This window comes from Vitis vinifera, chromosome 2 (assembly GCF_030704535.1).
Source record: "Vitis vinifera cultivar Pinot Noir 40024 chromosome 2, ASM3070453v1".
In the NCBI taxonomy this organism is placed as follows: domain Eukaryota; kingdom Viridiplantae; phylum Streptophyta; class Magnoliopsida; order Vitales; family Vitaceae; genus Vitis; species Vitis vinifera.
The window spans coordinates 12,010,110-12,154,288 of NC_081806.1; the positions used below are offsets into that span (position 1 = coordinate 12,010,110).

Consider the following 144,179-nt stretch of genomic DNA (forward strand, 5'->3'; position numbering starts at 1 on the left):
ATCTCTCTGAACTACATTTTGGATCTCTCTTACAATCAATGTAGAGTCCAATTGAGAGTGGTCTTGTGATAATTTAGGATAAACACAAGTATGAGGACCTGCGTACTTGGTTATCTCAAACATTCCATGGCTTTTACGATGACATGCACGAAGCCTCCAATTACATCCTTCCTGCCACTTCTTACATCTCACTGCCCACAATTGTGGTTCTGATTCACAAACCACCAAATGTTGATTACAGCACATTGCAAGTCTTCTTTACTCTCAAATCTCAATCCTTTAAACAACTCATTAGATTCATTCCACAATCCGGTACGTGATGTGAGAGGCTCAACAGTCATGCTATTTATTGCATCCCAATTCAATTGTTTGAACATTGGGGAAGGCATAATATGTTCACCATCATCTGAAGAAGCCTTATTTGTTGGAGGTTCATCATTATAATGCATCTCATTAATCTCGTCCTCATCATAAAATTCCACATCATCATTTTCATTTGTAAATGGGATGTCAACATAGTTTGTCGCTCCCATAACTGACTGAGTTACTACTGCCAAATTCCCTCCCATTTCGTCATTGTGTGCTAAATTCTCATCCATTTCATCAACTTGCACTGCCAAATTCCCCTTTGCTGGTATTTCCACATCATGACCCATAATTTCTTGATCAAATGATGGACTTAACTCAGATGAATGATCCCTTGGACGTGTCTGCAAATACATTTCAATAGTATTTGATGGTGGGATTTGTGCTACAACATGAAACATTAACCTTACATCATCATCATCTTTAATTGGTAATTGTATATAGTTAATGTTTCCATTTCCAATCGACATAAGAATTGGATACCGAAATATCATAAATAACATGGTACGAGCGCAATCGATCGACATAACATGACACAACTTATCCTCCAACTCATCATATTTGATCAAATTGTTCACTAAGACACCTTTTTTAGGAGGACAACTATAACACACCCCATTTGGCCCATCAATTATTTCACCATCCTTGTAACACACAATTGTAAGCAAACTATCCATTGATGTACCTAAAAAGAATCAAATAAAAGATATATAAGACTAAATCAAATTAAATTTATTTTAATTTATCATATTCAATTTAATGTATTTTATATAATTTAATAATCAATACACTTATCAAATTTATATTTTTTATTAACATGTATAATATTATATATATATATATATATATATATATATATATATATATATATATATATATATATATATATATATATATATATATATATACAAAATTGAGCTTTTTTTGCTATTGGGGCATTCAAACCCCCAACAAAAGGTTCAACATGCATCCCCAACTCCACTAGGGCAAACTTGCCCCATGATATATAATATGCACTAAAGAAATATATATCAAAAGTTATGATATAAATACAATATTAAAAAAACACTTTAAATAAAAAATTAATTATAACTATTTTATAATTGAATGAAAAATTTTCATTTAATTGATTAGTAAAAATATATCATAATTTTATTCATAGTGTTTTTAATATTATTAATATATTAAAAATTTATACATTTATCATCATTTATTTTATAATATATCATAATTTTTTAATATTAGATAGATTTTAAAATTAAACATGTTATAATCACATATCACAATATTATTGTCAAATAATATTTTATATAATTTAATAATCAATATACATAATATATCATAATTTTTTAATATTAAATAGATTTTAAAATTAAACATGTTATAATCACATTTCACAATATTATCATCAAATAATATTTTATATCATTTAATAATCAATGTATACTTATCAAATTTATAGTTTTTATTAACATGTACATACAAAATTGAGCTTTTTTTGCCACTGTTGGAGGGATCAAATCCCCCCAACAAAAGGTTCAACATGCATCCCCAGCTCCACTAGGGCAAACTTGCCTCATGATATATAATATGCACTAAAGAAATATATATCAAAAGTTAGAATATAAATACAATATTAAAAAAACACTTTAAATAAAAAATTAATTATAACTATTTTATAATTGAATGAAAATTTTTCATTCAATTGATTAGTAAAAATATATCATAATTTTATTCATAGTGTTTTTAATATTATTAATATATTAAAATTTATATATTTATCATCATTTATTTTATAATGTATCATAATTTTTTAATATTAAATAGATTTTAAAATTAAACATGTTATAATCACATTTCACAATATTATCATCAAATAATATTTTATATCATTTAATAATCAATGTACACTTATCAAATTTATAGTTTTTATGCATACAAAATTGAGCTTTTTTTTGCCACTGTTGAGGGGATTCGAACCCCCGACAAAAGGTTCAACATGCATCCCCAACTCCACTAGGACAAATTTGTCCCATGATATATGATATGCACTAAAAATATATATATATATATCAAACGTTAGGATATAAATACAATATTAAAAAAACACTTTAAATAACAAATTAATTATAACTATTTTATAATTGAATGAAAAATTTTCAATTAGTAAAAATATATCATAATTTTATTCATAGTGTTTTTAATATTATTAATATATTAAAAATTTATCCGAACATGTAACTGATTCCGTTTACCTTGGAGTTTAGTCTAATTTTCACTATATCCGTATGGATATCAATCTAATCGGATGAAAACAAATTCAATCTTATCCAAATCTAAACCGTATCATAGATACCCACACCACTTTATTCCTTCAACTGATGTATGTGGATTGCCTACTAAAAATCAAGAATGAATAAATTATTAAACAAGACAACCAAGGATTCGTATAGAAATAAAAATATTCCTTCAACTGATGTATGTGGATTGCCTACTAAAGATCAACATACCTTCTTGTAGCAACTGAGAGCAATGAAACAAATAAAAATATTTCTTATTTATTTTTAATTTTAACAAATAAAAAGTTAGTATATCCATTTTGCCCAATGAAGAATCTCCTTGGATTTGAATTTCAATTTAAATTTGAATTTCAATTCTTGCAGGTACTAATCTAATCAGGTTATTATTTTTTTTTTATTTTTTTGCAACCCCCGTTTGATTCCCAAGTTTTTGCAACCCCCGTTTGATTCCCAAGAAAATCCATCCCCCATTCGCTTTCTGGGAAAATTCATCCTCCTTTGATTTTTGAGAAAATCCATGCAAAACCCCCAAGGAAAACAAAAAAAAAATGCATTTTTTTTTTGCTCCATGCTTTCTAGATCTGTTCTAGGGGTCCTTTGCTTTTGTGCCATTGGATTTAAATTTCATGAACCCTAAATCCACGATTTTTGAGTTAGGCTGAAAAACACAACATTTCCCCTCAAATATTATCAGATTACCAAATAGCATCTTACGTTTTTTTATAAAAAAAAATTGGACAGATTTTGTATCTTATGCGCGGGCTGGACTGGTAGGAAATATTGGGAAATTTATTTTTTTTCAACTTTCCCACACTTTCTTGGCAACCAAACAGAATCACAACAAGCCGAACCACAAAAAAATTAAAAATTTCTCCATAATTTTTAGTCTACTCAGTTTCATTGTAAAAAAAAACTGAAAACTTTATTTTGTTTACAACTTTCCCACACTTTCTCGGTGACCAAACACAACCACACCACCAAATATAACCACAAAACTTATAGAAAACACCGGGGGCAATGGTCTCTCAGATCTGCACTTCACTTCCTTCCTATTGGTGTTGAGGTAAGGATCTCCACCCCATGATCAGAGTGCGGGATAATGGGTTTTCAGGCAGAGGAGTTTTGATGCAGAGAAGAAAAACGGAAAGGGAAATGGAAAGGGGGAATGGGTTTTCACTTCTCATCCTACGTGTTATCTTACGTGTTCAAAAGTGTCGTAGAATTGGAATTATTTTCCAATCTACGATATTTTAAATATTATTTTCCCTAATAGCAGTACATTTATCAAGAATCCCAACTTCTACTCAAATCAAGAGGATGATTTATTTACCTACCTAAATAGTAGCACTTATGATAAATAAATAAATAATATGATATGATATTGTTATAAAACGAGAATAAATGCAATGCAAATGAAAGTAAAGATAAATACATATTACTTTAATAATATATAATGAGGAGGAAGGAATCAAAGAAGAGAATTGAGAGAGTTGAGAGAATGAAAGGAAAAGAGAATAAGAGAAAAAAAGAATTTCTCCTTGCTCGAGATCATCCTTTTATAAGGGATGGGAAACCTTTATATAGACTTTCCAAATGATCTCTCATTACTCATCTTTAAGATGAGTAAATGAAGTTCATAAATGAACTTTAATGTTGAATTAAATATAACTTCATGTGGTCATTCACCACCAATTTACAATAGATATAATATAATTTGATAAAAGAAGAGAAAAATAAAGCCGAGTTTGAAAGTTTTCTTCTTTCATTTAACTATAGATCTATTTATATGATTTCAATCATAATAATTATAATAAATATCTTCATGATAGTGGTGAAGGTTTACATAGATATATATGAAATATTAAAATGGAAAATTGGTGACATTCATAAATTTTTGTACACACTTATAAAGACTCACCCCTTTTTGACAACAGTTTCTAATATATGTTTCAATAAACCTTAGTAGAAAATTTCAACAAAAGTGAAAACTCTCGACATTAAAGAAAATGACCAATCCTTTCATACCTAAAACAAAAATGGTCATGCAAATCAATATACCCTAAACTCAATTATACTTGAATCAATAAAAAAAATGTAAATTAATCTTGAAAAAACATATTTAAATCAAGTTGGAATAATAATAAAAAAACACTAAGTATCAAACAAGCACCATTTCATACATCCACAACCTATTCATGCATTCACCTCCATTCAAGCCTTGCCTTAATTTAATTACAACTCAAAAGCAATTCACTTTCTCAGGAAATTTGCGACATTAAAAAAAGTAAGAATCAAAGCTAAAAAAAACTTATTTATGATTGTCATCATAGTTATAGGGAAGCAAATAGAACAATAAACTGTTTAAGTTAAGAAATGTATTTGTAATATAAAGTCGATCATTTGAAAGTTAAATTTTTCTAAAGATATTATAACGTTTGGTTTTAAAGATTATTGTGGCTTATCTTTCAATTAAATTTGTAGATATTATGTTTTATAGTCTCCTTTCATTAAAAAAAGAACTTAAAATAGTGAAAACCACACTTTTTTATGTATTATTTTGGCACTTCCAAAACTCAATTATGTTTAGAACTTTTTAAGCTATAATTGACCAACAATGGTGAATTTTAAATTGACAAAAAAATTTCATAATTTGAAGAAAAAAAATGAAGAACAATCAAATCAATAAAAGCTCAAATCTACAAGTTTTTTCTTTACAAATATATTCCTATTTTTGTGCATCCTTTGCATTTAAATGAATCTTAAACTTAATCACCATTCAATTTTTAGATTTAAAACCATATCAACTAATGTCTCACACTCCATGATTCAAGCGTTTAAACTCAAGCCAAAATCACTTCAATAGTCAATATTGAAGAATTAAGTACATTGAATCTCATTCTCACATCTAAACATGCTAGATTACACGTTCTTCTCTACACCTCCCATCTATCATTGTAGATCATGAAATTTAGGTTAGATTAGATCCTTAAATTCATCCAAATTGCATCATATTAAAACTATTCAAAATCATATTACAAAGGTCTTCAATAGATCTACAAATTCAATATAATTTCTATATTAAACTTGAATATAGAGATCCATTTTGTTCAAACCTATTTTACCCTATTTTAACCTTCTTCTAGCTTAAAAAAAAAAAAAAAAAATTCTATAAACAAAGCATAATGAACCTCTTACATATTTCCAAGGATCTCAACCAAGGTTAGGTCAAATTTTCATGAATTTAGGATATTAATGACAATTCCATGTGTAAAACAACAATTACAAGAAAATTGGCATCCTAGTTGTACCAAATTTATTATCATTTCAAGGATTAATTCAAATCAAATATACTTTGATTTCAACCTAAAAACCAATGTTTTCAGAACTAGACTGGTCATTGAATCGGAAAAGTTACCAATTCACAGTTCATTGGTTGGACCGACAGTCAAATTGCAGTCAAACTGGTGATGTCATAAATATATATTTTATTATTTTATATATTATTAAAAATTAAAAAAATTATAAATTCTATCTAAATTTTGACAGCATCTACTTTGTTTGTTGAGTTTTTTCACAAATTTTTTTACCTGTAGAAGTCATCAATCATCATATATGATATCTATAACACAATATAAGATGTTATACATTCATAATGTTAATAAACCCAATATTTATCAAATAATCAAACCATTGCTATCCTATAATAACCGAATTATCAAAGAGTTGTTAACTTAACACATTGTCCATAATAGATAATACAAATGTTAACCACAACACTTAAATAGTTACTCAAAATATAACATGTCAATGTTTGAATATTCATGAAGATTTTTGCATACTAATAAATATAAAATTCATGTCTTCATTCATTTTGGAAATTGGAATATGGAAATTGAAAATGAGCATTTGGAAAACCAAAGTTCTCCACATCAAGCCCTTTTATAGCCACGCCACCACCAATCTCATCATCTACAAAAATATTGAATATATATCAACAAGAAATCATTTTTGAAGAAAAAAAATATAATTATTGAACTTTTATAAGTTTAAATATTCTACTAACCAATGTGAGAACTTGAACCTTCCACTTCATTTATTGGAATTAACCCTTCTTTATATAGAAGATTTTCTAATTCTTCAACACCTAACTCTGCTGGTCGATCCTCATCAACTATCCAAAAATCAATCTCGTCAATGCATGCATAGTCAATGGGATCATAGATTCTTTTCTTGTTATAGAATCTAAAAAATAAAAACATATAATTATTCATAATTGTGAATAAAAGAATTTAAATTCAAAACAACTAAGAAAACATTTATACCGATTTTTTAGCCGCAAATTGTAATGAACGTATACAAGATCATTAAGCCTTTGATGTTCCAATCTATTCCTTCTTTTGGTATGTATATGTTCAAAGACACTCCAATTCCTCTCACATCCAGAAGACGATGCAGTTTGGCTCATTATTTGAATGGCCAACTTTTGCAAATGTGGTGCATTGTATCCATGTAGCCTCCACCATTCATCTAGTTACCATGTTCACATTAAAAATAAGAAAAAAAAAAAGCATTAGCAAGTATAAAATATTAAATAGTAAGTAGGTAACTAATGAAAAAGAACAAACACACTAATAAATGGAAATTATCTTTTATCAGGTTGAAGTACTTCATGTGAAGAATAAACAAAGTCTCTTCCAAAACTTCCCAATCGATCATGAAACAACTTCATTTCATTCATTGTATCAAGCTTGCCTTTCAAAACTTTCTGATCAATAACATCCATGACACCTCCAATAACAGTTGGCTTATTACAAAAGTTTTCCTAATCATATTGGAAACATGGATTCAACTAATAAGCTGTTAAATGAATGATTTTCTTTAGTTGTTGATCCCAACGTTGCTTTATGATTTCTGTATAAGGCTTGTATAGTCTTTTGTTGTAGTTAAACAATTTCTTGATGCCCAAATGAACCCTATACATGCCTTCATACACATATCCCATCGAAGGCCTCTCATCACAATCAACAATACGCAATAAGCACATTAGTGGAGACATAAGATTCACAATAATCAAACAATCATTCCAAAATCTATTATCCAAGATGATAGAAATTGCAACTTTGCTTTTATTATCCCTTGAATATCTAGAGTCCACAAAGAACTTACTAGTCACCAAAGCTTGCAAGTTATGTTTATGATCATGAAAACTCTTGAGTGCAATGAATGTAGTAGCAAAGCGAGTTGCACCAGATTGGAGAATTTCTGTCCATCCGTTTCTTTTTCTCAACCAACTTAACAAAGCAACATGATTATACACAAAAAATTTCACCTTTGATGCATGTCTTACAAGTTCAACAACATGGTCCATCTTACCAATATCCTTAAATATCGAATTAAGACAATGAGTTGCACAAGGTGACCAATTGATGTGTTTATGCTTATGACAAATCAATCTCCCCGCAGCCACATAATTTGCTGCATTATCAGTCACTATATGAACTACATTGAGTGGACCCACCCATTCAATCACCTCATCAAATAACATAAACAAATTATTTGCATCATTGATAATGTCTGAAGTATCAACAGATTTCATAAACGATATTCCTTTAGGATAATACACAAAGAAGTTGATGAGTGTTCTCTGTCTATTATTTGTCCAACCATCATCCATTATTGTACACCCAACTTTTGCCTAAATTTCATGATAAGAGTCCACAAGTAACTGAACTTCATTCTTGGCATCCTTTAAAAGATTAACCTGCATCTGATGGTAATTTGGACCCTTATATCTAGGACCAATTGCAAATATAACATCCAACATTGACTTGAAGTAGAAGGAATTCACATCATTAGTAGGAATGCATGCATCATAAAAGAATCTCCCAACCGCTATATCTGCTCTCCAAATAGCTTCTTTCCTACCTAATACGCTCCTCATGGAAGGTTGAGCTCTTTGAGTATTTCTTGGTACAAAATACTTATCAACTGTTGATTTTTTTCTTTTTCCACTACTAGCTGCCATAGGACTTCGCATTTCTTGAACCTCTTCTTCACCTTCTACCATATCCTCATCAAATTGTGACACATTAAGACCATAAGGATTTCTATATTCATATGCTTCTTAGGTTGCTTTCTTGGAATTCACAAACTCTTGCAAAGAATTTTCCATTCGAAATCTAAAATTAGGAGGAATTGATTTACATGGACTAATATCTCATTTCACTCCAACAAGATGTTGTTTCATTCTATGAATACCCCCACCTTTTGCAATCATTTTACAATACAAACAAATAAGAGCTTTCCTTCCATTTGTATATCTTTCTTAAAAAACATGCTCCCATGTAAGGTCGGTCTTACTTCTAGTTGCTTGTGAATTGGTAGTTGAATCTTTACCAGAGGATGGGGTCAAGTTTGATTCCATTTTTTATTTCTCTATCAAATTAGAAACAAAAATCCCACATTAATCTAGAGAATCAAAGTCATCAACAATTTTTTTTTTTAAAAAAAATCAAGTCATTAACAATTTATAAAAATCCAACATTAATCTAAAGAATCAAGTTCATCAATAATTTAATGATTTATAATCAAGTTATCAACAATTTAATTTAAAAAAAAAAATCAAGTCATCAACAATTTATAAAAATCCTACATTAATCTAGAGAATCAAAGTCATCAATAATTTAATGATCTGTAATCAAGTCATCAACAATTTATAAAAATCCCCCATTAATCTAGAGAATGACAGTCATCAACAATTTAACGATTTATAATCAAGTCATCAATAATTTAAAAAATCAAAGAATTAAAAATTTTGAAATTTATTAAAGAAACTTTTTTTCAAAATGAGAAATTTACTTTCAAACCAAACATTTATCTAAAATTCATAAATTGTTGCCACCACAACCAGGGGAGGAGGGACTTTGTGAACATTTAAAAATTGAAAATTTAGATCTTGCCACCATAGCCCACATGCTCATTCAAATCTCATGTTCTCTTTACTTTATCTCAAAAGTAGTATTTGAAACAGGGGTTGCATACATCATGAGTTTAAAATTTCACTAGATATCACTCTTAATTTGAATCAAAATAACAGACCAATCCTAGACTTTCTTATGCTCATTCCACGTTACAATATTTAAAATTTTTATCCAACTCCTCAACAATGGATTGTAGACAACAAAAATTTTTAACGAAAATTTTCAAGTCTTGGTATCTTGGAAATTTTCAATTTATTTTCTTATTTTATTTTATGTGTGTGTGTGTGTGTGGAATTGAGTTGTATGTGTGTATGTGTTGGGATTGAGTCATGTGTGTGTGTGTACGTGTGTGTGTGTGTGTTAGGATTGAGCCTTGTGCGTGCATGTTGGGATTAAGCCCCTAAAACCAAGACAAGATGTAACAAAATTAAACTTGATTGTCCCATAACTATCCTTTTTATGTATTGACATTGATTTGAGTATTCAACCTATATCTCTTATATTGTACATGACTTGAATGCATTAAGCGTTGCACAAAGGATACAAGCCATGGGTTAGATTATACAAGGATTAGATTATCAATACATCACATTATAAAGGATATTCATTAAATCAAGCATCCTTAAACAATACAATTAAACACTTATGTCACATACAAACATTTTGAAAACAAACCTAATACCAACAACACTATAGAAATGGATTCTCAATGATCAGGAATTCAAACAAGCAACATGATCACAATTATTAGCTAGACATACTCACACCAATACAACCAAGAATCTCATCTACACAACAAAGACACAAACTTAACATTCATCATTTAACCTTTCACCTTTCACCTTAATATCAATATATCATGCATAGTAAAAGAGTGTGATAATAATAATGACTCCAGTGCACTTATTGGGTTCCCCACCTATGGTCCACAATAGGCATCTAATCCCTTATGCTTTGATACCAAGCTGTCACACTCCGATTTTTTATTTTTTTTTTAAATTGAACAATTGATACTCAAATACACAGTATAAGTGCTCTCAAAGATATGGGGATACAAAAGTTTAAATGTTGAGTTCCTGCTTGATTTTGCGCAACTGGAGAATATGCAAAACCTGTTATAAAGAGTACATCTTGTATTAAACCTTGTAACTATTAGTTAACAAAATATGTTTAGTTTCACAAAAGAAACTTGTACTACATTAATTTACATATACCAAAACCCCATGGTTCACTATGGGTAGCCTATACTACAAGTGTATCTAACAACTATATATATATATATATATATATATATATATATATATATATATTACATCATTTCTACAAAAAGATTCAGTATTTAATACAAAAGGCAAAGCCTCAAAACATTTTCAATGCGAGCAAACAACATCCAATCACAGTAAAACATTGCTCAAACATTATTTCCTACATAGGTCTTCTGACCTGCATCTAAAGGTGGAAAGGATAGGGTGAGTTCACAACTCAGTAGGAAAGTTTATAACCATCCTAAGCATACCCTTAAAAACCTTGAATTAAACATGTAATAGCATGCATGATAAACATTTTATAACCATTAACAAATATGCAATCATGTCAAACATGTATACATGTGTTTGCTGGTTTCATCTTTGTTTTTTTCTCGTCCATCCTTTCATAACTGATAAACTGCTAACCTCCACCAATCTTCACATCAAATATCAATGCTCCACAAGATATTCGATCAATATAATAATGACTATTCTGGGACATCACCCAAGGGCAAGTCATACCCTGTGTCTTTTGGGACTCATACCCAAGGGCAGGACCAACCCCGTGTCTTTAGGGACTAAAACCCAGGGGCAGGACTAACCCCATAACCCACATCGGAGTGTCTTCCTCGAGGGCTTTAGGGACTTTCACCTAAGAACCCTGATTCGCGTGAAACTCCAGTTGGGTCATTTAATCAAAAACATTTATAAAACCTATGACCTCATACTAGCGTAGCAAAGCTACTATAGTATAGTGGCTCTAGGGTCGAACTCTGGGATGGGTTTTCATTCTACCAGTGATATACTCAAGATTAGAAATTGAATTTAATGATTTCCTTTATCAAAAACTTAAAGTTAAAAAGAAAATAAAATTTGTTTTGAAAGTGTTTGAAACTAAACTAACATAAACTAAGTGAAAATGGAAGAAAGAAAGTCTCCCGGAGCTAGAGGTTGCTAGGTTCAAGTTCAGAATGCAAAGTGGAAAATTCCGGATTTTTCTCCTCGCATTGGGGATTTAACCTATAGTTATTTCCCGAACCGGTATAGGTTTGACAATGAAGATTTAATCCATAAAAGGTCAATAGAAATGGTAGTCAAGGTCCATTAATGGCTTAAGACACTATGGGTCTTCACCTTGAATCACTTTCCAATGGCTCGTACATGATAACGAATGGACTAATATGGATCTAGCAATAAGCATCCATAAAGACCTGAAGCTTACCATGTATTGGTCATTCAAAGTGATTCTAAGGGATTTAAAGCAAAACTTTGGATTTAGAAGCCATTTATGAACTCCAACTACCTGAATTTAATGCACGGAAGCTTTCCACCTTTTCATCTGGACTTTTCACCTAGCTTCCTTTACTCCAAGAAACCAAAAGTTTAGCCTCTCATCCTCCGGGAAAACATCCTCAGAGGTTGTTTGGCTTCCAAGAAAATAAAATAGTAAAGAGAAAAGAGAAACGAGAGAGCTCTCTGTATATTTTCAAAGTGTCAAACGTAATATCTATATTATATCTTCCAAGAGGTGATTTCCACCCCTTATATAGTCTTTACAAAAGCAAAAGCTTGTGATTGGTTAGTTACAAGGATAAGAAAGGAAATTACATCAAAAAATACATAAGAAAATATCTAAAGTGAAGTCGGCAAAAACAGAGCAAAATTCGCACCACGCATGGGCTGTGCGAATTTTGAAGGTGTTGTGCGAATTTCGCACAACACAAGGTGTCGTGCGAAAATTTCGCACAACCTGGAGCGGTTGTCTTCCGAAGGCCATATCTTCCTCATTTCAGCTCCAAATCATACACGGTTTGAAGCGTTGGATTCTTGACTTCCTGAGCTTTGAAATGGTATATAGCATGTAGAAAATGGACTTCGGGAAGTGCTCCAAAAGTGCGAAAGAAGACTGCACCTGCTGTCCTCTTTGCTTCTCTTCACTTTGCTTGCTTTTCCTCTTTGCTTCTCTTTGCTTCTCTCCTTTACTTGGCTTGTCTTAATGATCCAAAAGGCTGTCAAAACACTAAAACTAGCCACAAATATGATTAGAAGTCATTGCTAGGTCCTTAACATGCCAATTGGAATAAAGATGGAGAATTACTACACAAAAGTGCTTAAAAGATATTGAATTAAAGGTATAAAATAGCACTCTTTGGGTAGTAATCGCTCCCCCCAACTGACACATTGCTAGTCCCTGAGCAATGAAGGAGAGAAAAAGAAAGAAAGAAAAATAGATAATATAATAATTTACAAAATCATGCTGATCACTCCAAAAAATAATCAAGTGGCATGATTGGATCAAACTCTCTCATGGCAAGTCAAGGATATAAAACTCAATCATCAACAAGAGTCATCAAATAACTTACCTATCACAAAATGCAAAGAGCGGGCATTATGCAAATTTGAGTATCAAAATAATTTCCACTCCCAAAGGACCAACTCTTAATCTTCCACAAAAATCTAAGTGCTAAGATGCTTAGTTTCCAGTTATAGTATGTCAAACTATATTCTCCCCCCAACTAAGGTTTTTCTCTAACTTTAGCAACACTAACTCATATATAGAAGGCTAAGAACACACCTTTCTTTTTTTTTTTTTCTTTTTTTTTTCTTTTTTTTTAAGTGTCTATACTCCACCTATCCACCCATGTAACGAGCAGTGAGGTCGGTGACTCCCAACCAGTAAAGGCTTAGGGCACCATGTTTTAAAGATTTTCACCATATACCCCTCGGACCTTGCTCGGGTTTCAAAACAAGTGAAGCAAAATATATATATATTTTTTTTTTCATAAGACACATTGGCCTTTTATAAGGTGTCCCAACACTAATAGAATGAGGTCAATGGAACCAAGTCGAAAATTTCCTAAGTTTAGGGGGTGATAAAGTTTTCCATCTTATAACTGGAATCTAATGTGTTCAGTGTGTGAAAAGATTAGAGTGGAAGACTTAAGATTGAAATCAAAAGGAGCTTCAACAATTTATCAACTTTAATAAGCATAATACAAACTCTGAGACTATGGCTATAAGATAAGAATTTAATTTCTCCTATTTATTTTTGAGAATTTATCTTTAAGAAAACAAGGAGAGTTTGCAAAAAAATTGTTAGCAATATAACTTAACCAAAATTCAACAAATTACTTCCTCAACTCTCCCCCCAACTAGGATGAACATTGTCCCCAATGTTCCAAAAGCAAGTGATAAGAAAAAGGAGGAAGTGATACCTCCTGATAGTAAGGGACTCTGAATGAACAGGAGAAACCACATGTTGCATAAGAAAAGAAAAATCATAAGAGTGATGATTAGAGGAAATAAAAAGGAATAGCTAAAATACACAAAGGAAGATGTCTATATAAACTGAGAGAGTACAATATACAAGAGAAACATGGAATACATCCAATCCCAGTATAAAAGTGGTCCAAAATATATAAGACATCCAAAAACGTAGAATATAGATACAAAAAGGGAGAGGAGTGATCATATGATCAAGTAGTAGGCTCCTCTGCTGGATAGGAGGGGTCCTCTGCTGGAACTGAGGAAGGCATTTCTACAGGTGGAGCTGGTGGCACAAGACCGAGGTGCTGCTGAATCTCACGGAGAATGAGAGTCTGCTGGTCCTGCTGAAGCTGGAAGTGGTCCATGCGCTCCATAATGGCCGTCTGAGTAGTGGTCAGAGTCTGGAAAGAAGCGAGCAAGGCATGGTACTCTGCACCAAGGATAGTGATGGGCGGCTCTGAGGTATGAGGAACAGCGGGTGGGGCATCAGATGATGTTGCCTCTGGTACAGGCTCCGAAGGAGCTGAAGTATATGGAGTAGGAAGGACTTCCCTTGGCTCGGGAAGTTCTAGGAAATGCTGATGGAGCCATACCTGATTCCATTGTTCAAGAGAGAAGCTCTCTCGACAATGGCGGCGGGGCTCAAACAGAGGGTCTGCAGGAAAACCCATATGCGCCAAAACATGGCATAGCAGCCGAGGGAAAAGTAACTGAATGGAATCCGCCCTCGAAAGATGCCGCTTATGCACCTTCTCCTCAAAATGGAGGAGAGCGGCCATAATCAAATGATGAGGGCCAAAGTAATAGCCCTCAGAGATACGAAATAATGCCTCTAGAATGGCCCCTCGCCTCTGCACTCTATGATGAAGAGGAAAAAGGTTGGCGCGAAGCACCACATCAACTAGGAGCAACCCTGGGGGAAGCTCCCTCCTGAAAATGGTCCTCTGGGCAGATGTCCCTCGAGATAGGATACGAACCATGTCCCACTCAGAAAGTGGGGCCCAGCGTCTAAATGCAGTGGGATCAGCTGGTGCATAAGGGATATGGAAAGCCTCGGCAATCTGTCGAGCTCCCAAAATACCCTGGCGTCCATCAATGGTAAAAAGTATCGAGGCTGGTACCGGGAAGCCACGAGTAGTCATAGATTGGTAAAAGTCTAAAGCTACTCGGGGATAAAAGAACTGGGGCGGAGTCATAAAGGGCACAAGATGGTACCTCTTAAGTAGGCTGTATGAATCCCACAACTCAGTCTGCTGGCGCAAAATAGTGTGATCAAAATATGCCTCGACATGAAATGCTCTGGATCGGCAATCTGAGTTGCCCTCAATGGGCGAGTTGGGTCTAGGGCGCCTGATGGAAGGAAGTTGAGACTGTGAATCCCGAGGTGCTCTAGAGGACTCTTCTGGCTCTGAAGTCTTGGCTTTCTTTGTAGGAGGACCCCGAGGTGGAATCTGAGTAGGGGCCACAGGAGTGGCAGATGCTCTCCTCGTATGGTATCTGCTCTGAGGGGTAGAATCAGCTAAATGTGGAGGCGCATCTAGTGGGGCCCACACAGGGACGGCTCTCTAACTGCTCTGGGGAGCTGAGGTATGTCCTCCTCGGGTTTTAGGCATGATGAAGAAATGAAATGAGGCTCAGAGGCTTGGGATTGGGAAGGTAGAGATGGAAAAGCTGAAAAATTCGTACAAGGTAGGTGTTGTGCGAAAATTTCGCACAAAGGGGGGTGTTGTGCGAATTTTTCGCACAAGCACTATTCACCCGCCCTCTTAAAATTTTGAAGCTCGTTCAAATGGTGAAAATTTTGGCTTTTGAGGGTGGGAAATGCTGGTTAAGGTAGGAAAAGGATTTTTCATGGTGGATAGGCTTGGAAATTGGAGCTTTTTCACGAAGAAAATTTGAAATTTGGAGTTCCTCTACCCGGCGGCAATGGGTTTTCTTTGAAGAAAACGTGGCTTGAATCCTTAGCTTGAGGCTTTGGTTTGGTAAATGCAAGGCTAGGATTGGTTGAGGGATGGATTTAGAGTGTTGAGTGAAGAATTGGGAGGTTTTTGATGGTGGAAAGAGCTGAAAATTGAAGAAGTGGACGGTGATGAATAGTGAATGTCGCGGCTATGGAGTGGAGTTATGGAGATGGGCTGCCATGGTGGTGCTGAAAGTGGGGAATGATGAAGAAAAATGGCTCAAGGAAGGGATTGGGTGATCGGAAGAGAGGTGCTAAGAGAAATGAAGGAGAAATTGAGCATTTGAAGAGGAGAACACGGCCTTTAAAGAGGAAATGCAAATTTCGCACGACACCTTGTGTTGTGCGAAAATTTCGCATTCCTGTGGAGTACCAAGACAAAGAGCATGATTTTGAAATTTGTCCCAAAAACAAATTCGCACAAGGTTCGCATTCCTGTGAAATTCGCACAAGGGATTTTGGGAAGGGACCGAGAGCATGCATTTTTTAAAAATTGGCACAAAAGCATTTTCGCACAAGGGATGTGTCGTGCGAAAATTTCGCACAACAGGAAGTGTTGTGCGAAAATGGCTGAGTCTTGGTTTTTTCTCCCCTGTTTTCCCTTGTTTTCACCATAACTTCATTCTTTAAGCTTTCCTACCTGAATGTTAACACAAAAAAAACCAATTCAAAACACATTAGAACAACATTAAAGTCAAAAATAAAAATCAAAACATGGAAAAACACAAGAAAAACACTAGATTAAACTAAAATCAACTTAAAAGAAAACAAAAAGAGGATGAACTCTTTAGTCTTTGAAGAAACTAAGTTCAACCATGAACCAAGTGTTTTCATGTTGGAGGTGGATCAAGGAGGATGAATTCCTCCTTGTCTTCATTCTTCAAGCTTTCCCACGTAGCAGGCATGTATCTCCAGAAGTCCCTCGTGATAGAATGTGAACCATGTTCCTCTGAGATGTGGAGGTCTACTGCCTGAACTGCTCTGTATCCTCTGTTTTCGGCTTCCCCTGTGTTGATCATCAAAAAACCTAAGTTAAATCAAACCAAAATAAAATTAAAGCAAGAAATCAAAATTAAAACAAGTTTAAAAATAAAACAAAAAGATATGGACTAGCTAGTCTTTAGAAAAACTAAGTCCATCAAAAAATTGGATCCGGATTTAGCTTGCCCGGATCCCATATGAAGTTTGCATTTAAATCAATAGGAAGTGGCTTCAAAACTAGCTTTGGAGGGTCCTCCAAAGCTGCTCCTTGTGAGTCCTCCTTATTGAACAGTGGTAAGATCTTTTCCCGTCTCCTCCAAGGAGACATGATGGCTAGCACATCAGAGGGTTCAGGTAACCCTTCTTCAAACATTTCAAGGCTTTCATTCAAGCTCTCTTCTAAATTCTTGTCATAATGCTCTTCAACCAAGGTGTTGATCAAACACACCTCCTCTGATCCTTCCTCCTCTTCTGGGTGAAGATGCCTCTTGCATAGGTGGAATATATTTAATTCCAAGGTCATGTTTCCAAATGTGAGCTGCATCACCCCATTTCTAAAATTGATGATTGCATTGGAGGTAGCCAGGAAAGGTCTCCCAAGGATGATTGGCACGTAATTGGCTTCCTTAACAGTGGGATCAGTATCAAGCACCACAAAATCCACAGGATAGTAGAATTTGTCCACTTGAACTAGAACATCCTCTATCACCCCCCTTGGGATTTTGACTGACCTGTTAGCTAAGGAGAGAGTGATGGCTGTGGGCTTCAATCCTCCAAGTCCCAGTTGCTTGTACACAGAGTATGGGAGCAAATTCACACTTGCCCCCAAGTCTAGTAAAGCTTTCTCCACATGTGTCCCTCCAATGTTGACTGAAATGGTGGGGCATCCCGGATCTTTATACTTAATTGGAGACTTACTCTGAATGATAGCACTTACTTGCTCAGTGAGGAATGCATTCTTTGTCACATGTAACCCTCTCTTGACTGTGCACAAGTCCTTTAAAAACTTTGCATATGTGGGGACTTGCTTGATCATATCAAGTAAGGGTATATTCACCTTCACTTGTCTCAAGACTTCAAGAATTTCTGATGAATTCTTGATTTCCTTCTTTCCATGTAAAGCTTGAGGAAAAGGGGGAGGCATATGTTTCTTCATCATCTCCTCTTTAATCACTATCCTCGGTTCTTCTTCAATGCTTGATTTGGATGCACTTTTCTTCCCACTCTTCTCTTCTTGGTTATTGCTCTCTTTAACCAAGGTTCTCTTTGACATGAGTTTTTCATCTTGCCTCACCTTAGGCAAGGGTTGATCAACCTCTTTTCCACTTCTCAAAGTGATCACAGCTTTGACCTCCCTCAACTTTGAAGACTCCCCCTCTTGGGTTTCAACTTCATGAACACCCTTGGGATTTTGGCTTGGTTGAGAAGGAAACTTTCCCTTCTCATTCACTGTGTTGAGGTTGGTAAGCCTAGAGATGGAGTATTGAATATTATCTATCTTCTGAGATAGATCATTTTGCATCCCCTCCATTCTCTTAATTTGAGAACTCTCAACATTTTCAATCTTTTGATGCAATTGGGAGTTGATTGCCTTTTGTTCACCCACAAAGTCACCCATGACTTTACTTAGGTTCACAATGGCTTGCTCCACTGAAGAGGTTTGTTGAGGTGCTTGGGTTTGTACTTGTGGTTGGTATGGAGGTGGTCTTGGTTTCCAAGAAAAATTTGGATGGTTTCTCCAGCTTGAATTGTAGGTGTTTCCATAAGGTGCATTGTTGTTAGGCCTAAATTGCCCCACAACATTGGCTTGATCACCTAACATCTCCCTCACAGCTGGCATGGTTGGGCACTCATCTACCACATGATCACATGATTGGCAAATGGTGCATGGCATGACATGGGCTTGTGTCTCGGAAATGGCTTGGACTTCATGCATTTTTTTCAACTCAAGTTCTTCCAACCTCCTTGCTATTGTTGCCACTTTAGCTTTCATGTCCATGTCTTCACTTAACACGTACATTCCACCCTTTGGATTTTGGGTTGGTTGAGAGGGAAACTTTCCTTTCTCTCTTGAGTTGGGCTCATCCCATCCTCTTGACACCTCAGACACATAACTTAAAAAGTCCATGGCTTCTTTCGGATTCTTGCTCATAAAATCTCCCCCACACATGGTTTCAAGAATTTGCTTCATGGAGGAAGACATCCCATCATAAAAATAGCTCACCAAGAGCCATGTATCAAAGCCATGATGAGGACAAGCATTGATGGCCTCCATATACCTTTCCCAACATTCATGGAACTTCTCATTTTCTTTTGCAGAAAAGTTTGAGATTTGTCTCTTCAACCCATTGGTCCTATGGGTGGGGAAAAATTTCTTCAAAAATTCGTCTTGAAGATCTACCCAATTCCTTATGCTCCTTGGCCTTAAAGAATTAAGCCATATTTTTACCTTGTCCTTCAAAGTAAAAGGGAATAGCTTGAGTCTCATCAAGTCTATTGAAGCTCCTCCCTCTCTAAAGGTATTGCACACCTCCTCAAACTCCTTGATGTGGGCATATGGATTCTCACTCTCCATTCCATGGAAATTTGGTAGGAGGGGCACAATATGGGGCCTTATAACCAGCTGCTCAAGAGGAGGTACGATGCATGAGGGTGCACTCATCCTTGGTGGATGCATTCTATCCCTCATGGATAGATATGCATTTGGATTACCCCCTTGACTATGTTGAGAATTCTGATCTTCTTGTGGAGGGTCCATGATGTTAACACAGATATCCAACTCTGTGTCTTGGGGATTCTCAATCTTTACTAATCTTCCCTCTTGGTCCCGAATCCAATAGGGCATGCACAAGTTACTACTTACCTGAAATAGAACAAAAACAACCAAAACAAAAGAAAACTAGAAAAAAAGTTAAGGTTAGAAAGAAAACGAAAATAAAATTAACAAAAAGAAAATAAAAGGAAATGAAGTTAGTGAAAAAGGAATTCGCCAAACTTGTGATGAAAATCACAAGTAGCCTCTAAAAGGTTGTATCACTGTATTGTGGCACCATCCCCGGCAAATGCGCCATTTTGATTCGCGTGAAACTCCAGTTGGGTCATTTAATCAAAAACATTTATAAAACCTATGACCTCATACTAGCGTAGCAAAGCTACTATAGTATAGTGGCTCTAGGGTCGAACTCTGGGATGGGTTTTCATTCTACCAGTGATATACTCAAGATTAGAAATTGAATTTAATGATTTCCTTTATCAAAAACTTAAAGTTAAAAAGAAAATAAAATTTTTTTTGAAAGTGTTTGAAACTAAACTAACATACACTAAGTGAAAATGGAAGAAAGAAAGTCTCCCGGAGCTAGAGGTTGCTAGGTTCAAGTTCAGAATGCAAAGTGGAAAATTCCGGATTTTTCTCCTCGCATTGGGGATTTAACCTATAGTTATTTCCCGAACCGGTATAGGTTTGACAATGAAGATTTAATCCATAAAAGGTCAATAGAAATGGTAGTCAAGGTCCATTAATGGCTTAAGACACTATGGGGCTTCACCTTGAATCACTTTCCAATGGCTCGTACATGATAACTAATGGACTAATATGGATCTAGCAATAAGCATCCATAAAGACCTGAAGCTTACCATGTATTGGTCATTCAAAGTGATTCTAAGGGATTTAAAGCAAAACTTTGGATTTAGAAGCCATTTATGAACTCCAACTACCTGAATTTAATGCACGGAAGCTTTCCACCTTTTCATCTGGACTTTTCACCTAGCTTCCTTTACTCCAAGAAACCAAAAGTTTAGCCTCTCATCCTCCGGGAAAACATCCTCAGAGGTTGTTTGGCTTCCAAGAAAATAAAATAGTAAAGAGAAAAGAGAAACGAGAGAGCTCTCTGTATATTTTCAAAGTGTCAAACGTAATATCTATATTATATCTTCCAAGAGGTGATTTCCACCCCTTATATAGTCTTTACAAAAGCAAAAGCTTGTGATTGGTTAGTTACAAGGATAAGAAAGGAAATTACATCAAAAAATACATAAGAAAATATCTAAAGTGGAGTCGGCAAAAACAGAGCAAAATTCGCACCACGCATGGGCTGTGCGAATTTTGAAGGTGTTGTGCGAATTTCGCACAACACAAGGTGTCGTGCGAAAATTTCGTACAACCTGGAGCGGTTGTCTTCCAAAGGCCATATCTTTCTCATTTCAGCTCCAAATCGTACACGGTTTGAAGCGTTGGATTCTTGACTTCCTGAGCTTTGAAATGGTATATAGCATGTAGAAAATGGACTTCGGAAAGTGCTCCAAAAGTGCGAAAGAAGACTGCACCTGCTGTCCTCTTTGCTTCTCTTCACTTTGCTTGCTTTTCCTCTTTGCTTCTCTTTGCTTCTCTCCTTTACTTGGCTTGTCTTAATGATCCAAAAGGCTGTCAAAACACTAAAACTAGCCACAAATATGATTAGAAGTCATTGCTAGGTCCTTAACATGCCAATTGGAATAAAGATGGAGAATTACTACACAAAAGTGCTTAAAAGATATTGAATTAAAGGTATAAAATAGCACTCTTTGGGTAGTAAATCATGTCAAACATGTATACATGTGTTTGCTGGTTTCATCTTTGTTTTTTTCTCGTCCATCCTTTCATAACTGATAAACTGCTAACCCCCACCAATCTTCACATCAAATATCAATGCTCCACAAGATATTCGATCAATATAATAATGACTATTCTGGGACATCACCCAAGGGCAAGTCATACCCTGTGTCTTTTGGGACTCATACCCAAGGGCAGGACCAACCCCGTGTCTTTAGGGACTAAAACCCAGGGGCAGGACTAACCCCATAACCCACATCGGAGTGTCTTCCTCGAGGGCTTTAGGGACTTTCACCTAAGAACCCACAGTCCCACATAAACAATATATTGAAGGATAATGCCTGTAGTATCACATAAACACTTCCCATCAATCAATTCTCTGAATATCATCTGTGATTATTCCATATCCTTCTTTCCATGCAACCACGCTATGAACCATTTCCACAACACAGAACCATGAACCTTCATACCAATATGCGTTCCAATCTCAATGTAACATTTCAACACAATAAACCAAGATGCAATGACACATTAAAACATTTAATGAAATCATAGAAATGGCATGCAATTTCCAATAAATGTTTTAAGGAAAGAAATCAAATACACTATGGGATAGCATAAAATTCCCTACCTTACACGGACTTTCCCTCTGTGATTCTTCTATGTAGGCGATCATTACCTATTACCAAGAACTGAAATGAAACACATAATTTAGACTTCCTAACGATGAAAATTTATACAATTTACTGTTGCTAATTTTTTTTTAATTTTAATATTCTCTAATCTACATGCCTACAAGTTTTCAAATCAATTTTGAATTGAATTAAACAATATTTACAATGCATATTAATATTACCTAATTAATTACCAAACACTAATTGTTTTAATTTTCTTAAAGCCTAACCCATTAATAAATCCCAAGTGTCCAAATAACCTAATTAATCACATGTTTACTAATCTATTTTTCAATTAAACCAAATTAAACAAAGATTTATGCTGATCTTACCATTAATAAAATATTTAAGCTAAAATACTTTAATCCTTAATTAATTGTGATTTTTAACTAAAACATGTTTATAGCTAATTACACTCAACTTTTACACAAATTTTACCATTAATTTGTTTCAACATACCATTAGGAACCAAAATAAACTAAAATTACTAAATTAAACAACTTGCTTACCTCAAATCTACACTTTCTCTCACTAGATCCTCTCTCTAACCCAAGCTGCTACAAGTGAAATGGTCCAAAACAAGCTATAGGCCCTTATAAAGGGCTCTCCATGCAACCAAATAGGAGGTGGCAGGCCACATGGCTGCCACCAACCCCAACTTCCCAATTTTGCACTTTAGTCCTTCAAGTTATCAAAAATTAAACCTATAATTACCCATTAGTCCTTTAGGTTTTCATAACTATAATCAGCCCCTAAGAACCTAATAAGCATGGTTAAGTCATTAACTAATCTCACTTAACCTTAATCAAAGTTTAATTCATAATTAAACGTGATTAACACTAAACTAGTTTTAACATCTAATTAAGCATGTTTAAAGTTAAGTACTAAGATAATCATTATTGTCTATTTAATTCATTAGTGCTAGGTGTTACATATCCTTAAGGATTGGGTCATTGTTGATAGAGGCTAGTGGCAACAAGTAGTCTCAATAGATGCACCATGATATTTCATGGGATTGAGACAATGTGTCCTCTTGGATGATCCAAAGGACATGTGATTATGAAATTTGTGGTCGCAGTAATTCCTTTACTAGAATTTAAGATATGCTCATTTGGGTCAGAGTATGATAGTTGACTACATAATAAGTGGGATTTGTAACTGAAGGATTGGAGAAGTAATCTTGATAGGTAATAATACTACTTTGTTAAATTACGAACACCATTTCATGGGGAGTCTACATACAATAGATAGGTGGTCAAAGATTTGAGCTTCGTCTCATTGTTATTTATACATGATACTAGGGTGTAGTTGATTTTCTATAGTAGGATGTTGAACAACTTCAAAATTGGATTATGAGGGAACCAGTAATTTTATGGGTTCTAGTGGTCCTTTCTTTGAGCTCATATACCATAATAACACAATATATGAGGGTTGGATTAGCTCTAGGTTCACTTTTGTGCATAAGGGCATTTTGGTAATTACACAAGGTTGCATAGGGGATAGTGAACAAAGTCTCTAGATTAGGCTAATTGATTAATTAGATGGCCCTATGTGGTTAGTTAATCAATAAAGACCCATTTTAGGCTAGATTAAGTGACTCAAACATTGGCTTAAGCCCAATAAGAGAACCCTATAAAGAACCTTATAAATCCCCCTTAAGGATTAGGGTTGGGGTAAGGTTTCCATGGCTTTAGACTGTTATCTTCAACCGATAGAGAGAGAGAGAGGGTCATAGTTTCCTCCCTTCTAAAACCCACACTTTTGAGTGTCAAGATCATGGTTTGAGTCATTGGGCAAAAGATCTTGGGTGAACGAGACCTCCAGACTATTTAGATAGGTTCTTTATTGTGAGGAATTGATCTAGGAACATCCATATCATAGGTATGAGTACTATATCTCTAATTTTATAGTTAATAATGATTTTTATTACCATTTTAGTAATAAATTAGCAAAAAAGTCATAGATGTATGTATGCCATAAATTAGCAATCATATTCATAGAAAAATTCAAATCAAACCAAGCACCTTTACCTCCCAAATTAAATTAAAATTAGTGGGAATGACTTGTAATGATATTACTATTTGTGGATTTGCGTGTAGATGGATTGTTGCTAAAAATGAAGAATAAAACTAGGGTTTCATTTGGATTAGCTTCCTATTTTTGTCTTTAATTGAAAGTTGAAGTTAAAATCAAAGTTATTATTTTAAATAGTAATACTAGTATTATAAAATCATTGTTAAACATAAAAGAATTTTTTTACATAAGTTAAAACATAGTTTTTATAAGAAACAACATTTTATTAGATTATATATTAAACTCTTTTTAAATCTTAGGCTCTTTAAATAAAATTAGCCAAATAGGCACAAAATCTCTTATTGAATCTAAAAAAAAGTTTTTAAAAATTCAATTAATTATTTGTAAATTATAATAAACTTTTCCCATGTGAGTAATTAGGGATTGTCAATTCAAACAAAGATAGGCAATACAATCAAAATAATTAAAAGAAAAAAGGGCAACGAGGCATAAGGATTTTTACATGGAAAACCCCCATACTAACTATGGAGATAAAAACCACGAGGTCTAAGACCGCTAATCTAAATCCACTATATGAGATCAAATTACACAGATTTACCTGACTACTTTGCCCTAAAGATGTACTCTCCAATACCTACAACTTGATCTATGTCCATGATGCAACAACCTCTTATTGCTCTTAAATACACTTCAACCTTGCTAAGGAATGAAGGTCTTCAACCAAAGATTCAAAGCTTGAATCCTTTGAATGAGAGATCGAGAATGGTGTGACTTGTTAGACTTTCTCTCTAGGAGACTCTTTTGAAATCTCTCTAATCACTAACCTTATTTATAGGAAAATAACCCGAAAAAATTCAGTTTTAAAAGAATTCTAAATCAAATTTACGTGAAAAATATCAGCATAATCAACATGACGGCTCAAACTTACTAAACCACCGCTTGAGCACCTTGAGCACTTGAGCGGTCTTTAGCACTTGAGCGTTTTAGGCCTCTTGAGTGGTCCTACCATTTTTTCAAATCTTCAATTAAGAGTATTTTAAGTGAGACAATATCGATTCTCTCTATACCTCATAGGTGTCTAACTTGCCATAAGCCAAACCTTTTTAGACGTACTTGTAACTTCCTGCTTGGACAAACAACAACCCTTGATCTTCAATGGAGAGCAAGTCACTATCTAAAAGGACTTCTATGGCCAAATATTAAAATGAACAAAATTGTCAACATACAAACAAGACTCAATGTTCTAACAAAAGTCCAAGATAAAGAACATAACAATCTATTCTAGTAAGCATCATAAAAAGAAATAAGTATGACAAATGTCATTCCTTTTTGTCCTCCCATGGGTTGGTTTCAGCAAAGCTTCCTTCATGAGTTGCAATTGGTTCATGTAGTCCATTCACTAATTAATCATTTATGTGGTGGCACTTCATCATCACCATCCATTATCTCTCCTTTAGGGACTCTACTTCAAAGGATCTTTCTTTTGTTGGAACTTGTCCTTGAAGAAGGTTTGACTTCTGTTTTGGAGTTGCATTAATGGAGGATAATTCAATCATCACCTTATATTGGAATGGCATGAAAACACTTAGAAAACCACTCATTTGTGTGGCAAAGCTTGTAATTCCATATAATTATATAATGAGTTGTAAAAATTTTAAAGTGTCATATGGGTATTACTTAAATTGTTATGGATGAGGTGGAGCTTGTTCATAATAGGATTCATTATGGGTAGCAAGTCATCTTTAAACTTCTAGTTTTTCTCTAAAGTCAAACAATTGTAGTTTGATATCCACCTTTCATTCTGAAACACATTCTATGAAAATAACATTTTTCACTACTTATTCCTCTTAAATGAGTGCTTTTTGTAGCAAAGTAATATTATGATTTTTTTAGAAAAGGGGGACATCTAAGTCTTAGCTTTCTTGGAATTTGCTTCAGGGAAATTGTTGTAGAACTTTTTAAATGTTAAGGAAGTCGGTTTAAGGATGGAGAACCATTTTCTTATGTACATAACAATGAAGATACAAAAAATCTTCTCTTTTGTCTAAGGAGAAACACATTCTCTTTCAACACATGATTAACCAACCACATATCTATAGGTACCATGATGTCATAGCACAAGATGACTCCAATCCCACACTTCTTATCATTTATTACAACATGTGAACTTTATCATGTCATTATTGAGGTGCAAGAAGGTTGTTAATGGCCTCTCATAATGAAATTATAATTGATTCCCAAGTTCTTTTAAGAAATAGGAGATTCAGCCAATAGTGTAATGTGGTATAAACCTAGAGTTTGGTATCTTCATATACTAGTTGAGGTTGGATCTTTTGAGGCAAACTCATCATCAACTCAAGGTTATATAGGTTCAATATGTCTAATTCACTTACTATTTCTAGCGTTCTCCTTAAATCTTATATGTCATATGTCAATTTTAGCTTCAAGGGATGACTAAAAAGAAAAAAAATGTAGAGAGAGATCATATGGTTTAGGAGGTTGAGAAGCACTTGGTCCCTTCTTTCATTTCTTAATTTTTAGTTAGAGAAACTTATTTAGATGGGATTTTCATTGACCTCTTGTTCTTCACATACATAAAAATAATTTTCAATTAGTTTAGGGATTGGGTATTTAGAACAAGGTCATAATACAAAGATATTGGAATAAGTTGATGTCAATATTCTCTTGCATTAGCAATTCATAAAATTCAAAATTTTAAATCATGAGATGCCCAACATCAATATCAATATATTTATTGGAAAAAAAAATATGATTATAACCTTGTTGGAATATCATCTTATTCTAAGCATGGGAAGTTATTTCATATATTTTGATATTGAAAATCAAAAGTTTGAGATTGATAACAATTAGCCTTCTCTTAGTGAACTTATAATAATGATGTTGAGATTGTAACATGATGGGAACAAAAAAAATCAAAGTATAGCATAAGCCATCATGAAGTTCTTTGTATGATTTTGCAATAAGACTTTTTAAATTGAGTACTAGAATCCACAAGCCAGGAATTAATAAATATTCCATAAGCCAAGATGGTTAGAATCCACGTTTCTACTTGTCTTTATTGAAGACAAAATCAAGTAATAATGCATGGCTAGTCACACCATTCTCAAAACCAATAACAAGTTAGCTATATTTTTAATCACCAAATAAATAAAAAGATAGATTCTAGATGATAAAATAATATGAATTTTATTTTCAAAGATAGTAAGAATTACCAAAGATTCAATTTTTGCATGAAATCATATGGGAGACATGACATTTATATTGAAAAATTGAAGTAAGAGTCTTTCCTATGTTCAAACAACTTATTGGTGCTCTTTAAAATCCTTGAAATCTCCATTAAGATGTTATGGAGAAGATAAGGAAGAAGATGACTACAATCACAAATTGCTTATCCTAATCAATAATCTCAAGATTAAAGATTTCAAAGTAATGAAAATATATATATATATATATATATATATATATAAGTTGGAATGGTGTGATTGAATTGATTAGAATGTGGGGCAATTATAGATAGTGAGAGCATGTTTTGAATTTAGAAAGCTATAGGATCTCAATTATGATTAGTTAAGTCTTCAAAGAGTAAGGCTTAAATGGAAAGTGAAGTAAGATCGAGAGGAGAGGATTTTCAATTGAGAAGGAAACTTAGGTTCTCAAATGGACAATTTCTAACCTTAAGGGGGTTATTTCTTTTGTTTATATGGATATTTCTTAGAAAATGATGACATACCTACTAAGAAGATGCAAAGGAGGCTCAATCCAGCCATGAAAGAGGTGGTAAGGGATGAAGTAATCAAAATTATTGGATATAGGAATAATCTACACCATTTTAGATAGCAAGGTAGTGAGTATCACTCAAATAGTACCTAAGATATAAGTAAGTCTGACCTAAGTAGTTCTTGAGAAATTTGGAGTAATAGTTGTAAATAATACAAATGAATTGATCCTAATTAGAGTCATAACTAGGTCAAGAGTTTGCACTGATATGGGAAGTTGAATCAATCACAAGGAAGGATTATTTTCTCCTTCCATTTATCAATCAAGTCCTAGAAAGAGTAACTATTCATGACTACTACTATTTGTTAGATAGCTTTCAAGATATAACTAAATCAAATTTCTTAAGACGAAGAAAATACCATATTCATATTTCCATTTAACACATTCACTTTATTATAAACCATAAAGACCTTTAAAAAGGATATGTAATTCTAGTGTCCATCTTTGGAGATAAAAATGTAGGCAATTAAGTAGTATAGGAAATGGACTTTAAGAGTGAGTTATTTAGCACTATTGGAATTTCACGCATTCTTTTTAAAGCTTTAACAATGGAAAAACCTTTAACTATAAGCCACATTTCTAGTTAAAAAAGTCCAGTCCATGTACAAGATGTAAGGAATCTGGATCTCTCTGTTTCTCATGCTTAGATCAAGTTAGGAACATGCAAAAACTTTCTTAGGCTTATCTAAACCCTATGCACAATGGAAACATGCATATAAAAACAACAATGGGATTTAGATATTAAAGTTAATATGCTTACCTTGGATCTGGATGTTCCCAAATCAAATCCTCGTGGTGAAAATGAAGCTCATTATCACAAGAAGCCTCTTAAACTAACGATCTTTTGCCTAATGGCTCTCCCTTGATCTTAACACACTTCCAGTGGGAGAAAGAGGGAGAGGGAGAAGTGAAGTCGAGGCTATGACTCTCTTTCTCTTTGGAGGTGGAAGACAACTTTATGAAAACCCTAACCTCTAAGGGGATATTTATAAGGTTCCTCATTGGGCTTAAGTGACTTGACTCCACTAAAGGTTTGAGTCACTTAATTTAGCCTATAATGGGTCCTAATTGATTAATTAACCCATCAAGATCTACTAATTAATCAATTAACCTAATCCAAATACTTTGTTCACTTATCCCTATACAATCTTACATAATTACCAAAACACCCTTATGCACAGAAGTGAAGCTAAGGTCGATCCAACCCACATATATTGTGTCATCAAGGTATATGAGCTCGAGTAGGGATCATTGGGTCCTACAGGATAGTACTGGCTCTCTCAAAATCCAATTCTAAAGTTGATTCAACATCTCACTATAGAGAATTAATCGTACTCCAATACCCTATGTAAATAACAACAAGACATTAAGTGCTTAGGTCCATGACCTACTATCCATTGCATTCAGTCTCCCTATGAATTGGTGTTTTTAGTCTAAGAAGGTAATAACTATTAGTCTTGAAAGACTACATATACTATCATTGAGTTACAAATCCTCTTATTGTGTGTTTAAGTGACATGTCTTAGCTCTCCAAGAGCTCATGTCAAGTTCCACTCAAGGAACTACTATGACCATAGTTTACATGAACACACCTCCTTAGGACCACCAAATGAGACACTCTATCTCAATCTCATGAGATATCATTGTGCCTCTATTGAGAATACCTATTGCTACGAACTTTTATCAAATAGTGACTCAATCCATAAGGAATATATGATCAGCTTACTATCTACATTTCATCATACTCTGTAGCAAAACGGTGTGGCAAAGTGAATGAATAGGACTTTGATGGAGAAAGTATGTTGTATGCTCTCCAATATTGGTTTACCTAAGTCTTTTTGGGTTGAGGTTGCCTCTACAACTTGTTTTCTCATTAATCGCTCTCCCCTCAACTGCTATTGACAAAAGGACTCCACAAGAGGTATGACTTGGTACTCCTGCTAGTTACTCTGATTTGAAAATATTTGGATGTCCTACCTATGCTCATGTTGATAATGGAAAACTAGAGCCTAGATCTATAAAGTGTATCTTCCTTGGCTGTAAGTTTGGTGTTAAAAGATATAAGTTATGGTGCCCAGAAACCAAGAAAGTCATGGTCAGTAAAGATGTTATTTTTTATGAAACTGTTATGCTTCATGACTTATCTTCTAAAAATTATTGTGATAATGAGAAACAAAAATCAAGCACACAGGTGGAGTTTGAGATTGGGTTAGGATCCATACCAGAGTCTACATCTCATTCTAGTTCAAAGATGAAGAGTGGTGATGTTGCTCCCTCACGACCACAGTATTCTATTGTTAAAGAAAGGCCTAGAAGAGACATTAAACCTCCACAAAGGTATGTTGAGGCTAATTTAGTTGCTTATACCTTAAATGTGGCCGAAATATATTGATTCCAATGCAGAACTTTCTACCTACTAAAATGTAGTTAAATGTGATGATTCTAGTAGATGGATGATTGCCATGTAGGAGGAGATGGAGTCACTTCATAAGAATGGCACATGAGACTACCGAAAAGTAAAAAGGTTGTTTGTTGCAAATGGGTGTTCAAAAGGAAAGAAGGAATACCAGGAGTTGAAGAAGCCTGGTATAAGGCAAGATTAGTTGCAAAGGGCTACAGTCAGATTCCAGGTATAAACTTCACTAATGTGTTTTCTCAAGTTGTAAAGCATAATTGAAGTCGAGTTTTGCTTGGTATTGTGACCATGCATAATTTTGAGCTTGAGTGGTTGGATGTGAAGACATCATTCTTACATGGAGAACTTGATAAGGGCATCTACATGCAACAACTTGAGGGTTTTATAGTTTCAGAAAAGGATGGCTATGTGTTTTTGCTGAAAAAGTCTCTCTATAGCCTAAAACAATCACCTAAATAGTGGTATAAGAGGTTTGACTCATTTATGACCACTTATGATTTCAAAAGAAGCAGTTACGACAGTAGTATCTACTTTAAGAAGAGTGATGATGGGTCATTTGTATATCGACTCTTATATGTTGACAATATTTTAATAGCAACCAAGGATAATGAAGAGATAAGAAAGGTAAAAGTCTAGCTCAGTAAGGAGTTTGAGATGAAAGACTTTGGAGTGACAAAGAAGATACTTGGAATGGAGATTCTCAGATATGGAAAAGCAGGTAAATTATACCTAAGTCAAAAAGGGTACATTGAGAAAGTTTTTCATAGGTTCAATATGCAGAATGCTAAACCTATTAATACTCCATTAGCGGCTAATTCCAAACTTTCATCTGTTTTATCTCCATAATTAGATTATGGTGTTGATTATATGTCACGAGTTCCATATTCTAGTGCAATGGGGTCTCTCATGTATGCTATGGTTTGTTCACATCCAAATTTATCATATGTAGTCAATGCAATTAGTAGATACATGGCAAATCTTGGTAAGAACATTGAAAAGCAATTAAGTGGATTTTCAGATATTTGTATGGCTCTACTAATGTTTTTTTGCATTTTGGGAGAACTAGAGATGGAGTTGTTTGGTATGTTGATTCTGATTTTGTAGGTAACCTTGATAAAAGAAGATCTCTTACAAGGTATGTTTTTACTATTGGTGATTGTGATATCAATTGGAAAGCTACTTTGCAGACTATAGTTGCTTTGTCTACTATAGAGGTTGAGTACATGGCTATTACAAGGGCTTGTAAGGAAGTTATTTGATTAAAAGGATTATTTGATGAACTTAGTGACAACTTGCAAATTACCACAGTTTTTTGTGGTAGTCAAAATTTTATTTTTCTCACAAAAGATCATATGTTTCATGAGAGGACAAAGCACATTGATGTGCGGTATCATTTTGTGCGTGATATCATTGCTCGTGGTGATATTGTTGTGGGCAAAGTTAGTACCCATGGTAATCCTACTAATATGATGACCAAGACACTCCCTATAGCCAAGTTTGAGCATTACTTGAACTTGGTTAGTATTCGTTATTGAATTACCGTTTAGGATTTGTGGAAGAAGTGAAGAGTTTTTTGTTGAAGATTAGAGTTTGTTTTTTTTCATTCCATACATTAGAATTCGTGTCAAGGTAGAGATTGTTAGAGCTTGGTGACCGATTTCTTTTTTTGGTCCAACCTAAAAAGTTCACAATGCAATATATATGGTGAGGAAAAAATTATGGATTTTCCTGCTTTATTTATATATATATATATATATGGGATGGTGTATAGGTTTTCAGGGTTTTATATAATAGTCGTATGTGTTGAGTTGCATGTGTGTGTGTGTGTTGGATTGAGTCGCGCATGTGTGTGTATGTGTTAAAAGTACCACCATAGTGTGAAGGATATATCACTCTTCTTTGGTTTATGAGAAGATATGTTATGATAAGCTAAGAAGATCAACACGAGTGCCTATTAGAAATACAGGGTACGTGTAAGGAGGACAGACTGTGCATGGGAAGAGGGATGTGCTGTCAAAGATATGATGTCAAAGACTTAGTCCAAGTTGTTCTCAATGTTCACATATTTGCAAAGGAGTGGAAGGAGTGGGTCATGCAATTATAGCTACTTATTTGCAACATGTTGAGTAGTTGTTTCCTTATTTGTAGGAAGTGGTTGAACTTTATGTATTTAAATTCTATCAGATTCAATAAGAAGGCAGAAAAAGATTTGATCCAAAATCTGTGGTTTATTCTCACTCGAAGAGAATTATATTCTGGCTTTGACTGGGACCTATCATTGGTATTAAAGCCATACATCATGGCCACCAACAAAGAAAGAATCGAGAATTTAGAAGTGGGTCTTAGGGGGCTTCAAGCTAATTTGAGCAGAATGGAGCTGGGTGTTAATGACAAACTACATCAACTAGAGAATGCTATCAGTAAGATCTCTGAAGTTTTGAGTACAAGGCAAAACCCAACCTCTAGGAACGTCAATGAACGCAACGGACAGTCTTCTTATGGTCGTTCTCGTGAAAACACAAAAGGGGGACGACCAATGTTTTCCTCTAAGTTGGCCAAGCTTGAATTTCCCAAGTATTCTGGTGATGACCCAACAAAATGGTTTACGCATGTCGACCAATTCTTTGAATACCAGGGCACTTTGGAAACATAAAAGGTGTCTTTGGCTTCCTTTCATTTGGAAGGGGGGGCAAATCAATGGTGGTAGTGGTTGCGTAGGGCTTATCATGAGGAAAGGAAGGAGGTGACGTGGGACATTTTTGTAGAGGAATTGTGGCCTCGCTTTGGTCCAACAGATTGCAAAGACTTTGACGAGTCTTTATAAAAAATAGACAAACGGGATCCTTGTGTGAGTACCAAAGAGAATTTGAGAGATTGGGGAATAGAGTTCAGGGGTGGACTCAAGAAGATCAACACGTGTGCCTATTAGAAATCCAGGGTACGTCTAAGGAGGACAGACTGTGCATGGGAAGATGGATGTGCTGTCAAAGATGTGATGTCAAAGACTTAGTCCAAGTTGTTCTCAATGTTCACATATTTGCAAAGGAGTGGAAGAAGTGGGTCATGCAGTTATAGCTACTTATTTGCAACATGTTGAGTAGTTGTTTCCTTATTTGTAGGAAGTGGTTGAACTTTATGTATTTAAATTTTATCAGATTCAATAAGAAGGCGGAAAAAGATTTGATCCAAACTCTGTGGTTTATTCTCACCCGAAGAGAATTATATTCTAGCTTTGACTGGGACCTATCATGTTACCACTTGTTATGTATTTGACGTTTTATATAATGATGAAATAATGTAAATTGAGTGGATTTTATCATACAATAACATCAATTGATACAACCCTTAGGAAAAAGGATGCTACTATTTTATTTTTAAAAAATACCTGACATGTAACTATGATACTTTTTTAAAATGAATTAGTAGTATCCTCTTTCCCAAGGACTGTATCAATCAATGTTATTGTGGAATGATATCCACTCAATTTATATTATTTTATCATTACACAAGACGTCAAATAAGGGATGATAACATACCTACTATAAATAAAAAAAGAATGCTACATCATTCCTATCACAATGGTACTTCCAACAAACCTCAGTAACTCTTTTAATCATGATTAAATTTTTATTTTTTATAAATAAAAAATTAAACATTTTAACTAAGCAAAAAATTAAAACTAAAATCATAAGCAAAAAGTTAAAAATCATGATCAATTTTAATTTTCACATAAAAATTTAAATAGATAGATTAATTGGCTTGCTAAGAGGAGAAGTGTTGAAGGCAATTTTAGAATTTCAATCATGTTAGTATTTGAGTGCATATTTGTTTAATTATTTCGTATTTAAAAAATTTACATTTTTTGAATAATGCACCCATGTTGAAATTGCCCACTTCGGTAAATAAATGCTTTTGTCTAGGTTTATAAAATAATTCCTTTATCTAGCTCCCATGAAATTAGTCTTTCACTATCCATTAGGAATGTATTTAATTAGCTTCGCATGAAAAAAAATTCTCCCAATTTAACCACCTTTAGGTGGCCACTGTCAACAAAATAGAAATAATAGGTACATTCGACTGCTAACACGATAAAAATATATGCCTAAAAAAATAATGGTGTAGAAACTAAATCATTTTATTGTATGACCAATAGAAGACTTCTTTGAAGGTGTTTTGTACTATATCTTCCTCAAAAGCAATCATCCACAAATTGGCTGCTTAACCAGTTGGCAATCCAATGTAATAAATCAACACAATTTTTAGTTATACCACAACTCATATTGACAAGCCAAGATAAAATAGCCTTTCAAACCCAGCAATATATCATCATCTATCTATTAATTAGGCAAATCATTTTATTTTTTAATCCAGTAATCATCCTCAATGATGAATATGACGAACAAAATAAGAATACTACTAAGCCAGTTCAATATGTGGCCAACACTACAATTCTGAAATGCTATTCAAAACCAGAAGAAGCAATCGGATGTCTCACTTCCTCCCTCTGAAACGCAAATAAACTTTCTGCATGAGACAGAAAAAAAAAAGAAGAGAGAGACCACATTAGAGCAACATTGATGTAGAAATGGTGTGCAGTGATACAGAAGCAAATATATTGGTACTCTATTATGTAAGCTATTGCTCACTAAATTGCTTATTTGTAAATTATCTCTAAGTTCATGAACAGGAGATTGTTATAATGGGGCATATGTGAAGTAAGGGTACAAGCAAGGAAGAATCAAGTGTAGTCATCATTAATAAATTACATGCTAGCAGCCAATCATGGTCAAGAACATGACAGGAGGCTGACAAGGTTTTACCTACTTAAGCCAAACATTCCTTTTTGACGGGACATCAAGCTGTTCATTCTTTTGAATGCTCATATTGTACTTGAGGGAATAAAGAGATGATTCTTTCTATTATAGAATTTTGTTTTTTTTCAACAAAGGAATTGTGTACAAGTACTGTGTATGATAATGAGAATTTCCCACCCATAATATCGCAGCAGGGGTTCCAATATCAAATTTTACATTTTTAATCCATCTTCACACTAATGATTTAAGGACACAACTAGCAACAAGTATAGCACCCAAAATAAAACTAAATGGTACAAGAATATACTTCAGTTAAAGGTCAGTTTGTCACTTTCAGATACAAGCAGCAGGTTTTCAACTTGCTGTAGGCCAAAACTGTGTCTATCCGACCTAATCATAGAGGGAGATTCCACTGTTCTTCTCTTGGGTTCCTCATTCAGCTAATCAAACTGCAAATCAATTATACCAGAAAGGAGCCAAACACTTAGTCTCCTTTGTTGGAGACTTTCTTTTCCCTTCGAGTGTATAAAGCTTTTATAGTATGTATAAATTGCTTTTTGGCCAATTATCTTGCTGATAGTTTTAGTTTTTGTGGAGCAATATATGTGTTTACTTTCTGATCAGCAATGATACATCTTGGAAGGATTGCTCATCCTTCCTCTATCTTTGAATTTACCACTCAATGAATGAATATGTTTATTTCTGAACAAAAAAAGGTATTTAACTAGAAACAGCTTTTCCAATTATTATTACAGTTAATTGCTTGTCTTTCGTAGATATGGTTTATGTGGAGAGAAAGAAATGCTAGTAGTATTTTTCAGGACAAGGGAAAGACTTCAGAGACAACTTTAGCTCTAATTCATTTCTATTCATCTTTCTAGGCCTTCGGTACTGCGGCATTCAAGGGCGTCCCTCTCAATGTTGTTCAGCTCAATTGGTGTTTGGTGTGTAGGTCATAAGGGTTTTTATAATGAGAAGACGAGATCTGTTTTGATCTTATCCGATTGAGATGTTGTTATTCTACATAGATGTTACGATGTATAAAACCTCATTCAAGTGAGATTTTGTACTGATTTTCTCTTATGATTCTATATGTATAGGTCTTATTAGTATATTGGTGTAGGTCAATCTTTCTTTTTTTGTTCAGCTTTTGTAATCCGGGGAGGATTTCTCATCCTTCTCATTTATTCGCTTTATCCATTTCTAACTTTCTTGTTTCTGGTCAAATTATATTATTATTACAGTTAAGTTTTGCACTTCCTGTGAAAGTCCTCAACACGCAACAACTGTCTCAGTTTGCAACAAGAACTTTGGTAAGTTGAAAAGCAGGCTCTTGGAACCTTCTAGGAAAGGAATAATATATTCCTCAATCTTCTGGGGCTCTTTCTCCCTGAAAAGTAGCTTTGTCAATTAGTGCCTTGTCTTTCCACTCACCCATTTCAACTACTCGAAAGACATGTTTTCCTTGTCCCGTGGCTTGCACCATAATGCAGTCTAGACCTTTAAGCCATCTTATATTACTTCTCTTTGCAAGTTCCCCCATGACATAACACCCAAATGTACTTTTCATTTGTTGCTCCCCATTTATATAGCAACATGCTCTACCAGCCATATATAGAAACCACCACTGGGCACCCCCCATTATCACCTCACTCAAACTCATTTGTCATGCTAGCCCTAAGCCTTCTGAAAGCATCGGTGCAGTTCTCCACCTCCTTGTCACTTATCCATATTCTGGACTCAGATAAAACCATATCAAAGGCAAACACCACACAACATGGAGACCTTCCCTCAAAACATAGCCAGTTAGTTCATCCATAATCAAACTAAAATACCAAGGGCTATATATGGATCCTTGTGGTAAGCCTAATGCAAATGAAATGTAACTTTCTCCCAGCACACTCACTCTCTGTGGACTTACGATATGCTTTTCTTAAGCCAACCAACACCATGTAGAAATTTTCTATTTCAGATAATCGTTTCATCTTTTTTCTGCTTTTTGGGACCCAAATGAGACTCCCACATCCCCATTGCCCAAGCCTCAAAGGCTTCCCACCTTCATTCTCCACCATAAGAAGATAGATTCCACGGGGCTCTCCTACCTCACTTAAACCATTTCACTCAAGAGCCCCAAGTAAAACTTTTAATAGGTAAAATAAATATAACAAAGACAAAAAACAAGGTGCAACCCTAATAAATGAATATCATTCACAATACACCTAAAACAGCATACAAAAGCCCAAAAAAGCCCACATCCCACCCCCTGTGGAGCCAATACTATCAGACAACTTGTAAATTGTAATCACCCTCAAGAACTTCTTCTACACATTCAAACAGAGCTCCTAAAACATTTTCTTTAAGATAAAGTATATATGGGTCTGAAAGTCATGAGTGAGAGAGCGAGTGAGAGAACGAGGGCGGCCGAGAGCGAGGAAGCGAGTGAACCCGCCGGCGGCGAGAATGTTTCTCGCGCGGAGAATAGGAGGAAAAGGAAGACGAGGAGCTTTGGGGTGGAGTCCAAGTCCTTCGTGCTGGAAATGGAGGAGAGGAGAGGGAAAACCCTAATAACCATCACGGAAAGCAAGAAAGGGGTATCGTCTTGGGTGCGCATGGGGATGTTCAGCGTCGGACTGTTCATGGAAGGCCTTCATCAGTGCATTGAAGATGTGAATGAAGGCAGATGGGAAAAGGGTTGGAAGGAAAAGGGGAGGAACTTTTCTCTGATGCGCATTACGAACAGGGGGGGTTGTTTTTTGCGGTTGGGGGTTATTGATTTGGAGTTGAAAAGTTATAGTATCTGTATTCCGAAGGGCAAAGGAGGCAAGGGGGGATGGTCGGCGATGGTGGAGGCTCTCTATCAGTTGGATAACAGTATTATTAATAAGGAAAAACAAGAAGAAATGAGGGTAAGGGGAAGGCAGTGCACGGAGATGACGAAAGGGAGGTCGTTTGCAGATGCGGTGAAGGGTGGGTGGAACAAGGAGTCCAAGATCATACGAGTGGAGGTGGCTCGGGAGGAACTAAGTAGAAATCTCAGTAGACTAGAACATTGCTTGATCGGAAGCTGGAGCCCCAACATCACAACAGGGGTAACCTTGGAAACCTTGGGTGGGGATATGGCCAAAGCTTGGGGTTTGAAAGGCAAGATGGGGATGGCGAGTATGGGAAAAGGACGTGTGCTGCTGGAATTCGAATTTGTGGAAGAAGCGAGACGGGTTAATCTATCAGGCATCAGGGCTGTGAGAGGTGTTCAAATGGGCTTGGAGTGCTGGGACCCAAACTCAGGCTGTTTGGAGGAAGGGGAGACAAGAAAGGAAGTGTGGGTGAGAATATTAGGGTTACCAATGTCGTTATGGGTTCCGTCGGTGCTGAAAAGGGTGGGAGATGCGTGTGGAGGGTTCCTCGACGTCGATCCTCAGACGGAGAGCTTGGAGGAGTTGCAGTGGGCCAGGGTCTTGGTCAGATCGGACGGCGAGACTTTCCCTGACACTCTAGAGCTAGGGTTTGAAGAGACGACATACTCTGTAACCCTATGGTGGGAGAGGATGCCGTCGATAAGGACGGAAGAGGGGAGAAAGCAAAGCCGGTGGAATCCATCAACGAGGGAGATTGAAGGTGACGAAGCTTCACGCGCTGCTACGCGAGTGGAGCAGCTGGTGGGCGTGGAAACCGAGGCGCAGAGTCAGTCAGATGATGGGACTGACTGTCTGTCGCAGGACATGGGCCCCTCTGTAAAGAGAGCCCAGACGCGAGTGGGCTCGCCGCAGGGGCCTGGCTCCAAATCTGGGCCTACAGCTTCTGGGCTTCTTTGGGCCCTTGGGCCCAAGTCACCTCCAGCTTCTGATGCCCCAAAGGGGGATCAGTCTGGGCCGAGGCTTCCTAATAGGTTGGGGCGGGGTGCAGGCTTTGGTATGGGCCAGGCTCATAAGGGGAAATCCATTTTAGCCCAGACAGATAATGGGCCTCTTTTAATAACCCCTCCTTCTTGCTCCAACGGTCACTTTAAAGCTGATGACTTAGAGAAAGAGTTCACCAGATGCAGAGAGGAAGAAATGGGGAGAAGACAACAGCTGGACCCAATCAACCCAAGCGCTGAAAGAATGCTAGAAGAAGAAGCTGCGAGGTATGTCTCAGAGATAAATATGGGGGGTACCAGGGTTCAAGGGTCTTTCTCTTCTAATCTTCTTTGTTTCGGTCGGACTCCGGAGAGGGAGTATTACGACCATTCTGGGGGGAGAAGAGAAGGAATTCTGGTTGGAAGTGGGTCGCGAAGACCAAATACAGAAGATCATTCAGGAAGAAGGGAGGGTTGTTGGGACATGGTTGAAATCAGCAGCGATGACCCTACGGGTAGGAATTTGGGGTGGACTACAGACCAATGGGCTAGTCAAGAGGGCAGAAAGGAGGACCAGCTCAATTGGGAGGAAAGTAGCCTGATTAAGTTCAGCCACTTTTTGGGTTTCTCTACGGAAGGTCTAGAGAAGGAAATTTTGAACTTCTTAGGAAAAATCAGGAAAAGAAGGGAGAAAATAATAGACAAAGGACTACTGGAGACTACAAGATTTGAAAGGGAGCTTAAGAGATTGGAGTGCTCTGTTAATTATGAAGGGGACACTAGGAAGAAAGGCCCTCAACAGGGCAGAGGGATCCAAAGTTCAGTTGTCCAATGAATGTAAGACTTCTGAGTTGGAATGTGAGGGGCGTGAACGACAGGTCCAAGGGGAAAGTTATCAAGTCAGTTATCAGAAGCCATAAGGTGGACCTGTTCTGTATTCAAGAAACAAAGATGCAAGTTATGTCTGAAGAGGTGGTGAGGAGTCTAGGGCCGGGGAGATATCTTGATTGGAAGGCTTTAAATGCTATGGGGACAGCAGGGGGTGTCTTGATTTGCTGGGACAAAAGATCTCTGGAATTGCTGGGGGTGGAAGAGGGCCAATTCTCCATTTCCTGTAGATTCAGGAATGTGGGAGATGGAGTTATCTGGGTGTTCACAGGGGTTTATGGTCCTTGTTCCAGAAAGGATAGGGAGTGTTTATGGGAGGAGTTCGGGGCAATTAGAGGACTGTGGGAGGACCCATGGTGTCTAGGAGGTGACTTTAATTCAACTCTATACCAAGCTGAAAGGAGTAGAAATGGGAGGATCACTTCAGCTATGAGGAGGTTTGCCCAGGTCATAGATGAGTTAGGGCTTATTGATATTCCCTTGCAAGGGGGATCCTTCACTTGGAGTGGGGGGCTCAATAACCAATCGTGGGCCAGGTTGGATAGATTCCTGGTGTCCCCCAATTGGATAGATCAGTACAGTAGGGCTAATCAAAGAAGATTACCTCGCCCAATCTCGGATCATTTTCCGATTTTGCTTGAGGGAGGTGGTCTAAGGAGAGGTCCTTACCCTTTCAAATTTGAAAACATGTGGCTCAAAGCTGAGGGGTTCAAAGAGCTGATAGAGGGGTGGTGGCAAGGGATAGTGGTGAGAGGAAGGCCGAGCTACAGGTTAGCAGCTAAGATGAGGGGTCTGAAACACAATTTAAAGATCTGGAATAAGGAGGTCTTTGGAAGGTTAGAGAAAAACAAAGCTGAAGCCCTTCAGCAAGTGGAGCGATGGGACGTAGTGGAAGAAGAGAGGGCTCTATCAGAGGAAGAGTTAGGCCACAAAAAAACAGCTAAGGAGAATTATTCAAAATGGGTGTCGATGGAAGAAGTGCATTGGAGACAGCTATCAAGGGAAATATGGCTTAGGGAAGGGGATAGGAACACGGGATTCTTTCACCGTATGGCTAATGCCCACAGGAGAGTCAATAATCTGATCAAAATTAAGATTAATGGGGTGAGACTTACAGAAGATCAAGAGGTGAGGGATGGAATAGTAAATGCTTATCAGCATCTTCTTTCGGAAAACGCGGATTGGAAGGCGGATATAGGGGGTCTTGTGCTGAAGCAGATCAGCCTATCAGAAGCGGATGCTCTTGAGCTCCCTTTCACTGAAGCTGAGATCTATGCTGCATTAATGGGGATGAATGGGGACAAGGCCCCGGGTCCGGATGGTTTCACTGTAGCATTTTGGCAAAATTGTTGGGAGATTGTCAAGGAGGATGTCTTGGATATGTTCAAAGAATTCTATGATCAGAATTCTTTCATCAAGAGCCTAAATCATACATTTCTGGTCTTGATTCCGAAGAAAGGGGGGGCAGAGGACTTAGGGGACTACAGGCCAATCAGTTTGCTTGGGGGTCTTTATAAATTATTGGCTAAGGTGCTGGCCAATAGGCTCAAAAAAATCATAGATAAGGTGATTTCCCCTGACCAGAACGCCTTCATAAAAGGGAGACAGATTCTTGACGGCTCCCTAATAGCAAATGAGGTAATAGACTCTTGGCAAAAAAGGGGAGAGAAAGGCCTAATCTGTAAGTTGGACATTGAGAAGGCGTTTGATAATATCAATTGGCAGTTTCTATTAAAGGTTTTGCATAAGATGGGCTTCGGATCAAAATGGATAGGATGGATGTGGAGCTGTATTTCTACCATCAAATATTCAATGTTGGTGAATGGGGTTCCAGCTGGTTTCTTTTCAAGTTCTAAAGGTCTTAGGCAAGGGGATCCCCTTTCCCCCTACCTATTTATCATGGGAATGGAAGTCCTTAGTGCGTTAATATCGAGGGCCGTTGAAGGGGGGTTCATTTATGGCTGTAGGATATGGAAAGGAAGAGGGCAGCCCGTAAACATAACTCATCTCCTGTTTGCGGATGATACAATTGTCTTTTGTGAGGCAAAGAAAGAGTCCCTGTTGTACTTGAGCTGGATCCTATTATGGTTCGAGGCCGCCTCAGGTTTAAAAATTAACTTGGAGAAAAGCATGGTCATTCCGGTAGGGGAGGTGGAAGGGGCGCTTGATATGGCTGCGGAAATTGGGTGTAAGGTGGGACAGCTGCCCACTGTTTATTTGGGGCTGCCCCTTGGGGCGCCTAATAGGGCCTCCTTCGTTTGGGATGGGGTGGAGGAAAAAATGAGGAGGAAGCTTGCTCTTTGGAAGCGTCATTTTCTGTCCAAAGGAGGGAGAATTACTCTCATTAAGAGCACGCTGGCCAGCATTCCTTTGTATCAAATGTCACTTTTCCGCATGCCTAAATCAGTGGCAAGAAGACTAGAAAAGCTTCAAAGGAATTTTTTGTGGGGAGGAGCCAATGGAGGGAATAAGGCTCATCTAATCAAGTGGGAGGTTGTATGTACGGATAAAAAGAAGGGAGGGTTGGGGTTAAGAAAGTTAATTTGGTTAAACAAAGCTCTCCTTGGCAAATGGATTTGGAGGTTTGCGCGGGCTAAGGAGGAGCTGTGGAAAAAAGTGCTTGAGGCTAAGTATGGGAAAGAGGAATTTGGGTGGAGATCAAAGAAGGCAAATGGGGTGTTTGGGGTTGGTGTGTGGAAGGAAATTCTGAAGGAGTCCACTTGGTGTTGGGATAACATGGTATTCAAGGTGGGAAAAGGCAATAAAGTAAGATTTTGGATTGATCCTTGGTGTGGAAACAACGTGCTGTCCGAAGCTTTCCCGGACCTCTTCTCCATGGCTGTCCAAAGAAGCGCCACTGTGGAGGATTATTGGGATCAGAATCTGAGTCAAGGAGGGTGGAGCTTAAGACTATTGAGGGACTTCAACGATTGGGAATTGGGGTTGGTGGACAATATGTTAGTTGAGTTGAGGAACTATAGAGTATCTATGGAGGAAGATTCGGTTTTTTGGAGGGGAGGAGCGGACGGGCTGTTTAAAGTTAAGGAAGCTTATAGGGTGTTGGTTAATGCTGATGAAGCGGCCTTCCCCCATAGCAATGTTTGGGTGGCCAAAGTTCCAACAAAAATTACTTTCTTTGCTTGGGAAGCTACTTGGGGGAAGGTTCTTACATTGGATAGATTGCAGAGAAGAGGATGGCATCTTCCTAATCGGTGCTTCTTGTGTGGATGTGAAGAGGAAACTATCAATCATATTCTTATTCATTGTACGGTGGCAAAAGGTTTATGGGATATTATTCTTGCATTGTGTGGTGTACAGTGGGTCTTTCCTAATTCTGTAAAGGAGGTTCTTAGTAGTTGGAAAGGCTCTTTTGTGGGGAGAAAAAGAAAGAAAGTGTGGAAGTCCATCCCGCTTTTCATTTTTTGGACAATTTGGAAGGAGAGGAATAGGCTCGCCTTTAAAGGGGGTGTGTTAGCCTTTCAGAAATTAAAGACTTCGTTTGTGTATAATTTTTGGGGTTGGGCTAAAGTGTACATTGATATGGAGTCGAATTCCCTTATAGGTTTCTTGGAGTGGATAGCTTCCAAGTAGGGGTGGGGTTCTTTTGTTTTTTGGTTAAGGGTTTGTAGCCTTGTATACTCCCTGTATGCTCTTTGGCTTTTGCCTTCGTTAATATATTCGCTTACTTATCAAAAAAAAAAAAAAAACATTTTCTTTAAGATTTCTTTCACAGATTCAATCCCCAAAAATATTTTCCTGTCATGTGCTGGCCGAGTAATGCAGCGAATCCAAACAGATTCACTGGCTCATGTAACACATGTATTATAAACCTATTAACAACTTTCCAATAAAAAAATATGAGAAAATAGCGATTGGGAATCAATATAAGAGAGTAGGATTTGACCTAAGAGTAACTTCTGAACCTAAGTTTCTCACATACCCTGAAAACAACTGTTAATAATCATTTACAAAAGCGAAACAACAACCTAACAATCATAACTCTTGATAACTCCTGATGCCTTATAATCTTAACAACTTTACTTAAAATATCACAACAATCTCAAACTAAAATATGATCTGATGACTCATGAGATTTGCACAGGCAACATCAACTAACCAAGATACTTGCCCTCTCCACTGTTTAATTGCCAAGGTTTCCTCACATAATGCCAACTAGACAAAAAAGAAATAACTGCAACCCAGCCTCTAGATAGGACCTTTCAAAAAGGTGGCCATTACTAACCCTTGTTTCAAAAATCCATACTTGCCCACCAACCTCAACACATAGACTACGCTCCATAAAGGGATCAACCATCTCCAATCCCAGTCATGCAATTCTCTGCAAAACCTTGGAATCCATGGGCCCATGTTCTTGACTCTGACTAGCATCTGTAATTGGCTAGTGTAGCTTCTCTGTCAGCTGTGGTTTTGGAAGAATATTGAAATTTTAGTTTCAGCAGTCTATCACTGCCCACCCATCATGCAAAACCACATCCTCTCCCCAACCTATACCAAAAGGTGTTCTATAAATATTCTATTCAGTATAGTATGTCCACTCAGCTGTGCTTCTCAGTGTATACCATATATATATATATAGCAAGTGAAAGAGCACCTCTTAAAAAGAATGGATGCTTCTATTTAATGTATGAAGGATATAAGCTTACAATCCTAAATTTGAAATCCCTACAGAGGGAATTTCTTGATTAAAAAACAGTTTCAAACTTGAAATTGAATGTCCTCTCATTAACCAAATTGAAGTTGCCACTTGGGAGAACTTGATTTGTGAGAGGAATTTTTCCCTATGTCAATGAAGGTGGAGGTGATTGCTAGCCTTCTGGTCTTGTAATGTCATCACTGCAGAGCTTAACCTTATACAGTAGGATCTTCATTTTTTTTACACATAAAAGCATCAGCTTCAACTAGTTGAAGAGTCCAATATTCAAAATGAGGCCCTTATTGACCATTAAGGGTAACCTGTAAGACACCATTGTTGTTTCCTTTAGAATAGTTCCTCTGTTTGTGTGTGTGTGTGTGGGGGGGGGCGCGTTTAAGAGAGAGAGATACAGGATCTTAAAAATTCCAACATTGTAGGAGTTATTTCTTTTTTGTGTAATAATATGAGAGATCAAAGATAATAAACAAAAAGAAAATGCAAATCCTTGGCAATCACACCAAGGTTCCTAGACAATAACACCTAGGGTTTTCCTACGCAATCCCACTTAAAAAGAAGGAAAACACAGCTTCAAAGGAAACATAATAAATGCTGAAAACTTTTATTAGAGTTCTGATTCCCCACTTTGAAAGATTCTGTAGGTACACAGACTCTTATAACTCTCTCCCCTAATAGGACAACTTTTATAATTCTTTATATTTCATTGCAAGGATAGAAGATATAGGAAAAGAATATTATTTAGATAGTAGAAAATAGAAAGTTTCCTAATACAACAAGAAAGCTAAAAGAAATAGAAGCTTGATCATTATTAGTATCCCATTTTATGCATACTTTTGTTAATTGGGCTAGGGTGTTTATAGAGGACCACACAACGTCAATGATAGATATATTTTGTAGATTATGTGAGCTTAAAGTAAGGAGAGGGGTTTATTGTTATTGTGCTACGCCTCCTCTTAGGCATTTTTAATATATCTTCTCTTTTTCCTATCAAAAAAAAAGATTATTAGTATCCCAAATTAAGGTTTAGGCATTGGAACCAGTGTTTCCCCTTCTCTTGAAAATCTTCAAAAGATATTTTAAATGTTGTTCCCCATTAGTGAGTGTTGTGTGTTAAAGGAAAAGAGAAAAAGAAGCCAAACTTGGATCTGTAACGATATAGCCATAATTGCTAAATAAATAATCATTACAAATGAAATATCCAATCACAAACACAACACAGACAAACAGAAGTTGGTTTGGGGCCATCCAATAGCTATCTAGGGATTATGCATGAAAAAAGTACAATTGTTCCAATCTCTTACCTGAATCACCCATAAGCTTAGAAGCATCTCTAAGCAAAACAAGGCAAACCCAATTAAGTAGAAAATCTGCAGAAAAGCCAGACAATATTAGTTGTATCTAGATAATCAACTCAAAGAAAAGAACTCTTCTGGAGTTATAGGTTGTTCATTCTCCTGGAAACCCCAGATCGGCAAATCAAGAAGTTGATAGTTTGGCCAAGAGAGGGGTCACCTCTCTTGTTAACTATTGGAAAAGCAGCCAAGATATAGCCATATTTTTAGGGATATCATAGCTGATAATATGTAGAATTAGTCAATACCTACAGAATAATTAAGTTTAAATTTAAATTAGAATCAGTAGTCAATTAGTTCCTATTTTTATGTCTTATATCATCTATTTATATAAATGTTGTGTACACTATCAGAAATATAGAGAAAGAAATATTCCTCTCAATAATTTTCTTTGTATTTTATCGTATCAGAACAGGGACTTAATCTATGACTCTTCCCAAAACCCTAGAACCTGTTTAGTTGTCCTTCACCATGTCAGAAACTACATCCAAATCCACCCCCTCAAGAACAACCCATGCCCCTAACTCTGATTCTCACTCAATCCAAATTACCAACATTAAACTGAATGGTGATAACTTTCTGCATTGGTCTCAATCTGTCCAAGTGTACATTTGAGGATGAGGAAAATCTGGATACCTAACAGGAGATAAGAAGGCACCCTCAAAAGAGGACTCAGCATATGCTACCTGGAATACTGAAAATTCCATGGTCATGACATGGCTAGTAAATTCCATGGAGGAAGACATCAGTTCCAACTACATGTGTTATCCAACAGACAAAGAACTTTGGGAAAATGTAAACCAGAACTATTTGGATTTGGGAAATCAGTCCCAAATATAAGAATTGACTATAAAACTTGAAGAAATTCATCAAGGAGAGGACAGTGTCACCATGTATTTCAATTCTCGAAAGAGGTTGTGGCAAGATCTGGACCTATTCAATGACTATGAGTGGAAATCACCAAACGACTGCAATCACAATCAAAAGGTGGTGGAAGACCATCGAATCTACAAGTTTCTGGTCGGATTAAACATTGAATTTGATTAAGTCGGGGAGAATAATAGGTCGCCAACCTCTGCCTTCTATCAGTGAAGTCTTTGCCGAAGTTACAAGGAAAGAAAGTCACAGGAACGTTATGCTTGGGAAAAAGGGGGCTGCTGCATCTGTTGAAAACTCAGCCATGATTGTGCATCAGATGCAAATGCAGACAAGGTCTTTACCAGTAATCAGCAAAGGTAGAATGAAAAGCCTCAGGTGTGGAATGATTACTGCAATAAACCACACCATACCCAGGAAAACTGCTGGAAGATCCATGGGAAGCCTGCAAATTGAAGAGCAGCAAGCCAAGTGACAAACCAACTGATGCATTCTCCTATGCAAATGAAGCTGAGACAAGTCCGTTTAGTAAAAGAGCAGATGATCTTCTTAAACTGCTAAAGTCCAATTCTTAATCCGGTACTCCTAGCAGTTCTCTTGCACAGGCAGGTAACAATCCTAGTGCTCTATCCTGTAATCAAAATCCTGCTCCTTGGATAATTGATTCAGGGGCATCTGATCACAGGACCTCTTCCTCTTATTTATTCAATACTTATTTATCTTGTTCTAGAAGTAAAAGAGTTAGGATTGCTTATGGCAGTTTCTCACCTAATGCAGGAAAAATTCAAATAAAAATTTCAGAAAATATCACTCTTAAATATGTCCTTTATGTTCCTAAACTGACCTGCAATTTGTTATCTGTCAGTAAATTATCCAAAGACTCCAACTGTCGTGTTGTTTTCTTTGACTCTCATTGTGAATTTTAGGACCATAACTGAGGGAAGATGATTGGTAGTGCAAGAATGGTCAATGGTCTTTACTATTTTGATGATAATCTCTTTGAATAAAACAGCTCAAGGCTATAGTGGTAATATTAGTTCAATTTCCGCTCATGAACAAATAATGCTCAAAGAAACCTTTCTTGAATGCAGAATTAATTTAGATTTGCCATTAAAAAATTTTGGATGCACTGTTTTTGTTCACATACCTAGCAAATTTTAATCTAAAATTGAACCGAGAGCAGAAAAGTGTGTTTTCATAGGATATACCCCAAACAAAAGAGGATACAAGTGCTATAATCCTCAAACATAGAAAATTCTTGTGAGTATGGATGTCTCCTTTCTAGAAAATCAATCCTATTTTGCCAAAAATTGTCTTCAGGGGGAGAAAGAGAGAAAAGAAGAAAAATTTTGGGAGACGACTTCAGATCCCTTACCAAATCCTATTCTCTCATCTCCTTCCCTTGTCTTTGAAAAAAAAAAACACAGAAACAGGGTGCTCAAGACATGGAGAACGAAGGAAATCTTAGCTGAATCTCTCCAAACATAGATGGCTCGCAAGCAGGGGGAGAAATACTACAAAAGGAACAAATTATTACAGAACCTGAGTTTTTGGGTCATGCTTGGAAAAGGACTCAACAAAAGAGTAAAGACCTGCCAACCATTCTGCCACAAAACCAATCAGAATCTATGAAAAAAGGTCCCTCGAGTAGTTCAGGTAATACTGATCCTAATCTTGTTCCTTCTTCATCTGCCTCTACCTCCAAGTTTTGAGAAGAAGTTTGGTGAAGATAAAGTTAGCAAATTGAATAAGTCCCTATATGGCCTCAAACAATCCCCAAGGGCGTGGTTTGAACGCTTTGGGAAGGTTATAAAAAACCACAGTTACTGTCCAAGTCAAGCAGACCATACTATGTTTTATAAACATTCAAAAGAAGGAAAAATAGCTATCTTGATTGTTTATGTGGATGACATTCTCTTAACAGGTGATGATATTGCTGAATTGGAAAGATTGAAGAAGGGACTTGCTAAAAACTTCAAGATAGAAGACCTAGGAGCATTGAAATATTTTCTTGGAATGGAGTTTGATAGGTCCAAGGAGGGTATCTTTGTCACTCAACACAAATACACACTTGCTAGGTGAAACATGTTTGCTTGGATGTAAAGTGGTTGAAACACCAACTGAGCCCAACTTGAAGCTACAACATGCTAAAATAAAAGACGTGGTAAATAGAGAATAGTACTAAACGCTTGTTGGAAGACTAAGCTATTTATCTCATACACATCCTAATATAGCATTTGCAGTAAGTGAGCCAATTAATGCATTCACCAAGACAGGAACACTTTGAAGCAATGTATAGAATCCTAAGGTATCTAAAAGGAACTCCTAGTGAAGGTCTGTTATTTAAAAAACAAGGACATCTTTAGGTTGCAATCAAGATGCGGATTGGACTGGAAGCATTACTGATCGAAAATCTACCTCAAGCTACTGTACCTTCGTTGGAGGGAATTTGGTTACTTGGCGAAGCAAAAAACAGAATATAGTGGCTAAAATAGTGCTGAAGCTGAATTTAGATCAGTCACTCGTGGAATTTGTGAAGCTTTGTGGATCAGAAGGCTACTAGAAGACTTAAAAATTGCAACTACTTCACCAATTAAAGTGTACTGTGACAACAAGGCATCAATTGCAATTGCTCATAATCCTGTCCTTCACACATAACTAAACATTTGGAAGTTGACAAGCACTTTATCAAAGAGAAGCTTGAGAAGGGATTGATCTGCATGTCTTATATACCCACCGTAGAGCAAATTGCAGATGTTCTTTCAAAGGGACTACACAAAAGGCAGTTTGACTACTTAATTGACAAGCTAGCCATAGAAGACATATTCAAGCCAACTTGAGGGGGAGTGTTGGAAATGGAAATAATTCAGCCAAGATATAGACATATTTTTAGGGATATCATAGTTGTAAATACATAGAATTAGACAACACCTACAGGTTAGGAAATTTTAAATTTAAATTATAATCAATAGTTAATTAATTCCTATTTTTATGCCTTGTATCACCTATTTATATAGATGTCGTGTATACAATAAAAAATATAGAGAAAGAAATATTCCTCTCAATAATTTTCATTGTCTTTTATTAACTTTGTTGGCAATCACATACCCCCTTGAGATTTGTCAACCCTTTAGGTTGAGAAGCTAGATTGATTTTTTGTAAAGAGCTCTAGTTTTTTCATTTTTTTTATACTACTCTTGTCCATGTATATTGTCTTTTAAAAGACTTCTTTATGATCAAGATACAAATTAATAGGCTCCATAAAGCTTTAGAAAACCCTTAAATAATTTAAAAACCTATACCTAATGAATAAAATGACCTAGACTGAGTTTTAACTAGCAAAATCCTAAAAGTACCAAATAGGAAAGGAACTTTTGAAAAACATAAATTCCCAAAATAACGATAATAAAAATCAACTTCCTGTTATCTAGTAGATTATTTTCTTCTTAGAACCCCCACTTGAAAACTCACTAGTCAAATTTGACTATCAATTTTGAAGTCTTCCTTTCTGAGGTTTGAATGCTTGAATTTTCTTTCAATGACTATTCTCTTTGAATTGCATGGCTTGAAATTCTCTCTATAGTAACTAGTCAACTCATAGGTTCAACAAAGTAGTTATTTTATAACAAATTTGGGCTACTCACATACCTAAATTGTCATGGAGCAGGCAATTACATTTTGTGCTTATCTTGATCTATGGAGACAAAGTGATTCACTCTAGCATTCCCAAAGGTAAGGGGTTTCTAGAGGGTTGGCTAGTTTTTGCTAAAAGGTTATGAAGCCTTGGGGTGGTTCCTTTTCACCCAGGTTCTAATCTTTGCCCAAAGGGGACTCTTAAGGCAAGTAATGGGGTGAAGTTGATGAGGAACAGGCAAAAAAGGACCTTTTCTTAAATAAACGGATCTCAAAGGTTGTATGCTATAGAAAAGAAATTTGTATGAAAAAAGCTTAGGTTAAAGTAGTAGGGTTGCCAATGCTTTTTTGAGATAGGGAATTCATCAAAAGGTTGGGGGATTCTTACGGTGGCTTTGTTGCAGTAGATGAAGATATTGCAGAATGACATAATTTACAATGGGCAAGAGATCTTGTGAAAACTTATGGGAGGAAGGCATTAGGAATAGTACAAGTAGTTGTGGGTTGATGGAATTTTTCTATTCAATTATGGTGGGACCACGGATGTAGTAGGTGGTTCTAGGTGTGGTGAGCAAAAGGATGGAGGCAATGGAAGGTGTGATGAAGGATCAAAAGCCAATGAGAGAGGGAGGAACTTGGCTCCTCGTGCAAAGGAGACTAAAAGGCATGTGCTCTACAAAAGGGGGTGAGTTGGGAGTTCAAGGTGAGGTCCACAAAGAGGTGAAGTCAAATCGGGGTGGACCAAAATTTGTTGTGATGTTTGGCAATGAGGTGGAGGCCACTCACAAGGGAGATAGCGAGAGGTGGAGTGTATTGGGGATTGACATGATTAACAGCATGAGGTATCTTCCCACTTCATTTGGCAACATAGCCACCTTGAACATTCTATCATTGTCCTTCATTTCTTTCTACAATAGCCTAAACCCCCTCCACTTACAACACAAATCTATAATGTTTAAAAGCCATCCCAACACCTTCCTACTCTTCTTAATCCATCCCTCATAGCCTAAAACCCCTCTCCACAATCAGCAACTCTACATGCACCTTCACCCATCTGGATCCAAGTTCAAAGGACTTAGCATCAATGCACCTCTTGCAGAGGGTTTTGCCGAGGTTGGTTTTTTATCATTCACCCATTTCGTTAGATAAGGAAGGAATGAGGGGCAAAACCCCCCATTTAGATTCTAGAATACATGGCTTAGAGTGGAGGGTTTCAAAGGCATGGTTTAAATTTAGTGGTTGGCCTACAGGTTTAGGGGCTCCAGAATTTTTATTCTGACTGCCAAATTGAAAGCCTTTAAGATGGACTTAAAATCTTGGAATCAAGAGCTGTTTGGAAGTGTGCTAGTCAAGAAATTAGAAGCCTTCAATAAGATAGGTTTTTAGGATGCCAAGGAGAGGGAAGGTCCTCTGATTGAGGCTAAAAGAGTAACTATTGAAGAATATGACAAGTAGACAGTACTAAAGGAAACCTCATGGAGGCAGAAGTTGAGAGATGTTGATGAAGGAGGGAGACAAAGATACAAATTTGTTCCATAAGATAGAAAATGCACATAGAAAAAGGAATTTTATGGCTAGAATAAGAGTGAATGTAGTTTGGTTAACAAGTGAGGAGGAGATTAAGGAGAGTGTGGCTAACTCCTATGGAAGCCTTCTTGTTGAGTCCAAAGGATAGAGACCTTGCATCAACGGGATGTTCTTTGCTTCTTTAAGAAGGGAAGAAGGTTGGAGTTACCATTTTCAAAGAAGTTTTCTCTACCCTCTCAACCTTGAATAAGGATAAAGCTATAGGATTAGACAAATTTCCTATGGCTTTTTGGCAACTAAGTAAGGATTTTGTGATGAGTGAAGTAATGGATTGCTTTGAGGAATTAAGCAAGATCTCTTTGAGAGAAGTTTCAACACTACTTTCTTGGTCTTAATCCTGAAAAAAAAAAAAAAGTGTAGAAGATTTGAAACATTTTAGGGCAATTAGTTTGGCAAGGAGCCTATAAAAAGTGCTAGAAAAGGCATTGGTAAATTGGCTCAAGCAAGTGGTGGGCATAGCAGTCTCAAGCTCATAAAATGCCTTTGCAAACAGAAGGCAAATCTGGATGCAATTCTTATCGCAAATGAGCCATTGATGCAAGATTGAAGGGTTATTCTAATGGCATTTTATGCAAGCTCAACATTGAGAAGGCCTATGATCATGAAACTTGGGGTTTCCTTCTTGCAGTTTTAGAGAAAATGACTATTAGCTAAAAATTAATTAGATGGGCATAATGTTGTATCTCTACAACTAGGTACTCAATGCTTGTTAATGGTCTCCTATTCTCTTCTTTCAAACTTTTAGGGTGTTGAGGTAAGGGGGTCCCCTTTCTCCTTATTTATTCATTTCAAAGATGGAGTCACTTAATTGTCTTATAAAGAGAGTGAGGGAGGGGTTTTGAGTTTTAAGATGAGAGGTGGAAGTGGAAACGTCTCACCTTTTGTTTGCTAACACCACCTTGATTTTTTGTCAAGCATGTAAAGATCAGATGATGTATCTTAGTTGGACTTTAATGTGATATGAGGCAATATTTATGCTAAAGATCAATTTAGAAAAATAGTGAGTTGATTCCCATTAAGGTTGTTTCAATGTGGATGATTCGGTTGTTGTATTAGGCCACAAAGGCCTTGTTTGAATTAACTTCTAAGAAGCCAAGAGCATTTTTTAGAGCTCAATAAGAGCTTTTGTGCACTAGTTTTGTCCCAATAGCTTATTATGGCTTAAAAAGAGCTTAATATGAAAGCCAGAAAAATGTTGCTTCTTGTAGAAACTTTAGTTTAACTTATGTAAGTTGTTCTTTCATCTATAATAAAAAATTTATAATATCAATATTACCCTTCAAAAATTGTGACTTCAACTTCCAGCTAAAGCCAAAAACTAAAAACAGGGAGCTATCCCTAACAAGGCCAAAGTGGATATGCTCCCATCCACATATCTAAGTCTCTGCTTAGGCGCGTTCTACATAACGAACACGTTCCCAAATGTGTTAAAGAAGATTTGCAATGTAGAAGCGACAATATTTGACAAAAGGGGGATAATTGACTCTAATTAAAAATACCTTATCTAGTTTTCCCATTTATTTCATGTCCTTATGTCATTCCAAGAAGGGTGAGCACGATAGTAGAAAAGATTTAAAGGGAAATTTTGTGGGGAGGGTGAACTCTTGAAAAAAAAAAAAGTTGTATTATCCAGAAGTTTAGAGAAGAAGAGGATTGGTGTTCTATAGAGGTAAGAGAGGGGTATGGCGTAGGGTTATGGAAGTCAATAAGGAGAGGATGGGGATTTTTCAAAAGTAAAATTATTTTAGTGCGGTCAACAGAAGGAGGGTAAAATTTTGGGATGGCATATGGTGTGAGGATTCTTCTTTGAGGATTTCTTTCTTGTCGTTGTTGCTAGAGTTGCCTCAAAGGATGTTTTAGTAGTTGATGTATGGGAGCAAGCCCAACGATGGGCGGGCATTGGTCTCCATCTTTCTCAAGACAACTCCATAATTGGGAGTTGGCTGGGGTTGAAGCATTCCTTTTGCGACAGCAAAGAAATTCTATAAAAAGGGATGTTGAGGATAGGGCGGTGTTGATGGCTTAAAAAAGTAACAAGTTCTTAGTTAAATTCTATTAACCTTAGTTGGAACATGGGTGATTAAGGTTTTTCCAGTACATGTTGTTTAGAATATTTGGGTTCCAACAAAAGTGAGCTTTTTTGCTTGGGAAGCAATTTGAAAAGAAACCTTGACTATGGATAAATTACAGAGGAGAAGATAGACTTTTGTGAATAGATGTTTTATGTACAAAGGCAAGAAAGGATCTGTTGAGCACATGCTCCTTCATTCTTCCAAGGCAAGAATTGTATAGCAAGTAGCCTTTTCTTTCTTTACAAGAGTATGGGTGCTAACTCATAAGTTAAAAACAATTCTACTAAGTTAGTAGGGACCTTTCTTCAGGATAAAGCATCGAAAGTGCTACTCCTTCATGTTTATTTTGAACTATATGAAAAAAGAGAAATATGAGGGCTTTTGACAATATAGAGTTATCATATCAAGAGCTTAAATTCCTTTTGTTGATTGGTTAGGACGTAAGGGGAGGGGATTTTTTTGTTATCCCTCATCTTGTTTTCTGCCAAGTGGCACCATTGTATATGCCCACATACTTTGTGCACTTTTTTTTTGACAATTACTAATATATTTCTTTCTTTGTCTATCAAAAAAAAGAAGCATACCAACCATGTGTTGTCTTAAGTCTCAAATAAAGACTATGGGCCTATTTAGGAATTGTTTTTTAGAACAATTTTCTATTTTCTAGAACAAAAAACACATTTGATAATCAAAAATTGTTTTCAATTTTTTGTTCTTAAGAACAGAAAACAAGATGTTTTCAGATAACATCTTTTAGTCGTTTTATATTATTTTTACTTGTTTTCTAAGGGTTGTTTTAAGAAATAATTATACAAATATGTAAAATGATTAAAAATAAAACACTAGATATAAAAATTATTTTAAAAATATTAAAAATGGGTTAAAAACATTTTAGATTTTTAAATAGACTTTTGTTCTATAAAAATCAGAGAACAATTTTCAAAAACTATTCTCAAAAACTATTTTTTAGAATTGTTTTCGAAAATAGTTACCAAATATGCCCTATATTCTTCTTGTTGATGTGCCTAATCACAAGGTGATACATACATAAATTGTCAAGTTTTAATGACATGTGGCAATGACCATATGAGGCAATCATGTAAAAAGGTTTAATGCAAAAGACCAATTTAGCATAGAAAATATTATTTTAGCAGGCACTAAGTACTGGGCATGGAATGCAGTAGGGTTTATCATGCACTAAATATGGAATAAGTTAACTAACTCCTTATTGTTACACACCTAAACACTTGACAGCTTCTCAGATCCAGGTTCACTTCTATTATTTTAGCAGGCACCAAGTACAAGGCATAGAATGCAGTCGGGTGTATCATGCACTAAATATGGAATAAGGTAAACGATCTCCTTATTCTTATACACCTAAAAACTTGACAGCTCTTGAGCTCCAGGTTCACTTCAGAAGTCCTAAAATATCCCAATATTTAGTGTCAATTTTTTGGTTGTTACAAAGGTTCCACTTTTATGAAGATAGGAAGGCCTGAAGATCTTGGCTTGATGACTTGAGTGAGGGCCAACCAAACTAATGTCTTATCCTGTTCTGAAACCAGAGAGCAGGTTAATTCCTTGCCCCAACCTTCTGAGGGGAGCAAGTGTGGATCAGATTGTGCTATGTATGTATCTTACTCATAATCCATTCCTTAGACATGTTGGGTGCTTATTGACGATTAATTGTCATCCCAATACTAAGAGAACCTTCTGAAAAATATTTTTTATCAAGCTTCTTCATACATAAGCCTCCCCTAAAAGGGAAAAAACTTCTGGAAGAACTAAGAATATTTTTAAGAATGTTCAGAGAACTATATCAAAATCAATGGGAGAATTTAATAAGAATTCTCTAACAGAAATTTATAGAGAATAACTCAAAGATGATTTCAAGTCAGAGATCTTATCGATGGTTCAGCAATCCTAAATCAGAAATCTTGAAGACCATTCAGAAGAACCATTAGACCAAGGTAGCTAGAGACTTGAAAGGCAGTTTAAGCTTACTAATCCCCACCCATGATCCACACCCCTTAGTTGCCTTGCTCTCTCCTCAAGCCAAGTATCCTTATCCATCTTAATACCTCAGCGTTGAGGGATAACATCACTGCTGCAATGCTAGTAATCAACTTGACAATGCACATCAGCATTGACTGCTAGGTCAACTTCACTAACAAAGGATCCCATACAATTCTTAGCCACTTATTCAATTCTTCTGTGATTCTACTTACATTAGTCATAAAACTTCAGGGACTTTCATAAAATCAATATTTAATTTATTAAAACCCCCAACCTTCAGCTTATATTAGTCCTATAACTTCATGGACTTCTCCACGGTTGAAATTTGAACCTTAAACATATGGTCATCAGCATAGCCTGAATTCAGGACAGTTATAACCAATAAGAAACTTTACTTATTATGAAGATGTATTTAGACAATACCATCTGCCTCAAACACTTCGTTAATTACTAGTACTATCATATCAAAATAGCATACATCTTCATTTTCCATGATGCTGGAGTCTTGATAAATAACATAATTAGTCTATCTAATATAATTCTTTAAATCATTGCATAGTAAGCAGCGCAGAGAGAGAGAGAGAGAGAGAGAGAGAGAGAGAGAGTTGAATACAGCATGCATGCAATGATTTAAAACTCACCCCCACAAGCACATGGTCAGAGAACAAATCAATTGCTGAAAGGATGCCCCTGAGATTAAAAAAACAATAAAAAAGAAACCAGTAAAAAAAAAATTAGTCTCAACAAGAAAATGAGTGAAGGAAACAATGGACATTGATACTATAATGGCAATTTTAACACCAAAGTTACAGCAGACAAAAAAAATATAATAATAACATGATAGTTGTGGTTTGATCAAACTTGCCACTCCATCAGAGACAAATAACATGATATTCTTTTTCATAATTAAGTTCCAAAGAAATGCATATCTACTTTTCTTTTTAGTAGGAGAGAAAAAACAACCTCCAGGTTCGTTAAAGCCTAACGAATTGGATTTGAAGGGGAAAATAAATAAATAAAAGACCTCAGGAACCTTATGTCTATAGCCTATCACACAAACCAAAAGGCATTAAAGAAAGAAGAGTATAAGAGAACTTGAAGGATATCACAACCACCACATGCAAGGCCTTATTACAGTTCCTTAAGAAGTAAGCAGTGAAATGCAATCTTTCTACTCCACAGTGAGAAGACCAACCAAGCATAGCATGCTAGATTTATTTACTTTCTAACATGACATTATCCATTCCAAGGGTTGCTAATCAAAGTACATACAAATAATTCACACACTCAAAGCATAAAGTGCACCCAATGCAGACAAAAAGTATAGAACAAAATAGAGTGAGTACTACAATTTATTTATGACAATAACCCCTTTGATGAATCAGGAAAAATGAAAAAAAAAAAAACCTGAAATTGTAGAGTGGTACTGACACAAGCTTTAGTAATAGATAGGGTTGAGTCTTTTGAAAGCCATTCTAAAAAGGGAGGAGGCTTTTTATCCTTTGACCTGTGTTCTAAGTGATGGGTGTAACTTTTCGGTATGATAAATAATGCAAAATTTTCCATCTAAGGATCATTTTTTGGAATTTTTTTCATAGTTTTCAGCAAAAAAGTCATGGTCGCAGATAATTGGCCTATGGAAGCAAGGTAAGGGCAGTGGAACCTGTTTATGTCAAGTTCTTATCTATAGGACAGCAATCACATGAGATGGTGAGATGTCAAGACTTTGATTGAAGAGTGGAGGAAAGTGAGAGTTGAGAGAGGGTTAGAGAGAGTGGTCTTGGATATGTGAAGTCCCAAGACATGTGACACTCTATATTGGTCATGTCATGCAGGAGACAACATGTCATAAGTTAGACACATGGTATTTAATTGTTGGTCCACATAGATTTTGGAAAATAGAACATCAACATTTAGTGCCCTGCACTCCTTTGAAATCATGTTGCATTTTGGAACTCATCTCCAAATGAAGAATCATCATATGCACATGCAAACAACAATGTGTACTTTACCATATAATATTATTTTAAAAATAAATTCTTGATAAGGATTTAAAAGTACATGTAGAGGATGAGGACTCTATCACAAATATACAAACTCTAATCAAAAGAACAAATGAATAAAGCTTTCTCCAATATATAATCAATATATGCCTCAATATGGTACCACATGACCTTATACAAAGGAAAAACAACTTTACTCTCTATAGGGCATCAACACATCCACAAAGAGACTGAAGTTTTGCCTCACACTTTCCTATTTTAACACTTTTGATTTACAATCCAATTGAGTTAACTAACATTGAGAGGAATGCCCTTGAAAGTTGCAGCTGTTAAGACCTAAAAGGAGGAATAGAAATAAATTAAGTCACTTACCGACTATGTAGTTCTCCATTTGTCCTAAAGAATCCTTGCATTTCTTTCTCCAAAATAGAGTGAGGTAAAAAATTTGCCATAGAATTTTGCTTCTAATTGTACTCCCCAAAACTCTAAAGGAAATGATAATCATGTCACTTATGCTCCTAAGAGGAACCCAAACAAGCCTCACTAGTCTAAACAGCATATGCCACAGCCCCAAAGTCATCAGACGCTGTAAAAAAAGGATGAGCAATCGAGTCTATACTCACCATACATTGGGTTGCAATCAGGAGTTAGGGCTTTGTAACGTCTACTCATCTCTAGCAAATCATTGGTATTGAGCTTCTTGTTAGCCATTAACCATGCAAAGGCTTTAAACTTAAATGGGGATTTAGATTTTCATATGAATTTTTTTAATCCAAAGATTTCCATGTGAATTTTATTAGAGAGAAATGAAAACATGGTTAAAAGGAAAGATTTTATTGTAAATCAGCCTAAAGAAGATAATGACTAAACTTTTATGTTAAGGATAAACAATGATAAGTGCACGACAGAGAAAAGGACATGAGTCTTTCAAGATTCTCGATCTCCAAATCATCAAAGTTACAATGAAAGTTAAGGGTTCAAGAAAACAGAAAAAGAAAAGATACTACAGATAGATGAAATAAGAGTATTTCTAACCATCACAACTCTAAAAAGATTTGGAAACTAAGAGCATAGAGTTGATCTCCCACCATACGTCTTCCCAAAAAATAAATCTTTGCCCCATTACCACCGCAAAATGTGTATATTTGGAGAATTATGGAAAACTTGTACGATTGCCTCCCCAAGGCACTAACATGACAACCTAACTAGCATGTTAGCATCCCAATCATTAGTGTGTATCCCATGGATACTCAATATTACCTTATGCCGAACAGCAACACTTTCCCTAAGAAAAACCTCCAAATCCACTTCCCTAAGATGGATCTAATCCTCAATTCCCAAACCTTAAACCCTTTCCACCTTAGGCTTGCACTAGATTCCAACTAATAAGATGATCTCTCTTTGCCCCTCCAACCCCAAAGTAAAGAAAATCCTTTTGCATTTTCTCAATCGTTATCATCATTGTTGATGGAAACTCATACAAAGAGAAGTAACTAGGAATGTGAGGCAAGCAAGTCTATAATCGATTTATAAGTTTTAACTTGGTTTCAAAACTAGGGTCAAACCTTATACAAGGTAAGAACTTGGTGAAATACCAATTATTCCTTTAAATGAAGAGGGAAAAAAGAGATTGAAAAGAAGAAATAAAAGAGTTGTTGACCACTATAGTGACTTGACTCATATATTTAGTTTCATGTGGGCTTTGGCTGCACATTAGTTTTGCCCAAAATGGACCTTTCCAACATACCCAATGGCTTGTTTGTGTACCTGCTGCTTTGCAGTAAGCTTATGGTAGCACATATGTTATTTAAGGAAATCAAGGTTCATGTAAGTTGTTGATGTGGGATGGATGGGTGTAGAAAAGTGGCAGAAATCATTGTTGCAAAATCGGGAATCGAGCCCAGGTTGCAGCTGTGAACAAAAGGGACAGAGACCCCACTGGGCTATTTATAAACTTTGTAAAAGTTAATGTACATAAACATACAATATAAGTTTGTTTTTTTGTTTTTGTTTTTTTTTTTTTTTTTTTTGTGTGTTTCATTAATTTAAACTCTTAATTAAATATAAAGATTTAAGCGTACATTTATTTTTATAAGATATGTATGACAAGAATATAAAATAAATAATACAATAATTTTTTAAATTATAAAATAATAAGATATATAATTTTTCACATGTAAATAAAATAAAATATTATATTTTTCTTTTCATCTTAAATATATCTTCACATTTAAATATTATACATTTTTATAAAATAAAATTAAAAATATTAATACATTTATATTCATCCTTATAATCATTTAATTTGATAATATCAAATATAACAATGAATCGGTAACTTTTCCCATTCAATTACCGGTCAGATTCTTAAAACATTGGTTTTTATTAGTATTTTTCTTATGTTTTTTATATTTTTCCTTTCTTTTTTATTATTATTATTTATTTATTTTTAAGTTAAGGCATATGTCCTATTCCGCATCAAGGCTTATGTCTCGCTTCATTTAGACAAAATGCCTCAAAACCGCCTTCAACCTTTTAAAACATTGTTCGTAAGGTATAAAAGGTCAGCTTTTTTGTTTGAGCAACCCTTTTATACGTTGTGCATCATGTGTTGCCCCCTCTTTAGGGGCTCATTTTATAATGTGGTTATTTACTTATCAAAAAATAGCAGAGAATGTTTTATGGAGTTACGATGGTGGGATTGCTTTATAACTCAAATCCCAGATCAGCCACTGGCTGCAGTTTGCTCAGGTGTAGGACAAGATTCACAACCTTACCTTGAGGGTTAATGGACATATATGCAGAAATTCATATACAACAACCAAAAACCATAGCAATTTTCAGAATCAGTATTCCTTTCAGAGTTAAGTTCCTTCAATCAACTACACTTTTATAGTTAAGTTCCTTTAACCTGAGAAACTAAGAGATCTGAAAACTTACGTCAATGACTTCCCTTCAAAGACAATTGGAGGAGCAATAGCAGCAACTATACAAAAACAAATGTGTATCTGCATAATGCCAATACCATTAATCAAAATAAGTGAGCAAATGTAAGGAATTGCATTAGTGGTCATGGGTGGGAGATAAATAAGAACTTACAGCGTACACCAGGAAAAACCAACCAAAGTTCAGAGCACTATTCGTCCTGCAAATGGGAAACAAATAGCCATTTGTAACAACTAACACATCTAAGTTCTGCAGTTTTATGCTATAACCACAGGATTCTTAACTGAACCACCAATTGTACAACAGGGACATCAAATAGGGGCCATAGCCGACCAGATTAAGAAAATATGCTATCATTCATCATCCAGAGAGCAAAGTATCACAAAAAAATGCTTTTTTTTTTTTTTTTTTTTTGATAGACGAAGTCAAATTGAATTTATAGAACGCCAAAACAGGGGGCGCACCCTACATATTCAGGCAGTATACAAAGATTGTCAAAACAAGGCTGTAAAAAGACAGAAAAAACCTAGAGGGGTAAAAGCTAGCCATCATGCCAACCACCTAAAAAAATTCAGAAAAGAGTGAGAGTCTAAATCCAAAAACTGCTAAGACCACTCTAGAAGAGACCCAAAAAAAGGTTCCTCAAGCAGAGGTCTAACATCTCTTCCTCTTGGAACGTTATTTGGTTTCGCTCTCCCCAAATACACCAAAAAAGACAAATAGGCGCCCATCTCCAAACTACTCTCCTCTTCTTCCCAAGCCCCTTAACTTTCCATTCCAGAAACAAATTTCTCACTGAGGCCGGGAACACCCACACCAATCCAAAAGAAGATAGCAGCCAAGTCCATAGCTCCCTTGTCTTACAATAATGAATCAAAATGTGGTCCACGGATTCCTAATTGTCTTTACAAAGGCTGCACCTATCGACCATAGACCAATCCCTCTTCATTAACATGTCTACTATTAAAATTTTTCCTCAAACTTCTTCCCATGCAAAAAAAGGAGTTCTAAGAGGGGCATACGAACCTCAAATCTCTTTGGCTGGAAATAAAAGGCTATTTTTAGCCCTTAAAGACCTATAAAACGATTTGACATTAAACTTTCCCCTCCTCTCGATCTTCCAAACTAAGGAATCCTCCTCTTCTTGAATCTTTACTGCAAATATATGTTCCAAGAAACGAGTCACCTCCTCTAATTCCCAATCTTGAAAGGATCTTCTAAAGTGCACCTCCCAACACCCGTCTCCACCTCCTTGTCTCCCCCAAAGGTCAGCCACTGTAGCAGAATTATGGGTTGCAATTCTGAACAGCATAGGGAAAAGACCCTTCAGCTTAGAATCCCCAACCCAAATGTCCCACCAAAATCTCGTGAGTATACCATTTCCAATACGGATACTAGTTCTAAGAAGGAAATCCTCCCAACCCTTTCTAATGTCTTTCTAAAGGCCCATCCCATAAGAATCCCTCACCTCTCTAGTAGTCCAACCCCCTTCCTCCTCTCCAAAATTTCCAACAATGACTTTCCTCAAAAAACTCTCCCTTTCTAGAGAAAATCTCCAAAGCCATTTTCCTAGCAAAGCTTGATTGAAAACCTTCAAATGCCTTAACCCCAACCCTCCATGCTTCTTATCTTTACAAATAACTGACCAACTTACAAAGTGGATCTTCCTTATCTCCTCCAAATCTCCCCACAAAAACTTCCTTTGAATTCTCTCCAATCTAACACACTTTCTTTGGGATTACAAAAAGCGATATAAAATAGATGGGGAGGTTTGAGAGAGTACACTTAATAAGGGTAAGTCTTCCTCCCTTTGACAAGTATTGTTTTTTCCAAGTAGCCAATTTCCTCTTGAATCTTTCCTCTACAACATCCCAAACTCTACACGATTTATGAGGGGCTCCAAGGGGTAAACCTAGATAAGTGGTAGGGAACTTCCCTACTTTACACCCAAAAAATGCAGCTGCTCTGTCCACATCCTCCATGCCCCCTACTGGTATAATTTTACTTTTCTACAGGATTATTTTCAAGCCTGATACCACTTCAAAACACATAATAACCCACTTCCAACATTCCAATTGGTTCCCATTATCCTCGCAAAAAAGAAAGTGTCATCTATAAACAACAAATGAGAGACATAAACTCCTTTTCCACTTCTCCCCATTACCTTAAAACCCCTAATGAAACCTTTCTCCTCAGCTCTTGCAATTAAACCGCTGAAGGCTTCCATAATCAGCACAAACAAATGAGGTGAAAGTAAGTCCCCTTGCCTCAAGCCTCTAAACATTGAGAAGAACTCTGTAGGAGTGCCATTGACTAAAATTGTCATTCTCACAGTTGAAATGCAGAAAAAAAATCCATTTTCGCCACTTGGGACCAAATCCCATTTTCTCCAAAACTGAAAGAAGGAAACTCCAATTTACGTGATCGTAAGTCTTCTCTATGTCCAATTTGCACACTAAACCTGCACTGGAGCTTTGTTTCCTTGAGCGAATCGCCTCATTAGATACAAAAACTGCGTCCAAAATCTACCTACCCCCCACAAAAGCGTTATAGTTGTTTGAAACCACTTTTACCATCACCCTTTCCATCCTATTAGCTCGGACTTTTGCAATAATCTTATAAAGGCTCTCCACAAGTCTAATAAGCCTGAAATCCTACACGTCACTAGACCCAACTTTCTTCGGGATGAGAACTAAGAAGGTTGTATTAAGGCTTCGAAAAACAATGTTCTACGTATGGAGTTCCTTAAACACTTGCATCATTTCCCCCCTAACTATAGGCCAACAAAACTTCCAAAAAGTCAGCAAAAAACCATCCAACCCTGGCGCCTTATCACTCCCCAAATCTGAGAGAGCTTAAGAAACCTCCTCTAAAAATGGCCCCTCCAAAGTCTCATTATCCAAGGAGTCAAGAGTTCTAAAAAGCCCTAAATCCACAGCACGTCTTCTCACTAGAGTTTCTTCAAACAAGGATTTAAAATAGGACCCAATCCCCTCTTTAAGCTCCTCTACTTTATCCAGCCGAACACCCCCAATCATAAAGCTACTGATAAAATTTCCCCTACTCCTTGCATTAGCCATGCGATTAAAGAATTTGGTATTGTTGTCTCCCTCCTTCAGCCAAAGAGCCCTTGACTTTTGCCTCCAAGAAATTTCTTCAAGGATGGCACAATGACTAAACTCATCTTTGGTTGTTCGCTGACTTCTCCTATCTTCCTTAGATAGAGGTCTTAACCTTTCTAAACTGTCCCAATAGTTTAACTGCTCCAAGGAAGCATCCTTCCTAGCTGACACATTGCCAAGGGTCTCTTTGTTCCATTTCTTCAAGTTGTATTTCAAAGCCTGTAGCTTCTTAGCAAGCACAAAGCTTGGTTTTCCCCTAAAATTGTAAGGTTGCCACCATTCTTTAATCTTATCTGTAAAACCTTCCACCCTTAGCCAGATGTTTTCAAATCTAAACGAGCTTTTACCTCTTCTCACTCCACCACAATCTAACAAAATAGGGCAATGGTCAGAAACTGGTCTTGGTAGAAGAATTTGCATTGCCCCCAACACAAGGTCCTCCCAGACTCTTGAAAACAAAAGGCGGTCTAATTGAGCCTTTAGGGAACCTCCTTCCCCTCCACTCCAAGTGTATCCACCACCGCCCAGTGACAGGTCTACTAGCTCAAACTCATCAATAAAGCTGGAAACTCTCTCATCGTGGTTGACATCTGCCTACCATTGCTCGTTTCACCTGGAAACCGCACCACATTAAAGTCCCTTGCTATATACCAAGGTTCATTCCAAAGCCCCTTGACAGTGGCTAGCTCCTCCCACAACTCCCTCATCTCCCTTCCTTTAAGCGGGCCATATAACCCAGAGAACACCCAAACAAAACCTTCCTTGCAATTTCTAAAGCGACATGAAATAGAAAAAGAACCCACTTCAACCTCCAACCCTTCCAAAATTCTCTTATCCCGTAGTACTGTCACCCCACCCATCGTGCCCTTTACATCTAAAGACACCCAACCCAAGTTCCTACCAAACCCCAAGCTTCTAACAATCCTTTCAAACATCTCCTTCATTTTTGTCTCCTGAAAACAAACCAAATCTGGCTTATGTTTTCTCACCATTGACTTAATGACCATCCTTTTATCTGGGTCATGCAAGCCTCTAACATTCCAGGATAAAATCCTAAGCTTCATAAGGGACCACAACAACTTGCCTTCCCGACTCCTCCTCCTCTACTTCTCTTCCAACCAATCCATCATAATTAATAGTGCTGACGAGCTTCTTCAACTCTCTGTCCTTTCTTGAACCTGACATTGTTCCCCTTTCGCTCACTTTTGGCATACTGGCAGAGCACCTCCTATACTTAAGATGGCCCTATGCAAAAAAACATTACTATCTCTAGGAAACCTCCACAACCACTCACCTAACAAAAGAAAAAAGCATACTTCTATGGGTTGTGACCATACCATTTGCCAATTTCTCCAAATATGCACCTATTAAACCCATTTACTTGAAGGATAATTTTATAGATGTGGTTTAAGATGTTAAATTATCTCCCAATCCCTAATCATCCATCCCCTCATTGCTTAGAGAACTGGTAAATAAAAGTTATGCTCATGAAAAACACATGTGCATTCTCCTCTAGTTTAGAAGAAGAGAAAAATGTTACTTCTGCTTCTCTAAGATCAATGCAAAAAGATATCAATATTGACAATCACAGTGAAGTTCTAACAATCCCAAGATATGAGTTGAATATAGAGTGGAACTTGATATCAAAATATGGAAATTTTAAAAAAAACTTTAGAAAATTTAACCTTGCCTATCTAATCCACTCTCTAGTTTTATAATAGGGAATATACATATCTAGCATGAAACTAGTTTTGCACAAGGAATCATGAAACTAGCTTTGTACTAGGAAGTACTTATCAAGAAACTAGTTTTATATCAGGAAATATGTATCAAGAAAAAGCATTAGTTATGAGCTCCCCAAAGTGCTCTTTGAATCCATAATCAAGGCACATAAGCCAATACAAGTGCCATCAAATGTAGGAAGTCCACATGGATACTACAACTGAATTTAAGGCTCAAACTAATTATAGGTTGCACATAAATGCACAATTTAGTGATGAGTGACACCTTAAATTTTAACCTATATTCCATGAAATCTCATGCAAGTGTCAAGTGTCGGCAAGTATCTTAGTGTTAGATACATTTAGTTCCTAGATTATAGGATATGAGGACATGAGGATATAAATAATCTGATTTCCTATTTCTCCTTATCTATCCTTCCTTTGAGGCTATAGCCTCAACTTAGGGTAATCAAGTTTTAAGCCTCACCTTGTTAAGGCTTATAGCCCCAAGGCTATTGAGGGACAAGCCTCAAATATTCAACGGGTTTTAATGGCAATGGGCCATTTGTTGTCTTTTCGTAAATATTTTTAAGAGGTTTGAGTCTTAATATTCAATGGTTTTAATGGGTTTTGTGGGGGTGGTTTTGTATAGATTTTATAACTTTTATCTAGGGTCACTTTGAATTAACATTTAACCCTTCAAATGTAGGGCACAAGGGTGGGGGATTAGGGGAAGAGATTGAGAAGAAAAAAGAAAGGGTTTTTGGATGTTGCAGTGGTTAAGTTCATATATAATCATTATCTCATTAATATAAATAAAAGAGAGAAATCATTACAATTGAACAAAATTTCTTCCAACTCCACCTATTCCAAAAGCTGAGGGATTAATCCTTCAAAAGATACAACCTCGCCAAAGCATCCAACTTCCCATTATCCTTTAGTTCTAGTGTTTTCATCTCTCTAAGATTACAAAAGGTTTTTCTATTCCACCTTTCACAGTTTAGTCCTACATATCCAAGCTTTCACATAAATTTATAACCTTCCTATATAAAAAAAACAAGCCTCAATACAAAGTCCTAGAAAAAGATGGCAAAGCCACATATTCTCAAATCGGAACTCAACCATTATAGGGCTTTAACCAAATAGCAATCTAGACAAGACTTATTACACTATGTTAAGGAAAAAAACACTTTCCTTCATTGGAAAATAAGAATTTATAAGCATATTAGAAACAAGATTGCCCAATAAGAAGAAAATGCAAAAGACAAATTCCCAAGGATGAATCAATTAATTCACTCCTAAGATTTTTTTTTTTTTTTTTTTTTATTGGAAACGACACAAAGATTTATTGATAGAAAAAAAGTACAAAAGAAGGATGAGGAATCCTCCTGCCAAAGACAGCTAAACTATAGAAAAATACACTGAAAAACGAGCAAACGCTCTAAAAAGACCACTCCTTATGGAGTACATACAGCTATCCAATCAAGAAGTAACGCATTAAGGGGAGTCCCCTTAAAAACCTTGGAACAATAGGCCCAAAGAGAAGCAAGGAAAACAATAGAGTCCCATAGAGCCTCTGAATTCCTTGCTTTATCCTCAAAAATCCTCGCATTCCTTTCCCTCCACACAATCCGAATAAGAGCGATGTTTGCAGCTTGCCACAAGGCTATCCCCCTCTTAGACGAACCAAATCCATTGAATTTGGTGTACATCATGTCAAGGATGCTTCTCGGGGGAACCCAATCCATCTTAGCTAACTGAAATAACCTGTGCCATAACCCAATCGTCAAGGAGCAATGAAGAAAAATATGATCAGCTGATTCCCCATGCTTCATGCACAGAATACAAATATCCGGACTAAGGGCTTTGTAGGGTCTTCTCACTTGTAGCATGTCATTAGTATTCACCTTCTTGTGTGCCACTAACCAGATGAAGGACTGCACTTTGAAAGGAATTTGAGAATTCCAAACGAATTTAGAAGGAAAAACCTGAGGAGGACCAAAAAATTGGGATAAAGCTAGAAAGAAAGATTTAACTGAAAAAAGCCCTGAAGAAGACAAGGGCCACAATCTGGCATCTGGAACCGAAGGAGATAAATTCACTCCTAAGATTAATCTTGAAACCTCCAAGTTTTCCAAATGCCTACGAAATCCTAATGATAAGAGCCCTTAAATCCAAAGTCTCCCAATGTCCACTAGGAATCTAATAGAAATGAAAATTTTCCCTACCACTTTGGGTACCTTTAACAATTTTATCTCTTATCTCACAAGGATTCACCCCAAGGAAATGATTCTACTGTAAACATTTTCCATCATTGTTTCTTGAACATGAAAGTCTCAAAGGCTTCTTATGTGGAGGAAGACCTGCATAACTTTTCTCCTTTTTTTTTCTAGAGCCTAGCCATCTAAATGTACATTTAATGATTTTCATCTTTCTAGTGTTAACCTAAGAAAGGCGGCGCCAAGGACTTGAAAGATTTCAAGTCTATTAGTACAGCGAGCAAGTTGTACAAGTTATTAGTAAGGCTTTAGTCAATAGGCTGAAGAATGTGGTAAGAAGAGTAGTTTCCAAATTTCAAAATGCCTTCGTAGAGAAAAGACATATTCTTGGTGCAGTTCTTATTGCTAATGAGGCTATTGACCCTACAGAGGAGTAATTCTAGTGGTGGTGTCAGCAATTTAGACATTGAGAAGGCTTACAATCACATTAATTGGGGGTCCTTACTAGCTATTATAGATAAGATGGGAATTGGTCAAAAGTGGATTAGATGGATCAAATGTTGCATTTCTATATGAAGTTCCCTATCCTTGCAAATGCCCCTCTGATTTTTTTCCAAAGTTTCAAAGGATTAAGACAAGGAAACATTCAATCTCCCTATTTGTTTGTGATGGCAATGGAGGCCCTCAATTGCCTAACGGAGAGGGCATGAAAGGGGGTTTTTGTCGGTTTCAAGGTTAAGGGAATGAAGGGAGGGAGGGAGAGGGAGTGAAAGCTTCACATTTTCTATTTGTTGATGATACCCTTGTCTTTTGTGAGGCTTGTCACTCTTAGATGATCTATTTATCTTAGCTTCTTATGTGGTTCAAGCTATCTCAAGTTTGAAAATCAACCTTAAAAAAGGTGAATTAATTCTTATAGGCGAGGTTGCCAATGTTGAGGATTTGGCTATTGAGTTGGGTTGTCGAGTGGGTAACCTTTCATTTACAGACCTTGGTCTTCCTCTAGATGCTCCTTTCAAGGTGGATTTGGTGTGGGATTGAGAGGAGGAAAAGTTTAAACGTAAGCTCTCAATGTAGAAAAGGCACTATATTTCGAAAGGAGTGAGGCTTACTCTAATTCACAACACTTTATCCAATTTGCCTATCTAGCACATGTCTTTGTTCACAACCATAGTAAAATCAAATTGAGACTCAAAAAGATTCAAAGGGATTTCCTTTAGGGAGGAGGCACATGGGAGAAAAAACTTAGTGAATTAGTCTATCATATGTAGAGAAAAGAGGAAAGGGGGCTCGACATTGGAAGTCTTTCTTCTGTTAATAAAGCCTTGTTAGGTAAGTTGAGTTGGAGATTTGCCTCTAAAGGAGACATCTTTTGGAAGCGAGTTATTCAGGAAAAATATGGAGAGGACATAGGAGGTTGGAGTTCTTGTATTATGAAAGGCATATATATGGTCAAGCATTAGCAAGCTATTAAAAAAGGGTGGGATCTTATCAACTCTAATGTTTCTTTTGAGCTGTGAGATTCGAGGAAGGTGAAGTTTTGGGTAGATAGATGGTGCGAAGAGGAACCTTTACATGTGCCTTTCCTACCTTGAACACCTTGGAGTTAAATAAAGACGCTTAGGTAGCAAATGTTTAGGAGGAGCAAGGAGAGGGGGGGCATTAGAACCCTTGTTTTGCTAAACATTTGAACGACTAGGAGCTGGACATTACGAAGTCTCTTTTCGCAATATTGCATGGAAAGTTTGTGAAGAGGAGAGAGAAGGACAAGTTGGTGTGGGTGGGCACAAGGAATAGTGCCTTCTCAGTAAAATCTTTGTACTCTATGTTGGAGTTAGAGTGCTCAATTAGTTTCACCAAAGGCATTATTTAGAACTCACGGATCCCAACTAAAGTGATTTTTTTGCTTAGAAAGCTTGCTAGGGAAAGGTTATAATTCTAAAGCAACTTCAAAGGAGAGGTTAGTCCTTAGCAAATAGATGTTACCTTTGTAAAACTGAAGTAGAGTCTACTAATCATATCCTTCTTCACTGCCCTAAAGCTAGGGATCTATGGCACAAATTCCCTTTGCTTTATTTGGTGTTGTTTGGGTTCTTCCTTTGTTGGTCAAGGAGGCCTTGTAAGTTGGAATGGCTCCTTTGTGGGAAGAAAGTGAAAGAAGGTTTGGAGAGTTGTCCCATTGTGTATTTTCAGGACTATGAAAGGAGAGAAACCAAAGAGTGCTTGAAAATAAGGAACAATCAGTTCTTTCTTTGAAGAGTTCTTTTGTGATTAATCTATTGTCTTAGGTTAAGATGTACATTGCCAAAAACACTTTATCTATATTCGAGTTTATAGTTTTGTAGGGGTCCAATTGAGGGAGTAAGCAGTTTTTTGTATTTTCCCTCATTTTGGCTAGGCCTTTTGTTTTACCTTGTATACAACTAATGTACCTTGGTGAATAAGCCTTTTCATTAATATTTTTTCCTCTTGCTTACTTATCCAAAAAAAATAAAAATAAAATGTATGGAAACCTCCTATAATTTACATTCAACTTAAGCTTAGATCGACTAGGCCTTTGCAATGAGTGACCCCATCTTTAAACATTCTTAATCTAAGCCTCAAATGGGACAAAAATACCCACATCTCTCTAATCTCACCAAGGGAAAGACCATCTATTATTGTTCCCTCTTGAATGGAAAGGAAAGCATTATCAAAGAGATTCCTAGGCGGAAGAAAACTATTGGTAAATTTTATCTAATCCTTCAAACATATAAGATACTTTGAATAGTGTTATCAAACTCAAGGTGAGATGTCCTACCAATCCATTAATAGATATGCAGGTAGAATGGAGGTAAAGGATCCTTTCAGGCAAATAAGGGCAGTTGAGTGCAAAAGAAAAATTAGAATTTGATTTTATACAAACACCAGTAAAATCAAAATTTTTGCTTGGAACTCTTATAAAGAAAGGGAAAGAACATGCCTAGGCTTAGTGGGTGTTTGATAAACTAACTTAATAACTTAAAGTGACTTAATAATTTAATTGAAGTCATTAAGTCTTCAGGGCCCCGTGGGATTAGTCGAGGTGCGCGTAAGCTGGCCCGGACATCCACGGTTATAAAAAAAAAAAAAAAAAAGTTTCATTACTAAGAGCTAACCAAGCCAAAAATATCTTAAACCATATTTAAGTAGATTCATGGCTACGGTGACAAAGCTTATTTGTGACCAAAAAAAAATAATTGTCAATGCTAAATGGTATGCACTTTCCAAGAAAAACTTTAAGAGTTTTTAGTGGATCAAGGTATCGCTTTTTTTCTTTTTCTTTTTTTTTCTTGTTTTCTTTTTTTGGCAAGCCAATGAGAAAAATTTTAAAAGTGCCAATAAAGAGCAATGCACACATAATACATAGGAAATATACATCTATCTAAGAAGCAAAAGGAAACAACTAACAACCATAACCGTAATCTAATAATTAGAGCAAAAACACTCGATGAAAGTTATAGAGGATAAGAGACCGGCTTGAACAACATCTAAAAGAATCCAACGGGACTACATGTATAGATTAGAAATAAAGGAATCCTTAGGAGGTTGATTTGTGCATTACATCCTCTCAAAGGTTCTTTGATTACATTCCTTCCAAATTGTCCAAAATATGCAAAAAGGAGTTGTTCTCCAAGCCTTTCATCTCTTTTTGCCCATGAAACTCTCATTCCAACACATTAACAAGTCTTTCACCAAATACAGGAGAATCCATAAAATGCCTAGTAAAGAAAATAGAAAGTGTCACTACCCCCTAGCTTTCCCATAATGGATATGGAGATGTGGTCTACAAATTCTTCTATATTTACACATACAACAATAACTCACCAAAAACCAACATCATCTTTTAACTTGGTTCATGGTTAGAATCCTTCCCTAAGTCGCTTCCCACATGAAGAAACCCACTTTGGTAGGATCTTAAGAGCCTCACACTATCTTTCAGGGGAAAAACACTTCTCCCTCCAACTCCAAGGTAGATTAGAAAGACTTCGCTAAGAATTTCTCACTCTTACTAGCCTTCCACGCCATTTTGTATTCCTCTCCGCTACTCCTTCCTAACACATTAGCTTCACAAGCAATTCCTCAATAATATCCATCCCCCAAAATTGGAAATGTCTTAAGAAGCATGGAATCCACATGACTAACCCACCCTCTACCACACAAACCTCATCCACCCAAGCCTCCTTGAAAGTTGGAAAGAAGGATAGATTTTATTTTTTTTAATTAGAAGCAAAAGATGCATTAATTATTATAAAGAAATCATGAAAAAGATGAGAAATCATCCCCATAAAATACAAACTTGATCAAAAGACCCAAAAATAACCTCCACTTTACAAGGAGATTTGTACAAAAGGAACAAAAAAGACTATACAAGTATTACATCTCCAAAAGCTCATCTAGGCTCCTCATAATGTAGGCCTAACCCAAGGTGAACATACCAAAAAGGCAACTGAGTTGAATGACATTCAAGGGAATGGCTTTAAAAAGGTCAATACAAGAGGCCCAAAAAGAAGCAAAGAAATGAAGTCAGTCCCACATTATCTCAAGCGTCTTCCAAGTATCCTCAAAATCCTAGAATTCCTCTCTCTCCACACAACCTACATCAAAGCAAGACAAGCAATCTTTCAAAGGGTCTTGCCTCTAGTAGAATAGATATAGATAGAAAAGAGTTTTCAAAGGAACATCATAACTCCATACATCTTCCCAAAATTTAATTCTTCTCCCATTGCCCACCTCAAACCTCATTGTGGCCTTAAAAACTCCCCATCCTTTTCTTATCTTCTTCCATAAGCCAACACTATAACCTTCCCTCCCTACTCGAGAGCACTACCCACCTATTAACTTTCCCACTATGACCTTTCTCCAAAGCATAATCTCCTCCAAGGTGAATCTCCCACTCCATTTTCCTAATAAGGCTTTATTAAGAGTAGACAACTTCTTGATGCCTAGATCCCCCTTCTATTTATCTCTACAAATCAACAACCATTTTACAAGATAAGATTTCCTTTTAAGACCCCCTCCTCGCATATATAAAAGGCACAATACTCACCAAAGGAGCAAAAGTCTCCTACAGCTTCAACATAAGACGAAGAACAAGGCACGCACATGAGTAAAGTAAAACATGACCTAGAATAAATATCAATTTTATAAAATATGATCCAAAATCTAATTTAATCAATAAAAAATTTAAGGTTCCAAACATTTAAAAGAAATATTCAACAAAAGTAATAAAATTACATAAATTTCAAAATACAATTAGAAATTTCAATAATAAAAGTATTTAAAAAGTAAAAGTAAATTAGACAAGGTGCGTTTTTTCAACAAGGCGCATGTTTTAGCAAGCAAGGTGCAAAAGCACACCTTTTAAAACTGTGCCTCCTCCATACAAAAAAATTCCTTTGAATTTTCTCTAGTCTCAAAGCTACCGATTTAAGAATGATAAGAAGGGACATGAAGCAAATTAGTAGGCTACTTATAGTACTCTTTAACAAAATGAGTCTAGGTGGATCCAAGTATCTTTACATCATTTTTGTTATATCTTCACTAAAGCCTAGTACATCTCACCTGATACATATCAATTTCAAGCAAAGCTCCAAACCATTTTAGAATGCAATTCACTTTTGAATTTAGATACATTTCAGATTAAGACAACCTGAAAAAATTATAAAAATCATTAAGCCCAAGGATTAAAATATCGCGATATATCGTCGAAATATCGTGTTTCGGTGGACATCAACACGATATATAGGATGGATATATTGAGCTACTAATATTTCGGTAATTTATCAGGAATTTCGCTGATTTTTCGGAATTTATCAGCATTTTATCAATTTTCACCAATATTTGGGCAATTTTTTGGGCGATCGACACAATCAATGTGGGCTGTGGCGGTCAAAGTTAAAAACTATGCTGGTTTTTCTGCCACTAAGGGGACTTGAACCCCAGCCAAAAGATTCAACACACAGCTGAGCCAACCACTGGGCCAAGCTTGCCACTTGTAATATGTACCGCACGAAATATATATAAACTACAACTCATCATATAAACATAATATTAAAATAATATTTTAATGAACAAATTAATTATAATTATTTTATAATTAAATGAAAATTTTTCATTTAATTTAATTGATTACCAAAAATATAAAAATTATCATGATAATTTTCTTCATAGTGTTTTTAATATTATTAATATATTAATTAAATATTAAAAATTATATGTATATCACCATTTATTTTATATCATTTAATACAATTGAATTAAATGGATTGTAATTTTAATATTAAATATATTTTTATATTAGATATAATATAATCAAATATCACAATAATATTATCAAATAATATTTGATATAATTTAATAATAAATGTACACTTATGAAATTTATATTTTTTATCGACATATACAATATTATTATGAAATATGATAAATTATATTATACAAATATCAATTTCTTAAACAAAACAACTTCAAAATATCTATTATACTTCTAATTTTATTTTTAAGAGTTTTTTCTTATATTTTTATAAGTTTTGATCAAATTTAGGTCAATCGATATTTTGTGTCAAAATATCTGCCGATATATCTTCGATATATCCATAAAATTGAAGTACTGATATATCTGTAATTACCGATATTTTCACCATTGATTAAGCCTAAGTCTAAGCCTAAGTCATTTACAATCTAGATACAATTACCAAGCTTTCTTGTCCTTGAGGCCTAGCTCAAGTGGTAAGGGGTTGGGGAGGGTTTATGGAAGGTTCCAAGTTCAAGTCCCGGACAAAAAATTTACCTATCAAAAATAAAAATTACCAAGCTTCCAGTCCACATTGTGTTTTAGTTCTCTATCCCATAAAACTTAGGAAGTATTACACATATAGGTTGGCTTGAAGTGAAGTGAGCAAGACAAAGGAACAGGAAAATCAAAGAAAGAATAAGATGTGACCGAATACCTCATTGCACGATAGAGAGGCCTATACCACAGCACATATGAAAGGGGGCATCCAACCAAAGCATAGATGATTGCAAGCAAAAAGATTTTGGCACCTGCAAATTGCAAACTTTGTGAGATCCTTTAAATTTAATTAAAGCCTTAAGAGTTAATATAATCCTAAATGCACCAACTATCATCAAGAAAAATAAGGCTTACCCCCGCCTTTAATCCAACAAACAGTCACTGCGATAATATTGAATACAAGACAAAGAACTATTCCTGCATGGACAACAAGAATTATTAATTACATTACACATACACAACTGAAAAAAGTTACATTTAAGAAGAAACAAAATAACAACGCTCTACCTAAATTTTCTAAGAAATGAAACCTCCAAAAAGGCTCAGTTATCAAAATTTGAGAAAAATCATATTCATGCTAAAGAGGAAAAATATTAGTTCAAGCCACAAGTAAGAAGATTATCGTATGCAAAAAAAAAATAATTGGGCGTATAATTGGGAAATTTTTCAATTTACACCAGATTTAAAGCATTTTTACCATAATGGGAAGTGAAAGCAATGAATGGCATGGCATGGAAATGAAAGTGAGTACATGAAATAGGATACCATTGGAACTACATAGAAAATCTAGAGAAGTCTATTAGAAAAAACATAGAAAATCTAGAGAAAAACAATCTAGACAAATTCTTTGATAGGAAATTGACCTTTTTGTTTGCTATGAATCATGTAAAAGCCTTGAGTTTAGACGAAGCTTTGAATTTCCAAATGAATCCTTTGCTAAGAAGCATGTTTCTTTGTTAGGAATCAAACTAGGAACCTCTCACATCTCTACATCAAATGCTTGCCACTTAAGCAATGTTTTAAAAGGCTAAACCCGACCATAAGGCATTTTTCCCAAATGAGGCAAAGTGTAAGCCTCAAGGGCAAGTGAGGCACAAGATTAGAAATAATAAAACAAAAACAAAAAAAAAAACCAATAAAAATCATAAGCAAACTAATTTTTTTATAATATCCAATAATTTCTAATTTAATTCCTTTTTTTCTCTTCCAAAATCCAACTCTCTCACAACTCCATCAAATAGTATTATGCTTCATCATCACTATCACTAGTAGGATCCTCCAAGGAATCATCACCATATCTAATTGCTTTATCATCCTTCCCATCAATGTTGATGTGTCCACCCATTTTTCTTCTTCATCCTTCCTTTTCTTTTTTTTTCTTTTTTGATAACCGTGGATGTCCGGGCCAGCTTACGCGCACCTCGACTAATCCCACGGGGCCCTAAAGTTAACGACCGGGTAAACCTTCATTGGCCCTGAGGGGACTCGAACTGGTGACCATTGGGGAGCATCATCCTTCCTTTTCTTTTCCCTTTAAAAGGATTAATGGAAGTATGATACAAATTTATTTTGTAAAAGGTTCAACCCAAACCATAGACCCAAGACTTAAGACTTGTGACAGTATAAAACAAAAGCCCATAAAACCAAAAACGCATTAAAACTCATTGAATCTTAAAGCTTATGCATATTATAAAATATATGGAAAAAGCTCAAAAAGGTTCAAACTCATTAAACCTGTTGAATATAATGTATTTATAGTATATTATCTTTCCTTGTTAATATAGGTCACATGTATGGTAGTTAGGACTCCTAGCCTTGTATATATATATCTCTCAATTGTAAGTAGAATTTACATGAATGAGAATTAAGGTTTTTCTTCTCTCTCTCTCTCTCAACAAAACCCATTAAATATTTAAGGTGTAAGCCATAATAATCTCAACGCTATACCATCAAGACTGTATGCCTCAATAAGGTAACGCTTAAGCCTTAATTATCCCATATTGAGGCTAATTCATAGTGTCTTGCCTTAAGGCTTGCCACAAGGAATAAGTTTTTGTAGTCTTTTAAAACACTAAACTTAAGTTGAGCCTCTAGATATATAAATTTCCAACTAACAGAGAGGGATGGGTGGCGGATGCTTGGGAGCTAGAAGGAGAAGGGAGTGGTTGGAGCCCCCGCTGCTCAAGGCAGCTTAACGATTGTGAGCTGCCTGAAGTGGAGAGTTTCTTTCGGAAATTACATTCAATAATAATTAAAAAGGAAATGGAGGATAGTCTAAGGTGGAATGAATCCAAATGCGACAAGGTTTCAATTAGATCTCTCTATTATTCTCTTTCAAGGAGCCATATTTGCCCTTTCCAGCTAGCATTATATGGAGGTCTTGGGCACCTTTGAAGGTTAGCTTTTTTGCCTAGGAAGCGTCTTAGGGTAGAACCCTTACTATCGACCAACTGAAAAGGAGGGGATGGAGTTTTACCAAGTAGATGTTACTTGTGCAAAGATGCAGAGGAAATGATGGATCACTTGCTTCTTCATTGTTCCAAAGCAAGAATGGTGTGGCAACTAATTTTCTCACTTTTTAAAGTGGAGTAGGTTATGCATTCTTTAGTCAAAGGGCACTTGTTGGATTTGCATGGCTCATTTGTGGGGGGAAATGGAAAAAAGAATGGAAGGTCGCTCCCTTATGTTTGATGTGGATTCTTTGGAAGGAGAGAAACAGAAGGGCATTCAACAATGTTGAGCAATCTGACCCAGCAATCAAATATGTTTATTTTTTCTTTTTTTTCTTTTTTTGTGTACTTTTGAGACTTGGACTAAGGTGGATATAGAGGATCACACAATGTCTTTATTAGATTTCATAGATTGGTTGAGCTTAAAGTAAGGAAAGGTGTCTTTGTGGTCCTTTTCCCGAACTCTAATAGGTGTTTTTTGTATACTTTGTGTGTACTTTGCTATACCTCCTTTCATGTGCCTTTAATGCACATTTTTTCCTTTTCTCCTATCAAAAACAATTGTTTAGAATTTTTATGCTCTTCCTAAAATTACTCTTTCCATCTAGTCTATAGTAGGAAGAAGAGATGGCCTTTGGATCACCTTCTCTAAAACAACCAATTCAAGGAAGGATTCGACTACTAATTATCTCTTGATTTATTATCACATCGCTTGAAATCTTAGATCTTCGGTGTCCATCCTTTTTAGGGTGACATGTTTTGTATACCTTGGGTTGCTCTTTTGGCAACCCTTTTTAATATATTTATCTTTTAATCTATCAAAAAAAAAAAATCCTTTTTAGGGTGACATGGGTAATACCAAGCTCATTTATGAAGTCTTTAGGTGATCGAAGGTCATTAAAGAAAGTCTTGAATAACTAATATGGCAAGTTCATTAAGAAGCGAAAAGGAAAGATGCAAAAGAGAGTTTTCATACTTAGCTTGTCTCTTCAATTTTGGTGACATGAAAAACTAAGAGCAACACTTAGACAAAGAATTGTAGGTACATTATGTAGAACTTTCCTTCTTTTTTTTTGTGTGTGATAGAAAAATATAATATATAAATAAAAGTGGTAAATGTAGTACAGTAGAACACATTATGTAAAACATAAGGATAAAAGCACTTCTCTAACTTCATACTAAGAATCCTCCATCTTTTTATGGATGATTACGACTTCTCTTTACTCTTTGTAAAGGCGTTAGATCAACCAATCCCTAGTTTTATTTATTATCACCATCCATTAATCATTTTGCATCCAATTGGATTGACCTATTATTTGGAACTTGCAATATCCACTTAGACTATTTTTGGTTAACTAGATAGGATAGGATAGGATAAAATAAGTATATTCTTAGATATCATATCCCACTAAATAGGATATGTATATCCTATGATATCATTTCCTATGGAATATGATATCTTTAGATATCATTTCCTATGGAATATGATATCTTTAGATATTATTTCCGATGGAAAAGATATAATATGATATTATATCATGTTTATGTTGGATTCATAAAAATAATAAATAAATAAAAAGTAAAATGGAAAGCAAATTGCATTTCAAAGTTCGATATTTTTATAAAATAAAAATTATATTGCAACACAGTATTTATGCCTTTTTTGAACAATATGAAAAGAGAGAAATAGAAGATCTTTTGAGAACGTGGATCTCTCTGTTCAAAGGCTAAAATTCTTGTTTTTGTGCAACTTGTCATCTTGGACCAATTTGTTTATAGGCAAAACTTCAATATCCTCAGTTGATTTTATTGATTAAATGGGTTCGGTTTGAGAAAGAAAGTAGTTTTTGTTTTCTCTTTCCTTTTTTGGCTCTTATTGGTGACCATTGTGTATATCGTGTGTACTTTGGTGCACACCTTTTTGGCGCTTTCAATACTATTTTTATTTAGTTATCAATATATATATATATATTGCAACACAATATTTGTTATTAAAAAAATTGAAATTTCTCATGTTTAGCATTATTTAGAATTTGTTTTTAGTTTATATTTTAGTAAGTAATTTTTTATTTCTTTGTTAATAATATTCATGACTAAAATATCTAAAATTTATAAATAAAAAATATTACATCATGTTGTCAAACATACAAAAAAAAAATTATATATATTGGTTTTATGATATATTACAAATTTTTTAGTTCTTTTTTTCAAACCACAAATTTAATTTTTTTTATCCAAATTTTGGTTTGGCAAAATGACTAATATAAAAAATTAAAAATTAAAGAAAATGAATCAGAAAAATAAATTTATAATCCATGGGATATGTATCTCTCATATCTTAACTTAGGATTCACCACATACATGCAAAGTATACAAAGAGCGCCAAAGAGGTGAAAGGAAAATAAAAACAACAAACCACAGCCAGAACCAAACCAATGCCCTATGGATAATAGAAACAAAGGGCTCCCAAATGACTTAACCTTGTCCACATTCTGCTCTACAACCCTTTCTGGCTTTCAGTTTTCTCAATATGGACTCAACTTCCTGAACATGGGATAAGATAAATAATAGGATAACTTGTTATATCTCATCGCCAACCAAACAAGAGATAAGGCATGTTATCCCATCTCTCATCCTATCCAATACTATATCTAACCAACTAAGCATGACCTTAAAGATCTAAAGTGGAAAAAATCCATGTGAAAACTCTTCAGAAGAATAATAACTAAAAATTAGATGAGTTATCCAAAGGAAGAAGAATGTGGTTAGATGGAGATGGGTGTTCATAATGAAGTAGAAACCAGACAGTTATGAGGAAAGATACAAAGTTGGACTATTGGCTAGCGATTCTACACAAACTTAAGGAATTGATTTCCAAGAGATATTTGTTGTAGTAACAAAGATAAATTTGATCTATGCTTTTCTTTTTCTAGAGGTGAAATTGAATTGGCCTCTTCATCATTTTGAAGTCAAAGATACCTTTTGAAATGAAGAATTAAAAGGAGCAAATTAACATGGACATCCTCTCCAAATATCATGTGCAAGATGGAGGAGGCACTACATGGATTAAAGAAATTTCCTTTTTTAAAAGGCAAAGAAAGATATTGTCTATATAAATAGCAAAAAAATATTACACCAAAGTATATAGGACATCTACATTGAGCACCAAAAGGATAGGCCTCAAAATCGATGCCACAAAAAACCACCCTCTCTTTCAACAAGAACCCAACCAATCTACAAAATAAATCAAAGGTATCGAGTCTTCTCTTATATACATTACAAAGGATTGAATGTTTCAACTTTTGATCAGTTTGTTCCTTGTTTTCAAATGTTCTTCAACTTTGTTCCCTCCAAATTGTCCAAACAATACTAAGAGAAGCGACTCTCCACACCTTCTTCCTTTTCCTCCTACAACGGAGTCATGCCAACTTAACAGGGTTATGGGTTAAAGAAATCTCTGACAGTTTGGTTTGAGATCTTAAGTGAAGCTATGCAGAATTGGGGTTATAAACAGTCAACAATATCACAAACAGATTTTACCAACTCTAATTATATATGTGGATGAAATTGTGATGTCACAAAGGAAGATGCAGACCTCAAACTACATCTAGTCAAAAGTTGAAGCTAAAGGATTTGGGGATTCTAAAGTTCATTTTGGGCATTGAGATTGCGAGTTCCAAGTGAGCCATCTTGATTGCTTTAGGTATATTGCAACCTAGTTAAAGAGTCAAGGACCTATTGATACGACAATCAAGTAAAAACATAAGCATGATAGCCTAGTGAAGGTGCTTTGATTGGTGTAGATAGATTTAAAAAAAATAAAATATGATAAAAATTTAAAAAATAAAAAGCCTTAATAAATGTTGAGAGAGAGAGAAAGAAGAAAAACCTTAATTCTCATTCATATGTATCTACTTACAATTGAGAAATATATATGTACAAGGCTAGGAGTCCTAACTACCATACATGTGACCTATATTAACAAGGAAAGATTATATACTATAAATACATTATATTCAACACTCCCCCTCAAGCTAGAGCATATACATCATATGCACCAAGCTTGTTACAAATATATTTAATCCTAGGACCTCTGAGAGATTTAGTGAAGATGTCTGCTAGTTGATCATTTGAATTAACAAAACTTGTAGCAACACATCCTGATGTGATCTTCTCTCTAATGAAATGACAGTCAACTTCAATATGCTTGGTCCTTTCATGAAAGACTGGATTGGATGCAATATGTAATGCGGCTTGGTTATCACAGATGAGTTTCATCTGTTCATCCTTTCCAAATCTCAACTCTCGAAGAAGATGTCTCAACCATATGAGTTCACATGTTGCCAAAGCCATAGCTCGATACTCGGCTTCAGTGCTAGATCTGACCACTACATCTTGTTTCTTACTCTTCCAAGATATTAGATTACCTCTAATAAAAACATAGTATCCTGAAGTGGAACGTCTATCTATGGGTGAGCCAGCCCAATCTGCATCTGTGTAACCAACAACCTGAGTATGACCTCTGTTCTCGTACAACACACCTTGGCCTGGTGTACTTTTGATATATCGAAGAATGCGGATTATGGCATCCCAATGGCTATCACATGGTGACTGTAGGAATTGACTAACAACACTCACAGGAAAAGAAATGTCTAGACGAGTAATGGTGAGATAGTTCAATTTACCTATGAGTCGTCGATATCTCCCGGGGTCTCCTAAAGGCTCCCCCTATCCTGGTACAAGTTTGACATTCGGATCCATAGGTGTGTCTACCGGTTTACAGTCTAACATACCGGTTTCTTCCAGGATATCTAAAGCATACTTCCTTTGGGAAAGGACCACACCAGAACTGGATTGAGCTATCTCAATTCCCAAGAAATACTTGAGTTTCCCCAAGTCTTTGGTCTGAAAGTGGGTAAAAAGATGTTGTTTTAGTTTCTGAATACCATCCAGATCACTGCCTGTAATGACGATGTTGTCCACATAAACAACCAGATAAATACACTGCCCTAAGGAGTTATGATGATAGAAAACTGAATGGTCTGTTGTACTGCGAAGCATGCCAAACTCTTGAATAACAGAGCTAAAACGGTCAAACAATGCTCGAGGAGATTGTTTCAAGCCATATAGAGAACGGCGTAACTTGCACACTAAACCAGACTCCCCCTGAGCAACAAAACCAGGAGGTTGCTCCATATAAACTTCCTCGGCAAGATCACCATGAAGGAAGGCATTTTTAATATCCAACTGATAAAGAGGCCAAGAACACATAGCAGCCATGGAGAGAAGCAGACGGACAAAAGCAATCTTGGCAACAGGAGAGAATGTCTCACTATAATCAGAACCATAAACCTGAGTATAGCCTTTAACAACTAAGCGGGCCTTAAGGTGATCAACCTGACCATCAGGACCAACCTTAACTGCGTAGACCCAACAACAACCAACGGTAGATTTACCAGAGGGTAAAACAACAAGATCCCAAGTGCCATTAGAGTGCAGAGCAACCATTTCATCCACCATTGCCTGTCGTCAGCCTGGATGGGAAAGAGCTTCATGTGTGCTCTTTGGAAGAGAAACAAAGGATATAGCAGAAACAAAAGCAGAATAGGGTGAAGATAATCGATGATAACTCAAAAAATTATAAATAGGATGAGGATTACGAGTAGAGCAAGTACCTTTCCGAACAGCAATGGGTAAGTCATTAGGAGAAGGCAGAGCCGGGGCAAGTGAAGCCGAAGGGATAGGAAGTGAGTCAGCAGGTGCCTCAGCAAAAGGGAGAGGAGCAACGACACGAGGGCGACGATGATAAACTTGAAGTGGTCGAGGAGGCATAGCATCAAGTGGGGAGACAATGGGAATGGGCAAGACTTCAGAAACAGGAAGAGACTCAGAAGTGGTGGAAAAGAATGGTGAGTCCTCAAAGAAGGTAACATCAGCGGAGATAAAGTATCGATGAGTCTCAAGGGAATAACAACGATAACCTTTCTGAAGTCTGGAATATCCCAAGAAGAGGCACTTCATGGCTTTGGCGGAAAGCTTGTCCTGTCCAGGAGTGAGAATATGAACAAAGCAAGTACAACCAAAGACACGAGGAGGAAGGAAATAAAGTGGTTGGTCAGGAAAGAGAAGGGAGTGAGGAATCTGATCGTGTAAGACATAGAAGGGCATACGATTAATCAAATAACAAACGGTAAGAACAGTGTCCCCCTAAAAACGAAAAGGAACATTACTATGGAGGAGGATAGTACGAGCTGTCTCAACAAGATGTCGATTCTTGCGTTCAGCTACCTCATTTTGTTGAGGAGTATGAACACAAGAAGACTGATGAAGAATCCCATGATGAGACATAAATGAAGTAAATGGGACTGAAAAATATTCCCTGGCATTGTCACTGCGTAACACACGAATAGAAATATTGAACTGGGTTTGGATTTCAACATAAAATTTCTGGAAAATAGAGAATAACTCAGCTCGATTTTTCATTAAAAATAATCAAGTACATCGAGAATAGTCATCAATGAAAGTGACAAAATACTGAAATCCGAAAGTAGACGCAGTCCGACAAGGACCCCAAACATCAGTGTGGACAAGCTCAAAAGGAGACTTTGCCCGATTATTCAAATGCTTTTGGAACGAGACACGAGTATGTTTCCCAAGTTGACATGACTCACACGGAAGCGACGACAAAGTGGAAAAACGAGGGACCATCTTCTAGAACTTGGAGAGACTAGGGTGGCCCAAACGATTGTGAATAAGAGGAGCATTAGTGGAAATGCAAACTGCAGGAGATGAATCCGAGGTGAGGTGATAGAGGCCTTGAGACTCACGTCCTATGCCAATCGTCTTCCCCGTACTCCGATCCTGCAAGGTCACAAATTTATCGGAAAAGGTAATAGAGCAATTAAGAGTACGAGTGATTTTGCTGATGGAAATAAGATTAAAAGGACATTCAGGAGTATAAAGGACAAAAGTGAGAGGTAGAGAAAGCAGAGGAAGGGCCAAACCAATACCTTTAGCCACAGTTTGAGAACCATTAGCTAAGGTAACAGTAGGTAAAGCAGAGGTAGTAGTAACAGAGGAGAAAAGATCCTTATTACCAGATAGGTGATCAGAAGCTCCAGAATCTAGAATCCAGGGTCCAAGAGAAGATGTGTGGGTAAGGCAGGCAGAGGCATTACCAGGCTGGGCAACAGAGGCAATAGAAGCTTGAGATGTCTGAGATGCGGAAGAGCTCGGAGGCTGAGGCAGCGGAGAATCAGAGGACTGGGCCATATGGGCAGTGCGAGGAGGCCTTCCATGTAACTGATAGCAACGATCGCGAGTGTGGCCAAGTTTATTGCAATAGGTGCAATGAGGACGTTGGCCTCTACCTCGGGTACTACTGCGTCCTCCTCGAGAGGTAGTTTGAGAAACTAACACAGAAGAATCTGAAGTGCTATCAGATGGCAAAGTCTGAGTGGACGAGATACGGAGGAGGCGAGCAAACACATCATCCAAGGACGGAACTGATGAACTACCAAGAATCTAATCACGGATAGGCTCAAGATCTGGACAGAGGCCAATAAGAGTAAGGACCATGAAGAACTTGTCAAGCTCTGTTTGTTGAGCCCCAACATCAGGAGTAAGAGGCATCACAGTCAAGAACTCCTCCTTACGAGAGGCAATCTGACCAATATAAGTAGATAGATCCAAGTCTTGTTGGCTGATATGGACAATAGCAGAAGCCACCTTATAAAGACGCTGGATATCATTCGTGTATAATCCTTTGGCCTGAGTCCAAAATTTAAAACAAGTTTTGTAGGCCCGAAGATGAAGAAGAATCCTGGGATCAACCGATTGCCATAATACACTACATAATTGTGCATCTATCTTCCTCCACTGTACGCGGTCAACCTCAGGGATATCTGCCTCCTGGGTAACCAAGTGATCCTCATATCCTTGACCCATAAACCAAAGTTCAACAGAGGCAGACTAGGAAAGATAATTTTCACTGCCAACCAATTTCTCCGAAGTAATCATAGGAGATCCAGATATGATAGAGGAAAAAATGGAAGTTTTAGTAGCCATATCCACTTATCTTATGTTTGGATCGAAGAGAGCCCTAATACGGCTTAAAATTGCGGCGTGGCACCACCGAAAAAAAGGGAGACGGCCTCAGATCGCAGCGTGGTACCACCAGAAAGGTAGAAGAACACTTCCCAAGGCACGTGCAGGGATTGGGGAGGAGAAAAAGGAGCTGGAACTTCGCCGGAAAGATTGTTTGGAGGCTGACAGAGACAAAAATCCCCAAAAGAGGTACGTGCAGGACTCGGATGGGAGAACCAAGGAGGTAAGGATGCTGGTTGGCGTCAGGCGAGGCTAGAGGAGGAGGCGCGTCGCCGGAAAAGGCCTCATGCGCCGGCGCGTGAGATTCAGTCGCCAGCCGTAAAAGTGTGCATGGCCGGCGCGTGGACGGTTTTCTAGCTCCAATGCTTTGGGAAAAGTTGGAGATCTCCTCCAGGCGCTCCTCTTGGTGTGGTCGGTGTCGGAGAAAGACGTCGCCGGAAAAGTTCGCCGGCGGTGAGTGTTTTCTGATGACAATCCGACTGACCGAAAAGTATTGGGAGATGGGGAAGGTGACCGGAATGAAACACGGTCACCAGAAGGTTTCCCGGAGTTGATGACACAGGAAACAGGAAAGAATTAGGTTTTCTCCCTTGACTTTGATACCATGTTGAGAGAGAGAGAAAGAAGAAAAACCTTAATTCTCATTCATATGTATCTACTTACAATTGAGAAATATATATATACAAGGCTAGGAGTCCTAACGACCATACATGTGACCTATATTAACAAGGAAAGATTATATACTATAAATACATTATATTCAACAATAAACAAGCTAAGTTTCATGAATCAAACTAGCCTAGATGTAGCTCATGTTACTTGTTGTAAGCAAGTTCATACATGCACTTCAAGAGTCACATATGGAAGCAGTGTGCAAAAAAATATTGGGTATTTGAAGTCAACTCCTCATATAACTCATGGTCCTCATGGTCATTTACTAGTCAAGTCAAAGTACTATAGTGGAGATCAATAATAGATTGGGGACCTAGTTCACAACTGTATCTTGGTAGGAGGCAACATGGTCACAGGGCACAGTAAGAAGCATTCAATGGATGCAGGAGCAATGTTCAAGCTTGGTAGGATCTGCTAGTTACTCTAGTTGATGGCATTGTTGAAAGAACTCATGTTTGACTTCAGCAAGCCTACGAGATTCTATTGTCATAATTAGCCATTAATTAACACTATGCATAATCTTGTTGAACCTGAAGTTGATGAAACTTTAAAAGAAGGGAAGCAGAGCTCCTTATATTTTTAATCAAATTATCAGTCAACAGATAAACAAACATAAGGAGTGACAAGAACAATTTTTCACACAATTTTAAGGAATCTCTGCTCCAACTTGAAGAGGAATGTTGGACCATGTATATGATTTTTTCCATAAGCATTCTTAATCAAGTAAGGAAATTTCACACTTCTAATCAAACTAGCATATGTAATAAGTGAAAGAAAGAAGCTAACAGGTCTCTATTTTTCTGTTCTCCTTCATCTTTCTCTTTTTCTCTCTTTTATTCTTATACTTGGCTCCCACAAAGATTTCAATCTTTTAATACTTCTGTTCACATAAGGTCATCCCTTAAAATTTTCACCAATGGAGACCCACCTCTAACATGCTAAAGACTCTTTCAATCCCCTTAAAACTATTTCAGTATCCTTCCCAATTTTTTATTTATATTTTTCAGAGACTACTTTCTGCAATAAATTTGTCACACCTAATAGGTGGAAAAGAACTTGCTACTTGCTAACATTTGCTTAATTTAGGCAACACAAACTAATATGTCCAAATGGAGAAAAAAAAACAAATAAATTTGAAAATTGATAACCATTATAAATGAATTATACTGATCCCAAGAGGACAAATTCCTAGCTCCACCCCTATGGAAGTCGTAGTTGAGTAATTGATTAAAAAGAAAAGAATACTCTTTTTTTTTTTACTTCACTTCCTGCTGGCAACTGACGCAACAGGCAGGAAAAAAAAATGCCAAGAAGATTAAAAAAGGACTAAACAATGGTTGAAAAGGCTTTCAAATAGCCATATTATTCATCATGAAATATTAATAATTCCATCAATCATTACCAGCAGGAAATATTTCAAAACAAATACTAGACAAGAAGGACACTATCCAAAATTAGAAAGGACATATTAAGATTACATACCTAACCAACTTGCAAAAGCCAAATACTGCAACCTTTGAGCATCAACCGGTATTTCATTGGCTATATCATTATGGATAATAGGAAAGAACGAAGGCCAGTTTTTATCCTCAGTTGGGATCCCCTCTGGAATGCATATTCAAATCAAAAAAATTAACAGAACATTCAAACATGCAGACAGCAAAGAAAAATATATCCTCCACAATGAGCATTGTTGCTGTAACATCATAGCTTACTTTTTGACACAGCATCTTCCCTCCGTTTTATGTCCTGTGGTTGAAAAGTGAATTGAGCAACAATAATCAGTAAATTTGAAGATAAAGTAAATGATATATTAACTACTGAGCATAACCTGGAATCAGCAACAAGGCATGCAGACATTTTACCTATTCACTGTTTTAACAATAATTCAATCCTTCAAAAATAAAATAAGTGGCTTCTGATCAAGAAATGCAACATAAAACAGAGATGCATTTGAATTCAAAATGAAAAAGAAAAACAAAATTAACTTGTATAGGTAACCTTTTCTTTCCGTTTCAAATCAGCCTCCCAAGCTGCAAGTTCTTTCTCTTTTTTGTTAGAATCCTGTGTAAAAAGCATACAAAACAAATGACAAAACAATTCAACTCTCAGAAGAATACCTAAGAATCTAAAACACATAGGCAGATTTAATTTCATTACATTCAGTGTGTCCAATGGAATATCTACAGTAGCATCATATTTGTCATTAAATCCCAGGTTTGCAGACGCAGCTGGAGGAACGCGCGACCTTGATCCAGGAGCAGTAGCAACCTTCTGTAAAGGAAAACAATAAACAGCATGACGAAGCAGAATTAATAAATTGAATGACAAAAAATTCAGTGTCCAATATCACCAAGTTGGGAATTTCCTCAGAACCATGTCCCCACCAATGAATGTCAAACTGAATAAGGATCCAAAGGCATTATTTTTTGCATTACTCTATGCAATGGAGCTTTATATTGGCAATTACACTGGCGTTAAGTAGCCCATCTTTGTTTCATTAAATCCAGAATATGGTTCATATTCAGATATCGGATTCATGAGCTGTCTAAATTAGAGCTTTTAAACAAAAAAAAAAAAATGAAAAAACATTGCTAGCATTGCAATTGCAACCTCTAAATATTGGCAAGTTACCACACTCAACAAGGTTCAACATGTCAAATTAGTAATCAGTTCATCCGATATGTAGCTAGAGGATGAATGTTTACCACCTTTAGATTTTCTAATGAAAACATTCATCAACATGTTTGCAATTGGCATTTCAATTTTTTTATGACATACAGCATATTGCATATCACTTGAAAATTTAACCCTTTTTTTACATATAAAAATTCCCTCATATTAAGGAGAATGATAAAAATAAGAATAACTGTCATCCTTTTTTTTAACATCACACATCTCTAAGATCAGAATGACAAGTTATTGGATAATAATCAGTTATTTGAAAGCTACATGTGAAAAACCTGAGAGACCCCAAGCCAAAAGTTCCCTTTCTAAGACACATGCACAATACACATTGAGAAATAGTAAAGCCAAGACTACGAATTAGAAATAAGAAGCAGACTCTGGTCAAAGTTGAAATCACAGGAAGATTCTCAACAAAAGAAAACTGAGACACAATAAGAGAAACAGGAGTTTGAGGATATGGAGTGTTTCATGTATTAAGAGTATAAAAAATAGGTGATTACTGCTTAAGCACTAAATTGACACATTGCATTTTTTGTAGGCAGTGGTCACACCATGCAATCACTAACCAAATTAAGTCTAAATATCACAACCATTGAATGATTTAGGGCATGAACTTGACCTATTATTTCATCATCAAAAATTGAACTTCTCACATTCCATTCATCATTTTGTTAATGCAATTGGTATTACTGTCAGTTTCAAGGCCGTGTAACCTCATCTATGTCATATGCCTTTTTTGTCCTTGCATAGAAGTACACCAACATTTTTTAGCATTTCTTCAATTGAAGTTCATAGAATTTTTTACATTCTTCAATATATCCCCATAAATTTATCATCTCCTGATTGACATCAGCACCTTCGTATTTACATACAGACATTTCCACATTTTCAAGCTTTTTCCACAATTCCCTCAGTATCAATTCTTCAATAATTTGGAGTCTTCTCTATAATTGTGTCAATATGGAGATTTAGGACCTACAAGCAAAAGTGCTAGCACCTCATAATTTTCTTTGCATTTTTTTATAATCAATTATCAACATAACTCTGTTAAACACATAACCAATAGTGATCAATAATACTTTAATTTCTTCTTCTAAATCTCTTATTTTTGTTTGCATTTTAATTGGTAGCCAACTATGACCTTATTTTTTTAAAAGGCATATCCCTACTCTTAGATGTAAGACAAAACTTATAAATCTATATCAAAACCCTATAAAAAAACACAATTATTAAAACCAATGAATATTGAGGCTTAAAATTCTTATCAAATGTATACAAAAAAGCTCATAAAGGCCCTAAACCCATTAAAACCTTTTGAATATTTGAGGCTTAAGCCTCAATAGTCTTGACAAGGTGAGGCTTAAGCCTTAATTACCTTATACTGAGGCTATACCCACAAGGCTAATTTGCATAGCCTTCAATAGCCTTTTAAAACACCAATTATCAAGCAAGTATGCAATGTTTTATGCTGGATTATTATGTCATGATGTTCTAAATTAAATTATTGCACTTTTGGCACGAAAACAGATTTTTTGGCTGTCATTTTTCCCCAAAGAAAAAAAGTGTAGCCCAATTTTGTCCAAACTGAACCAATTTTAAGTCAGGTTAGGTTTGGTTTCTGATTTAATTAAAACTGACCAACTTCATTCAGTTCTCTGCTGGGTACAAGAAGGACCAAAACCAAGTCATGCCCACCCCTATAATTCTTCCAAGAGAAGTCAATTCTGAAAGACACTATGACTTGCCACCCAATGTTTCTAAAATTTGATTCTCAAAGGATTTGACGATATAGAGACCATAACCCTCATAAATGATTGCTCTTGGAATCTTCGTACATCTTAATAGAGAGGGACTTTTCTCACTAAGTTTTCACATTTTATCAAGTTTATCCTGAGACAATGATGAGGGGACCAATGACATTGCACCTCCCTTCTTCAGAATGTGTGTGTGTGTGTATTTGATAAGTTAGAAGTTTACCTATATGTACTTTACCGTTCCTTTCAGGAAAAGGATTTCATCCAACCACAATAATCTGGAAAATTCCAAGATCCTTGCTAAGGTTAAGGCTATAAGAGGATAAATGGCTCATAAGAAAGCAAATACAAACAAGAATCTTTAACCCATGAGGCCATAAAACACGTCAGTCTGGACATATATGTTTCATGATACAAATAGTATAAATATGAGGCTCCATTCAACCTTTGAAATAATTAGGACTAATAGAAAGAATTATAAGAAATATCTTCTTTCATTCCTTCTTTCAAACAACATTTGGTTTATGATGGAAATGGAGTGGAAAAGAAAATATGATGCAAATTATAAGAAAATTAATTTATTTTTTTTGATAGACAAAGAGAAAAAATTAAATTAAAACACGCCAAAACAGGGGGCGCTCCTTATGTACACAGGCAGTATACAAAGAAAGCCAAACCCAAGGCAACAAAGGAGGGAAAAAACCTAGAAAGGACAAAGTTAACCAACACTCCAATCACCCAACAAAATTCAAAAAAGAGAGATAGTCCAAGTCCATAATTTGTTGAGACCACTCAAGAGGAGACCGTAGAAAGAGGTTCCTCAAGCTCGTATTTGACATCTCTTCCTCTTGGAACATTCTTCGATTTCGCTCTCCCCAAATACACCAAAATAGACAAATAGGCGCCATTCTCCAAACTACACTCCTTTTCTTCCCTAGGCCCTTAATTTTCCATTCAAGAAGCAAATTTCTCACTAAGTCCGGGAACACCCACACCACCCCAAATGAAGAAAGCAACAAAGTCCAAAGCTCCCTTGTCTTACCACAATGAATTAGAATGTGGTCTGCCGATTTCTTATTCTCTTTACAAAGATTGCATCTATTAATCATAGACCAACCCCTCCTCATTAACATATCAACAGTAGAAATTTTACCCCAAACTGCTTCCCAAGCAAAAAAACGAGTTCTTAAAGGGGCATACGAACCCCAAACCTCCTTTGCTGGAAATAAGGAGTTGTTCTCCACTTTTAAAGACCTATATTAAGATTTAACACTAAACTTACCTTTCCTCTCAATCTTCCAAACTAAAGAATTCTCCCCTTCTTGAACCTTTACTGCAGAAATGTGATTCAGCAAACGATTCACCTCCTCCAATTCCCAATCTTGAAAGGATCTTCTAAAGTGCACCTCCCAACCCCCGCCACCATCTCCTTGTCTCCCCCAAAGATCAGCCACTACAACAGAATTATGGGTTGCAATTCTGAACAACAAAGGGAAGAGATCCTTCAACTTAGAATCTCCTACCCAAAAGTCCCACCAAAATCTAGTGCGTCTACCATTTCCAATACGAATACTAGTTCTAAGAAAGAACTTCTCCCATCCCTTTCTAATGTCTTTCCAAAGGCCCATCCCAAATTATAAGAAAATTAATACTCTTTAAAGCTCCCCATTCTCTATTTTAAAAGTGACCAAAGTTGAATTACGTGTAGGTTAAGAATTCATTAGGCTCAAGCTGCAAACCTCAGACTTTCAAATTTTTTTCTTCCATTTTTCTTGACTCTCCTTTTTCCTTCACAGTTTCAGAAAACTAAATAAACCCTAGAATCCAACCAAAACATAATATTTGATAGGGAATAATGGATTAACCATATGTACATAAATTTGTGGGTGAAATGTTGATTAGCCCATAAATATATATCCCATTCACAATTCAACAAATCCGTAATTTGACAAGGAGATTTCTTGTGTCAATTCCAACTTCATCACAATCATCAAATCTAAGTCCCAACTTGTAGATAGTCAAAATTTATAAACCTTTCAATTATTCCAATCTCATAAAAATTTACAAAATAATTCCGAAAGTTTGGACCAAATTACTAAGCAATTTTAACAGTTCAAAAGCCATCATTCACAAGTTTTAAATTTCATTGGAATCTCCCTAAAAGGATGTTGATAGGGCAAAATCCTACAACTCTTACCAAATTCTAAACAGATTACATCTACGGTTCAAAAGGCCAAATTCCGCAATTTTTTTGGAAATCCCATGGAAAGTTTGCACACTTTCTGCTCTAAAACTCAATATTAATCCATTTCAAAATTGGGGAACCGAGCCTCCAGGTCCCCATCATCTCATCTGAAACATCCGATCAAGCATGCACTCCAATTCATCGACAAATCCTAAAAACCACAACGCATATCACAGAAACCGGTACGCCAGTCACCAGATAGAATAGGGTTTCAGATCCAGATCCAACAATACTGTTTTCCAAATATTGCAAACTTAAAAAGCAAGAAAAGGGACAGATCCGAGAAAGAGGAATTTAAGCGGTTTCAGGGCAGTTACCGAGAATGGATTGACCTCTTCCTCATCGAACGGGTTCGGATCGTTTTGACGAATCATGTCTGTTTTTAGAGATGGAGAGAGAAAAAAAAGTAGATAGTGTGTTTGGTTGGAGAGAAAACACAGCACAACAAGCTCCTACACCTACACCACACCGACTGCCCCTTTTTATCTTCGGCTTCAGTACAACGCGGGATATGGATTGAAATGCAAAATCGGATTTTGGATTTACCCTTGTGTATTTAATAAATCACGATGGGTGCCATTTAGAATGGTTGAGTGTTGGAGCGCGCACGGGTTCCCATGGAGTTGACCAGTGAGCAATTGCCACCTCATCAAGGAATGAAGCGGTTCTACAGTAGCCTCCATGTCATTATTAATTACGCTTTATGTCATTGGGCAAAATACTGTTCAGTGCGGCACCAACCAGCGTTTCCCGCGAGGTTCAGGAGCGCGATGTAGACAGCTGGGCTTTGATGACAAGAATCATGCTATGAAATTACATTTATACCCTTAAACTGGTTTCGCGCGAAATTAGGGATCAAATTTTGGGGATGATTTTGGCCTCATCAGACAATTCTTATTCTCCTACAATTAATTGGTTGTTTATTTTTCACCTATCATTTTTACCCTAACTTTAATGATTCTATTAGAAGATAAGACGATGGTTAGACGTTAAAAACTTTTTTATAAGAATCATATTTTATAATCTTTCAAAAAACATGTCATTTTAACAAAAGTTTTTAAGTTTACGGTTTGACTAAAAATCCTATTGATCTTACGTCTTGAGTTTGGATTATTGGCAGATTTGCAATCTAAGCAATGATGATGTTACAATAAGAATAAATTGCACTAGGCATATGCTTAGAGTTAATAATTAAATCAATAAATAGTTAAACAAGAAAAGTTCTCGTGATTATTCTTTTATTATTATAAATATGATGAATTAATGACATTGCGTTTGGTTCACAACATAGAATATATATCTATATATCTTATTATATAATATTTTTGGATATTAAATATAATAGACATTATATCTTAAAGTAATATATTCAATGTTTATATTTACTTTATAAAATAAATATAAATAAAAATAAAATGGAATATATATATATAATGCTTAAAATAAAAAATATATTACATTCAAATATTTTCTATTTAAAACAAATATGAAATTTTTATTACCATTTAATAACATTCATTATTAAAAACAATATATATATATATATATATATATGGAAGCTTACATGGTGAGAGGTAGGGGAGAGAGAGAGAGAAATGAAAGATGAGAAGTGAAAAATTAGTGTGCTTACAATTGTTTGCTTTTGAAACTCGTGCATGAATAGTAATCTCGTGAGTGAATAGTGAATAGTGAATAGTAAAAAGTGAACAGTAAAAGTCACTTTCTACTGTAGCACTTTAAACTTTTTCATCGAGAATCTTACTTTTGGCTGAGTGATGATGGCTGACAGGTTGCCTTGGACTGTGGAGCACATGCTTGATGCTTTCGGTGTTGACACTGCTTAGCTGGATAATAATCATGTGGAAGAGCATCATGAGATGCTTGAATGGAGAGAGCTTAATAATGCCATAGGACTAAAAGCCCTAAAATGAGTTCGATTTTCAAAACCATGTCTAGGAAATCCACAAATTCTCAAGACGTTATAGTAAACAGTGAAGAGATCAATTATCCTAAGATCCAAAGTGATTTGAATGATTGGAAGTTACCTAATGTACCTAATCAAGAAATTTATAAGAAATGAACCCTTAAGTTCTTCACAGACTACACCATCAAGACCTCTGAAATGTCAGTAAGTTTAGAGCATGACGATCAAGTCATAAGACTTTTAGATAGTAAGTCCATTGAGAAGCATAAGAAAGACTACAACTTCATACACTTTGGTATGATTTGAGTTCCAGCTAAGCCTTTGACAAGACTAGGTCTAAACACCTCTATTGTCATGTGTTTAAAGGATAATAGACATCTTGATTATCGAGATTCTATTATTAGAGCAGTCCAAGCAGGATTCAATGATGGTCCTGTTTATTTCTAGTGTTTCCCTAACTTCACAATTAGATTAAGATATGTCGATATCTTAGATTTGGTTGTCCTTCATGTAAAGACCCATGGCTTTAAGTTTAAGCAAGGAAACAGTCCCGTTTCTGTCATCACCAGATTTGCCTATACGAGTATGACCACAAGCGTTGGATCTGGAGCATTGTGCACCAGTCCCAAGGGTGAGACCACTCTCTTCCACTCAGATATGATAAACAAGTCTAATTTCATAGTCCCCATGAAAATCAAGTGGAATGAGGTTGAGTTTCCAAAAAATTGGCATTTTGCTGATGCTGTCCTAGCCATAGAGAAAAGATCTGAAATGATTGAATAGGTTGTTCAATATCCTGATGGAGGAGGAGATCTGATTTTCTCCAACTCTTTCCATCATTCTAGTAGCCCTAGAATTTCATATTATGAGCCTATAGAGCTTCAAGTTCATCTATCCCAGTAAGAACCACTAGGATAGAGGAAGGATCCAGTTCAGCAAATCCTAAGAATATTAAGCTAATAGGTTTTAGAAGTCACACCAATTTGGCTAGACCATTTTACACGGAAGAAAATGAGTCTACATAGGGATCGCATCAGGAAGAATCTCCTTATATGTCTCCTACTTATTCCCAGATGATTAACACTGTAAGCTTAAGTGATGAGGACTTTGAGATCAACAAGGATCTCTTAAGAAAGGACTTCTATTCTGAAGTCAATAAGCAAAGGAGAGTTTGGTTCTTTAGCAAGGTCCCAAAGGACATTAGAACCCTCTACCAAGAAGAATTCTACACATACTTAAGACAAGAAAAGAAAAACATTAAGTATTGGATCTGGTTTGAACTCTTCAAACAAGAGCAATATCCAGATTATCCTTGTAAGCGTGTTAATTACACATCCACAAAAACTAAGATATGGAAAACTAATGACGATACTGTCATAGAATCCATCCATCCTCTAGAAGCTAAGATAGAAAAGAACATAAATGGCACCATAATCAAAGCTTCACTTTTTAAGACTAAGCCAAAGGATAAAGGAACTGCTAGTGTTGTAGATGTTAGAAGAATCATGGAACAGAACAACTACACTAACATGTTTCTTAAGACTATAGGCAATCAACTCAACAGGTTTGAGGAGATCATTGAAACACAAGACCACATTAAGACTACATTTGTTAAGAAAGATAATAAGCCTTTATTTAAGCCTTTTGAATTATCTAAGAAATTCCTAGAGAATCCCCATATTGATCAAGCCCTCATTGCTAGGATAAGCCAAAAGGTTAAGGATAACCTTGTTGTCCTTGAGACACCTCAACCTTCTCATAGGAGAATCAATATGGTTAAAGAAGAAATTAGTTCTGAAGTAGAGGCTGATGAACTAATTAAGATCTTTAAGGAACCTCCTAGCCAGACTATTATGAGAATTATCAACAACCAAGAACCACCAAGAACTAGGAATTACTACCCTAGACCAACCTTTCTAGACATGCAGATTGAGGAAAGAAACCAGTATACTCAAGCTTCATATACTAGTGACACTATCTATGAATGGAACATAGATGGTATGACTGAGTATAACATACTCACTAAGCTTCAAAAAATGACCATGGTTAGTACAACCTATAAGTTAAACAATAGATTATCAGACAATGCTGTAGCTCAGACAATTGCTGCTGGGTTTACAGGTCAGCTTAAGGGATGGTGGGATAACTATCTCACTTTTGAGGATAGAAATGGTATCCTAAAAGCCTATAGGATTAATGAGGAAAATGAAGTGGTTAAGGACGAAGATGGACAAGATATAGAGGATGTAGTGGCTACTCTAATCTAATCTATTCAATTTCAAAGCACTTCATTGGAGATCCTGCAAAGATTAAGGATAAGACTGCAGATCTCTTAACCAAACTTAAGTGTCCCAAGCTTCATGACTTTAGATGGTATAGAGAAGTTTTCTTAACCAAAGTCATGCTAAGATCAGACCGTAATCAGTTTTTTTGGAAAGAAAAGTTCATCTCAGGACTACCTAGACTTTTCTCTGAGAGAATTAGGATTAAGATAAGGGAACAGTTTAATGGACAAATCCCTTATGATAAGCTTACTTGTGGAGAAATTATAAGCATTGTCACATCTGAAGGAATTAAACTGTGCAATGACTTTAAGCTTAAGCAGCAGATGAAAAATGAGCAAAGGATCTACAAGAATGAGTTTGGTTCATTCTGTAGCCAGTTTAGATTCAACTAAAAAGAAACTAAAGCCCCTTCTAAGCAACGTAAGAAACAAGTAAGTAGAAAGCCTAGTAAGGAAAAGTTTTATCACAACAAGAGAGGTACTCATGGAAATTATAGGATGAATGAAACCAAAAGACAAAGGCAGATCCAGAGAAGGATGAACAAAGAAGCCTAGAAAAAGCTAGAAGCCCCTTCACAGTCTAAGCTAGTTTGTTTTAAGTGTGGTAATGTAGGCCACTATAAGAAAGATTGTAGGGTTAGCAAAAAATTAATAACTTAAATGTCACAGAAGACTTAAAAGATATGCTTTGTAAGGTAATGTTAAACTCCACAGAGTTTGAATCAAGGACTGATTCAAATAATGAAGATGATATTAACCAACTAGATAGTAGTGGTGAGGAAATCTCAAGCCAAACTTCTAGTGACCAAGAAGAATACATTAAGGATAATTGTGATTGCCAACCTAAGACTATAAATGTCATAAGCCAAGATCAAGAACTTGTCCTAGATGTTTTAAGGAAAGTTGAAGATGAAAAAACTAAGCAAGACCTTTATGATGTCTTTAAGAAATCTGTTAGTAAGCAAGAATTTAAGAAGACAGTAAATCTTTATAAGTTAAGTGAAATCTTAGGAAGATTTAACCAGCAGTATAATAAAGACGTAACCATTAAGGATCTTCAAGAAGAAGTAAGACAGTATAAGAAAGAAATTAAGGATTTAAGACAATTCACAAGCTTAGGTTTGACAGACCTCCAAGAACAAATCAATAGGATTATTGTTGGAAATCTTGTTGATAACTAGGAGAACCTTGAAGAGTTCCAGAATCTTCACATGCTAATGATGAAGAAGCAGATGCATACTTGAATACTGTTAGTAGGGTTATTTTCCAGAGGTGGAAAGTCTTCCTTACTATAGTAATTAAGAATAAATTTGTCATTGATATTGTTGCTTTGATTGATTCAGGTGCAACTTTGAATTGACTACAAGAAGGTCTAGTACCTATAAAGTTTGTAAGAAAACCAAAGAATCTCTCTTTGGTTTGCTTTTTCAAATAAGCAAATTGTAGTGGCTGCCAACCCCACACCTCTTTCAGCAAAATCAAGATATTGGCAAAAAAATTTAAATAAACCTTTTTTGGTTATTGAAAGAGAGTTTTTTTCTCTAAAAACCCCAGAGAGATTGTAGCAAAAGCTTTTCATGAAAATTTTCATTATCCCTCTAGTGATCTTTTAAAAACAAGAGAATTTTATGAAGTAATCCTTGTGGAAACTGGCTTTGTTAAAATCAAGCACAATGTTGATAAGTTCAGCAATTTGGATTTGACATTCTCTACTTGCCATATTTATAAAATCCTTATAGTTAAATAGTGGGGTGGAAATCCCAATTTTTCAAGAGAATTTTCTAAGCCTTCAAAACCCAAAATTTTCAATTATTGGGGTTATCAGAGAGCATGGTTCAATGCTTTCTTGATCCAGAACAAAGACTTCCACACTCATGGATGTTATATTTCCCATCTAAGCATTAGCTCCCTTCTTTTCCATTTTGGTTCCATAATTGGTGGACATATTTTGGTTCGACTACAAAGATTCTCTCAAAACCCATTTTGGATGGCTTTGAGCTATTCCAAAGTTCTTTTGTTATCCCTAGAGAACTTTAAGCTTTTCTCCCTTTATTATTCTTTTTCAGTGAATTTGGTCTTGCTTGGATAGTCCAGTTGGATTATATCATTATAGCAGATGAATCAACAGCCTTTCCAGCCCTTGGAAGGACTTTCAAGACTAAGTGGTGGGATGCTTTGAAAAATGATGCCTTATTGCAAGCAGTAAAGCAATATTTCCTTAAGCATCCTAAACAAGCTTCATCCTCTGATGATATGGCACAATTTCTTTTTAAGAAACAACAGCTCCAAGCCATGTTAGCAGTAGCAAAAACCCCTCAAGAATTTCAGAAAATCCTTGACAAAAGCAGTTCAAGCTTCTCCCAAGAGGACTCTTATGTTGAGTCAGACGACTTTACAACAAACTATCTTCAAGATAATGAAGATGATTATGAGGGTATTCTCCTTCCAATAAGGAAAGCAAAATAAGATTCCTTTCAGTCATATGGCATTATTAAGCTGTCTCCATTCAAGCATCTCATGATGCTCTTCCACATGATTATTCTCCAGCTAAGCAGTGTCAACATTGAAAGCATCAAGCATGTGACTCCACAGTCATGCATGTGACTCCACAATCCAAGGCAACCTGTCAACCATCATCACTCAGCCGAAAGTAAGATTTTTGGTGAAAAAGTCTAAAGTGCTACAATAGAAAGTGACTTTTACTGTTCAATTTTTACTATTCACTATTCACTCACGGGATCACTATTCATGCACGGGTTTCAAAAGCAAACAGTGTTTTGTCTCCTGATTGGTACTATTTAATATTCCCTTTTTATACATATTATTTTATATTTTATAAATATTTTTTAGCTTTTATTTTTAACCACAAATTTAATTTTATAATAAAAAATTTATTTTGTAAAATAAGTGATATAAAAAAAATTATAATAAATGAAATATGTATATTTTATCTCTTACTTGAATATAAGATATGATAAATGATAAAATAATTTTTCTTATCCTATTACAAATCAAATAGGATATAATATCCTATCTTGTGTTATTTTCAGACAATCAAATATGACCCTAATATTAATACTCAATGTTACATTTGGTTGGTAGAAAAAAATATGTATATCATTGGATAAAATAAGTTATATCAACCAAACATAGGATATAATATAATATTCTATCTATTATCCTATCTCATGTTATATCTAGTCGATGAAACATAGAGTGTATGTAAAATTAATTTATATTGATATCATTTTATCAAAATATTATGTTGTCATGATGTGCCTATTGTTGTAAAGTTTGTGTGGACGTTTGGGTTTCCAAATGACTTGGGTTAAAAACAGTTTGCTGCCATTGAAATTATGCCAAAATGTTGGATGCCATTAATGTTGTGCCACGGAGGTGGGCATCGTTAAGACTTAAAGGGCGTAAGGATCAAGCCATCCTAACGAGCTCATTACGCAGCCTTGTATTAGCGCCATGTGTCAAAGTGTAAAAGCTCGAGTTTTTTTTTTATGGTTATGTAAACATAAAAAATTTTAATAAATTAAATTACTATTAAATTAATCTTCAAAATTATGACTTTATAGTTGAATAAAATTTGGTTTTACAAATGATGAGTCCTCCACATCAAACCCATAACATGCAACTCAAAAAATAATACATGACAAAATTTGGAAGGTTATAAAATTAAGAGCTCATTTGGCATGTAATTAAAAAATAATTTTTTATTTTTTATTTTTTGTTTTAAAAGCAAAAAGCAAATTTTAAAAATTCATATTATAGTTTGGTTGTTATTCTTTATTTCTAGTTTTTAAAAACAAAGTAAAATAAAGAACAACTTTTACAAAATAGGTAGAAGTTATTTTTACTAGTTTTTAAAAACAAAAGAAATATATATATATATATATATATATAATTCTTAAAAGTAACTTAAAACTCAAATAATAGTCCAATTAATATCTGAAATTTATGGACAAAAATTAGTTTATAACAAATCTATTATTTCTCTTATACATAGAATCGTTATTTTTAATTTTTTTTTAAATTAAATTGAAATTAAACAAAACTTAATATGTTGAATTCATTAACAAGACTATTAATTTTTAAAAACAATTTAAAACTTAAATAATAAACTCATTAATACTAAAAATTTATGAATAAAAAATGGCCTAGAAGAACTTTATTGTTTATCTCTACTACATAAAATCATTATTTCCCGATTTTTTTCATTAGACAAATGAATTCTAAATTAAATAAGACTTAATGCATTAGATTCATAAACAAGTCTAATAATTTTTTAAAATAATTTAAAACTCAAATAATAAATTCATTATTACCATAAATTTATGGATTTAAATTTGATGGAAGAATTATGTTTTGGGGGTAGATGGACCCTCAAATTAACAAAATGTCTATATAACTCTTCAAATTGAGCCCAAGACCCAATGAAAGTATGGAAATTGAGTTGAAGGATATTATCCTTCAGCATTTTCAAAAATGCCCTTTGCTGATTTTGAGAGAAAAAAAATATTTTTGAAAAATACTTTTATTTAATTTAATATTTTTTATTTAATTTAATATTTTTAAAAAATACTTTTATGTAATTTAATATTTTTTAAAAATACTTTTATTTAATTTAATATTTTTAAAAAATACTTTTATTTAATTTATTATTTAAAAAAATATTTAATTTAATATTTTTTTAAATACTTTTATTTAATTTAATATTTTAAAAAAATACTTTTATGTAATTTAATATTTTTAAAAAATACTTTTATTTAATTTAATATTTTTTAAAAATAATTTTATTTAATTTAATATTTTTTAAAAATAATTTTATTTAATTTAATATTTTTTTAAAATATTAAATTTAATATTTTTTTTAAATACTTTTATTTAATTTTACATTTTTGAAAACTACTTTTATTTAATTTAGTATTTTTGAAAAAAAAAATTATTGAAAAAATTTTATTTAACTTAATTTTATAAAATATTTTATATGTGTTTTTGAAGGGTATATTTGTCCATTACTATTTCATATCCTTTAACTCAATTTGAAGAGTTATATGGACCTTTTGTTAATTTGGGCCCCCATCTACCCCCAAAACATAATTCTCCCAAATTTGATTTACAATAACTCTATTATTTCTTTTCTAGACATAATTATATTTTTACAATTTTTCCTACAAGTAAAATGAACTTTAAATCAAGTGACATTTTTCATTGAATTTATTAATAATGAGTTTAATAATTTCTAAAAATAATTTGAAACTAAAAAATAAATCTAATCACTAAAAAAAAAAAGAGTAAAACCAATAAATCATGGGTCATGGTTTACTCTTTCTCCTATACAAACAACTAATTTTTTTTTTAATTTTTTTTCACTAGGTAAATAAATTATAAATTAAGGCATAATTAACAATTTAAATTATTTAATTTTTTTTAATTTTTAAGAATAATTTGTCATAAAAAAACGATCCAATTAATTGTATATTAAATCAAAACATTTTAGAACATTATGTTTGAAATGGAGTATTAAATGTGTGCACATAATAAAAACTTGACCCATTTACATGTTAAAAAGGTTAAACTTTATTTATTATTCATTTTAAATAAAATATTATTAACAATTATTATTATTATTATTATGAATTTTTAGAAAAAAAAAATTGCCAATATATTATCCTTACCTATCTTACCTATAATAAAATAGTATTTTTTTTATTAAAAATATAATTTATAATTTTATTATAATATTACTATTCATGTGTAGACCCCGCATTTCGGCTCATGCGTTTCTTACTCGATGGCGAGCTCTATTTTTATTTTGAAAAAAAATGATCTTCATGGATTAAGAAAAAATGATTTGGAGTCACCACTTATTTTTGTTTTATTTTTAAAAGGGTAAACAAAATAAGAAAGAAAAACTTTAAGTGTGACTCCTTACTTTGGAAAAGGTGGTCTGTGAAAAACTGGATCGGGTTCGGGAGTCAGGTTACTTATCAGGAAGGTACGGTAGAGACCGTAGCACCCCTCTAAGTCCCTAAAAATGGGTCTCTACTAATAGAATGAAACTAACGTGGCAATCGAATAAGAAAGTCAATAGATACTCATATCAATCATGCATATATGAGAATCAGAATATGTATAGTGAATGATCAGAATGAGTGAATGCGTACCTAGGCAGCAAACAACAACGCGCTATCATGGAATGAGGCTAGTGAATAAACACAAAATGATTATATGTATATCAAGGAACAGAGTAAATCGATCACACATGGCAAATGAATCGATCAATCAGTCAATCAATCATGAAATCTCATATGTGGGGCCCCCACCAAAGCCCATTTTATTTTGCACGAATTAGCCTCACAAATTCCATTATTCTGGAATTATGAAAATAGCATTCATGCTTATATAAAATCAAGAGAAACCGAAGATTATTTGAAACTCGAAGAGAATTAAAACTGTTAGAGAGAAAAATTGGATTTTTGAAATTTATTTGAAAATTGGAGTATTGTGAATTAAATTTAAGAGTTGGAATTTTAGGATGTCAAACTTGAAAGAAATTAGAATTTTAGAAATCGGAAATTAAGTTCGAAAATTGGGATTCAAAAAAATGTTTAAAAATGGAATTTTGAAATAAATAAATGGAATAATAATAATAAGGACGAAAATAATGATTAAATAAATGAATGGGAATGCTGGAATTTTTGAAATTGGAAATTAGATTTAGAAGTCAGAAATTTTAAAGAATTGTTTAAAATAGAATTTTAAAATAAATAAACAAACTATTAGTGATTAAATTAATGTGAATATGAGAATTTTCAGGATTAGGAATTTAATTTGTAAATATGAAGTTTTAAAGAATTGATTTAAAATGGAGATAAAATACTAATGATTAAATAAATTAATGAGAATATGAGAATTTTCGGGATTAGGAATTTAATTCGGAAATCAAAAATTTTGAAGAATTTGATTTAAAATGGAGTTTTGAAATAAATAAATAAATAAACTACTAATGATTAAATAAATTAATGGGAATATGGGAATTTTTGGGATTAGGAATTTAATTCGAAAATTAGAGGTTTTAGAGAATTTGATTTAAAATGGAGTTTTGAAATAAATTAATAAAATACTAATGATTAAACAAATTAATGGGAATATGAGAATTTTCGGGTTTAGGAATTTAATTCGGAAATCAGCGGTTTTAAAGAATTTGATTTAAAACGGAGTTTTGAAATAAATAAATAAATAAAATACTAATGATCAAATAATTTAGTGGGAATATGAGAATTTTTGGGATTAGGAATTTAATTCGAAAATCAGCGGTTTTAAAGAATTTGGTTTAAAATGGAGTTTTGGAATAAATAAATAAATAAAATACTAATGATCAAATAATTTAATGGGAATATGAGAATTTTTGGGATTAGGAATTTAATTCGAAAATCAACGGGTTTAAAGAATTTGGTTTAAAATGGAGTTTTGAAATAAATAAATAAATAAAATACTAATGATCAAATAATTTAATGGGAATATGGGAATTTTTGGGATTGGGAATTTAATTCGGAAATTTTAAAGAATTTTGATTTAAAATGGATTTTTGAAATAAATAAATAAAATACTAATGATTAAATAAATTAATGGGAATATGAGAATTTTTGGGATTAGGAATTTAATTCGGAAATTAGAAATTTTAAAGAATTTTGATTTAAAATGGATTTTTGAAATAAATAAATAAAATACTAATGATTAAATAAATTAATGGGAATATGGGAATTTTTGGGATTAGGAATTTAATTCGGAAATCAGAAATTTTAATGAATTGTTTAAAATGGAATTTTAGAATAAATAATCAAAATAATAATAATTAAATAGATTAATGTGAATATTGGAATTTTGGAATTAGAAATTAAATTTGAAAGTCAGAAATTTTAAAGAATTGTTTAAAATGGAATTTTAGAATAAATACATAAAATAATAATAATTAAATAGATTAAAGTGAGTATGAGAATTTTCGGAAATTGGAATTGAATTTTAAAGATCGGAATTTTGAAGTATTATTTGAAGGTTGAATTTTTATAAATTGGGCTTGGAAATTGGAAGTTAGAAAGTTTATTAAGAAATTAGTGCTTTAAAGAAAGTGATTCGTATAAAGTGGAAGCAAGCCAATGGGCCAATAAATCAGTGAGGTCTTCTTTTCCTCATTTTTTTTTATCTCCCTGCTTGGGCTTGGGCTTCATCACAAGCCCAAAGCCACTAACAAGAACACCTAAGTCCTCAAGCCCACTAGCCATCATGGGCAGCACCAAGCCCGTCACCAACACAAGCTCCTTCATAGCCCAAGGCACCCCTCTCCATCTGGGCAACTCCTTCAGGTGAAGCTTCCACCGGCAACGACGTAGAGGAGAGGGGCAAGGGCGGCGGTGCCGAAACGGTGGAGTTGCATGGCTTTCGAAGCCACGGCACCAGCAGGTGGACGTCTCTGCCGATGGCGCCGTCGACCACGCCACGGGAGCAGTCGAAGAGGACGGCGAGCAGGCTGCCGTCGACAGCCTAGAGAGAAGTGCCCCGAACCGAAGCAGCAGCGCCAAACCCCAATGGCGACTCAGGCGAGGCCCGTGAGGAATGGAAGGCTGTTTGGCTGCTGCCCATTCTCTAGCCACTGAAGAAAGCTCACGTGCAGAGAAGTCTGAGTGATGGTGGGTACGAGAATATAGAGAGAGAAAGGTGGTGAGGGGTAGGTTTAGAAGAAATGGGTATGAGATGGGCTTTAGAGAAAGAGAGAGAAAGAGATGGGTTGGAATATGGGTGTTAGAAGGTGGACATGAAGGATGCTTTGTGGAATGGGTATTGGATGTTCAATAAGAAAATGAACCCGGCGGGTGTTGAGAGAGGAAGACTTAGGGAGAGACATGGGTTCAGTAGTGTGGTTAGGGAAGCGAGCTTGATGGTGGAAGGAAAAACTGAGATGAGGGTGTGGCAAATGAGGAATAAGCTATTATATATTTAATTGAACATCAAACTCAAAGAAAATAAACTATATCTCAGTCATTTGAGGGAAAACAGAGAGAACAGAGAAAGAAAATAATAGAATGAATATCATAACAAAAACCATCAAACCCTGCCTAAGATCAACGATGTGAAGAAAGGAAAACCAAATAATGTAAAGTAAGAACGCTCATCATCGTCATACCTGAGTCCTCAAGCAAGGGTAAAATGGCTTGCCTTCCGCTCAGATCCCCCTCCGTCCTCTTGACCCTTCCCCTGATCTTTCTCTGCTCCCCTCTCCTTACTGCCCATCCATCTCGCATTTTTCTTTTTCCTCCTTTCGTTTTCCCGCTCTTTCCTTGACAGCCACCACCTACTCTCTGTCTCGCGTCCCATCTCGCCGCCACCCCATACAACCCATCCTTGGGTTGACAAGAAGATGAATAAATAATAATAGAAACAAAAACCAAAATGCAAAAACTTGCCACTGAAGGGGGGTCTACATCATGTTTTACAAAAAAAAATATTTGTGATTACAAAATTATTTTCATTTCAATAACACTTCAATTAAATTTAATTAGTATTATATAAATTGAATTCACAATGTTTTTATAAAGTCAATATCCAAACAAGTTTTTTGTTTTAATATTTAAAACTTATTTTAAAAAAACAATTTGTCAAATACCCTTATTTTTATAAAACACTAAAAAACCCTTTTTTTGTTCTTTAACTTAAAAATAGTTTTAAAAAACAAGCATTAGAAATCATGGCTAAACGGGAAATAAAAAAATAAAAATAAAGTACTTATTTGACTTGTATTAAAAATGAATATTAAAATTATTTTTATCTTATAATAATTATTGTTCTACTAGAATAAAAAAATAGTTTTATAATTAAAAAAATGATTTATTTTAGCTCATACATAATCACAATTGTTTTAATAAGACTTAACTTGAATTTGATTTCATAGTATTTGTGGGCCCTGCATTTCGCTCGATGCGTTCCCACTCGATGATGCAACTCACTTTTTATTTATTTGATAAAAATATGATTTTTAGAAAAGACTTGGAGTCGTCACTTATTTTTGTTTTGTTTTTGAAGGGAAAAACAAAATAAGAAAGAAAAACCCTAAGTGTGATTCCCTTTTTGGAAAAGACGGTTTGTGAAAAACCAAACCTGGGTTCGGGAGTCAGGTTACTTATTGGAAAGGTACAATAAAGACCATAGCACCCCTCTAAGCCCCTAAAAATGAGTCTCTATTAAATAAGGTGAAGCAAACATGAAAATTAACTAGGAGATCAATGGATACCAAAGAGATCATAGATCAAAAGTAAGTCATGATAATGAATAAATGAACAAAGTAAGAGTAAGAGTGTACCTTGATAGCAGGTAATAAAGCGCTATCATGAAACAGAGTTAGTGCGCAATAACAAATACAAAATATATCACATACATATCAAAGTGCATGACAAAGATCAAACAATATCCATTAAGCATAACAGTTGACAATTAAAAGAGAAAACTCATATGTAGGGCCCCCACCAAAGCCTAATTTATCTTGCATGAATTAGTCTTACAAATTCCATTATTTTAGGATTATGAAAAATTCATTCTTATTTAAAATCAAGAAAAAAAATTATTTGAAAATCAAAGAAAATTTATGAAAGTGCTTACCTGAAGGGAAATGTAGCAAATTTATTAAAAACGAGATTTTTTTAACCTAAGACCTTGATGAAGGATGAAAAGTTATATAATACAAAATATATTTTGTATAACAAATACAAAATATATCACATACATATCAAAGTGCATGACAAAGATCAAACAATATCCATTAAGCATAACAGTTGACAATTAAAAGAGAAAACTCATATGTAGGGCCCCCACCAAAGCCTAATTTATCTTGCATGAATTAGTCTTACAAATTCCATTATTTTAGGATTATGAAAAATTCATTCTTACTTATTTAAAATCAAGAAAAAAAATTATTTGAAAATCAAAGAAAATTTATGAAAGTGCTTACCTGAAGGGAAATGTAGCAAATTTATTAAAAACGAGATTTTTTTAACCTAAGACCTTGATGAAGGATGAAAAGTTATATAATACAAAATATATTTTGTATAACAAATACAAAATATATCACATACATATCAAAGTGCATGACAAAGATCAAACAATATCCATTAAGCATAACAGTTGACAATTAAAAGAGAAAACTCATATGTAGGGCCCCCACCAAAGCCCAATTTATCTTGCATGAATTAGTCTTACAAATTCCATTATTTTAGGATTATGAAAAATTCATTTTTGCTTATTTAAAATCAAGAAAAAAAATTATTTGAAAATTAAAGAAAATTTATGAAAGTGCTTACCTGAAGGGAAATGTAGCAAATTTATTAAAAACGAGATTTTTTTAACCTAAGACCTTGATGAAGGATGAAAAGTTATAGAATTAAAAATATTTGAAGATTGAAGTGGAATTAAAACTATTTGAAAGAAAACTAGAGTTTTGAAGTTTATTTAAAAATTGAAGTCTCGAAAATTATTTGAAAATTGGAGTTTTGAAAATTAAGTTTTAGAATTAGAATTTTGGAAATTAAATTTGAAAGAAATTGGAATTTTGAAAATTATTTGAGAATGAGAGTTTTGAAAATTAAATTATGAATTGGAGTTTTGGAAATTAAATTTGAAAGAAATTAGAGTTTTGAAAATTAAATTATGAAAATTGGAATCTTGGAAATTATTTGAAGATGGAATTTAAAAAATAAATATAATAATAATAATAATAATAATAAACAAATGTGAAAATTGGAATTTTGGAAATTAGAAATTAAATTCAGAAATTGGAATTTTGAATAATTAATTAAAAAACGAAGTTTTAAAAATTAAATTTAAGAATCGGAATTTCAAAAAATTATTTGAGAATAAAATTTTTAGCAATCATTTGAAAATAGAAGTTTTGGAAATTAAAATTTGAAAATTAAAGATTTGGAAAATTACTTAAAAATGAAATTTTTAGGAATTAAATTTGAAAGTTGGAATAGAAATGAAATTATTCGAGAAACCGGGATTTTAAGAATCATTTAAAAAGAATTTACAGAAATCAAACTTTGAAACGTGAGAAAAAAGAAAAAAAATTTCACCATGAGGGCACAACTAGACCTATGCCATTGCCACTTATTTATTCAGAAAACTTGAAGTGCCTCTGCCACTTATGAAAATTTCCATGCCTGTCATTCATCAGTTGTTTAGATCGTTTCATGTCATTAGTGAACTACCAACTTCTGGAAGTGGAGTAATGAAGCCCCACTTCTCCACGAAAAGCACCAACTCGCAACCCATTTACACATGGTAGCACATGAGTCACCATGCAGGGCCTTGTTCCACATCCAGAAGGCGGCAGTCCTAAAAGCCTTGCACACATTGAAGGGGCCCACTGCCACCTCGAAAGCCACGTTGTTAATGAAGACCGTCGATTTTGCCCCAGATGTAAGGGCCAGCGCACCTGATTCTCCAACATCCTATACTTGGTTGACGGCGGAAGGAAGAGTTAGCGTAATGGGAGGCGGAACGCTGTTGGTGGGTGGAAGAGTGGAGTTGTTTGGTGACGAAATGTTGGCTTCTTCTTCGTAGTAGACCGTCGATGGCAAGTGGTTTGCATCCATTTCGTGGAGGAATGATTTGGGTGGAGCAGCAATGAGTTCTGGAAAGCATGGTATGACATGTTGAGCTTCAACCATGTGTCGACGCAGCAGAGACGAAAGAAGTGGTGGCAATCCGGTAGCACCTAGAAAAAGTTGTTGTCGTTACTGGTGACCGGCGCAACTACCCACATAGCCGGAGTAGGTCGAGCTAAACCGTGTATCACCGTCGGAGAAGGACCCTGTTCGTGATCTCGAGGTGCGCTCCGAGCCTTGACCTCTTTCATCTCGGTCGTGTCCATGGTGTCACCAGCATCGACGCCGGCATGGTCTTGGGTGTGGGTTTGGTGATGGTACAGGTGGCGATTTGGGTGGTGGTGCAGGTGGCGGTTTGGGTGATGGTTTGATGATGGTGCAGGTGGTGGTTTGGGTGATGATGGGCTTGAGCTTGGGGGTGAGGATATGTTCCAGTGTTTTCATATACGTGGGTTAGGGCCAGTGATAGTGAAGAAATGATAGGAAAGATTGGAGCTAGGGACTGAAGGCACCCATATTTTGCATGACCCCATTGATCACGCTCACATGCCGTTACCTAAAACTTACCACCCAAATGAACCTCAGCTGAAGGTCCTCCACGACCATAGAAACCAGAAATCCCACAAGCAAAACAGTGCAATTTGAAGCAAGAATAGCTAATGATAATGAACAGAGAAAAGACTCAAGATAAACTGCTGCATGGAAAGGAAAATATTCCAAAACAGAGTACTGTCCAGAATGATAATAAGAGACCCATTAAACAAAATACCCATTTCATTTTGAAATCTATGGGCTCCATGATCAGTGTGAAGAAAAACTAATAGCCATATACCGACTTATCCTCAGATGGAAATCATGAGAAAATGTGAGAAAAACAGAGCATTAGCACACATCCACCAACAAACTCACCAACCATGTTTAGGAACCACATGAGGGGATGAAAAATGAGGTCAAAAGTACGAAAAAACATGGAAAATCACAACAAATGTACCTGGAGGCCCTTTTCTTTTAGCTCTTTGGTTTTGCTCTCCCAGGTAGCATTCTTCTCTCTCAACTGCTTCCTCCCATCTTTTTCTCCCTCCTTTCTTTTGCTTCCTCCCAAGCTTTTTCTTTTGCACGTCCCAATCTTGCTCTATGTTTCTACTTTTCCGTCCCATCTGGCAACCCAAAAAACAACTCACTTCCAATCCCATCTTCCCACTCAAAACAACTCACTTGCGGGGTGGTCAGAAAAAGGAATAAAAATAATCCTTCTATCCGAGGGGTCTACAGTATTATAAATTAAATTTATAAAATTTGTATAAAATAAAAACTAAAACATTGTTTTTAAAAATAATACGAATTCTTTTATCCAAACAAACTTAAAAAAAAAAAAAAAAATATTTTTTAAAGCATGGTACCAAACACTCTTGGTTTTTTTTATTATTAAAAAAAATCTAAAAAATTATTTTTTGTTATCTATTTTCAAAATAATTTTTAAAAACAGGTTTTAAAAACCATAGGGGTCTTCAAAATTGAAGTAAAAAAAAAATAGAAATAAATATTCTCTTATTGATAAATTTCCTACAAAAAAGAAAAAGAAAAATGAAACAAATCTCCCAATTGATGTAAAAAAAAAAAGAATAAAAAATAATAAATATTTTCTTATTGGTAAATTTTCTTGAATGAAGAAAAAAAGTTGCTAAAATAAAAAAACTAAGAGCCTGTTTGGTGGAGTTTTTAAAAATTCATAATGATGTTTGGTTATTGTTATTTGTTTTTAGTTTTTAAAAACAAAGTGAAATACAAAACAATTTTTAGAGAACAAGTAAAAGTTATTTTCACCGGTTTTTAAAAACAATATAAAAACACATACACTATTATTTATTTTCTACATAAAATTATCATTTTTCAATTCTTTTTTTCGTTAGGCTAATTAATTTGAAATTAAATAGGACTTAATGTGTTAGATTTGTCAACAAGTCCATTAATTTTTAAAAATAATTTAAAACTTAAATAATAAATTCATTAGTACCATAAATTTATGAATATGATAAAATATTTTTTTTTCAAACATATAATAAAATAACATATTTTCTACTAACAATATAATTTATGATTTTATTATAATATTACTATTATGTTTTATTAAAAACTATATATTTTTTAATTTATTTGTAATTACAAAATTATTTTCATTTTCAATAAGGCGGAAATTAAATTTAATTAATTGACATTATATCAATTGAATTTAAAATATTTTTACAAAATCAAAACAATTTTTTTTTTTTTTAAAAAAAACAATTTGTCCAAACAAGTCTTTTTGTTTTCTATTTCTAAATCCCTTTATAAAAACAACTTATCAAATATTCTTATTTTTATAAAACATTAAAAAACTTTTTTTTGGGGTTTTTTTTAACTTAAAAACAATTTATAAAAAAAAAACCATAAGAAATCATGATTAAACAAGAAAAAAAAAATTAAAGTACTTATTTGACTTGTATTAAAAATGACTATTAAAATTATTTTTATTTTAAAGTAATTTTTGTTTCACTATAGTAAAAAATATAGTTTCATAATTAAAAAAAATTATTTATCTTTAACTCATGCATAATTGTAGATTTAATTTTTATTTTTTAATAAGACTTAACTTGAATTTGATTTCATATTGTTATAAATTAAATTCATAAAATTTTTATAAAATAAAAGTAAAACATAGTTTTTAAAAACAATATAAATTCTTTCATTCAAACAAGTTTTTTGTTTTTTGTTTTAAAAAACTATTTTTAAAAACATCTTGCCAAATATTCTTGCTTTTAAAAATTCTAGGAAATTGTTTTTTGTTCTCTATTTTGAAAACAAATTTTTAGAAAAACCCTCAAATGAGACCTAAATTTTTGGAATTAAGCACTCAAATCTTTAGAATTCCAAATTGGATTCCCTAACTTCACTTATAAATAGAGGGTAACTTCTTTCAATGTGGAAGGAAAAAAAACTTAACATGAAAAAAAAAGCTTCACAAAGAGAAAAATGTTTCACAAAAATCTCCATGCAAGTAAAAGAAATTGCAAAAAGTATTGTCTATGTATTTTATGTCATTCAATGAAATCAATTGGGAACAAGCCACTCTAAGCCCTTGGTTGATTTTTAAAAATCAAGAAAACACTTTCATCGTCGTCTTTTAGATTATAATCAAAGTGAATGAATTAGAGGGAAAATATTATTTTGTAAATAATATTATATTTGAGTTTGTATTCCAAAATTATTTTTAATACAAAAGTTTTGATTTTTTTTTTTCTATAGTTTTGCTTGTTTTGTAAGACTTCACAAAATTTGTGTATACAAATTTCTAACATGCCTAGTGGAAACTTTCCACCTCCTATTTCTTTCGCTAAAAAAATAAATAATAATAATAATAATAATAATAATCACTAATAAGATGATGACATCCAAAAAAATTCAAGTTGCGCATATCAACAAGGGTAATGATAAGATTGTCATTGCTTAATTTACACATAATACCTCTACGAGCCCCATGACTCGCACCAAAACAAAATTGACTACTACACTTTCAACAAAGCAAGTAAGCGAGCATACTTGTTTGCTAAAATTAGTAGGGATGCGTGCCAAATACCAGTCGTTCATCACCTTGGCCTCTTTGGAGGCAAGGGGCCATAATCTTTATAATAGGGAAAATGCCCTTTAACACTAAGGGACTTTAGGGATAAGTCTCCTTACTTTATAGCTGATGCCAACTCTAGCACTCACATTCTGGACCACCAATTTAGGAAATCAAAGGGGGACAATTCCTCCAACCACATCGACTCTTTTACTTTTTCCTTCTTAAGGACTATGTTGATAATGACAATAGACACTACATTTGTAGAAGGACAATTAGTTAAGATGACCCACATCATTGTCAAACTCACTAAGACTATCAAAGAGAAAGATTTGCAAATAACCTTCCTCATAAATAAGATTGAGGCACAAACACAAACTATAATTGAGTCAAGCTATAAACTCACTCACCCTCTAAAGATTACATCTCTAGGTAATGCAAATAATTGGATTGGGAGGCAAATCATTGAATTTGCCTCGATGGCTATGGACTCACATTTTTCATGTGTGTTTCTACTCAACGACGACTTCATTTGTGTCCTTATTCAATGATAAGACTTATTCTTATTATGAAAATTTTATTTTTGAAAAGTTGAATTCATCCCTTATTTTTGTTTATTTTTTTAAAAAGGAAAAAAAGATAAACAATAGAACCCTAAATTGACTAATTTTTAAAGGAAAAGCATGTCTACAAAAATAAAATCCTAAAGTGACTCATTTTAAAATGAAAAACATGTCTATAAAAACCGAGTCCAAATTTAGCGGATCAAGTTACTCATTGGAAAGATACCATAGGGTGGCACCCTTCTAAGCCCTAAAAAAATCTCTACTAAACAAGAGGAGGGAACTAAGATAATTGACTAATAGACCTTGGATACCAATAGACAACGTTACAAAATAATCAACAAGGCAAGGTGATAAAAAAATAAGAAATTGATGATGAATATATGAGCAATGTATATCGAAAAAACAAAATATCAAACCAAACTCAAAACACAACATGCTTAGCATAACAATCAAAGAAATGAGAGTTTGTACCTTAATATTGCTATAGACCCTCTATTTTGTCTCCTTGATACATGCCCTGATTAAGTACTTTCCCTAGTATTCCACAATAGTTTTTAATGGCCCATTGCTACTCATATAGTTTACCTCTTTAAACCACTCTGGATATTAGGTACACTTTTATGATAGCTTGCTTAAACATATTCATGCTCATTTGGCATCACCAGGCCCATTAGGCACACCTGGTCTATCTAGGTACACCTAGTCCGCTTAGGCTTACCCTAACACCTGTAAGTCATTTGCATGACTTATATAGCTTGCATGTTTTTATTTATGAATATGTGTCGCGTACTTATAGTTATTGATTTATTTATTCATTTTCTTATTTTTCTTTTTATAGTCATTGTTTATTTTTGTTATTATTGTTTTTATTATCATTATCATTAGAATTGTTTTTGATATTATTGTTTCTATTATCATCATTATTATTACTATTATTCTTATTCTTATCATTATTATTATTATTATTATTACAGAAATTACATAAATTAATATTTTGCTATATTTGCATGTGACTGATCTTTCCTATGTTTTTTTTTTTGGGCATGAGAATTTGGTAACTTTGAAAGCAAGGGGATGGGTTGCATTGTGGGAAGATATGGGAATACTAGAGAATATTGATGTTGCTACCCACATACTTTAGGGATTCACCAATTTTTTTTTTTTTTTTAAATGTGAGAAAACTTAGAATGAAAAAAAAAAAAGATGAAGGGAGGTGGGAGTTTCAAAGGGTTTCTGCATGGGAAGAGATGGGATTCTGGAAAAAACAGAGGGAGAGACTATTTTAAGGAGAAAATATTTTGATATAAAAGGGATTGAAAAGCCAGAAAAAGGGAATGAGGATCTTTGGGGGATTTTCAAAAGGCTGAGAGGTTCTGATTTTTTGTAGCAAGAAAGGAATAAAGAAAAGGAAATTGAGAACATAAAGAAAAAAAATTGGAAGATGAAGCAGAAGAAGATTTTGATTGAATCTAGAGATAGTAGAGAGTTGAGGGCCTAACAAAACCTGCTAAAGAGGAGTGTTTGTAGAGGAAAAGAAAGAACAGAGAAGGAGCTCACCAACTTTTGCCCAAGTATAACTCATTGACAGTCCATGAAGTAGAGCTAATAATTCATTAATATTTAGTTTATTTGTTCATTTATACTTTGCCCATGTTTTCATTTTTCTTATATTCCTCTATTTCTGGATGAGGACACATATGCCTATGATTTAGATACGTCTAGTGTTCATCACTATTCAGTTGGCGTGTTGGAAAAATATTGTATTGGGTTAGCATGACATGGTAAGAAATTTCCAACTTTAGAGTGTTGTCTTTATTGATGTATTGGGAATTTGATCACATGAGTGTCATATTAATTACAAAACTAAAGAGAAAGGAAAATTGTGATCTGGAATGTGATCAAAATTACACTTGATTGGTATTCATGCTTGTAAACAATATGCCTACCAATTGACCCTATCAGAATGGTTTTCCATCCTTAATAAGTAGATTAGATTTGGCAGGGGTATCAAGTTCCACTAGAAATCAGGTAAAGGTAGTGGCCTTTATAAGGGGGCTTAGACAGAAAATGAGCTATGATGGCATGAGAATTTTTGGGTCCCCTTCATCCAAAGTTATTTATTTGTTCTCTTAGAGACCCACTTTGGTTTTGTTGAGAGTTTGAGCTGAGGGTGACTTGAGTCCATGCACCAAGCCAATCTTGTATCCGTTTTGTTGGTAGAATGCCATTATTGTTGTCATGCCCTGGATTCTGGGCCACCCAGAATTCAACTTGTGACCCTAAGTTAAAGGTTTGACCCTAAGGGTTACGCCTATCCAAGCTAACAATAAATCCTAATAACTTTATTTATTTATTTATTTATTTCAAAACCAACCATTAGACTATCACCTATTCACAAGTACAATAAATTCGCCAAACATCTTACCACCCAAGATGATAACCCAAATATTTACAAACTAATAAAATATAGTTTAAGTTACAAAAGTCCTTATAATTCAATTACTACATGCCAAAATGTATTACAACGAAAAAACAACCATCATTATGGTTCTTTTACTCTTTAGGGCTTTCTGGAGCACTTCCTAAGTTTCATGTAGTTCTTTAGAAATTATATCTACATCTAAAAATTTTAGAAAATAAAGGGGTGAGCATTTTCACATTGCTCAATAGAGTGTTTTACACCCACATGAGTTATAAATTCTAAGTCAATAAAACACAATCATATACCAAAATATAATATTACATCTACATTATATATATTAAATGAACCACAACTATACACATTTAAACCAATCAGAATTATCACTTTTCTTATTCAATCATATGCTTAATATCTCAACGATTCTAAATTTACAAAATAAATAAGTCATTTTAGTCTCAAATAATATATTCAAACATGTAATTGATAAATAATATCAATCCTTCTTCCAAATGCAAACATGATGCAAATGCTTACACATAATCAAGTAATGCACTGTTGTTCTCGAGTTTTCACCAAAGGATACACATCAGTACCTAATTACACTCTCCATTCGGAGTCTTCCTAATGTAAACTTTTGGGTTTTTTACCCTAAGGATCTCACTCCCTTCTTAATTCTTCATCTCCGGGGTCTTTCAATTTTTCATTCTCTTTTCATTTCATTTTTTCCTTTTTCGAGATATGTTCATTCTTATTTCCATTTCACACAACCATTTCTTTAATTTTTTTTTTTCACACAACCATGATGCATATGAAATGCAATTAAATCATATTTTAATATTCATAATTTTCCAAAACATAATTCTATTTACTCTCATCATGTTTCATAATTTCCAACAATACACAACGATTTTTCTTCACTTTAATCACCATAAACATCGAAGAAAATTCACAAATAATTTCTATGTCATCAAAACATAATTTAAACCTTAGCCACATAAATTTTATTTATTTCCAACATGCTTAATAATTTTCAACAACCAATACAACAATTTCTCTTCAATTATATCATCCCAAATATTAAAGAAAATTTTCCAATAATCCAAATATCAACAAAAACACAATTTATACCATAATTTTATTTATTCTCAATAATTTTAACACTCAATACAACTATTTTCCCCAATTAAGCCACCACAACATTCAGGAAAATTTCCAATAATTTAAATATAAAAAAAAACACAATTTATACCGTAGTTTTACTTATCTCTAACAATCTCAATAATTCCTAACACTTAATACAACTATTTTTTTATATTTAAATCATCTCAAACATTACCAAAATTCCAAAACAACCAGTAAATCATAAAATAAAATTATCAATAACCATAATCATACTTGAAATAATACAAATAATATCTATTATTTCCCAAAAACACAATATATAATTTTTTCTCAAAGAAAAATATTTAATCAAAGTTTTAGGGTTAAACCATCCTACCTTAAATTCGAAAATCTAACTATTGAAATCAAAATGGGACTTCGTAGAAATATTCTTCGTGTTGAATAGAATAACCTCCTAAAAATTCACTCAAAACGGAGATCTTTTGATTGATGAATTGGCTGGTCGAAAGCGAACGAAGCTTTCCCACTCTAGTCGGCCCCGCAACTCCCCCTTTTCATTTTCTCCTTTCTTTTATTATTTTCTTTTCTTTTTCAACTCTTCCGTTGGCCACTTAATTAATATATATATATTATTTATTATTATTTCTTATTATAACAAATCCCAAAATACAACACATGTCTTTTGTTTTTTTTAATAATAAATTAAACAAGTATTCTTTACTTCACATTCCACAATTATAAATTGCACTCAACTTATGATTTTTTGCCTTACAAAAAATACCATTATATTCTTAATTAAATTTACTACAAGCTTGCTTTTCAAAAAGAATAATTTGACTTTAATTACCTAAAACATTTTTACTCTTAAATTCAACTAAGGAAATGATTCCATTAACTATAAATAAAATAAAATAAAAATAAATTTCATAAAATGTCTTAAACATAAAATAATTATTCAACATCAAGAAGTTAAAATTTATAATAACCTTTAATCCTTTAATTTAATCAATATTTATTTACCAACAAAAATTTAAACAATATTCTAAAAACTTAATTCTATCAATTATTTAGTCATTCAATGTATAAAAAACAAATTCTCAACCCTTTGTTATAACTTTTATTTAATTTATTTCATTTGTTAAATTCCTCAATTGCATCAAACTTTCAAAAGTTAAGTTCACTAAATTCACATTTAATTAATTTACCCTTTTGCATATTTTTCTAAATTCACATATCATAATTTAATCTTAATTTAATTTCAATTCAATTTAGTTGTTGTTTTGTAATTCTACGAGGTTTAATTCCAATTATAAAATTAAATTTTTTGGTTATAAAATTAAATTCAATTTCTTTTTAATTATTTATTATAACAATTTGATATAATATAATTTTTTACTAAGTTTTTCTCTCGATTCTCTGATAATTATCTAATAATAATTAAATTAATGCTCATAATATACTTAATATTCAAAATATAATCTCAATTATTTGATGGTTAAATTTTTCTCCAAATTTCAATTTAATTTATGAAATTCCTACTCTTTATATCTTACGTGAAATTTTTTTTCAAATTATAGACTTTTTCAAAATCTCTCATAATTAAATATTAATACGTGAGTCTTCATCATTCTTTTTTATCATTTGACTAATAATTTTAAGGAAACTTTTCTAATCTTTGAATATAATGTGTAATTAAAAACCCGGGTATTACAATTGCACTCTTTTTCCCACATGCATGTTTTACACGCAAGACCACCTTATGTCGGCTGTGGAGCTTGCTAGGCTCCTAGTTGATCGAGATGACCATTGCTCAGTCACTCTACTTATCATGGAACTACCAACTGAGCTTCTTGTGCTCACTGACTGCATGCAGTCTCTTTTTGCTCCCATTTTTGGACGTATTCACATAATCAATCTCCCTCGACTTGATTTTTCAAAGTTAGTATCTAGTTCCAACCCATCACCATCACTTGCCTACTACTTCTATACCTGCGTGGAAAATCATAAACCGACCACCAACTCCATGTGTAGGTTGCACCAAAGAGAATCACGTGGCCCATAGAAAAACACCATTCAACCTTAAGGGCTGCCACTTGGAGAGTATGAAGGAGACCACCGGATTCTCTCGAAGGCAACACGCACCATTAAGCCTTTTTCGTCAGGCTTGAACTATCAATTTTGAAAGGTAGCACCATTGAGGATTTTTCTAACATAACACGAAAGATTTTTGGAGGACAGAAAAACACGAACAGGCAGAAGAAGAAAAGAAGGTGTGGCCAGATTTTCTGAGGCCATTGTCACACTTCGGGAGAGATCATTACCCACCAGAATGTTGAGAGGAGAAGTAACCACTTTGATACATCCATTATGCGCCAAAATTGATTGAGACAACCAAGCCTCAAACTCTGGTCTTTCGAGGTTGACTTCGGACCAGTTCTATGGATGTTTTCGAAAGTTTGAGATTTTGAATTACAACTTTAGTTTGTAAGTTATAATTTTTGTTAAATTTAGTGTTGACTCACTTTAGTTTGTAAGTAAAAATTTCCGTTAAGTTTAGTCTTAGTTCATAATGTTAGTTTATAAGTTATAATTTTTGTTTAATTCATTTTTATTCTTTGTGTTATATTGAAGGTTTAATTTTTTATGCTTAAATTTTAATCCATTTTAGTTTAGAAATTCTTTTTAGAATTTTTTTTTTTAGTTTCATTATAGTAATTCCATTGTAACAAATCTTCCTATCTTTAAAAGACATTGGGAAGGTTGGGCATAAGGCTTATGTTATTTGCTTACACGTTCACACAACTCTAAAGTGGTCTAACACCTTGACCAAGTCCTCCACCAGATCATCTCATTTCCCTACAGTTAAGGAGCATGTTCCACAAACTGCTGATAGTGGTGGCAAATCACAAATAATGTGGTTTGATGGGAAACCATAGTAATATATATATATCAGTCTTGGTCTCGAACTTGTCTCTCTACTGTTTTTCTTCAGTAATACACCATCTAACGAGAGGAATCAAAGTTTGGAAAATCAAAGACTTGCACCAACTACAGAAATTCAAAACCAATGGCCGGAGGTAAGTAGCTAATAATAAGTATTTTTTCAGATTTATTCATGTGGCAAAAGTTCATATACTTTGGATTGAATATATTGCATGTAAATCCTACATTTGGTATCAGAGCCATATGAATCTTACCTTTGCCTTGGTATTGATTTTCTTTTTTTTTTGCAAGAAACCTTGTTAATGATCCATTTTCTTCTGAAAAATGAAATTGGTGATATGGTTATGCTTGGAAGAAACATCCATTTTCTGATCTCTCAAGATCACTGCTCAAAATAAAATATCTTGCTTGCTGCCGGAAACATCAAACTTGTCTCGATCAATTACCACACATATATAGATTTATTTGCATGTAAATAAATTATTAGATTCATATTTTCATAAAAATTGGGGAAAGAAATATCAAACCAAAATAGTAAGTAAGACTATTAGATATCACTGGAGGATCACTACCCCAAAACACGACCTTACTTGAACAGATCCTGTTCAATTATGTGGTTCAGAGACATCACTTTGGCTTCGTTCTCCTTGGCCACCCTCTATCGGACCTGGTTCTCCATCTCCAATTTTTCAGGAAATTAAAATACATAATTTGGGCTGTTCTTCAATGTGGAACCCACCATAAGAGCCATTAAACTCACAACAACCATTATCAACCCATTCTTATGAGCTGCCCAGAGAAAAACCAAGATTTTCTTAATACAACTGCACCTGAATGATCATCTCCCGCTGCCAGGCCTGCATCATTAAGTTGCAGGCTGCGTCGAGGCCGAGCACGGTGCTGTCGTGAGGAAAGGCACCGTCTAACAGGTGTATTCAATCTCCGCCAATCAACCCATAATTTGGGTTGTTCTTCAATGTGGAACCCACCACAAGAGCCATTAAACTCACAACAACCATTATCAACCCATTCCTGTGAGCCGCCCAGAGAAAAACCAAGATTTTCTGAATATAACTGCACCTAAATGATCATCTCCCGCTGCCAAGCCTGCATCATTAAGTTGTAGGTTGCTTCGAGGCTGAGCACGGTGCTGCCGTGAGGAGAGGCGTTGTCTAATAGGTGCATTCATTCTCCGCCTGCCTGTGCGTGGCTGCAAAACCCATGCACCTTGCGGTGGTGCTAGTCCGAAGGAAGGCCGCCATGCGTGGAAGCACCGTGTGAGGCTCTTCTTGGCTGGTGATGCCACCGCACTTGGAAGCACCAGTGAAGGTTGTTCCCATGTGATGTAGGCGGCTCCAAAGCTTGGACTACTGCCGGTGTTGGAAGGCTGCCGTATAGAGTTTCGGTGCTGTACAACCGATGACGGTGCAGTCCACGTGGGTCGTGGCGAGCATGGCACTGTCGGTGATGGTGCAGGCCATGCGGGTGGCGGCAAAATAGGATCTTGGAGGTTTCGGTTACAGGTGATATTAAGATGATGAAAAACCTAGAGAGAGATTGGGTTCCAATGAAGCCCACTAAGGTTTTGGGCCTTGATTTAAATGGCTATTGGGCCCATTAGGCTCAATGCATGAGCAGTGACAAATTTTGCAATAATAATAATAATAATAATAATAATAATAATAATAATAAGGGGCATTAAATGTTGGGCCATGGGATAAATGGGAAAATTGGGCCACTTAAGCCCTTATGGCCAGTTTGAATTATTTTTGATTGGGCTTGGAACTGATTGTGTTTTTATATAGACTTGGGCACCCAATAATAATCTGAAATCCTTTTTTAAATTAATTTTAAATTATTATGTGATTTTTATACATGCAAATTAAATTATTTTGTTCTAATTTATACGTTTGTATGTGTAAAAATGTAGCCTAAATTTGAGTTAGATAAATTAAAGTTGTAGCTTTAATTGCATGCAATTGTTGCCTAAATTTGTGATAGATATATTAAAGTTGTATCATATAGTTTTAATGTCTAGTAAACCATATAATTTTAAATAATTAAAGAATAGCAAAAGTATCTTTAATTATATAAAATTATATATTAAGAAAATAAGGATCGTACATTAATTGTAATTAATTATATAAATATGACAATTTTACCCCACAGGGATTTCATTATGTTTATATAATTAATTAGGATAAAATGTTAAAATTAATTTTTCTTAATTGACCCATAGGAGTTAGGAATAATTAATTTAATGGTTTATCATAAAGCTTATAGATAGAAGATATCAAACTATATTTATAATAAATTTTATAAATTCAGTAAAATAGTTTGATAAAATCTATCATAAAGATAATGTATCTGATTGAATTAAATATTTAGCCCACATGCAATTTTTAATAGAATTAGATTCAATTTTTAAGCGTGTTTTACATTGGTAAAACATGAATTTAAATTAAAGCCTCAAATATTAATAAGCTTGGAATCTTTTTGTGCAGTTTTACCTACCATATTTGATATTCGTTGTGAGGTTCTCGAACTTAGGGGAGATAACTTTAAGATATGGAAGGAGAGAGTTCTTCTTCAATTAGGGTGCATGGACATAGACTATGCCATAAGGAAAGATGAACCACATAAGATCATTTATACCAACACACCTGATGAAATTCTATTGTATGAATGCTGGGAGAAATCTAATCGCCTCAGCGTGATGTATATTAAGACAAAAATTAGTGCTGGGATACGTGGTTCAATCGAGCAGCACAAGAATGTCTACTAATTGCTAAAGACTATTGACAAGCAATTCGTCACTTCAAATAAAGCCTTGGCAAGCACCCTAATTATGAAGGTCACATCCCTGAAGCTCACCGGTATAAGAGGTGTACGCGAACACATCATGGAAATGAGGGACATATTGGCTCAACTGAAAAAGCTTGAGGTAGAAATGTCTGAATCCTTCTTGGTGCACTGTATCCTTAACACTCTTTCGCCTTAGTATGTACCTTTCAAAATCTCTTACAACACACATAAGGATAAGTGGTCTATCAATGAATTGATGACTATGTGTGTTTAAGAGAAAGGAAGGTTAATGATGGAACAAGGAGAAAGTGCCATGCTGGTGACACAAAAGAAAGGAAAGAAAGGAAAAGCTCAAGCCAGTTAGAAAGGGAAACAACAAATTCCTCCCAAATCTGACATTAAGAAAGATGAAAAGTGTTTCTTCTGTAAAAAGAAAGAACACGTGAAGAAGAAATGTCTGAAATTCTAGAAATGGCTTGAGAAGAAAGGTAACCCTACCTCATTTGTTTGTTATGAATCTAATATGGTTAATGTAAATACCAACACATGGTGGATTGATTCTGGATTTACAATCCATATTTCAAATTCCTTGTAGGGTATGTAAAACCTAAGGAAGTCAGTGAGAAGTGAACAATTCATCTTATTCGGAAACAAGATGGGCTCGCATGTGGAAGTAATAGGGACATGTTATTTAAATTTAGATGGTGGTTTTGTTTTGGAATTGTAAAGGACCTTTTATGTACCAAGTTTCTCATGAAACATGATTTCAGTTTCTAGACTTATACCATTTGGATATTCCTTTCATTTTTCAAAAACATCTTTCAGTTTGACTTATAAATTTGATTGTGTTGGGAATGGTATTTTGTCTGATGGTCTTTATCACATATTCTTACAAAATGATACCACTTATAATTCATTACATGACCAAACTAGCATTAAGAGATGTGTTGTAAATGAGGATTCCTTTACATTATGACACTAGAGATTAGGTCATATCTCCATAGATAAAATCAAAAGGTTGGTAAATGATGGGGTACTTAGCACTCTAGATTTTATTGACTGTGAGACTTGTGTGGACTGCATTAAAGGAAAGCAGACCAACAAGTCAAAGAGAGGTGCTACTAGGAGTTCTACCATATTAGAGATCATACATACTGATATATGTAGTCTAGACATGGACTCTCATGGTTAGAAATACTTCATCTCCTTCATAGATGATTTCTCACGATACATGTATCTCTACATACTTCACAACAAAAATGAAGCATTAGATGCCTTTAAGGTTTTCAAGGTAGAAGTAGAGAAACAATGTGGTAAACAAATTAAGATCGTGAGATCAGATAGAGGTGGAGAATATTATGGTAGATATATGGAAGATGGGCAATCACCTGGGCCATTTGCGAAGTTTCTTCAAGAGCATGGGATTGTTGCCCAATACACCTTGCCTGGTTCTCCATACCGAAATGGTGTAGCAGAAAGAAAAAACCGAACTTTATTGGACATGGTGAGGAGTATGCTGAGCAACTCAAAACTTCCTAGATTCTTGTGGACTAAAGCACTTAAGACAACAATGATATATTAAATCGAGTTCTAACCAAGGCTATCCCAAAGACGCCATTTGAGTTATGGAAAGGTTGGAAATCGAGTTTGCGACATCTGTGCATTTGGGGATGCTCATCTGAAGTGAGAATTTATAATCCACAAGAGAAGAAATTGGACCCAAGAACTATAAGTGGGTATTTCATTGGATATGCTGAAAAGTCTAGGGGGTACATATTTTATTGTCCATTTCACAGCACTAGGATTGTGGAATCAAGAAATGCTAAATTTCTTGAATATGACTTGGTCAATGGGAGCGATCAATTCAGAAACATAGTTTCTGATATTGATCATACAGAGTCTCAACCTTCCACTTCAAGTGATAGATTGTTTATTGTTCATAACATCCCTTAAGTTCAAATGTGTGTAGAACGAACAATTGTTGAAGTTCAACCAGTCATTGAAGTTCCACAAACTGTTAACAACATTTCAGTAAATCAAGTTGGTCAGGAGTTGCCTGACACTTCTGAACAATAAGTTGAACCTCATACTTCTTTAGAAGATAATGGTGTAACCTTAAGAAGGTCTACTCGAACTAAGAGATCAACAATTCCTAGTGATTATGTAGTGTATCTACAATAATTTGACTACAATATAGGAGCTGAAAATTATCCCGAAGTTTTTTCACAAGCTATGAGTTGCAAAGAATCAAAATTGTGGTACAATGCCATGAAGGATGAGATGAGTTCCATGAGATGCAATGATGTTTAGGACCTTGTTGAGTTGCCTAATGGTGTAAAAGCCATTGGTTGTAAATGAGTTTTTAAGACAAAGAAAGACTCATTAGGCAACATTGAGAGATACAAGGCCAAACTTGTTGCAAAGGGGTTCACTCAAAAAGAAGGAATCAATTACACGGAAACCTTTTCTCCTGTATCTAAGAAAGATTCCTTATGCATTATATTGTCATTAGTAGCCCACTTTGATTTGGAATTGCAGCAAATGGATGTGAAAACTGCATTTCTTAATGGGGAGCTAGAGGAGGAGGTTTACATGAAACAACCTAAAGGATTCCCCTCTAGTGATGGTGAGCAATTGGTTTGCAAGCTTAAGAAATCCATATATGGTTTAAAACAAGCATCCCACCAATGGTATTTAAAATTCCATAATATAATTTCTTCATTTGGTTTTGTAGAAAATGTTATGGATCAATGCATATACCTTAAGGTCAGTGGGAGTAAAGTTTGTTTTCTTATTTTATATGTGGATGACATCTTACTTGCAACCAATGATAAGGGTTTACTACATGAGGTGAAACAATTCCTCTCTAAAAATTTTGATATGAAGGATATGGGTGAGGCATCGTATGTCATTGACATTAAGATCCATAGAGATAAATTTCAAGGTATCTTAGGTTTGTCTTAGGAAACCTATATCAATAAAGTTTTAGAGAGATTTTGGATGAAGGATTGTTCACCTAGTGTTTCCCCTATAGTGAAGGGTGATAGGTTCAATCTAAACCAATGCCTGAAAAACGAACTTGAGAGGGAACAAATGAAGAACATTCCATATGCTTCTACAGTCGGAAGTTTGATGTATGCTCCGGTCTGCACAAGGCCTGACATTGCATTTACTATTGGAATGTTAGGACGATATCAGAGTAACCTAGGTTTGGACCACTGGAAAGCTGCAAAGAAAGTGATGAGATATCTTTAAGGAACCAAAGATTACAAGCTTATGTACAGATGGATAAACAATTTAGAGGTTGTTGGTTACTCAGATTCAAACTTTGCTGGTTGTGTTGATTCACGTAAATCATTATCTGGATACATTTTTATATTTGCCGGTGGAGCTATATCTTGGAGGAGCGTTAAGTAGACTTTGACTGCTACTTCTACTATGGAGGCTGAGTTCATATCCTATTTTGAGGCTACTTCACATGGTGTATGGAGGCTACTTCACAAGGTGTATGGATTAAGAGTTTCATTTTCGGGCTTAGAATTATGGATTCAATATCTAGGCCATTGAGTATATATTGCGACAATTCAACTGCTGTCTTTATGTCAAAGAACAATAAAAGTGGAAGTCGAAGCAAACACATCGACATTAAGTATCTAGCCATAAGAGAACGTGTTCAAGAAATGAAAGTGGTTATTGAGCACATTAGCACTGAATTGATGATCGCTAATCCTTTGACTAAGGGCATGCCACCGTTGAAATTCAAGGATCATGTAGTGAACATGGGACTTAGTTTCCTTATGTAGTTTCTATTGTACAATCTCTTATTATGATGTTTTCTCATATTGATGTGCACCTTTATTTAATTTTGAAAAAATTCAACTTCATTGGACCAAGAATGAACATAGGGTTTATTCATTAAGTAATATTGCCACATAAAGTATAATGTTAGAAATGAATACACTGTAATACATGGAAGGCAATACTCGTTATATAGAGGACTTATCGCCATGATTCATGTATTTGTTACTTAATGCGGATAATCGATGGACCAAGATGAGACATTAGGTTAAAGGTGTGGACTAAGTGGGAGAATGTTATCTGCTACACGTTCACACACATGTTCACAGAACTCTGAAGTGGTCCAACACCTTGACCAAGTCCTCCACCAGATTGTCTCACTTCCCTACAATTAAGGAGCATGTTCCACAAACTGCTGATAGTGGTGGCAAATAAAAAACAACGTGGTTTGATGGGAAGCCACAGTTATATATATATAAGTCTTGGTCCCGAACTCATCTCTCTGCTGTTTTTCTTCAGTAATACACCATCTAACGAGAGGGATCAGAGTTTGGAAAATCAAAGACTTGCACCAAGTACATAAATTCAAAACCAATGGCTAGAGGTAAGTAGCTAATCATAAGTCTTTTTCAGATTTATTCATGTGGCAAAAGTTCATATACTTTGGATTGAATATATTGCATGTAAATCCTACAACTTATGCATGATAATACATTATTTTTTATACAATAGTATTATAGTTGTTTTCTTGTTTGGCATTAAATCTATATAGTTGCCATGTTCCGTAGTTAGGCTTCATTCTAAAGAATTTTCAAGTGATGCCAAATAAGAAATAACACGAGTAAATTTAATGACAATATTTATAAAAATTTTGTTTGAATAAAAAATTGAAACATTTAAATTGCAAATATGGTATTCTAGGTAATTTGTTTTTCTCTTGGATTAAGGTATAAGGTTTTTGTTTGGCTTGTATATAAAAATTGATTATCTTGAAAAATTTGCATCCTAAATAAAAATTGTAAAATTATTTCTCTTGTAAATAAAAATGAAATCTAAAAACATTTTTTAATAAAAAAATAATAAAAAATGACATTTTAAAATAAGGTTATAATATATATATATATATATATATATATATATATTGTAAAGATTTTAAAAATGATGAAATTGTCTTTTGTACATGGAGTTTGATTGAAGTTATTTTTTTTTTATTATTATTCTTATTGTTCTTATTTTTTTTTTCTTATGAAAATTTTCCCCTGTGAATAAGATAAAATTATGGTATTTTTCACCATTCTCTTAATAATTTTTTTAAAAACATTATTTACTTGTTAATAAAGTCAAAGTGGAACATTCCTTGAATAGAATTTGTATTCTAATAAAAGTAACAAATTATTTTCTTATAAATAAACTTTTTAAAAGTATTTTCCGTAAATGAAATTAAAACATTTTTTTATTAATTGAAACTTTCTTTTATAAATAAAATTCATTAAAACTATTGGATTTGATATCACTTTTTTTTTTTTTTTACATAAATAAACAATCGTGAAATCTTTCGATAATGTGTCATATTGTGGAAGTCAAACTACTTTTCCAGTCAATTTAATAATTCAATCACCTTATTGTATACTTGTGATTTTTTCTGATATATTATACACTTTAGCTTAACATCCTTTAGATAAAAAAAATCTTATTTTGATATATTATACACCTTGTGAGTTCTTTTACCTTATTTATTTGTATTCATTTCTTGTCATTCTTTGTTTCTTGATATGTGCTCTATATATTGCAAGGTTTAGCATTTAATTTTAAGTTTATTATTTATTATTTTTGAATTGACCCAATTTTTTTCATTAAAGTGCTTGGCTTACTATCGAGGTATGCCCTTATTATTATTATTATTATTATTATTTTTATTTTTATTATTTTATCCTCTTAGTTTTGTAAATAGATAAGCTTTGTGTGTAAAATACGTACCCTCATGCTTGATTATGTTTCGAATTGCTTTAACTAGTGTTTGGTCTCTTGAATAGAATAGAATGCAAGTTGTACGTTATATATTTTATTGTTTGAACTAACTTTGATGTCTTGTGATAATGCTTAAGTTGCGGTTCAAGTATGCATATTATCCTTTCTTTATAATTGTGGTTTGAACCTTTGTTTGACGTGCTAGCATTAATAAAGTTTTGAAATCACCTTAGCCTATCTGAGTATCCATAATCAATTGACTAATTGCCATATTTCCCTCAACTTAACTAGTAGAGATCTTGTTAGGGCTTAGAGGGGTGCTACCTCTTCGGAGGTACCTTCCTAATAGGTAATTTGATCCTCGAATCGAGACTCGATTTTTTAACAGATAACTTTTCCAAAAATCAGGATTTATTTTAGGGGTTTTTGTTACTTATTTTCCCCTCTAAAAATAAATAAAAATAAGTGACGACTCCATTTTTTTTATAAAATAATTTTTTTTGCCTTAAATAAAAGCGAGTCTCATCAATTGAGTGGGAACACACGTGAAAAATGCAGGTCCACAATTGCTCAAAACAAGGGTAGTGTACTTATATAAGAAATAATGAGTGAGTTCAAAAGCATAAGAAAAGATCTAACATCAAAGCAAGAGCCACTCAACATGTAAATGATATATATATATATATATATATATATAACTAAAATCAAGAGTTAAAGACGACTAAACTTAGTTGTTGGTGTTAGCCCAAGGTTCTCCTAATCACGTATTGATGATAACAAATCATGGTTATTATACTGATGATTCAAAATCAAGATAAGTTTTAGGTATTAATTAAGAAATTCAAATTGGAAGGACAAGATACTCGGGGAATCAAAGGATGCAAGCTTAAAAGAATATGAAGATTGTTCAAGCTTAGGATTTATTTGTAAAGAGAATGCATAGGTGCACTTAGGATTTTCATACCAATTCATGCATCTTTAAAAACTCGATTTATGCATTAAAGTTAAATTCTTATTAAAACCCAAGTTTTTTCATACGAACCTTAGGCATACTGTTTTAAAATTGACATATTAATACATTTAAAGACCTTCCTTAGAAGTGAAATGAATAAAAAAATATGGGTTTTCGGGCCAAAATAAGTGAACTGGTCAAAGGGACAGGTGAACCGGCTCAACTGGTCATGGAACCGGTTGATCGGTTTAGTCTTCTCAATCTAAAATCGGTTAAGGAATGCAAAAAACCTTCTTTCTCTTCTAGTAGCTTTGCATTCCTGATCGAGGGTGAGACCTCTCCCAATCAAGGGGTAGGTCTTCTCGATCGAGTCTCAGTCGAGGCTTAATGGTCACCTGCACTGCATTTAATGCTCAATGGCTAGTCAACTGGTTGAACCGAAGCTCGGTTGGTCAATGCCATTTTTTGGAATTTTTGGTGCTTGAGGCTAGAAACCTATAAATTGAGAGCTTCACTTCAATTATGAGCAAGAGAATACCTACATTCAATGGTCCAACTACTTGTTTTTCACTTAAAAACTTTCTTTTTCTCTTTGATGCATTAATTTTTCATTTGTATATCCACTAATGCATCTTTTTTCATTCATCCTAGCCTTTCCTTGTATTTTAGTATTAAGTCAGCTAAGTTGAGAGGTTTCCATATGTTTTTAAAGTGATTTAGTGTGTGTTTGAAGTTTTAAGTTGGTAGAGACTTGAAGGGATTATGTAAGAGCCCATTGGAGCCAGAATTCAAGTGTAAAGATTTTGGAAGCATGGTTGAAGCTTCAAGAATAATGGAACCCTCACTCGGTTAGAAACTTGAAGAGAGTGGATGTAGGCAAGGGGTGCTGAACTACTAAAATTTGTGCTTACTCTCTCTAACTCAGGTGGTGTTTGTTTTTTGGCTGAATAGAAAAAACCAAAATATTTGATTTTTTCTATTCAACTAAAAGTAACCTGTTGACATCGTCTAACATAACTAAAGTGAACTTGTTATCAATAGGTTCACTTTAGTTATGTTAGATGATGTCAATATGTTGCTTTTAACTGAATAGAAAAAGCCAAATATTTTGGTTTTTTCTATTCAGCCAAAAAACAAACACCATCTCAATCTCTTTACATTTGTTTATTATTTTACTTAAAATTTTTATGCTTGAAAAAGTTTTTCAAAAACCCAATTCACTCCCCCCTCCCCCTCTCTTGGGTGTTTTTCTTATTTAGATTAGCCTTATTTTCTTAATTGGGAACTTTGAATCATTCTCTTCCTAAGCGCGGGATCATATAGGGTGAATGTTTTCTATCTTAGGCATCTTTAAATCTATCACAATATAATAATATGGCCATAAAAACCCAAAATAATAGATTTAAAGAATGTATATGTCATACCTTCGATCTTGTTGTTTCCAAATCGTTTCCAAGCTTATGAAGTCCTAAAAGTGTTGTAGAAATTGTCCACTCAATGTTCTTACACCTAATCTCTCCTAGCATGGATTTAAGCATGAGAAAAGTGTGAGTTTTTCCCTTCTTCCTTGAGGGAAACTAGGAATTCTCTCAAATGGCTCTTTGGAAGATGGAATGGTAAAAAACTTCAAACCTTAAGGGGGTATATATAAGACTCCTTGTGGACATAAATGACTTAAGCCCATATTGGGCTTGGATCATCTAATCCAACCCACTTGGGTCCTAATTAATTAATTAGCCCTATTAAGCTCTAATTAATTAATTAGCTTGATCCATAAAGATAATTCATATGATTTAGTGCAACCTTGCATTTTTACCAAAACTCCATTTTGCACACTTATGAACTAGAAAACAAAATTCCTCAAAACAAACTATTAACATCTTATATCTATGCAACAAAAGGAATACCAATTTTCTAAAAAATTGATCTTTAGGCTTAGAATACTAACCTTTTGGTTTGAATTTTCCCAAACCTTAAATTTCAAGCGTTGAACAATCAAATCGATGTCCTCAAAAATCTCGTAGACCCACAATCTTATACTTAAAGACTCAACCTCGTTTCTTGGCACACCAACAATTATTGGTTCAAGATGGTGGATTTTAAGGCTTTTTTTTTTCTTTAAATAATGGAAGATAAAAGTGATGGAAACTCTTACCCCTATAAGGTATTTTTAGGGTTTGGGCTTAAGTGACTTGATCTCACATGAGCTTGGTCACTTGATCTTGCCCAAATTGGATCTTAATTGATTATTTAACCTACAAGGCCATGTAATTAATCAATAAGCCCAGTCTAAAGATGTCGTTCACTAACCCATGTGCAACCTTGTATAATTACTAAAACACTCTTATGCACATAAGTGAACCAAGAGCCAATCTATCCCTCATAAATAGTGCCAACAAGGTAAATGAGTTCAAGTAAGGACCAATATGACCTATAGGACAATATTGGCTCCCTCAAAAATCTGATTTTAAAGTTGATTCAACATCTCACTACAAAGAATCAACTACACTCTAATACCTTATGTAAATGATAATGAGATATAAAGTGCTCGAGTTCGTGACTTGTTATCCATTAGATTCATTCTCCTTATGAACTTGGTGTTTATAGTCTTAAAAGGAGAAAACTATCAACCTTTCAAGACTACCTCTACTATCCCTGAGTTATACATCCTCCTATTGTGTCATTAATTGACATATCTTAGCTCACCAAAAGCCTATGTCAAGTTCTACTTAAAGAACTACTATGGGCATAGTTTACATAAACACACCTTCTTAGGATCACCCAAGAGGAGACTTTGTCTCAATTCTAGGAGATATCATGGTGCCTTTATTGAGAAAGCCTATTACTATTGGCTTCTATCAATAGTGACCCAATTCATAGGAAATATATGATCACTTTAAAGCCACTATTAACTTTGGAACAAGCTCAATATTTTCTCAAGGTTGAACGATAATATAATGAAGCAACTTGGTGAAGTTATGACTACTTGATAGCCTTATGTCATAACTCATCGTAGGTCTTGTCCAATGTGTAATCATATACACTAGTGCACTCACTATGAGAAACCTATCCCAATGGCCAATATCAACCATCCCCCCAATTAGAAGGTAATGCATTATAACCTCAAATGGATTGCCTAAGTTCATGAGTTGGTTGTGAACAAATCATCTACTTTCAAAAAACCTTTGCCTTAGATCTTTCATGCAATTCTTAATACACCTACGTTATGTATAATGCAAGAGAGGCTAAGGGGGAATGCTCATAAAGTGCAATTCATGGAATAAGGATATATAAAAGTGAAATTGGAATATCATTAAACAAATAATGAATTCTAAATATGTTACATCATGACATACTTTTAAGGGCTCTATTCTAACACAAACATGCCACTGTGAACTAGAAGCTCGAACAGGGACCATTAAGACCAATAGGAAAATAACGACTCCCTTAGAATCCAATTATGAAGTTGATTCATCATTCTAATAAAGAGAATTAACCGCTCTACAATATCCTATGTAATTATAACAAGACAAAGTTCAAGTTCGTGCCCTACCAGTCAATACATGTAAACTTCCTGATGAATTAATGTTTGTAATCTAACAAGATAATGCTATCATCTGTCAAGATTACCTCTCTAATCCTTGACTTACATATCCACTTATTTTACGATAAATTGACATATTGTAGCTCAAAGGAGCATATGTCAAAATTCCATTAAAAGAAATGTTATAACTATAGTCTTTTTTTTATCAATGTCCTTTAAATCACCCAATGTAACACATTGTTTCAATCCCATGAGATATCATAGAGCCTTTGTTGATAATATTTGTTGACACCATCCTCCATCAAAAGTGACTCAATCCGTAGGAATATACAACTACATTAGTGTTTCACCTGTTTGGAACCCCAAATTTCTCAATTCCTTGTCCTTAGATCTTGTAGGGTGCATGCATATATCTCTAGGCATATTTAAATCTATCATAGTGGAATAAAATGATAATAAAAATCCTTATTAACTATAGATATAGAGATATAATACTCATACCTAGATCTAAATATTTCTAAATCAATTGTTAGCGATGAAAAACATGCCTAAAGGTCTCATACACTCAAGATCTCCTGGCCGATCCTAGACTCTCTCTCTCTTGAGGTGGAAGATGACTCTTACACCAAAAAATGATGCAAAAAATAACCTTTATAGGGTATTTATAGGGTTCTCTTATTGAGCTTAAGTGACTTGAGCACACAAAGGCATGGAGCTACTTAATCTAGCTTAAAACGAGTTCTAATTGATTAATTAACCATACATGGTTATCTAATTAATTAATTAGGTCAGTCTAAAGAACTTGTTCACTATCCCTTGTGCAACCTTGTGTAGTTACCAAAACGCTCTTATGCATAAGAATGAGCTTAGAGTGAATCCAACCCTTATAAATCGTGTCATCATGGTATATGAGCTCAAAGTAGGGACCATTGGGACCCATTTGAGTATTGGCTCCTTCATAATCCAAGTTTGAAGTTGATTTAACATCCCATTATAGAGAATCAATTGCACTCTAATACCTTAGTAAATAACAACAAGACAAAGCTCGGGTTTGTGACCTATTATCCACTGCATGCAGACTCTCCATAAATTGGTGTTTGTAATCTAACAAAGTAGTGTTATCATCTATCAAAATTACTTCTCCAATACTTGAGTTACATATCCCACTTATTATGTGATCAACTAACATACTTTAGCTCTAAGGAGCATATGTCGAATTTCATTAAAGGAATTACTATGGCCACAAATTTCATGATCACATATCTTTTGAATCACCTAAAGGGACACATTGTCTCAAACCTATGAGATATCGTGATGCCTCTATTGAGAATACCTATTGCTACTAGCCTCCATCAATAATGATTTAATCCATTGGGATATATGACCACTTTAGGGTCTTACCTGTTAGTCAAAGCCTTCTATTGATTTTGGCATAGACTCAATATCCTCTTAAGGTTAATATTCCACGCAGTATAGTAACTCGGTGAATTATGACAATTGATAGCCTTGTGTCATGCTTCACCGTAGGTTATGTCTAGTGTCCATCACATACAGTAGTGTACTAACCTTAGGAAACCTATCCTAATGGTCAAGACAAGTCATTTCTCCAATTAATAGGTGGTGCACTATAGTCTCTATTGGATTGCCCAAATCCATTAATTGAATGTGGACATCTACTTAGAAGGAATCCATGACTAGTATCCTTTGTGTAACTTTTAATGAACTAAAGTCATATAAATTGTAAGAGATACGAGATGAATGCTCAAATCAATGTCAATACATAAAAGGGATAACAAGGGGATAGTCAAGTTTGACTTTTTTACATCATGTTTTACTTTTAGGGGCTCAATACCAACAAACTCCCATTAGCCTCAAAAGCAAACTAGGCATCACAAAGAGAATCTACTCCACAATCACATCATTACTTTATACTAAAGTTGTCTCTTTTTAGTGGAGTGTTGAGTCAACTTCAAAATTGGATTTTAAGGGAGCCAATATTTTCCTATGGGTCCCAATGGCATTTTCTTGAGCTCCTATTTTATGGTGGCACACTTTGAGGGTATTTTGAGTTCGTAATTCATAAGTGTGCATAAGTGAATTTCAGTAAAAATGCAAGGTTACACTAGATCTTATGAATGATATTTTTGGAATGGGTTAATTAATTAATTAAAGCCTATTAAGGTTAATTAATTAATTAAATCCTATTAAGGCTAATTAATTAATTAAAGCCTATTAAGGCTAATTAATGAATTAAGACCCAAGTGGGTTGGATTTGGTGACCTAAGCCTAATTTGGGCTTAAGCCACTTAAGCCCGCAGAGAAGCCAATATAAACGTATTTTAGGGGTTAGGGCTTTATTCTTCCTGCTCATATTTTTTAGATTCCAAAGAGAGGGACCCTAGCCACCCTCTAGAGAGAAAGAGAAGTCCAACCTTCTCTTGTGTTTAAATCCATAGCAGAAGAGATCACATAGAAGAGCACTTGGTAGACAAGTTCTATGATGACTACAACATTATTCGACATCTCCATCAAATGGATTTTGATTTGGAACATCCTTATCATAGGTACAAGTACTATATCTCTAAATATATTATTAATAATGGTTCTTATTGTCATTTTATTCTCTTGTGATAGATTTAGAGAAACCTAAAAATAGTTGCATGCACTAGACGAGATCCCGGGCTAAGGAACGGAGTAATTTGGAGTTCCCAACAATTAGCTAAGTTAGGGTATGATTTCACTTCATACTCACAATTAGGAGAACTTAGTCTTGAGACCACAAGTGAAAAGATGCATGGTCGTAATGAAACTTAAAAGAAGTTAATGATAAGGGAATATAGTCAAACCTTCTAAGGCAAGTCTAAGGTTTGTACTTACTATGCCCATTAAGATTTCAGTTAAAGCAAAAGAGACTAAGACAAGTACACAACATATCATTGTGGAAGATATGAATGAGAGTAGTGGATCAAACTCTACTTCTCAAATTGCAGTGGTTGATAGAATTGATGCTCCTACTACACGAGCTTTGATGTTCACTAGGTTAGGTAATTTTAGCTAAGTGGAAAATAATTTAACTGATGGTAACCAGATCTTTAATCGATCTTGGAAAAATAGCAAGCCTCACATAACTGATTAAATAAATCGTCAATAAAAGGTAATGGATATTTATTTTTCACTATTACTCCATTTAGTTTTCTATAATCTACCAATAGTCACAAAAATCCATCTTTCTCTTTCAAAACAATATTGGAGCACCCTATGGTGATGCAATATACTGAGTAAACCCTTTACTTTGTAGTTCTTGCAACTGGATGTTCAACTCTTTAAGTTCGATTGAAGCCATCCTTTGATATAGGATATGTACTTGGATATAGTTCTATTGAAAAATCCATCTCTCCATGAGGAGGTAAACATGATAATTCTTTAGGGAAAACATCAGCAAATTCACAAACTATGGCCACGTATTTTTCACATGCATGCCCACTTGATGGCGAGACTTGCTTTTTAATTTGTGAAAAACCAATTTTTTTGAATATTAGAGTTGCCATTTTTTTAAGGGAAAACAAAATAAGAAATAAAACCCTAAGAAAAATGACTCATTGTTTTGGAAAATGATGTCTTTGAAAACACGAATCTAAGTCTGAAGGTTAGGTTATCTATTGGGAAGGCAATAACGGTAGCACCCTTTAAGCCCTAAAAATGCTCTCTACTAAGTAAGTTGAAGTAATTATGGCAATTAATAGGTAAATCAGTGGATACCATGAGTCAAAGTATATATCAAAACATGCATACTCAATGAGTAATAATCACAAAAAGTGGAGAACATGCCTTCATAGCTTGTTAAGCGCTTTTGTAAAACAAAAGAATTAGTCCATAGGCAACAATGTCATAACATATACAATATGCATTCCACCCAAGATTAGTAAGCAAGGACATATCAACATAAAGATCAAACAAAGTAAAGTCAAACAATCATATGAATTAAGCATAAATGCTAATGTACATAGAAAGGAAATGGAAGGAAGCGTACCTTGGTAACATTTAAAGGTGCTTTTATAAAAGTTAAGTAACAAGTAATAAATATCAAATTGCACTATAAACATCACATACTAATATAATTTCAACACAACAAACAAACAATTGTAGACAAAGTTCACCCATAAACCTTAATTTAAATAAAAATGTGGGGAAAGTTTGCGTACTTGGTTTAGCAAGCATAGCGTTTCTTCCAAGGGCGATATTTAATTTATAAAGTACAACAACATTGACTTTAAAGGGCAAAATTAAATCTAATCAATTACATGCATATGAATATGAAATTAAATATGGTTACAGAAACATGATCAAGTTTAGATCCATACAAAATCATAATGTAATTTAAGGTTATTTTGTTTAATTAATCCTATACTACTCAACTCAATGATTCCTAATATTGTGAAGAATTGAAATATCCCCTTAAATAATTTAAGCTTTAGTTTAAGAATTAATTATTTAAGTAAATGAAAAATCATATAAGAGAAAAAAAATTTGTTTCTTTTAAAATCATTTGACATGTTGGGATTTTTTAAGTCCCATTTCAATCTCCACGAATTTATCCATAAGTCTCCATCAATTGGAGCCATGAAATTCAATTTGTGTATATCATTTTTAAAACATGTTTACCGAATGAAATTAGATAGCATTTATTTTTAGAAAATAGAAATTTAATGGCCTAAGGGAACTAGATTATTTTAAATGGAAACTAAATGATTATAAAAGGGTTCAAAATTGATTTTAAAACAATAGATTATTTAACATATGTAAAATGTCATTTTGAAGTTCAATGATTAAAGAAAACAAGGGTGGGAGAGTTCTTGTAAAACATTTAGGGACATTTTATGTCTCATAAGAATATGGGAAATTGGGTTTTTCTAAAATAGAGAGTTTTATTCCAAAACCCACTATCATGCAATTTGTCCAAGGGCTTTCAAAAAACATGATTTATATATTCACAATTAGATTTTAAAACTAATAAAATTTGATAAGTTTATATTATGATGATGGAAAGCTATACATTGATATTTTGTTCTTTCCTATGTCAATGTAAGATGGTAATCTACTGGTTATCTAGATCAATTGCCTACAATCACTTGTATTAGAATATTGGTTTATTGTATTGTAAAATTAATTAATTAAAATCGTTCTTGTTATTTCCTTCTTCATGCTTAGATTATAAAATTTGGATATCCTAACCTTCCTTAATCTCTTTTAAAAACTGTTCTCATTTCTAAAATTACTATTTGTCATTCATTATACTATTTTTGTACTTGTTTAAAAGTTTATCGCAATTGTCTCCAGAATCCATTACATGAAATTATAAATGAATATGATGATAACCATTCATACATTGAAAAATAGAGTTTAAATATTACTAATACCTCAAAATATAATAAGGAAGAAGAAAAACATGCATTAGAAATTGAAATAAAATAACATATCCTTGATTTCAATTCCACATTTTATCAACAATCAAACAGAAAATTAAAGTGAACATAATCCAAGTTTAGTATTCCATTAATTTAGGTCCACAGTTATCTAAGCATCAGGTAATTATATTAATATCTGAACAAGAATTTCCCAATAATTGAAAAATTAAAAAGAAATTGAAACATGAAACAAGAAATTTATATAATCCTACTAGATCCTCAATCAAACCATACCTAGAATCAGATCAATGTAATTTATAATGTTATTACTCAAATTGCAACTTCATTATACAAATCCATGGAAGTTAAGAAAAAGCAAAATTATTACAACATTCACTTGAAACAACTCTATAAATATAGCTTTAATTATTTCTACTATTAAACTATAAGATTTTCAAAGTCAATGCTAATTAATGTGTGTATGGATCGATTTCAACCTAAAATCTCTAACTTATATCAGATTAAAAATGATTTACTTAATTCTCAATTTAATCAAATCAATAGAATCACAAACTAGATTTCACTTCATTTATATCAATCCCTTAACGATAGGAGTATGATTGGAATTTTCTATTCAATTAATAATATTTTGATTGATAATGATGCTACCTAAACACAAAATTAAATAAATTCATTTAGATCAACAATGGTACATTCTCAATTACAATTTGTTTAAATCAGTTTAGGGCATAGGGGAATGACTTAGGTTTCAATTTAATCAAATCTGACCACACTAATAGAGATAATTTATGAATTTCTCATTGAACTAAAATTAGTCCAAAATCAATAGGGATAACCTAGATTCTTAAATTGAATTTGATCAATACCAAACAATAAGGTAAATCCTAATTTCTAATGGGATTAGATTGACTTACCATAGTAGGAACAAGACTTGAATCTAGATCAACAAAAATAAACCCAAGTTTTTTATCAACTTCACTAACTCAGGCTAACAAAGAATGAAAATCTAGAGCTCCAAATTCAATAGAGTTAATGCAAAGTAATAAAAATAAATATAGATTTATAGTGTAATTAAATTAATCCAAGCTAATGGCCATGGAATTTAGATTTCTACTAGAGTTTAATTAACGCAAAATCAAAAGAAACAAACATTAGGTTTCTGATTAATTTAAGTTGATTCACATTAACAAAGGTGAAAAACTTGGATCTTTAATTACATTGATTTAACATAATTCATCAGAAATAAACCTAATTTCCTAATTAAACTAAATTAATTCACATCAACCGAATTAAGATTTCTAATCATATTAAACCAACATGATTCTATAGAACAAACTTAATTTTATGATTAAATTAAATTAATCCATAACAACAAAATTTGAATGTCCAATAATATTAAATTAACACCAACCAATCAAAACAAACCTAATTCTTTGATTAAATAAGATTAATTCATATCAATAGAGTATGGATTCCTAATCATATTTAACTAACACAAATTAGCCAAAACAAATTTAATTCTCTGATTACATTAAATTAATCCATAACAACAAAATTTGAATTCTTAGAGTGTGTTTGGCAGTGATTTTCAAACATTTGAAATTGATGATTATTTAAGGGTGGTTGGGAACCTAATTCTGAAGTTATTGTTAGAATTCTTTTTTGAACATTTTCTGAGTGTTTTGTTGCTAATTGATGTCCTTCTTCATTTCTTAAAGTTATAATTTGTTTTCTTTGTTTTCTAAGTAGAAAGAACCAATAGGAAAAAGGAATTGTCGTTTTCTTTTCATTCATATATTTTTCATATTGTTTTCTTAATGCATTTCTAGCTTGAGGAGGAAGTGTTTGAAAATAAGCTCTTTTAGTATTATTATAAGTGGCAAAATAATTTGATTTTATCCATTCTACATTAGGAGTAAAATGAGTCCTTTTATAATTTTTCTTATGAATAATGTTAACTTGATTAGGATACATATCAGAATGAGTAGGTGACATAGGAGGAGATTCTTGTTGTTGATATACAGGAATAGGAATTTTTGGAGTAAAATTGACACCATTTAAATTTGCATTTGAAGTGGAAGATCTTGCGAACATAAAATCTTGAGTAAATGAATATCTAGAACTTGGACTAAATTCTATTTGAATAGTACCATTTGTATGTTGTATAATTTTTGAAGGAGTTGTTAAAAGTCTAATTGGTTTTGGATGGGTTAAATCTTTTAATTCCCATTGACCTCCTTGAGTAATTTCATTCCATTTTAGTTTTTTAGGAACAAAGGTTTGAGTATTGTTAGGGTTATATTGTAATAATAATGTTTCATCTTTGACAGATTGACACACAACTCTAGGATTTAATTGAGTTGTCATGACTTTATAATATATTCTATAAATTATTGCTATGGTTTGGGTTTCTTCTACAAAATTCATATTTTTGGTTTTAATGTTTAAAGTTAAACTTGAAAGAATACTTGGGTCATTTATGTTCATGGAAAAGTTTGGAAAACAATTAAAATAAATAGGACCATATGCAAGGTTTGAATCAATCATGCTAATGATGGAATCGATAAATTTTGTTGACCTAGCGTCTCTTAAACAAATAAACACAAGAATATCTAAACCTAAACGAAACAAAGGTTGATGTTTTCTATGATTGGCTTTGAGACGGATCAGGTGTTGAGCAGGATAAACTCCTCCATCATTCGACCATTTAGGACAATTACTTCAATAAGAGTTGAACATATTTGAAGTCATGGATGAAGGCATTTAAAACACAAATTGTTAATTTTCTTCCAAATTCATCAGTTTGATCAGGTTGGGAGAAAATTTAGTACCTCTTTTTTAAGCATGAATAAGATATCTAACGAGTTTATCTTTATTATACCAAAATTGAAAATATATTGAATTGATAAGGGGCACATAATTATGAATAAGAATATTTAAAGGAGTTTTTGGATTTTTTGAAATCAAATTTATTGATGTATATGAACATGCACAAATACCATCACAATCTTTTTTATCATCTGATTCTTCTTCATCTTGGCTAGACACTTCACTTAATGTTTCTTGTGTTATTAATATTTGATTATCTTCTTCTGATTCATAATTTTCACTAGAATCTTCATTTTCTTTATTAATCATTAATCCTATCATTAAATTTTTTAGTTTATCACTTATTTCTAATGAATTAATTTTATTTTCTAATTGACAATCTTTTTAGTGATGACCTACTTTTCCACATTTATAACATATGAGTGTTTTCTGTTTTAAAGTTGATTTATTTGAAGATTTTGATTTATTAGGATTAAATTTTAAATTTTTTCTTTTTTTTTGGAATTTTGACTCTATTGAGGATTTTTTACCTTTTATATTACTTTGTTTATTTTTTCTTTTTGAAGGGGCTATTATTGTATCATAACCATAATACGAACATCATAATGGAAGACAATAATCAAAGAAAAAGGAACATCAGTTCAAACTTATGAAGAAGACACCGTCAATACGTTAATATTTGCAATAACAAAACATTTTATAGGAGATTCTATCTATTTTCAAGAAAGAACTTCTGAAATCCTTAGTAATCTTAGATGTCCAAAACTTCAAGATTTTAAGTGGTATAAGGATATGTTTTTAGTCAAAGTTATAATAAGACATGATTGTGGAAGTCATTATTGGAAAGAAAAATTTATATCTGGTTTACCAACTTCATTTGTAGAAAAAGTTAGACAAAGAATAAGAAATATTCATAATGGAAGAATTCCTTATGAGTCATTAACATATGGAGAATTAATTACTTTCATCAATAATGAAGGTTTAGCTCTTTGTACAGATCTCAAATTAAAGAGTCCAATGAAAAAAGAAAAACAAGATAGTAAAAAAAAATTAGGAAAATTTTGTTCGTATTATGGTTATGATACAATAATAGCCCCTTCAAAAAGAAAAAATAAACAAAGTAATATAAAAGGTAAAAAAACCCTCAACAGAGTCAAAATTCCAAAAGAAATTTGTGAAATTTAATCCTAATAAATCAAAATCTTCAAATAAATCAACTTTAAAAAAAAAAAAAACACCCACATGTTATAAATGTGGAAAAGTAGGTCATTACTCAAAAGATTGTCAATTAGAAAATAAGATTAATTCATTAGAAATAACTAATAAACTCAAAAATTCAATGATAGGATTAATGATTGATGAAGAAAATGAAGATTCTAATAAAAATTATGAATAAGAAGAAGATAATCAAATATTAATAACACAAGAAATATCAAGTGAAGAGTCTAGTCAAGATGAAGAAGAATAAGATGATAAAAAAGATTGTGATGGTATTTGTGCATGTTCATATAAATCAATAAATTTGATTTCAAAAAATCCAAAAACTCCTTTAAATATTCTTATTCATAATTATGTGCCCCTTATCAATTCAATATATTTTCAATTTTGGTATAATAAAGATAAACTCATTAGATATCTCATTCATGCTTCAAAAGAGGTACTAAATTTTGAATTTTCTCTACAAATGGAGCAAGAATGGATTAATCTGTCATTTCGAATTCATAAAGATATAGAAGGTTTAGGCACATCACAAAAATGCATTTTAGACAACCTCTGGAATGCAAAAAGTGATATTCAAAAGTTGGAAGCTTTAAATGCTTTATCTTTTCATTTTAAACAGATAAATGATAATTTAGACAGTTTTCCTAAACCTTCAAGTTCTGATATGCATTGCATCCCAATGCATACAGATCTTGAAAGTTTCAATTGCAAGAAAAGTTCAAAAGAATCTAAAGTTACAGTTTCAAAATCTTTTCAAAATGAATTTCAAAACGAATTTCCAACACTTTTTGATGAAAGCCTAGAATTTCAAAATTCATGATTTTCATTTTTCAAGCAAAATATTTTGAATCTTCCTCAAGACCTTAGATAGATAATAAGTCAAAAGGCTCAAGCTATAAGAGAAGCCAAGTAAGAGCATATAATGCAATTTCTTGCTGACTGTAGCACTTTTAGAATTACTATTCAAGGGATGAGTTTCACTTGGATTACTCATTATGACAATGCCTATAATGATT

At 34.3% G+C, this 144,179-nt stretch overlaps 1 protein-coding gene across 2 annotated transcripts; it reads right to left on the reverse strand.

Annotated features, from left to right (window-relative positions):
- Positions 1-34,910: 34,910 nt before the first annotated feature.
- LOC100262642 (secretory carrier-associated membrane protein 4) lies at positions 34,911-93,660 on the reverse strand. 2 transcript variants are annotated; one of them, XM_002274024.5, is made up of 12 exons: positions 93,414-93,660; positions 88,570-88,683; positions 88,411-88,473; positions 88,125-88,158; positions 87,892-88,014; positions 75,536-75,598; positions 75,339-75,432; positions 61,459-61,504; positions 61,300-61,367; positions 56,998-57,046; positions 46,122-46,187; positions 34,911-35,135 (listed from the first exon to the last, which is right to left on the reverse strand). In XM_002274024.5, the coding sequence occupies exons 1-12, from the start codon at positions 93,468-93,470 to the stop codon at positions 35,103-35,105; spliced, it is 810 nt and encodes a 269-aa protein (XP_002274060.1). In that variant the 5' UTR covers positions 93,471-93,660; the 3' UTR covers positions 34,911-35,102. The 2 variants fall into 2 exon arrangements, with proteins under 2 accessions (XP_002274060.1, XP_059590602.1); XM_059734619.1 differs by lacking the exon at positions 34,911-35,135 and having other exon boundaries at positions 45,969-46,187.
- Between the last annotated feature and the right edge of the window lie 50,519 nt (positions 93,661-144,179).

What these genes read in the sequence shown, in the direction of transcription:
- LOC100262642 (XM_059734619.1), bottom strand. Translation starts at nt 93,470, where the DNA reads ATGATTCGTCAAAACGATCCGAACCCGTTCGATGAGGAAGAGGTCAAT. An exon ending in TTCCATTGGACACACTGAAT is followed by an intron (nt 88,474 to 88,569) that starts GTAATGAAATTA and finishes CTTTTTACACAG; the next exon opens with GATTCTAACAAAAAAGAGAA. An exon ending in ATTTGAAACGGAAAGAAAAG is followed by an intron (nt 88,159 to 88,410) that starts GTTACCTATACA and finishes TTTCAACCACAG; the next exon opens with GACATAAAACGGAGGGAAGA.